This window comes from Ursus americanus, chromosome 4 (genome assembly GCF_024610735.1).
Source record: "Ursus americanus isolate L20-20 chromosome 4, mUrsAme1.1.p, whole genome shotgun sequence".
NCBI lineage: Eukaryota > Metazoa > Chordata > Mammalia > Carnivora > Ursidae > Ursus > Ursus americanus.
This window is the reverse complement of record NC_142130.1, coordinates 34,878,232-35,020,815: the sequence shown is the minus strand read 5'-3', so window position 1 is coordinate 35,020,815 and position 142,584 is coordinate 34,878,232. Positions and strand designations below refer to the sequence as shown.

At 48.2% G+C, this 142,584-nt stretch overlaps 1 protein-coding gene across 1 annotated transcript; it reads left to right on the top strand.

Moving 5' to 3' along the window:
* Positions 1-24,872: 24,872 nt before the first annotated feature.
* Positions 24,873-116,643, top strand: PDIA5 (protein disulfide isomerase family A member 5). Its single transcript, XM_045812514.2, has 17 exons — positions 24,873-25,036; positions 45,303-45,429; positions 48,380-48,467; positions 58,256-58,339; positions 58,599-58,644; positions 62,639-62,731; positions 66,936-66,996; positions 74,832-74,899; positions 82,681-82,772; positions 82,866-82,937; positions 88,830-88,966; positions 101,610-101,680; positions 102,204-102,364; positions 105,280-105,410; positions 109,506-109,576; positions 115,892-116,026; positions 116,412-116,643. The coding sequence occupies exons 1-17, from the start codon at positions 24,989-24,991 to the stop codon at positions 116,490-116,492; spliced, it is 1,566 nt and encodes a 521-aa protein (XP_045668470.2). The 5' UTR covers positions 24,873-24,988; the 3' UTR covers positions 116,493-116,643.
* The last annotated feature ends 25,941 nt before the right edge of the window (positions 116,644-142,584 follow it).

Here is a 142,584-nt window from a genome sequence, read left to right as displayed (position 1 = left end):
GATAACGTAGATAAACGTGTCCAGCATAGAGCCTGGGATACCACAGATAACTCAACATTGTTATTCCTTTGCTTTCTCTTGCCTAACTAGGATCACTGACTCAGAAGGGGGGAAACATCAAAGGCTTCACACAAAGAAACTGATTCAAAATGAAAGCAATTTGGAATCAGGAAAATTATGGTGCATCCACATATGACATAATGTAGGTGGTTCTACTCACTGAACCTTAAAAAGGCTACATGGATTTTATTTATTACAATTTTACTTTAGATGCTCATCTATTTCCGAAGAGGATTGAAGGCAAGTAAAAAAGTTGGAAAACAAACACGTATATAAAAAAGAAGGAAAAGAAGAATGAATATGTCAACCAGTGGGGTAGGGTTATGTGATAAAAGAATGGAGAGAGTGACACTGGGGACAGAATGACATATCCCACGTTCAGGGCCCTGTGGCTGGGGAGGGCAGAAACGGTTGTCAGTGGATGAACAGATCAGAGATGAATGTGTTTGGGGGCTGACACTATGGAGGTTGTATCTGTGGGAACTCCTGGGTGAGAGGAAAGTGCTCAGTGTTTCCTTGGGCACCTGGGTGACTCAGTCAGTTAAGCATCTACCTTTGGCTCAGGTCATGATCCCAGGGTCCTGGGATGGAGCCCCGCATTGGGCTCCCTGCTCCTCCCTCTGCCTGCCGCGCCCCCTGCTTGTGCTCTCTCTCTCTTTCAAATAAGTAAATTATATATATTTAAAAGTAAAAGGTAACAAAAAAGGTATGTTGTTCGATTTGAACTTGGAAATGAAAAATAGTACTGCTTGGAAGAACGCAGTTTGTGCAGATGCAACAGAATGATATTTGAGATGTTAACCCCCATATTCTTTTCTTCTCCTCTTTTTCCTCTTTTCCATCTCATTCTGGCCTCAAGGCAAGAGAAGAAAAAGCCCCCCGGATTTTCTAGACCTTGGGAGTGATGTGAGAGGGCGCGTCTAGCTCCTGTGAGTAGGGCAAGAGAGCTAATTGAGAGAATGCCAGAGAGCACTCCAGAAAAAGCTGGTACCCTGCCTGGGGAGGGGTGTCTTAGGAGGAAGAGACAGGCATCAGAGGGGTGTGATCTGGACAGTCCTCACAGCGAATCTGATGAGGACGTGACCACATTTCAGGGACCCCCAGCACCAGGACAGTGCAGTCTCCATTCAAAGGAGGACCAAACATTACTCCAGCCAAACCCAACTATAAGGGCCTTAGAAGCTGCAGAAGGATGCCACCATCCACCTCACAACCCCACTGAAGGGGGAGCATTTGCAGGATCCCATCTTCCTCCAGGAACTCAATACCATCCCCAAGGGGAAAGGGGAAATCATCTTAAATTGACTAAATGTTAAATAAAAAATGGCCTAGAAGTCTGAATTTTGTTGAGTTTATTTGAAAGTGACTAGAGTACATTTCTTGCATGAAGCAGAATGAGAGCAGAAATTAACCTGCGTTATAAGAAAATGAAGTTCCATGTTTGCACTGTGTGCGTGTGAAATTTGTACCTGCTATTTTGGTTTTTAGTGTTGCTGTTGCTATAGTAACACTTCAGTTAACCAGAGAGCAGCCTTCCAGGCTTTAAACTTCAGGCATAGCCCCAAAGTGGAGATTAAAGCTATTTCTAATGACAAATGTCCCTGACATGGATTGACAACGAAATGGTAGAAGTAGGCAAGGTCTGAAGAGCTCAAGCTGAGATGGTTGATTTGTATGCCAGAAGTCTTCACAGTCTCATCTCTCTTCCACCACATCTTAGTTGTGTGACCTTGGACAAGTCTTCTAACCTCTCGGAGATCAAGAACTGCAGTGGGGAGAAGTGTGAACCCACTTGGGAAACCGTGACGAGCTGTACCCGTGCAATGCGTACTTTCCCTATCAGATCGTGACTTCAGGTCACACTGGGCTGCATTTGCCCCTCTGCCAGCGACCCAGGCTCAGCAGGGCTAAATGCTCACTGTATGCGGCTTGAACTGAACTGAACAGGTTGACCACAGCGAGTAAGGTCAGAGTGCTCCTTGGGAAAATGAAGACTACAAGAAGGGGGATAAGGAGAGGAAGGAGAAGAAAAAGGGCAGGAAGCAGAGCAGAATAAACAGAGCAAGAAACTGGAAAAGTCAGGCAGGAGCACTCGGGAGCCAGACCCACTAGCTGTGTGACCTTGGCCATGTTAGCTATCATGCTGGACCTCATCTGCCGAATGGGAATAGTAATTGTACCCACTAAAATAAATAAAATAAAATCTTTCATAAGGGGGTGGCAGCACCTGGGTGGCTCAGTCGGTTAAGCGTGTGACTCTTGCTTTTGGCTCAGGTCATGATCTCAGGGTCATGAGATCAAGCCCTGGGTAAGGCTCCTTGATCAATGGGGACTCTTCATCCCCGCTCCGTCTCCCTCTGCCCCTTCCCCCTGATCACACACACACACACACACACACACACTCTCTCTCTCAAAAAAAAATCTAAAAAAAACAAAGCAAAACAGTACCTATTGCATCGAGTCCATGTGAGGATTACATGAGTTAGCAGAAGCAAAGTAGCTGGTGTATAGTAAGAGCTCTGTTAATTATTTTGATTATTAGACACATCCACAGGGCATATGAAAAATGGGTACTTATTAATAATAAAAGAAATGCAAATGAAAACAAAATACCATTATCACCTGTTGGCAAAGATTATTTTTAAAAAGCATAATTCTTGAACCCTTCACATTCTATGAAGATATAAATGAAGTATGGGGATGGCGATTGGGGGGAAAGAATCCTATTAAGAGGATTTCTTGGAGAATGTTGTGCTGAGAATCACACACACACACACCATCAAGGGTAGGATGCCAGTGCATACCCATCAAGCCTAGCGAAGGGCATTTCAACAGGACAGCTCAGAAAACTAGATATGTGACCCCTACAGTTGGAGGAGGGGAGTGCAGGAGGCTGGTATCTTCCTATGAGCCTAGAGGACAAGCGAGGTGGATGGACCTCCAGGGAGGCTGAGAGCAGGAGAGTCGCAGTCAAAGAGACACAGCAGGGAAGCCTCAAAAGATACATGAAAGTTCCCATAAGAGAGTCAGCTTTAAATATTTGCTGTGCTATGAGGAGCACAGGCCATTTCATGATAGTACCAGTTAAATAAAAACTTTCTTTTCCTCCTTCCCACTCCCTCTTCCCCTGCTGTGACCACGGAGGGATAAGAAACAGCAGGTAGTGAGGAGGAAAGAAAATAGGCTGACCACTCTCATTGCCAAAGGCAGACAGCTTGCCAGCAACTGATGCCAGTTGGGGAATGGAGGAGAAGTCCTATCTTTGAATGAAGATTAAAGGGCTAAAAGCATTAACATTCTATTACTGAATTTAAGACCATGTTTGCATCTTCGAGTGATCACAGCCTATTTCGCTCTTTAAAAATGAGTCAAGTTTATACATTCAGGAACAGAAAGTCGATTTCCTCCGCTAAGCAGGACTAAAGAGACATGGGAAGCAGGAGAACAAGTTGTTTTATTATCACATCCTAGGATTCCTTTTTACTGACTGTGTATTGTTTTCAGGCGGCGATTTGCCGTTGCTGTGGATGGCTGTGTTTGCCTGCCCAGCACCCACCTGCTCCGGGGGGCAGCTCCCTGTGGGGAATTTCCCTGTAGGGATCGCCTTCCTCCAGGTGGTAGTTTTGGTAGACATGTTCCTCACGGCGCCCCCTCGCTCTGGCTAAGAGAAGGGCACAGACCCAGGCTCAGTCTCAGTCTCTTGGACTTTGTTTCCAGAATCCTGGACCTTGAAGGCAGGACTGGCATGCTGGAGTTACTCCATCCCTGCTACTCGGATTGGATCCTCTACCCAGATCTCTGGAACTTTCCATCCCTTACTCTATGGGCCACCCCATGTCCTTCATATAAATTTCTTTTCCACATACATTCGTCATTGCAAGTTTCTACTGCTTGCAATGGAAAGATCCTGAGTCTTAAACCGGAGAGAAACGTATGTGCCAGAACAGCTGGTCAGATGTGACGAGTGTCCTCCTATGAGGGGGATTCCCAAGTTCCTCTAGTGAAAATGTCACAGAGTACATCTCAGCTTTTGTGGAATGTGGACAGTTATAAAAGGTGGCAGGTAGATAGGGAGGGAGGGAGCCAGACCTATATGTAGAGATGGAGAAATTTTTATTTCATATAGCATATAGCCATCTCTCTAGCCCAGTGCTAATGGAAATGACATATGGATGCGAACGAGCAAGTGTGGTCGATGGCGTCATGTATTTTCTGAAGAGCTGCTTCAGCACTTCAAAACGAGACACATAATTAGAAGGTTATACCAAGTTAGTGAAAAGTAATCACTTCGTCATGAAGCTATAGACCAATTCTGTGGCTTTTTCAAGAAACTGTTTTCTGAATACTGTCTCTCTTGAGCAGTTTTATAGTGTTTCTGAAACTGGTTTGTTATTATGTGAGGCTTAATGATCGCTATCCCAGTAGGTGTCAGTGAATCAAATGTCCTGAGGTTTAAGCAGAATAAAGTAGATTAAAATTAAGGAATGTGTTGAGCCCTGTAGCACACATTGTCAGTGCCCTGCTTAATAGCCATTCCCCTGCCATCACTTCTTTGCTAATAGAATGTGTGTGCTGTTCAGATGTCAGGAAGTCACGTATTTCAGGGATATGTTACCCCAGTCCCAGTCCAGCAGGTAATCTTAATCCTTCAAAATAAATCTATTTATTTTGCTAGTGATCAAATTTGAAAAGGACATGTGACTGAACTCTATCCAGTGGGATATTAGTATCTATTTGCTGGGTAGAACATTTCAAGAGAGATTGCTGAGTCTTCAACAAAAACACCAGAAAGAGATTGCCCCTCTTCTGCCTCTGGATAGTGGTGTGTGAGGATGTGATGTCCAGAGATAGTGCAGCTACCTTGTGCCTATGAGGAAAGCTAGCTAATGTATTTGGATAACAAGAAAGGTAGGCAGAACTTGGATCACCGATAATGTTAAGTCAATTAATTGACCGACTCTAAGACTATCTTACCTTTAGACTTCTGTGAATTAATAGTAAATCTTTTTATTTTTTCAGTCATTTGGAGTTGTTTTCTGTATTTGGAAGCCTTGTTCCTTGAGGATTTTATAATTTTTTAAAAAAATTTTTGCAGTTGCTGTCAGACAAAGATGTTTTTCCTAACTGGTACTAACATCCTTTGAACTTTATATCAAAGATTACTCAAGAACCACAGAATTCCCTAGGTAAGCAAAGCTATCCTATTACTAGGTAATTATAAAATGCTCCCTGAGGTTATGGTCTGATAATATTTTTACCGGCTTCCTGCCTTCCCCCGTCACCCTCCCCACTCCATGTTACTCTCCTGATCTGGCCCATGGACCAGAGGATATGCTGAATATGAAATATTATTACAAAACAAATGTCATGAGCAAGGGGCTTTATCATGTAGACACTATGGAGGATTTCTTCCGTCTTGTGACAATATTAAAGATATGGCTTTCATATTGCTTGTGCCTGAGAGTCTGTCAGAAGTCAAACATTAAAAAAGAACGTGAGGAAATCATGATCAGTGGCATATTTGGAGAAAAGTGTCACCTGATGAGAAAGAGGATGATAATATCAACGATATTTTGAATAAATTGGTGTCAAAACACTCTTGCACAACTTCTTGGCAATGACAAAATATAATCTTCTTTCACATCCCAACACAAACCTCCCCCACACGTGAAGGCAGAGTGGGTCGCCAGGATAGTTCACAAGGTAGAGATGTGGAAGGACTGATACGGTTTCCATGGCTGCCAGAAGGTTGAAAGACATGGATGGCCACGGTGAAGAGCAAAAAGCTATTCTGGAGGACCACGCAATCACTGGGGAGGAGGCAGTTCTGACCTCTGATTCGCTAAATAATTTTGCAGAGAGGCAACTAGCAGTACATTGCCCCCAAGAGCAGGCAGGATACAACCTCACCTAGCTTTGTGAGAGAGAAGCAAATGGCCAAAAAGCAAGCTGACTTCGGGGTTTTCCAGGAGAGCAATTTGCAGGGCTTCCTGGGGTCAGTGATAATTTAACCTTATGGCCATCCTGTCTGCCACAATTACCGTGGTGCAAAGTGATGGCCAGTGTTTGAGAGGCTGACGGGAGACTGCGTGGCATGTCGGGGGCGGGGGGGGGCGCACCCCAGGCTTTGATGCCATCTACCTCCTACCACTCCCGCCTCCAGTCTCCACCCATCCCTGCTGTGTGACCTTGGGCAAATTCTTGATCTTCTTTTAAACCTTATTTTTTCCTCTTATAAAGTACAGATAACAGGCTCACTTGCTTGAGAAGTTCATTATGAAGACTAAAGGAGATCACCTGAATGTGGCGGGTGCCTATTGTTTTGTGGCTCCATACCCCTTTGTCTTGAGACACTCCCCTCCACCTACAAGGTTTTCAGAGCATTCATCTTATGGTACCGGGACCCTTGCCCCATGACCACGGTTGACTGGCCCTAGACAAACATGAACCTAACTGAAGTTTAGGAACTGAAACAACCCGGAAAGAAAGGCTAGTCTCATTCTGAAACTGAGAACCAATAAACTGATAAGAAGGTAGCCCTGTTCTGTGGAGTAGAAAAACATGGTCAGCAACGAGAGAAAATAAGGAAGGAGAAGCCCAAAGATAAGTAAAGATGAGAAGAAGGAATTTCCCTTGCTCCCCCCGATCTTTCCCCACCCCAGCCCCAGGGCAGGGCTCCAGCCTGGTCCCAATCAATTCCTGGTACTCAGACTGCAATTAGAGACCCCAGAAATCGCTCTGATCATCTCCATTTTTGCCTAGCTTAGCAATAGTCATTTTCTGATAGTAGCAACGGAGTCCTTCATAATACAGCATATTATGCAATAGTGGGTTCTCACTCACTCAACAAATATGTCTCTGTGCCCACTCTGTTCCGGCTATGTCTTTAGGGATGGGAGAGACAGTCCCAAACTTCATGGAACTCCCAGTTCAGTGGGGAATACGGGCATTCACAGATAATCACCCAAATAGATAGAGGATATACTCTTGGTGCTTTTCTTTTGTGTTATGAGAAAAAGGCTAAATTATGCCCCATACAGACACTGATAAGATGGAGGAGCATCTTAACGGGGTTAGAGGTCAAGTCCTGGCACTTCAACAGTTAAACATCAGTCATGTGGAAAATATACTAATCCTAACAGCTTATCCCCTCCCGCCAGATGAGTGAGGCCTCCTGTTTCCCATCATCACCTTTATTGCTCTCTTTAAATCCTGGGGTTTCAATTTCCCTTCCCATCAGAATGGTTCTGCTTTTAACAGCCCCAGACCTTTCTCCCTGTTATTCTGTAGCCCCAGGCTGGCGCATCCACATCACATAAGAGCCACCTCTCCCAGCAGAGGGCTGCAAGGACCCCAAGGAGCTGGGTTGTCACTGATTTATGACTGCCTGTCCTCTGCCTGTTGAGGGAAATCACTTTATCAAGATGAAAAGCCAGGGGTGGGGGTGGAGCGCGGCTTCCTGTTTGGCTGCACGCACTCTCCTGCATATTCCAGAAGCACTTAAACTTACAAGTCATCAGGACTGCATGTGAGTGATGGGGAGAGAAATTGCCAAATATTGAACAGAGATGTGTGATTTGCCTCACATTTATTCAGTTATGCTTTTAAGGATTTCCACACAGGATGGGGAGGGAGAGCGATTCTGAATGTGGAAATAAGGAGCGAAGGCACCTGGTCTGCAGACATTTTAGGGGAGATGGTTTCTACCTGCTAAGTCTCCCGTTTAACGAATCCGAACGCACCCGTGACCCATTAGCATCAGCGGCTTTGTCACATTTCAGAACCGGACATTTCTTGTGCATCCTCCTCGTTAGACCCATTGTGTCACAGATGAGAACACTGAGGTTCAGAATGGAGGAACGATTTGCTCGTGGTCATCCTGTAAAATGCCGGCAGGGACGCAAAAGCAGATCCTTTGCCCCCTGACCCATTATTATCAGGACTTCCGTGCTGGGTGAAGCGCTGGGTGCTGTGCCGGGGCCTCGGCATGGTGTGTAGGGACTTCGTCATTAGGGTGTTCCCGGTGTCAGACAGACATGCGAAAATACACACAGGGCCAAGTTTGCTTACTATTTGTTTCCATCCAAGAAGTAATGCAATCACATTATAAGATCTTGGGGAGTTGGGAAGAGAAAAAACGGCCCTATCGTCATCATCATCACACAATGTATGTTAGCATTTTGTTCTTTTCCTTTCTAATTTTTTTCCTTTACACTTAGTTTTCCCTGCATGCAGTTGTGAACATCGTGTATCTGCACAATCTTGGATCCTGCGTTTTCATTTAACTTTATGGCACAAGCATTTTCCGTGTTATTGCTTTGTCTTCATAGCCATAATTTTAATGATTACCTAATATTTTACCAAATAGATGTGCCACAGTTTACTTGCCCATTCCTGTATCATTGGACATTCAGGTTTCTCCAGTTTTCCATTAGTATAAATAATGCTTCAATGAGTGTCTTACGCATAGAGCATTCCACAACCCCCCCCATTTATGTTATTTCTCTAGGATAGTTTCCAAAAGTGGAATAACGAGGCCAATGATTCTAAAGTTTTATGGCTCTTGATACATATCGTCAAATTGGCTTCTTATCGATTTACATGAACAATTTTGAAGAAGAGTCCAAAAGGTGACCAAATAAAAACTTAGCAAGGAATTAAATTAAGAACCACTTCATGTAGGCAGCAAGTACGCACGCTGGGTAAGTGCGTTCTGAGTCGTCAGCTGTGGGATAATCCTCTCTCTCATAGGGTTGAAAGAGAGGAAGAAAGTTAAGGCCCTCAGACTTGTCACGCCGTTATCCTCTCCAGGCTTCTGGGTTGTAGTTCTCGTGGCTGTACAACAGAATCACCTAAAATACTTTCCAAACTGCTAATGCCCTGGGCTGGTCCCCAGAGATTCTGGTTTAATTGGCCTGGGGTGTGGCGCAGCTCTGACATTGTAGAAGTTTCCCAGGTGATTATAACGGGCCAGCAAGCTCCCCTGCATGGACTCAGAGACAGGCAGGGAGGCAGAAGACGTCAACAGAAGTAAAGACCCTGGGTGATGTCCCCAGACCTACTTCCTTCTCTGCTTCCTGTGCTCCGGGGACGCCCCAGCCTGCGGGTGCCAAAAAGTCTCCTACTGCTCCTCCCATCCTGAGGCCGGATGTGTCTGCTGCATCCAGCTCTCACGCCCTGACTCTAGAGGCCCAGGGATTCCAGCGATTAAGAAATGCAGAAGAGCACAATGTCAGGGACACTTGGGGAGTCTCCGAACTGCCAGCCTTAGGGGACTTGGAAGGATGGGAATGTCCAACTTGGAGCAATTGGTGAACACGTCATAGCACATTCACATTGTCGAGTGTCATATAACCGTTACAGCATTTGTGCTAAAACGAAATGTTCTTCAAAATACTGAATGAAAAAAGCCAGGTTCGGAAGGGATGTACAGAATGTTCTGATTTGGAGATAAAAAGAACCTATTAAATGCAAATTCACTTGCCCATGCACAGCAGGTGTCTGAAGAGCTACATAAGAAATGAAGAGGAGCTGCGCCTGGGTGGCTCAGGGGTTTGGGCCTCCGACTCAGGTCATGATCCTGGGGTCGTGGGATCAAGCCCTGTGTCGGGCTCCACGTTGAACTCGAAGTCTGCTTGAAATTCTTCCTCTCCCTTTGCCCCTCCTCCTGCATTCTCACTCTCTCAAATAAATAAAATAAAATCTTAAAAAAAAGAAAAAGGAAATGAATAGGAATGGTGGCCCTGGCAAGGGGTAGAGGCATGGAATGAATGAAGGGGAGTTGAGCTATTCACGTCAGGCCCTTCTCTCCTGCTTATGTTGTGTCTCAAGCATCTGTTGCTTTTTTTTTTTTTAAGATTTTATTTATTTATTCGACAGAGATAGAGACAGCCAGCGAGAGAGGGAACACAAGCAGGGGGAGTGGGAAAGGAAGAAGCAGGCTCATAGCGGAGGAGCCTGATGTGGGGCTCGATCCCTTAACGCTGGGATCACGCCCTGAACCGAACGCAGACCCTTAACCGCTGTGCCGCCCAGGCGCCCCAGATGTGTTGCTTTTTTAAAAAAAATCATGTGTTACGTTTAATTGTAGGTTTAGGAAAATATTATAAGGTTTTCCAGTAACAAAGGGGCAGGAAAGAGAGATAACGATGGTAATAATAATCTTGAACATCCTTCATAGCAGAACATTAAAGTTCTACAAGCGCTACTACTATCTCTTTTGAGATGAGTTGGGTCAGTATTTTTCCTGTTTTAAAGACAAAGAAACAGAAGCTCAAAGAAGTAAAGAGCATTGGGGCCTCTAAGAAGTCGAGTTCAAGGCTCCGGACTTCCAGCTTCTGACCCCCGCATCCTTCTTACAATTCAGAAGTACATTCCAGAGGAGCGGGATTCCGAGGTCCCAGAACACAGTAATCTTCATTCGCCATAGCTTCTCCACGGTGGAGCCCCGGGTACCATCAGACGGTGCCAAGACCTGGCTCCCGGAGGAGATGGGAGGTGAGAAAGAGCTAGGTAGCTCACCTCCCTGGAGGCCAATGGCAGAGATGAGACCTACGAGGCAAGCGGGGTCCTCCCCTGGAGGGTCTACAGTGATAGCTTCTCTGCCTCCCAGCGTGAGGTTGAACTGAGGAGGGAGGCGGTCTGAGGGTGAGCTGGCTGCAAGGGGGTGCGGGGTGCGGGGAGAGGAGGAAAGGAGGAAATAAGATCATTGACAACTGAAAATGCAACACACACGGCAGGAAGCTTACCAGCAGCACGTCAGGCAGCCAAGACCTGGCTCCCAGCCCAGCCCTGCCAGACCTGGCCAGAAACGGTGAACCATCAAGCACCACCGAGGCTGGGCCAAAATTCCCTCAGGCCTGGGGCAGAACCCTCCAGAGCAGGAGAGAGAGACCGAGTGAGACAGAGAGAGAGAGACAGAGAGAGGTGAGAGGGGAAGAAGACGGAGACAAAGACAGAGAGAGACCCACAGAGACAGAGAGAGACACAGAGAGAGAGACAGAGGAGAGAGGGGGACAGAAAGTAGCCTCAACTCTGTCAGAGCCCCATAAAACACCACACCCGCAGAGAGTATCTTTTAAAGGGCATTTGTGTACCTGGCTTCCATGCTGTGCCCTTTCCAGTCGCCGCACTCCATCGGGAGTGCTGGGGGGGGGGATGCCCGAGGCCACCAGAGCCCTGAGGGAGGCCTGGACCCCATCGTCCTTCACAGCCCTCAGAAGGACCACCCTGCAGACACGTTCACTTCAGATTGCTGCGCTCCAGCACTGAGGCAGCGAGTTTCTGTTCAAGCCACCCAGTTTGTGGTACTTTGTCACAGCAGTCATAGAAAACTCATACACACTCCTTTCGGTGAAGGGCTCCTCCTCTCGCAAGCCTGTGGTTCGAGTAAAGTTTACTCTTCTCCTTTCCGCTCCCGCTCCCTCCTCGTGGCCGTCACTGTCATGACGACACTTACGGGGCGAGCTCTGTGTCCTTTGTGGTAGGCACTGTTCTAAGCTTACTCTAAATGCAATCTTAACACCACTCTGTGAGGTGGGTCCTGTTGTTATTTTACAGGGAACTGAGGCATAGGGACCGTAAGTGCCAAGTGTCACGTTGCTCATTGACAGCAGCCCCAGGATTTAAACGCAGGCCGTCTGACTCCAGCATCTGTGTTCGATCCTCTGCCCTGGTCTGGCCCCCCTCCCACCGGGCCCAGGGGTGACAAGACGTGCCCCAAACTGGATCAATCTGAGTACACTCTAAGGATTTTCTTAAATTGGATTTTGTGGAGAAGAGCCAACCGTCTCAGGAGCCAAGATTTATCGAGTGCCATTAGTGTCCTTTACCATGTGGAAGGAGCAGGCGTACATTAAGGAAAGGACACTCACAGGCAGAGATGAGAAGCGGAGATGAATGACATCCAGTCCCGTTACCCTCTGTCCAGGAGGCTTAGCCTCAGCCCTGCCCATCCTGAAGCTTGTTTATCAGAGCCGTAAATTATGCTTTTGTCCGAGCTAGTTATGTTGGGTGTCCATCATCTGCAAGCAGAAGATCCCTGACTAGCACACCTGCAGATTGGAACCCGGGACTGAGAGACCCCATTTCCACTGGGGAGTAGTCGCTTGAGGGATGGGAATAAAAATCAACGAGGTTGATTCCAACGAGGTTCCCTTGGTTCCAACGAGGCAGCAAGCTTGTGCAAGGGGCTGAGTACCAGAGAGAGCTCGGTCTGCGGGGCAGATGGAGAAGCAGAGGCTGAGAAAGGCAGAGAGGGGATGGAGAGAGAACCCTGTGGAGTCCTGAGAGTTTTCCAGTTGTGAGGCTTGACTGCATTCCTGCCCTTGGGTTCTGGGAGGTCTCCCCTTATCCGAGTAATCAACTCCTGCTCTCAGTTTAAGCTGTCATACGGCAGTTTCAATAGGCTGCATGCAAAGAATCATAAATAATACACACGCAGTGGGAACTTAGTACTTCGACTATAATTGAAGGTCTTTAAGGGAAGGAGTGAGTGGGATGGGGACTGTTCCTTAGGAATCTCACTCTGGAGCCTGTATGTGGGAGAGATTACTTGGGGGAGCAAGGATGGGAAGCGGGGGGAGCAGTGGAGAGGTGCCTGCAGAGGCCAGCGCGGGAGGGGTGCTGGGCCTGAGTGACCAGAGAGACATGGGGGATGCCAAGGGAAAGGACCTGAGATGTGAGGGTAAAGGACAAGGAATGTCAAAGAGGGCAGGGACTTGGAGCCTGGTTTCCAGGACGAAAGGTGGTGCCTTTAATAGAAAGAGGGAGGCAGGCCAGAAGATGAGCAGACTTTCACATGCTGACGAGCTGAGCTTCCAGGGACAGAGCTAACTGAGCCGTTGAGCAGAAAGAAGTGTGTCCTGGCATTTGGGAGAGGCGTTGGCAGTAAAAGTGGAGACCCGGGGTCACCCTCAGCTGAGAGCCAAAGCTGGTAGAGCGGCCAAGGCAACTTAAGGAGAACCTACAGAAGAAAAGACAGAGGCACCTTGCTCAGGAAGCCAGAGAATAAAAACCAAAGCAGCTGAGGGGCAGGGCAGGCCCATGGCACGTGCAATGTGGAAGAAATGGTGGAAGAGACAGTTTCTAGAAGCAGTTCTCAGGGGTCGGAGACCAAGCACTCTAACTCACCGGGGAGGAGAGCATGGGAACCCCCAGGGAGCACTGAGGCAATGGTGAGGGTGGAAGACATGGCAGGGCACTGGGGAGAGGTGGGCCATAAGTAATTTAATGCCTCAGCGGTCCGCAACGGCTTTTGCCTTCTCAGGGAGTGGGGGGATGATTTTACAACTGAGAAAATATCTGGACAGTGGACAGTCCGCTTGCGTGAGAAAGGTGAAGCCTTCAGGCCGTAACCTGGATTTGCCTGCGAGGTCCTGAGCAAACTGAGCCTGGACCACCCTGCCTGGGAAAGGGCGAGGCGTGAGAGCCTGGGGCTATAGACCGGGGCGGGCTGGGTGGGGGGGATGTGAAGAAGTGGTACCAGCCACAGTTCTTGGTTGCAAACAGCAGAAACGGACCGTAGCTAACTTACACTGGAAAGGAATTTGTCGGAAGGTTTTTGGTGGCTTACAGAATCCACAAGTGCGTTAGCTACTTATGCTGCATAACAAAATGATCTCAAAGTTAGAGGCTTAACAACGCGCATGTATTATCTCTCAGTTTCTGGAGTCGGGTGTTCAGGAGCAGCTTAGTTGGGTGGTTCAGCTTTGGGGTCTCTCAGTAGGTTGTAGTCAAGATGTTGGGGGCGGGGGCTTCAGTCATCTGAAGTTTGACTGGAGCTGGAGGAGCGGCTTCCAAGTTGGCTCACTCCCTTGAATGTTGGCAGGAAACCCCAGTACTTCATTGGCTTTTGGCAGGAGGCCCTTTTCCCTTGCATATGGGTCTCTCCATAAGGCTGCCTGAGTGTCCCTCTGACATGGTAGCTGGCCTCTTCCAGAGTGAGTGATCTAAGAGAGAGTGTAAGGAGGGAGCTGCCATGCCTTTTATGACCTAGTCTTGCAAGTCACACGTTGTCACCTCCACCATATTCTATTCATGAGAAGTGAGTCACAAAATCTAGCCCGCCCTCAATGGGAGGGGAAGGAAGCCCCAGCTCTTGAAGAGAGGAGTATCAAAGAATTTGTCGACATGTTTTTAAGTGAAAACTATTCCAGGAAAGTTGGAGAACTAGCCTTGAAAAACAGGCTGGAAGGGGTGCCGCAAATGAAGTCCTCAGATGACCCACACTTCTTCCTGGCTGACTATAAACTTGGGGGTTCCCACAATTCCTCTCAGGTTTGATAACTCACTAAAATGACACATAGAACACAGGAAAACACTTTATTTATGTTTACTGGCTTATTCTAAAGGCTATCAGTCAGAAACAGCCAAATGAGCAAGGTGTGTCAGGGGAGGGCACACAGAGCTGCCATGTCTTCTCCAGGGCCGCCACCTTCCCAGAACATCAGTGGGTTCACCAACCCAGAAGCCCTTCCACACATTACTATTCATTCGAGAGTATTTATTATATCTCAATCTCCAGCTTCCTATGCCACTCTGGAGGTTAGGGTGGTAGCTCTAAGTTCTCACCCTCTAATCGGGTGTTGGGTCTTTTTGGTGACAGGTCCCATCCAGAAGCTATCTAGGGGCCCCACCCTGAGTCACGACTCCTTAGCATAAACTCAGATATAGTCAAAAGAGGCTCTCTGTGAATAACAAAAGACACTCCTGTCACCCCTTGGGAAATCCCAAAGGTTTCAGAAGCTCTGTGCCAGGAACCAGGAACAGAGACCTAATATTATTATTATTATTACTATTATTATACTATTAGTATTAGTAGTAATATTTTTATTTTGGTGGGGCTTGAATCCAGACACTGAGATCAAGACCTGAGTTGAGATCAAGAGTCAGATGCTTAACCAACTGAACCACCCAGATGCCCCAGAATAGATTTTGATTAAACCATAGTTCCAGAGAGAGGGGATGCAGCAGCATGGTCATGGGGGGAGGAAGGGGGTCTGAGGAGAAACCCCAGTCCATGAGGAGTTCCTTGGGGCAGACGCTATAGGCTTTTACCATTTATTTTTTATTCAATTTAGGTCATTTGCCATTTGTGGTGTTGCCTGTTACTGGCATAATCCTCTCTCCTCCATAATCTCCTCCATAATCAGTGAAGCTTTCAATGAAACTGTGCTGTATCCTTGTGTTTATGCTTGCCTCCGAGAATGGGAGGAAAAGGGGCTGCATCGTGTTTCTGCTAGCACAGGGCAGAGAGAGACCAGAGTGCCAGGGAAATTCAAATGCTTCAGTGGAAACCAGATGTGAGTTCTCTTCCCTGAGACTTCTCAGAATCCCCATCCTTGATTGTCCCCGAAACCTCCAGAGGTACTTGGCGGGGGAGGGTCTTGGGTTTTCCACCATGTGTGGGATGAGGTTTTGAGTCATTGACATGTAACTATTAAGAACAGGGTGACCCCACAAAGTAGAAGATATGAGGACATTCTGGCTTTTCACACTGGGCTTTAAATGTAAACTTGAAGTCTTCAGTAATGTGAACACTGTTGTTAAGGAAGAAAATGGTATCATCTAAGGTCAATTCAGGATTTAGATTTAGCAAGCTGAAGACTTTTTTTTTTTTTAATGAGCTAGAGCCTGAGGCCCTGTAGGTGAAGTCAGCTAGAGAGCTAAGTTCTGAGAAGAAAGGAGAAAGTGAAAAACAGAGAGGTCAGGAACATAACTCTCTAGGACATCTTCTGACCAGGACAAAGGAGTCGGGGTGCACAATTTCGGGGTGCTATGGTCTCACCTCTAAAAAGGCCTAAAAGCTCAGGCCAGAGGACAGTCACATGGGAAGGATGACTGTCCCAGCCCAAGGTGGAGGGGTCAGCCTGAGGGGCCACGGGTTTAGGCAGCAGCCTGCTAGCCATAGTCAAGAGAGGCAGGTGGGAAGGAGGATGAGGCAGTCAGAAGAGAGGGATCAATCTCCGAGAGGACAAGCGGAAGAGTGCTCTCACTAACTTGAGAACTGGGCTTTTTAATGTGATGTTTTTTTAATGAAATGTCAGAGGGAAACTCTGCAAATGAGTCTATGATGAATGTTCAATCAATGTCCAATAACAAATTACTAATTATTATTCAATGAACAAGCACACTCCAGGCCTGCCATGGAAACGGAGGGAGGGCTTACAGAGACCCTGAAGCGGTCCCCTCTACACCCCTGTTTTTGGAAGGACATACTCTAACCCAGACCTGTGAGGATTCTTTTTTGGTCTTAAAGTTACTTGATCAGCCTGTTCTGCTGTTTGTCCAGATTAACGTTGAGAAGGTTTTCCTTTTCTGTGTTGTCAGACCCTTTTACTAAACTTCACTTCAAACATTTAATGAGCTCCTGCTATGTGGCAGGCACTGGCCTGACCCCTGGGGACAAAGGTAAACAAGGTAAACCAGATGTAATCTTTGTCCTCAAGAGTTCAAATCGAATGCGTACATGCGTGTTGGGGTGTAGGCGTTAGTGTGGTTGAGAAACCGGACACTATAGGAAATTATAATACATTGTAAAGAAAGCCATCAAATAAGAAAGAAATATTCATGCAGTAGAAATGCTAGCTAGATAGTTTGCATATATAATCTCACATACTCCTCGATATGGCCCTGTGAGGAAAATACTATTCCTATACCATTTTCCAGAATGGGGATCTGAAATCATGTGACATCTACATGGTCACGCCGCTAGTGAGTGGCAGAGACAGGACTCATTCTGATGCCCTCCTAAGGTCACAGTTCATTTTTTTTTTTAATTTGTGGTAAAGTAGACACAACATAGAATTTACCATTTTAACCACCTTTTACCAAAAAAACCCCCAAAACCTGGTGTCTTAGTCTTTTATTTGTTTTGAAATTTTAACATTTCATTTTTTTATACTTTAAATTTTTAAAAAATTGTGGTAAAATATAGATAACATAAAATTTGCCATCTTAACCATTTTCAAGTGTACATTCTGTAGTGTCAAGTACATTGACACTGTTGTGCAATCTATCTCCAGAACTCTCTTCACCTCACAGAACTAAAACTCTGTATCTATGAAACAACCACTGCCCATTTCCCCCTTCCCCCAACCCCCATCAGCCACCATTCTACTTTCTGTGCCTGTGAGTCTGACTCCTCCAGGGACCTCGTATAAATGGACTCACAATATTGGTCTATTTTGTGACTGATTTATTTCACTAAGTACGATGTCCTTAAGATTCATCCATGATTTCCTTCCTTTTTAAGGGGGGTCATACTCCATTCTATATACAATCGAGTCTTGAACAACACAGGAGTTCTTCTGCACAGTTGAAAATCCACATATGGGGGCGCCTGGGTGGCTCAGTCAAGTGTCTGCCTTTGGCTCAGGTCATGATCTCAGGTCATGATCAAGCGCCCCCCGTTAGAGTCCCTGCTCAGCAGGGAGTCTGCTTCTCCCTCTACCTTTGCTCCTCCCCATGGCTCGTGCTGTCTCTCAAATAAATAAATAAAATCCTAAAAAAAAAAAAAAAAGAAAATCATAGAGGAGAGAAAACACATTTATAGTACTGTCCTGTAAAAAATCCTCATGTGAGTGGAGCCTCACCCTTCAAACCCACGTTGTTCGAGGATAAACTGCGTATCCCACATTGTATTTATCCGTTCATCTATTGATGGATACTTGGGTTGCGTCCACCTTTTGGCTATTGTGCTGCTATGAACACCTATGTACAAACACCTCTGAGATCCTACTTTCAATTCTTTTGGGTGTATACCCAGAAGTGGAATTGCTGGATCACATGGCAATTCTATTTTTCATTTTTGAGGAATCACCTTACTCTTTTTATAGCTGCTGCAACGTTTTGCATTCCTACCAACTGTGTGTACGGATTCCAAATTCTCCACATCCTTGCCAACACCTGTTATTTTTTGTTGTTTTTTTAAAATAGTAGCATCCTAATGGGTGTGAGATAGCTCAGTGTAGTTTTTGTGTTTTTTTAAAGATTTTATTTATTTATCTATTTGACAGAGAGAGAGAGAGAGAGAGAGAGAGACAGCCAGCGAGAGAGGAAACACAGGCAGGGGGAGTGGGAGAGGAAGAAGCAGGCTCCCAGCGGAAGAGCCCAATGTGGGGCTAAATCCCAGGACGCTGGGATCACGCCCTGAGCCGAAGGCAGACACTTAACGACTCAACCACCCAGGCGCCCCAACTCACTGTAGTTTTGATTTGCATTTCCCTGATGATCAGTGATGTTGAGCATGTTTTCATGGGCTTGTTGGCCATTTGTATATCTTCTTTGGAGAAATGTCTATTCAAGGTCTTCGCTTATTTTTTAATTGTTTGTTGTTGTTGTTGAGTTGTATTGAGTTGTAGGAGTTCTTTATATATTCTGGATATTTACTCCTCTCAAAGGAAACATTCAGAAAGCTTTACTTGGTATGACTATTTTATGGAGCAAGGAACAAACTGTTGAAAAACAAGGGCTTCAAACCCAAAGTGGTTAGAAGCTTACTTTCAGCATTTACAGCTCAGTTTATAAAGCATGAGTGAGGGAGCACCTTCTCTTCTATTGTGATTGGTTACTAGGATCTTATATTCCTTCTCATGGCATAAGCTTGCTTATTTGTAGCTGATCGGCCAGGAAGCTAGAAGATCATACTGATCTGAGGAAAGCTTACGTTTTAAGGTCAGGGTCAGCATTTGGGGAAAATCAGGCCAGTTTTAAGCTGGTTATGTGACTATGAGTGAGGGTCTAGGGGTATACTCAAACTGTGGCCTCTGTTTTGGTTTTTCTTTATTGCCTTCTTGAATATATGATTTGCAAATATTTTCTTCCATTCTGCAGATGGCCTTTTCACTCGGTTAATGGTGTCCTTTGAAGCAAAATTAAAATTTTCAATTTTGATGTTGTCCAATTTATTTATTTTTACTTTTGTTGCTTGTGCTTTGGTTTCATATTTAAGAAATCATTGCCAAATCCAATGTCATGAAGCTTTCCCTATATGTTTTCTTCTAAGAGTTTTACGGTTTTAGTTCTTACGTTTTGATCTCTGAGCCATTTTGAGTTAATTTTTGTATATGGTGCAAGTAAGGCTCCAATGTCATACTTTTGTGTACAGATATCCAGTTTTCCCAATACCGTTTGTTGAAAAGACTATCCTCCATTTTTAACCATTTTTAAGTATACGGTTCAGCCGTAGTAAGCACATTCACATTGTAGGGCAAACATCATCACTATCCATCTCCAGAACTTTTTCATCATCCGACTGAAATTCTATACCCATTAAACAAAAACTCCTCTCCCCTCAGCCCCTGGAAATTACTGTTCTACTTTTTTTGTCTAGGAATTTGTCACAGTCCATGCTCTCAAAGACCACATTCCAACAGGATGGGATGAAGTGTTCTGTGCTCTGTGGGAGCACAGAGAAGCGACACTTAGGCCCAGACTGGTGGGGGTATTGGTGGGAGGCGGACGAGTGTCCCAAGAGGCGTTTGGAGGAGGGGGTGCCCGAGCTGGGTGGGTACCAGCCGAGCGGGGAAGCATAGGGGGAGCGGCACACCCGCGGACATGGTGAGCAAAGGCCAAGGCTGGTGAGCAGCACCAGGTGCTCTGGGCACAGGGAGGCGTCACGTTCAATCTCTCTTTGGTGGGACTAGCTGCTCACCCAGGTATAGGGATTACTGAATGATTTCCTATCTATCTCTTCCTTTGAAGTCCCCTTCCTTGCACCTTTCTTTTTCAAAGCTGGCTTTTCTTTCCCTCCATCTCTTTCCTCCTCCTTTTTGTTTTTAGCTGTAAACTTGATGGAATATAACATACGTTAGCATCATCCATGAATGCGTGTGATGACGTGTCACCAAGATAGCGTCCGCAGGTACTCCGCACTCAGAGTCGCAGAAGCCAGCACTCCGGGAGACCCCTTCCAGGCGTTCCCCACAGCCTTCCCTCAAAGGTAACCATGACCTTGACTTCTCATAAAACAGGTAACTTTTTGTACCTTATATACATGGCATCACATAGAATCGACTCTGTGTGTCCGGCTTTTTTGGCTCAACATTTCTCCTATTTTGTTCTGGCCAATTCTCATCTGTGCTTGAATGTCAGAAAAATGGTCATTGTGCTAGTCCTCATCCCGGCCGAGATGATGGAAAAGAACTGGCCACACAAATAGAAAGTGGCGACACAATTCACAACCAACCGTAGGACAAGAAGTCTCTCTGGCCTGGCCCCGCGGGGCTGCTGCTGGAAAATGGATGGCTCCCATCGAGGGCTGTAAGGGAGGAAGGACAGCACTTGTCCTGCGCTAGGCTCCTAATATTTCAAGGAGAGTGGAGCTTAGAATTGTTAAACATTCCCAGAAGGGCCATAAATCTCATTTTAGTTAGTTTCAATTGCAGAATGAAATGGCCTGTTTTCTTGGCAATTTTTATTTCCCCTCTCAGTCCCTTGCCCTCTGATTCTCTGGCTCACAGGCTCATGACTTCCTTCCTTCCTTCCTCTCCGGGACTCTTTCCCTTTTGACAGTTACATTGCTGCGGAGTTCAGCCCTCCTCCCAACCCGGGAGCTTCTAGACAGCCTGGACTCTGGAGATACAAGAGGCACAAGGCATAATGAAGATTAGCGGATTCACACTACCCTTCGTTTTTGTTTTGTTTTTTTTTTTACTTTTAAAAAATTGAGCATGATTTACATAAAGTGCACAAATCTCAGAATACAGCTCAAATAATTTGGCTCAGTTATGAGTTAATTTTGACATATGCAGGCTGTTATGTAACTATTATTCAATCAAAATACAGGACATTTCTAGCACCCAGATTGGCTCATTCTTTTTCCCAGTTGATCTCTCCTCCTCCCCCTCCCTCTCCACCCCACCCCGACATTGGTAACTCCCATTTCTCTTCTAACACCATACATCACGCTTGCCTGTTTTTGAACTTCTGATAAATGGAATCATACAGTATGTGCTTTTTGTCTGGTTACTTTCATCCAACATCATGGTTTTGAGATTCATCCATGCTGAACATCTGCAGGTTGTTCTCTTTGGTTGCAGAATATGCCATCATTTATTTATCTATTTTCCAAGGACGTTTGGACTGTTTCCAGTTCTGACCGCTCTACTAGTTTGCTAGTTGCCATAACAAAGCGCCACAGATACGGTGGCTGAAACAACAGACGTTGACTCTCACAGTTCTGGAGGCTGCACGTCCAAGATCAAGGTGTCAGCAGGGCTGACTTCTTTCTTCGAGTGGGAGAAGAACCTTTTTAAAAATTTTTAACTTATTTTACAGCTGAAGGTTTGTACCTCTTAATCCCCTTCACCTATTTCACCCCCCTTTCCTCTGGCGACCACTAGATTGTTCCTGTATTTACGTTTTCTGTATTTATGCTTTTGTTTGTTTGCTTGTTTTGTGTTTTAGGTTTCACATATAAGGGAAATCATATGGTATTTGTCTTTTTTTGTCTAGCTTATTTCACTTAGCAGGATACTCTCTAGGTCCATTCATGTTGTCACAAATGGCAAGTTCTCATTTTTCTTTAAAGATTTTATTTATATTATTTGAGAGAGAGAAAGCAAGAGAGTGAGTGAGAGAGAGTGCAAGTGAGGGTGGCGGAACAGCAGGCAGAGACAGAGGGAGAAACAGGCTCCCCGCTGAGCAGGGATCCCAATGCAGGGCCCGATCCCAGGACCCCGAGATCATGACCTGAGCCGAAGGAAGATGCTTAAACGACTGAGCCACCCAGGAGTCCCAAGATCTCATCCTTTTTAATGGCTGAGTAATATTGCATTGTATATTATATGTACATATATATGCCACATCTTTATCAATTCATCTATTGATGGGCATTTAGATAGCTTCCATACTTTGGGGCTATTGTAAATAATACTGCACTAAACAAAGGGGTACATATATCTTCTTGAATTAGTGTTTTCATTTTCTTTAGGTAAATACCCAGCAACAGAATTCCTGGGATTGTGTGGTAATTCCATTTTTAACTTTTTGAGGACGCTCCATACTGTTTTCCACAGTGGCTGCACCAGTTTACATTCCCATCAACAGCGCAAGAGGGTTCCCTCTCTTCCACAGGGTTGGTTTCTCCTCAGGACTTCTCTTCTTGGTTTGTAGATGGCTGTCTGTCTCTGTGTCTTCACATAGTTTTTCCTTCTGTGTGTATGTCCTACTGTCCCTTTTTTATAAGCACACCAGTCATACTGGATAAGGACCCACCCAATGAATCCATTTAACCTTAATTACCTCTTTAAAGGCCTTCTCTTCAAATAGTCACATTCCAAAGTACTGGGGGTTAAGATTTCAATATACGAACTTTGGGGGACACAGTTTAGCCCACAATAGCTACTGTGAATATAACTGCTATGAACATTTTGGTACATATTTTGTACTGTTGCCCAAAGTGGTTGAACCAGTTTTCACTGCCGTTAGCAATGTATGAGAGTACAGTTGTTCTAACACCCGCACCAGCCCCTTCATCGTATAGGTGAGAAAGAGAGACCCACAGAGCTGGAGGTTGCAGAGCATGCAGAGGAAGCCCTGTTCCCAACCTGCTTCAGGATTTCTTGAAAGTCCCCAACATATCACCTTATCTAATCATCCAGTCACTCATCAAGAACTCTGAGAAACACCAGAGGCTCAGGTCCTGTGCTAAGCTCTGAAGATAGGTGGCAAACAAGAGAGATGTGAAACTTACATTTCAGTTGTAGCAATAGACAATGCAACTAAGTAAGTACTTGCAGATTGTGGTAAGTGCTGGGCAAGAAATGAACAGAACCTGAGCTAGAAAATAAGGGGCTTGGAAGTGTAGAGGGTAAAATCTGCCAGAGATGGGTGGCTCCAAGGGCCTCTCTGAGGGGAGAGCCATGAAGGTTTGGAAGGAGCCAACTAGACCAAGGGCCAGGGAAAATGTCAAGGCAAGGGATATAGGAGGAGTATCGGCCTGGAAGCAGGAACAGCTCTCAGGGGTGGGAGATGGGCAAGAAAATGATGGTCTGTATAACTGGAGCCGAGTGCACAAGGGAAGGGGAGAGGCAGGGGATGAGGTCTAGAGGGCTGGGTCCAGACCATGCAGGGCTTACAGTTCATGAGGAGGAGTTCAAATTTCGTTCTAAGGGTACTGGGAAGCCACTGGAGGGTTTCAGGCAAGTGACAGGCAAGCTCCAACTGACATTAACAATTGCATTACAGGGGTACGAGGAGGAAGAAGCAGGAAATGCATCAGGAGATTTTACTCTTGCTTAGGTGAGACATGCCAGTGACTTAGACTCAGGAGGTGGCAGGAGAGATAGATTGTGGAGGCAGAAACGATGGGACATGGTGATGGGTTGGGTAGGCCAGTTGAGAAGTGACAGTGAGCCAAGGATGACTTCTAGGTTTTGAGCTTTGAACCTCTAGGCAGTGAGCAAAGACCTTTCACCTATAACCTACTAAGCCCAGTCTGTGCACTTCCTTGTCCATCCTACTACTGTGTATGTTGAGCCTCAGGATGTCCTAGGTGTTCAACAAATATTTTTTAATGAATAACTGCATGCAAGAATGTTTGAGCACGTGGAATGAGTTCAATAGAGTCTTTTTAAAAAAAGATTTTATTTATTCATTTGACACAGAGAGAGAGCACAAGCAGGGGGAGCAGCAGGCAGAGGGAGAAGCAGGTTCCCCGCTGAGCAGGGAGCCCAGTGAGGGACTGATCCCAGGACCCCGGGATCATGACCTGAGCCAAAGGCAGACGCTTAACCGACTGAGCCATCCAGGCATCCCAACAGAATTTTGTGGGGGTTTTTTGAATTTTTTATTGAGGTAAAATTTACAGAACATAAAAGTAACCATTTTAAAATGGACAATTTAGTGGCATTTAGTACATCCACAATTTTGTTCAACCATTACTTCTTCCCAAAATATTTTTATCACCCTCGAAGGAGATTCTGTACCCACTAAGCATTCATTCCACAAACCCTCCTCCCCACCAGCCCCAGGCAACCACTAACCTGCCTTCTGTCCCTATGGATTTGCCTATTTCTGGATATTTCATATGAATGCAATCATATAATATGCAATCTTTTGTGTCTGGCTTCTTTCTTAGCATAATATTTCAATCGATAATATTTTCTAGGTTCATCCACATTATAGCATGTATTAGTACTTCCTTTTTATGCCTGAATAATATACCACTATATGGATGTACCATATTTTGTTAACCATTAATCCCTCAGTGGACACTTGAGTTAGCAAACTCTTGGCTATTGTGAATAATGGTGCTAGGAACATTTGTGTACAAAACATTTGTTTTAATATGTATTTCCAATTCTTTTACATATATGCTTAGAAGTGGAATTTTTAGGTCATATGGTAATCTATATTTAACTTTTTGAGGAACTGCCAAACTTTTTTTGCAACAGCTCAATAAAGTTTTTCTGAATGAATAAAAGACAAGGTAGGCGTGAGCTTTTCCTACCCTCCACAAGCAGCACTGGACTCTGCCTTTTGCAAACTGTGGGATTTGGGTCAAATTACTTAAATTCTCTGGGCTGGCTCTTCATCCTCAAAGCGGGGAAAATAAAACTTACTTCTGTGAGTTGAATGAGGTCTTGTTTCTGAAACTTCAGGCACAGACTTAGCCCTGCAAATTAGTTGCCTTCCCTTCCTGGCTGACCTTGCCATTTCGCACTGCACTCCCGCGCCTCTGTGCCCAGAGGGCCAAGTCCACGCTAGAGGCCCCCAGCCCAGCCTTGCTGCAAACTACGACTCCCAGCAAGCACCTCTTCCCGGCCGCCTCTCTCAGCCTGGTGCGCATGCTTTGGCAGACGTGGCACCGGGACTCGGAGGCGGGGAGCGGCTGGGAAGTGGCCGTGGCTGTTGCACCCGAGGGAGCTGCGGGCGCGGGAGCCGGAGTGGAGAGCGGAGCCGGCCGTAGGCAGTGGCGGCAGGGATGGCGCGGGTCGGGCGGGCTTGGCTGCTGCTGCTGCTGGCGATTTCGGTGAGGCTGCGGAGCTGGGGTCCGGGCGGGGGCGGCACGTGCGCCCCGCGTTGAGGTCCGCGCTCCCTGCTCCCGGCCCTCGCGGGACGTGCGGGGAGAAGCCTCCAAGTCCCGGGGTTGGGGGCGTGCATGCCAGGCAGGCGGGGACCCGGTGGCCGTGGGGGAGGCTGCGGGGCGGCCCCTGTGCCCTGCTCGCGGAGCGCTCCAGGGCGCAAGGGTTGGAGGGAGCCGCGCTGGATGCTTGCTCCGCGGGCACAAGTTTGCGGGGGTGCAAGTCAGGGGGCAGCTGCCGGTGAGGGCGGGACACCGGCGGATTGGGGGGTGCGCCGCGCCCAGACTCTGGGCCCTGCACCTGTGTGAGTGCCGGGTGGCATGGGGGTGCTTTATACCTCCACTGCCGGAAACCTTGCTTAAGGGCCACCTTGTTCTTGGTTTCCACCCTGAGCAGCCGGGGTTTTCCACCCTGAGCAGCCGGGAAACTGCCGGTCACCGCCTGGGCCCCCGCCTATAGGCACGGGCTGGGTGGGGTCCGCGGAGGAGTTCTCCTACACCTAACTGCCACGGGCTCGAATCTCACCCACTTTCTAGCTTGTGACGCAGGGTATCATTTAATATATCTGACTTAGTCTCCTTGTCCGTGAAATGCGGACGGTAAAGGCACCCCCCTCACAAGGCCATCAGGGGGGTCGGATGGAGGAAGTACTGCGAATTGCAAAATCGGACAAGACTGAAAGAGGGGTGGGCCAGCGTCCTGGGAGTGGAGGACTCTCTGAGAGGAGTTTGCTACAGTTGGAAGGCGGGGCGGTTGAGGTGGTAGTGGCTCCAGGGCATCCCTAGAAGAGGCCAGAATGTGTGTGGCCACAGTGCCCTGGGCTCTCTGGGTTTGGCCTTGGTGTTACTGTGGGTGTGTGATGGGATAATGTGGCCTGTTCCCACATGTCTCCATAACTTCTGGTTTCCCTTGTTTTAGGACAATCTTAGTTCGTTTTTTTTTCTTTTTTCCCTGAAGTTCCAGGGAAAAACTTTCCGCTGCAAGCACCCTCTCCGGTCCATATTTTTCAGTTTTTTTTTTCTTTTGGGTGTGGCAAAGATGCTGGGCAACATGAGGAGAAAAACTGGAGTGTGGATTTAGCTACTTTAAACACTTAGATCTCCAGATACCCTGCGTTTTGGGGATCACCAGTGAGGAGTGGCCCTGTATTTTCCAGTTGTCTGGAAGTGGGTGGGAAAGGAAGCTCCCTGCCCCCTAGATCTGACCTTTCTCCCTCTGGGAGAGAGCTAGTCTGAAGTGGGACAGTGTCCCTTCACCTGTGTCTGTGTGTGGATGATCTGATTTGCATTCTGTTTTCCAGAGCCAGCTGGCCTGGGCTGGTCTCTAGGCCAGGCAGTACCGCAGGACTGTGCAGAGCGGGTCAGCTCCAGCCGGAGCCCCTAGCAGGTCTTTGCACTTGGTCTATTTTAGGGGGTCTTGCTTTCTTCTCTTCTTTTTTTCCCCACCTTTCTGTAAAAATAGAGGGCTTGGGAATCTGACTGGGAAGAAGTTTCATTCAGCAAACATTATTTATCAATCACATCGTTGGACCCTGGATTGGATTTTGGATGGAGAGCAAAGCACAGATTGTCCCTACCCTCCGGTGCTGCCCTGGTTTGGGCAGGGGAGTCAGTCCTGTGGGCGAATAAAGACAGGTCTACGAGCACTAATATCCAAAGGGCTGGGAGCCTCTGTTGAACTGGGGGCCATACATTAATTTAGCGGGAAGGTCAGTCCTGGCTTTCTTGAGGCAATGGGTTGTACAGTCTGGAAGGAGTGTGCGAGGGGGGGGGTCAGTAAGGCAGTTGAGGTCTGTTGGTGCCCTCCACCTGGGGGTACAGAAGGGTGTATAGGTTTGCCGAGAGCACTAGAACTGGGAGTCTGCATTGTGAAATTGACATCCCCTTTCCCCACGCCCTAGCTCCGCTCGGCAGGTGTCATCAGTGCAGTCTCAGTGCCGAGTGGCTGGTAGATACCAGGGTGGGCTTCTGTAAATTTAAACTCTATGTCCATCTGATAAGGGCTCCCCAGGTCCTGGGAGTGTATTGGGTTTCCTTGTTCACTCAGTATTTACTGAGAGCTGATATGTGCAGAGCACTAGGCTGTGACCCAGGGGACATAAAGCAGTGTAAAGGGGTCTACAGAGATTCATGGACAGTGATATGCACCTACCACATTTTTTACAGTAGCAAAAATTTGGAAATGGCTTAAATGTTCAACAATAACGTGCATGGTTTGAATGACTTTTGGTCCTGTCCATGCCATGGAAAGTAGATGTTTATAAAGAATGTTTATATTTACTAGAATGCTATGATTATCAAAATATTTTGTGGTGCTTATGAAGAATATCTAGGGACATGGAAAAGTGTGGGAGTGGGATAATTAGGGGAGAAGCAGGGTACAACATGAATCCCAGGGTGGCTGAAGATAGCTGTGTAAGTGGTTGAAGAATTAGCAGCGCATCAGAATGTCAGCAGCAATTGTTCTGGAAGGTACAGCTGTGGGTGATGTTTGTTTACTTCTTTGCTTGTGCTTTTTTTTCTGTTTCCCCAAGTTTTCTATGTGGATATGTATTCGTTTTTGATCAGAGAAGTTAATAAAAAAATGTTCCTCTGGGGCCGTCCTCTCAGCCTCCCACAAGAATATGGGGATGACAAGAGTCACCGTTAACACTTGGGACACGTTGGTGCCTGCCCCTCCCTGCTGGCTGGGTGTCACTGCCCTGGGCCTGGGGAGGTCGTGCTGTCCTGCCCGTGCCCCTGCAGCTGACTGCCCCTTCCTGCTGCCCAGCTCAGCTCCTCTCTGCGCCGCCCCTTCCCCAGACCATGCACGCGGACTGTGGTGCAGTCTGCCTCCAGCCCTCAGAATGGAGACTTGTCGGAGCTGGAGAGAACGCGCAGTCACCCAGCTCAGTGGGTTCCAGCGTCAGGCCAAGGGCTGAAGCTGGGCTCTGACAGGTTCCACAGGTCCATAGACACACTGGAAGAGTAATAACGGTGAATGGCTTTTCCATGATCCAGATATTTTCAGTTTGAAAAGTTGTCCATTTTTCTTGACGTGATGTCATGTGGGAGGGAGGGGGTGGCCTTCAGTGTCCTTTTGAAAAATTAAAGTAGTGATATTATATTGTGTTTTTTTTAGAAAGTATTAATAAAATTTCTTTTAAATACATAATATACATTGTATATTATGTTTAAAACAAATGTTATGTATTTTCAAACGTCTTTTAAAATATATGAAATATATTTTAAAAAATATAGCCTGCCAATCTCTGAGATTCAAAAGTCTGAGAAGTACTGATGTAACTCAGTTCTTTCATTTTAGAAAAGTGAAGCTTTGAGAGGGAAGGGTCTCGAGGCCACCGCATTTGTAAAGGCAGAGCTGGGATTGGTGCCAGGCTCCTGAATTATAAATCAGGTTTCTTCCTGCTCCCTCTCTGCCATCCCAGCCCCCCATCTTCCCCCTGCTTCCCTCCTCCCCAGTCACTGCTCTGGCCTCTGCCCTTGCGGGCGGCTTGTCGCTCAGCACCTGCTGGGGTGGTGGGCGGGGGTGCAGGAAGCGGAGAGGTTTGTCCCGGGGCTCTCCTGCAGAGCTGTTAATGTACCCGAGTTTGGGTTCTATACCATTATATATTTAATTGGCTTTTGTGGGCTGGCGGGGCACCTAACTGCCATTTATAATGCTGTTTGGAACCTGAAGTGCACTTTTCCCACAGAAATAAACACATTACAGAGGAAGTTTTAAAACAGAACTGGCCCATGAGTTGGAGGAATAGCTGAGTGCATATGGCAGACACTGAGCGCTGTGGATTTGGGCAGGGTCAGGCCAAGGGGCACCTAGTCCCAGAGAAGGGTCCTAGCTCATGCCTCACAACGAGGGCCGACGCTGAGCTCTGAGACGGTGGGGATCCTCCCTGTTCTGTCCATTGTGTCCCCAGCACCTAGCCTAGGACCTGGCATACAGCCGTCCCCAGTCCATGAACCAGTGTTGCTGGCAGAGAGAGGAAACTGTCTGAGGCAGAAATATGGGCAATGAGGAGTTATGGGCCAGGCTGGGTGGAAGGAAAGATTTGAGTCTGGGGAGGGGGAATAAGATTGGAAAAATGGATTGTAAAGAACCTTACATGACCGGCAAGGGGCTTTGGGGACTTGATTCTGTAGGTAATGGAGAGACATGATGAAAGCTGCCCTTTGACTAACAGGAGCAGTCAGTACACAGTGTAGGCTTGGCTTGGAGTGGAAGAGACTGAGTTCATTTTCCCAGAACAACACTTTCTTCTCTGTTATTTACAAGATAAAGTCAAGTGTGATGCAGCGGATAGAACATGGGTTTTTAGCCAGCCTGACACTCAGGAGCTGTGTGACCTTGGGCCCCACGTCAGTTTTCTTGCTTGTTAGTGGTGGTAAGGATATCCGTTTGCAGAATTAAAAGCATGAGAAATGATACAGGAAGCACCCAGCACAGGGCTGGCACATGGGAGGGCCCAATAAATGGGAGCCAAGGCAGTTATCTCAAGTTGGGAAAGAGAGGTGCTGGGGAAGCCAGTGAGGAGGCAGTGGTGGTGGAGGGCCAGAGGGGGTGTGAGCAGAGGCTTCAGACTGGGAGTTGGGGGGCTCTGCTGCTGGGATTCTCCCCATCACAGTTCCTCTGAGCTGGGCTCTTGACTCTCCTTGTCCCTCCCAGTCGGCCCCTGCAGAGCCTCTGGATGAGGGGGCGGGGGCTGCAGAGGTGCTAAAGATTTAGGTGCTCTGTGTTTCTCTCCCCTTTCTTCTGAAAGTGGATCCTCTCTTGAGAATGATGAGAGTAACCACACCGTCTCCCTGGAGGGTTTGCCCAGCTTTGTGGTTTCGTTCTGTGGAGCTCTTGTATCTCATTCGGTGCTGGTGGCAGGTTTTGGAGGCGAAGTGACAGTGGGTCAGAGAGTGATGCATGGGGTGTAAGGAGAATGAAGTTCTCTTATGTTACTAGGACTTCCATGGTTTCTTTGACTCCCACCCTCCCCACACCTAACATCTTAGATCCCAGTGGGAGAAGGGAGGAGTAGTGATGGCCCTGGGCTGCCTGGCGCATCCTGCAGCCCTGACTGGGGCCTCTGGGCACCCAGTTGATCTGTTGAAAATTATGCAACACTTGGCACATTTGTAGAGGGCTTTAGACTTGGCAAAGCATTTCCACGTATTTTACGTGTGTGAAACCGCTTCTAAATATTAGCTTTGCAATCATGTGGTGGGGGGTTAAATACACTCAGATGGACTGTAGGGTTCGAATAGCCTTTTGGTGTCTTTTTATTCTCCAGGGTCATCCTGAGCCCCCAGTTTGACATGCAGTCTGTTCACGATGGCCTGATGGCGAGCCTGTGCCTGACTTCATTGCAGCTGGCTGGGGTCGGGGTAGAGTATCCACCCCCTGCGCCCCGAGAATTGTACCATTCCCCCAACCTTTGGCATGAGCAGATGTCTTTAACTCATGACCAGATGCTTTAATCCTTGCTTTGGAAGGTATTAATGGAGATCTAGGTCGAGGGCCCTATGCTGGGGCTGAAACGTAGAGGTGATCTCGTATCTGAGCTGTGAAGTGGGGTTGGCTGGAAAATTCTGTTGTTGGGCCAAGTAGGGCAGGCTTGCGAAGAACAGGCGGGTTTGCTTTTGTCAAGGGGTCTGACTCTGCTAGGTCTTGGGCAGAGTATGGTACATGCTCTGTATCTCTAAGGAATGTGGACAAGCATCTGCATGCTATCCGTGTCACAGACGTTCGTTCATCCCACGGGTCTTTCTTTTTTCTTTTCTTCTCTTTTTTTTTTTTTTTAACAGATATTTCTTGACAGTCTTATGAATCAGATATACCATGCTGAGGCATTAGGGGCATAATGATAAATAAGGTGGACACCGTCCTTTCCTCCCATTGCCTAGTGGGAAAGCCCCTAATTTATTAATTCAGGTAGTAAAGTGCAAGAAAGAGGAAACATAGGTGGTAAGAGAATGTGTAACATAGGTCCCTAACCTAATGCAGGGAGTCAGGAAAGTCTTATCTGGGGCTTACGGACCCTTTCCTAGAATAATGTTTTTTGATGTATAAAACAATGCATAAGATTACAAAGCAAACCAATGATACTGAAATACAGTTATCAAAATATTATAACAAGTATGTGATGAAAATAATATTTATCTTCATAAATGCATCTTTTAAGAAGATCTAATGGCAGGTTTGGTATTTTCTGTAATACTTCGTGATGAACATAAACAGTATTTCAAGGTAGATGCACCTTTTGTTATGAGAAAAATGTGGTTTTGGGGGGATAAGGGCAAAAAAATACAAAGGGTTTCTGCTGGTGGCGGAAGTCACAGACACCTGCCGGTGCTTCTGTATTTTGTTACCTACATTTGTAATAAAGGTAAGGCTAAATTTCATCTGGAGGTTAGTGAAAATAAAGATAGAATTTTTCCTCACCCAAGTTTATAGACCTCAGTGTAAAGAAGAATTATCCCAAAACTTGGAAAGAAAAGCTGATTTAGTGTCTTTTTAATGTCGTATTAGAGCATTGTCTAAGAAGGCCACCTGAGGGCCACCTGGTGCTCTAGGGAATATAACTTCATTATTCTTTAGGACCCATACTCTACAGGTAGACACGATGCAAATGATTTCTCTTTGGTAGAGAAGAGAGACCCGGAGGTGATTGCCCTGCAGGATATTAACCAGTGTGATATCTAATTTAGCAGTCTTCTAACAGGATTCTTCCCCATCCCTCTCCATGAACTATATGCATATTAGTTTCTTGTAACTTCTTTTTTTGAAATATTTTTAAGTCTTTTTTCCCCTTATATCCTTTTTTGATGTAACTATTTTAGTGGGTCCCTTATTAAGAGCTCAATACACTTTGAAAGAGGCTCAATATCTATTTGTGTGAGATTTAGGAGTTTAACATTTGAGAAGTCTGTGTGACCCCAGTGTAAGAACCACCGAGTGAGTAGGATGTGAGGGTGTGGCGCCGAAGAGGGAGGTCTGGGCTGGACATGCTAATTTAGGGGTGCTGCTCCGGAGGTGGGTGAGACCCCCATGGAGGGTGTAGAGAAGAAAGAGAAGGTGGAGCAAGTGAGCCCCGAGGAGCTTCAACATTTAAAGGCTGGGGGGACAAGGGATTGCAAAGAAGATAGGAAGCGTGGCTGGAGAGGTAGAAGGGTGGCCAGGAGTGTCCTGCTGGGGTTCAGGAGGTCGGGGCAGAGGGGAACCGGACATGCCTGTAGCCTTATCCGTGTGGAAGTCATTGCGAGTCCTCACTCGGCGTCCTCTCAGTGGTGGTGGGAAGGGAAGATCTGAGCGGGCTGAGGAATGGATGGGGGTGAGCGGAGGTGGAAAATTCTGGCCGTGAAGGAGAGTGGAGTGACGTGGAGTCCAAAGCTGGGTGGGTGGCAGAGGTTTCCCAACCTGGCTGTGGATCCCAATGCCCTTAAAGGGGAAGAGTGTTGGATTCCCGGCCTCCCCGGTTCTGTGGGATGATGTTCTTCAAGGATAAGGCCCAGGGATCTATTTCTAAAAGCCTATACTTAGAGCTGTTGTGCCTGCAAGCCAGGCAGACGTACAAGTTCGTGTGCCTAGCGTTTTGTCAGCCGAGGCCGTTGCTCCGGGCTGAGCGGTGCGGCACACGCTCTCCAGTGTCACACGCTCTCCAGTGTCACGGTCCCTGGGAGGTGAGGTGGTGCTTGGCTCGAGCATGCGCCGCTTTGCTTTCCTCTGAAGGCGTGTGGGGGGCTGCAGGCACGCGGGTGCGGGGAAGGTGGGTCAGGGTGTCGCCGCAGCTCTTTTCCTTGGCCGCGCTTCAGGGGTGCACGGGGAGGGCAGGTGGACTTGCTGGCCGGGGTGGAGCTCCAGGGAGCCAGAGGGCTTGAGGGTCACCGGCGGGAAGTGTTCACGTTCACTGGAGGTGCTCAGAAGCCGAGCACGTCTTAGGCTTCACCTGAGGGCTGTCCCTTCGCTTCTGTGAGCCTCAGTTTTCACATCGCTCAAGTGGGGGTAGCATGACCTCCCACACAGATTGTTGATGACAGTTTTTCAAGTATTTTTACTGTGGCTGCTGCAAACACAACCGTACATTTTACGTTATACCCAAGTATGTATGTACATAAATACAACAGATATAGACGTTTTCCTGAACACTTAGTCTTGCTATTTGTGGTACAGACTGATGTTTTCTAGTTAATGTCATTTTAAAAATGCTGGTGGTAATCCACTGAATTGATTTTGTGACTCGGCTCGTGGGCTGAAGCCTGAAGCAGGGAAAACACTGGTTTAAACCCTCAACGTTGGAGGACTGAGAGAGGTAACGTGTGCAAAAGCATGGATGTACACCATGGGTTGCGAGCACCTGAATTGTTATTTTCTTATCAGTTAACTGGGCTTTGACGCAGAGTTGGATTTCCGGAGTGGGAATTCACCTGCTCCCCTCCCTCCCTGCTGCCCGGTTCACCGTTCGCTCTACCAGCTGTTCCTTGTTAGCAGGCCTGGCACACCAGGCTGGCAGCGGCCCAAAGCCCTCTTGGCGCTAGGAGAGGTTTTTCAGAACATTAAAAGCTTTAGGGACTTAAGTTCTGGTTAAATGCACTGCAGTTGCAATTTCAGGATAAGAAAACCTGTTTTTATAAGCTCTCGGATCAGTTGTCCTGCCCCTGAATTGTCCCTTGTTGACAGCCACATGCTGTGGGGAACGCGAGGGAGGAACCCTGTACTGCGTGGCCCACACGTAAGGTGTGGCTTTTAAAGGAAGCACCACAGAAGAAATGCACCCGGCTTTGTATTTAGAAGAGCAAGCAGTGGGATGTGTGTGGTCCAGGAGTCTGTGGTCTCTGTGCTCCAGCTGGGGCACCGAGCCTGCGAGACTGGGCTCTGCGTCATCGTGCTCCCACCTACTTGCCCTGAGATGTTCAGCAAGTTTCTTAGCCCCTCCTCATCTCAGTTTCCTTACCTGTAAAATAGACCTACTGAGTTCTCTTGCCAAGATAATTAAATTCGATAGGCATGTGGATTGCTGAGCTGCTCCTGGTCACACAGTAAGCACTCTGCACTTGGAGCTGTTGTCATGGTCATGGGCTCATCCCCGGGCCCTGGATTTGGGGACTGGAGAATTCGCTCTTGGGTTCTGTTCCTTACCAAGTGCTTTCCCATCTCTCTCTCTTTCTTAATAAGCACATTTAGCTTCTCAGCTGCATCTGGTCAGGGGTCCACAACTCAGGGCCAGGCCCTCTGTGTGTGTGTCACACACACACACACACACACACACACACACACACACACACACACATACCCAGTCAGGGACTCACGGTGCTTGTTTTTATTTCAAAGGCTGCTAGATAGACATTTGCACATTGGGAAGGGTCAGTGGTGAAATTCCCAAACTTGGTTTGTGGTGAGGCCTTCATTCCGGCAACGAGTGCCATTTAGCCATGGTGGTTGGTGACAGATGCGTAAAATTTGCCTTATTAAGAGGCATAAATTACCCATATTTAAAAGTGAATGTTCTTTTGTATTTCTCTTTCTCTCTCTCTCTCATCAAAGCCATTCTGGGTATGTGCTGCATGCAGAGTGCTTTGCAGATTTCATATAATAGACCCTATAAAAAACTACAGTGTCAGGTGAGCAGAGGAGCCAAGAGTTAGCTGGAAGGGAAGAAGGGAGATAAGCACTCTACTTACATGGGAAAGTACCACCAGCGTGCACTGGCTGGCCAGCTGAGGGTTTCAGGAAGAGCTGGGGACAGTATTTGGATGTGTTCTGGGTGTCTTTTTTTTTCTTCTGTCTTTTTTTAAGTAATTTTTTTTTTCTAACTAATTTCAGACCTACAGAGGAGTTGCAAGAAGAATACAAAGGATTCCCATCTGCTCTTTACCCAGATTCCATACATATTAACATTTTATCACATTTATCACATTCTTCTTCAACATTTATGAAGTTCGAGACATGATGCTCCTTTGCCCCCTAAATACTCAGTATTTCCTAAAAGGCAAGGATATTCTCTTGCATAACCACAGGACAATGATTACAATCAGGAATGTGGCATTTGGCTCAGAACCCAGTTCAGAATCACACGTTGAATTTAATTGTCATAGCTCTTTAGTTTCCTTTAATCTGGACCATTTTCTCCGTCTTTGTCTTTCGTGACCTTGATAATTTTTAAGAATGTCCTTCAACTGTTTTTTTTTTTCTTTTTAAAGATTTTATTTATTTATTTGACAGAGAGAGAGCACAAGTAGGCAGAGTGGTGGGCAGAGGGAGAGGAAGAAGCAGGCTCCCCGCTGAGCAGGGAGCCCCTCGATATGGGGCTCAATATGGGGCTTAATCCCAGGACCCTGAGATCATGACCTGAGCCAAAGGCAGATGCTTAACCGAGCCACCCAGGCGCCCCCAACTGGGTTTCGATGATGTTTGCATTCAGTGTGTTCTATCTGGAGACATATGATGTCAATTTTACCCATTACTGGTGTTTCTAGCATTGGTCCCTTAGTTAAGGAGGTTTCTGCCAGGCTTCCCCCCTCTGAAGTTATATTTGCTTGTGGGGTGATACTTTGAGATTGTTAATTAGTGATGTTCAAATTGTGATAATTTCTTTTTTCTTTAAAGATTTAAATTGGACATGCATATTATGGTGACAGAGAAAAATAGACAAAGGGGAAGAATAAAATCTATCCAAAGACGAAGTTTTACTTTGGTGCATTTTTCCTTCCATCTTTTTTTGAGTATAATTTTGTGTACAGTTGTAATCATACCATGTACATTCGAATTCTGTTTTTAATTTAATTTTTTTATTATTTTTATTTTTTTGAAGATTTTATTTATTTATTTGACAGAGAGAGAGAGAGCATAAGCAGGGGGAGTGGCAGGCAGAGGGAGAGGGAGAAGCAGGCTCCCCATTGCTCAGGGAGCCCAACGTGGGGCTTTATCCCAGGACCCTGGGATCATGACCTGAGCCGAAGGCAGATGCTTAGCCATCCTAGCCACCCAGGTGCCCCTAATTTAATTTTTATTTTTTAAAAAAATTTATTTCTGTATTTGAGAGAGAGAGCAAGCGCCCACACGTGAGTGGTGGGGAGGGGCAGAGGGAGGGAGAGAAGCAGACTCCTCACTGAGCAGGGAGCCTGACGTGGGGTCAATCCCAGGACGCTGGGATCATGACCTGAGCTGAAGGCAGACCCTTAATTGACTGAGCCACCCCGGCGCCTCCCTGAATTTTATGTTTTAAAACTTAATATTAAAACAAATATTTTTTCATTGCACAGTCTTTAAAAACATCATCTAAGTGGCTGTGTTATTCTGTTGAGTGGTTTCCTCTAAATAACCGTTCCCTGCTCTTGAATATTTAGGTTGTTTACGATTTTGACCCTTACGAGTAGGACCCTGTGAGTCATCTGTCAGAACCTCTGCTAATTTCCTCAGGACAGATTCCCAAAAGTGGAATTACCAAGTCAAGGAACATAAATACTTTTAAGATACTTGAGAAATTGTGCCAAATAGCTTTCCAAAAGAATTGTACTTTTGCCAGCACTCTTTGACATTTGGGCGCCATAACTTAAGAGATTCGTTAATGATGTGTCTCAACTTTTTTTCTTTTTAACTGTGACCCACTGGTCAAGATTTGTGTTGAGCTTAATTTCCTGTATTTTGAATTATGAAAACAGAGGTATTTATTTCCCCAAGTAAATTCTTGTAATATGGCGCATCATTCTTTCCAAGCTCTAAAACTCTGTTGCTGGCATGGGATAGCTCTGAGAGTCGTGAGCATAGCTGTGTCTAAGGTGGATCATTCGGAACAGTGAGGGACTTGGCACAGGTGAGGAACTAAGGTATTTCACCTATAGAATCCTAAGAAGGAGCGTGCTTACCGCTTTCAGAGGGCGATGGGCTGATAGAGTGGCATGGGAGAGGGGGGAGTTTGAGCTTTCTAATGACTGAAGCTATCCAGGGTGCGATGGTAGTGTGGAGGACACGGATGTGTAAATATTTCGTTCTCACAGCCTTGTAGGGCCCCCTCCTTGAACAACCTCCGGAGTTTTGAGTTCTTGGCTCTGGAGGGCTACCTGGAGGCTGCAGATGGCATGTGAGGAATGTGGAGAGGAATCCTGTATTGGGGAGACCAACCAGCCCAATTCAAGCCTGGGAACTGCAAGACCTTTTGGTCTCCTGGAACGGCCCCCCTTAGTAGTAAAGGGCTGAGGTTGCAGGGAAACTGGAGAGCTACCAACTAATTTTCCTTCCATGTGTGGGTAGTTGTCACCAAGTGACCAAGACACCTGATGAGAACAGGCACGGTGAAGTTTGGGTAATTGGGAAGAACACAGTAGATCAGGCCTTTGATAGTCCCTCCGTCTCCTTCCTTACCGCAATTTATCTGAAGTATAATACATGATTTAATGCCTTAGACACTTTGAAATATGCCAACTGGAGCAGGTGTTCATATTTCTTTCTAGTTTAAGCTTTTGTTCCAGTAAGTACTCAGGATCTATTTGTATATGTGCCAGAACACCCAGAATGATAGTACCTTACAAAGATCATATATTTCGCTCATGTTGAGGCCTAGAAAGCAGTGTTCTAGGGCCGGTATATACCCTTGTGGGTCAGGGACCCAGATACCTTCTGTCTTACTACTACACATCTTTAACAGGTTCATTCTCTTCATTGTCTCAAGGTGGCTGCTTGAGTTCCAGCCATCTTGTCCAGATTCCATCTGGTGGGGGGTGGAGGGGACTTAAGAAGACCCAGATGTCTTTTAGGAACAGTTCCTATAAGTTGCACATAACATTTCCGCTTATATTCCAGGGGCCGGAATTTACATAGCCACACTTGCTGCAAGGGAGACTGAGAGAAATGACTTTTAACGTGGGTGGCACATATTCAGAGAAATTCAGCAGTTTTTCCCACAAGGTGTAATTACTTTGTGGTACTTCTCTGGTACCATCCATGAGGATGGATTTACCAAAATGTCACAGTTGCAAAGCTCTTTGGAAACATCACTTTTGGCCCCTTCATTTTACAGAGAAGAGAGAGGACTTGTCCAAGGTCACACAACCAGTAAATAAAGCCAGTGCAAAACTTGGTTTTCTGGCTGTTTCCACCGAACCCCCAGCTCTAAATTCTCAGCCAGCTCGAGTTCTCTGACCTTGGGTTCAGGTCATCTGTTTTTAACATTTTTCCTGGATCCCTTTACCACCAGCTTCTTAAGAGTCTAGACTTTTAGATTCTGACATTTGAAAACTATTTTGAGCAAAATGTGGGTTACACTAAATTAAACCAGTTTCTTCACAGCTCCCAACATAAGAAGGGTATCTTTTTTCAGGTGACAGAGCAAAAAAGGTCAAGTCCCACCTCCACCCTTTTTCATAAATGCTAAACTGCTGTCTTCAAATCCTCCTCCTTCAGCGAGCTGCTTTTACATAATTGAATACCTCTGGCTTCATGGTCTGCATTGAACAGGGACTCCGTAACACCAGCCTCCCCAGCTACAAAGAACATGAGGGTGCTGGCGTGCACCCCAGAGATCTGGAGCTTTTTAAAGCTGAGGGTGTAATGTGGTAAGGAGTGTTCTCCCTATTATTTTCTAGAATTGTACCACTCTTTATCTCGTTAGTCTGGTGGGGATGGTGGGTGAGGTTAAGTGAAGAGAGATGAGCGGATGTGTGCCGTGTGTTAGGGAGACAGGGAGCTGGAAAGAGGCACAGACTCCAGTACACGACCTCTGATTAACAGCAAACACATCTGGGCCAATTGCCCCAGCATCCTGAGAACCAGGGCAGACAACAGGGCACGGTGGGCTTGCAGGAAGCAGAGGGTTATAAATCCCTTCTTACCATGGGATTCTGGAAGTTTGGGGCTTTTCCAGCCACTCTGAAGGGCCCTGCCTGAGAAAGAGGTACTCCTTTTCTGCGTGGGTCCAGGGAGCTTGTGGGATTAAGAGAAATAGACTGCCTCTGGCCAGGAGCTGGGAGACCCGAGGTCTAGTCCTAGCTCTGCCGCTTACCTACTGTGTGACCTTAGTAAGTGATGTAAGCTCTCTGAGCCTCAATTTCCTTTTCTGTGGGATGAGGCTAGTCTCCACTTGTTGGGTTTGGTGAGGGGCAAATGGGCACGAAATTTGGAAGGAGCATTGCACATGTGCTGTGTGGCCTCTTGGTCTGGGTTGCCGTGCGATGGGTGATTATTTCAGGTTTTGTATCCTGAATGTGTGTACGTGCACGCTCCTTCCTGCCTGGACGTGCTGTTTTGCCTGATTGCAGCCAGGGCCCTGGAGAGGAAGAGGTGGTGCCCGTTTCACTGTTGTTCTTGCTCTATCTGTGATTTGTCTCACTAATAGTACTAATAAAGATAATTATGATTATTACGTACTTCTGTATGCCAAGCATTATGTTAGGTTCTCTGTGTACTCTCTCCCCCTCATTTAATCCTCAGCCAGCCCCACAGGGGAGGCATCAGTACTATCCTCCCCACTTTATGGGTGGGGAGATGACACCCCGAGAGGGCTGCTAACATCGGAGGTCCTGTTGCTGTAAATGATGGCACCTGGGTTTGACCCCAGGTCTGTTTGGCTCCAGAAGCAGTGCTCTTTCCTTGCTGTCTGAGGGGTGGGAATCCCTCAAAGGGGGAAGATGAGGGTGGGCTTCCAAGCTGGCCGTGATATGGGCAGAAGAGCACTGGGGATGTCTGGAAGAGGAGAGGACCCCTTGCTTCCAGCTGTGGTAGAGGTGGGGCGAGGGCTCCTGCCCTCTGAGAGGGGATGGGCCGGAGGGTGGAGGGTGGAGGGTGGAGGCGGCTGCTACTCTGATCGAGGGGCCTGGTGTTCTGAGTGGGGATGCACTGTGACCAGGTTGAGGGTAGCGTTGGGGGCCTGGATTTCCTGGCAGCAGAAACAGGGGCAGCTGTCCCTCCTGGCAGTGGCCTGCCCTGCGTAGGGGGCGGGGGGTGTATGGGCCTCAGCCCAGCCCATGGGGGCAGCTCAGCTCTGATGTAAATACTGTTAAAGCCGAAGGTTGGTGAGCAGAAAGAAAGCAATCACTGGGAAAGGTCAGAAGGAGTTTGCATGGTGGATGATGGGGATTTTTTTTCTCTCCCTGACACCAAAGCTCTAGTGACTTAGAATGTAAAGAGCCTGCCATACCCAGGGACAGATCCATGGCTGGCTGGGAAGGTGGCTGGCTTCTGAAGCACTTTCTCAAATGCTGCCCTCTCCCCCCGAGGGCTTGACAAAGCAGAGGGTGCATCATTAACATTGTTATTATTGTTATCATCAGGGTTTGTGAGTTGTGACTTATGAAGTCTGCAGGAAGGTGCTTGGCAAGGCGATCCGAGGCTCACTGGAGCTGCATCTTAAGGGAAGGAAGGAGCATGCACACTGCAAAGGTTAAAACAGAGAAGTGGAGGAGAAGGGAGAATGTTAAGTGGCTGAAGGAGAGGCTTAGGGGAGGGAGAAAAGGGCCGTCCTCCTGGCTGCCCCGTGGTTGTGAGCTAAGGGGATGGTCCGTTGGAGGCCAGGCACCAGGGGCCTTTCATCCTTCCCTCTCTCAGTGGTGCTAAGCCTGCCATCTTAGCTCTTAGCACACCAGGCCTTCCGGTTCCCCTGGATCTGGCTATCCCGGCTGTTTTTTCTCTCTTGCTTCCAAGTCTCTTCATCCTGCCTCTCGAGGCCAGTCCTGCTCTCCTGTGCCCACATGCGTCCCTCTGCAGTGGAGACTGCCTGTCCTTGGCCTGACTGGCCGGGCCACCTGTGCTGCTTCCTGTTGTCACTCCGGCTGCCAGGCTGGGTGTGCTTTCTCTTCTGGGCACCCTGGCTTCCGGCCGTCCTCCCCCACACACTCAGGGTTCGCTCAGTATGTCCCTGGGGACTTTGCCATGGCCTTTGCCTGCAGATCCATCCCTCACTTTTCTGTGTGTCTCCTCCCTGGTCTGTGTTGATGCAGCACTTCTCACCTTCCCTTCCTGTCCTTCGTCCTGGTCCTTCTTCCTCCTTTCAGCTGAGGTGTTCCTTTGTCTTCTCCCTCTGAACGCTGACCCTGGAGTCTTCACTGGCCTCAAGGCTCACTCTCCAGCCTGGAGGATGCCTGCACTGTCCACGTGTCCACACCTGCGCGTATTATCTACCACCTTCCTTGACAAGACCAGAGCCTTTTCTGCCACTGCTGCTCAGTTCTTCCACACGCCTAGCCCAGAACCCTTGGAATCATTCTAGCCTCTTCTCTCTTCCTTCCTTGCTTACATAGGAATAATCACTGAGTTCTCTTGTTTGCCCCCAAGGCTCTTGGATAGACCCATTTCTTTCCCCTTGCACAGCCACCCAGCTGGTCCGTCCACCTCCAGCCCCCCTGGTGGCCGCCCAGTCTAAGGTCATGGCCAGATGAGGCTCTTGAGCCTGGCTTTCCAGACCCCCGGGTTGGCTTCACCCACGCTCTCCCACGACTCTCCAATCCAGATGGTCACTGAGCTGTGGTCTGTCTGCTTTTGGTGGTCCCTCCCGTGTCTCCCAAGAGCTGCTGCAGACTCACTTTGTAACATGCTCCTAGTGGGTGACCTCTGTGAAGGTCAGGAGTGTGGTAACCAGTGTGATTCGTCGTGTTTATGATGCTGAGCAGGTATTTCCTGGGGACTTTCAAGGAGCCAGGCACTTTGTTGAGCCCTGCCCTCCAGAGCTCTCAGTCTAGGGGTGGGATAGGGATGGGGGAGGGGAGAAAGGAGACACCTCCACAGGGAGTTTCAAACCAGGCTGGCCGCGGGAAGTGCCCAGTTTAAACCCTAGCATACTGGGTGATAGTGTCCAAGCAGCTTGCCCAGTGCGTTTCTTACTGTGAGCTTAAGATCTCTTCTGTGTGAGGGTGATCGTGGGGTCAGAGGCTTTGGTGGCTGGCTGGAAAGTGCTTGTTTACTGTGAGGGTGGCTGTTGGTTAGATGGTCTGAGGGATTTACTGGGTTTTACATAAAGGAAGCTGTGGGTTGCCATGACACTTGACTCTTGAGGTTTCTGCTGTAGACGTTGTGTTGTCACTGGCCCAACAGCATGCCACTCTGCTGCCCGGGCAGGTGGGCACTGGGTCTGTCCTCACTCCTTTCCTCTTTCCTTCTCCCCAGTTCCAGAAGTGAAGGTGCCTGCCAGTCTCAGGTGGCCTGGTCTACAGGCCAAAGTCCCGAGGCACTGGGCAAGGGCAGTTGTTTTTCCTGACTGACCGTATTATCTGAGGTTTAAAAACAGAGCAGCATCGGTGTGTTTTTTCCAACAGGTTCTTTTCTTTTTTTCCTTCAATCATGTGCATTGAGCTTTGGACTTTTTAGTCTGAAGTCCATTAGCTCCCTGAGAGCAGTAGAATAACAGGTAATACTATGATGGAATGAACTTTTTGGTGAGCTCTCAAGGTGGGTTACATAAGGGCAGTGGGTCCTCAAGTATTGTACCCAGTTCCGGCAGGGCAGACTAAGGGACACATATTTCCTCAACTCCTCCTCCTGGATAGTTTTACCCTAGGGAGAATGAACGTTTGAATTCTAATAGCAGATTATATTTAGAAACACTAGAATATGGCTACGTTTCTGTCTTCTACTCTGCGGAGATGGAACATTGTATTACATATTATGGTAACTGATACCGTTGGAGTGCTGTATGATTTATAAAGCATGTTCGATAAATTACCCCATTTCATCCTCCCAGCAGTCCCACTAGGGAAGTATCGTTATTTCCACGTCAGATGCAAGGCACTAAGCCACGGAAGGCTGAGTGACATTGGCTAGGCATCTTAGCTACTGAGTGGTAGAGCTCAGATGCAGCTCAAGACTTCTGCTGCAAAGACGCAACGGACTGAGAGGGCATCGGGTCAGGTAGAAAGACGAGGGTTCAGGTTCTGGCCCCGTTACTTATTAGCTATGTAACTTTGGTCAGATTATTTAACTGATCGATACAACCCAGCATATCAGATAATCTACGGTTGCCTCCTTTTATTGACCACATTCATCCATAACTCTTTGTCCTTGCTCATAACATTATGGGCTGGTTGCTCCGTGGACTACAGGATGTGTGTCCTGGACTCCTGTTCACCATCGGCATGCTAATCCTCCTTGTCTCTCTCTGTGGGATCCTTTGTTCCCTAGGTTCCATGTCTTTCTCATTTTTTACTCACTTGTTTTGGTAGAGCATGACTTCCAGTATTTTCCTGAGAAAGGGTGTATTGGTGGTAAGTTTTTCACATCTGTACTCACAATTGACAGACAGTTTGGCTGGCTATAGAATTCCAGCTGGAGATCACGTTGCATGAGAGTCGTGAAGGCAGTGCTTCATTGTCTTCTCGTGTGCTGACAAGCAGGCTTAGGCCAGTTTTGACTCCTGGTCTTTTTGTATGTGGTGGGTTTTTTTCTTTGAAACTTTCAGAATCTCCTCTTTGTCAGCAGTGTTCTGAAAGTTTTCAGCGATGTACTTTGGTGAGAGTCTTTTTTTATTCATTGTGTGGGACCTTCTCAACTGGAGACTTACATTCTTTAATTCTGGGGTATTTTCTTCGAGTTTTTTGTGTTTTGTTTTTTTGATAGTTTCTTTTACTCTGTTGACTTCTTTTTCTGGAGTTACTTTAATTTGGCTCTTGCACTTAATGGATCCATTTTCTTATTTTTCTTACCTTCTTCTTTTTTTTATTGCTTGATTTTATGTTTTATTTTCTAGGAGTTTTTTAAAATTTTACTTTCAACTCTATTGAAATTGTTTAGTTCTGTGAGAGTTTTACTTTCCAAGAGTTTTTCCTGATCCTCTTTGACTATTTCTTTCTCACAGCATTCCGTTCTTTTTTAAAAAAAATTTTTTTATTTGAGAGAGGGAGAGCACAGGCGAGAGCACAAGCAGGGGCAGCGGCAGAGGGAGAGGGAGAAGCAGGCTCCCCACTGAGCAGGGAGCCCGATGTGGGGCTCGATCCCAGGACCCTGAGATCATGACCTGAGCCGAAGGCAGACGCTTAACCGACTGAGCCACCCAGGTACCCCGCATTCTATTCTTTTATGAATGCCACATTTCATTTCTCTGAGAATAATAATCAAAGTTTTGCTGTTTTCTGATCTTTTTCTTTTCTGCCAAGTATCCTCTTCTTTTAGATTTGTTCTCATCCCTGTGTTTTGTATTTGGGCTTTCCTCAAATATCCGGGAACTCGGGTTATCTGTATTGCATCGCGGGGCACTGGCACATGCATTGGAGACTGTGAGTGTGAGGAAGAGGTGGGGGGCACTTGTTTACTGAGGGGGCCTCCCAGCGGGCATTTCAGTGGGAACTCAGTTGTCTCATTGGAGAATCTCCAAGTCACCATCTTCAGGCTGTTTTTCTTGTGCTTCTCAGTTTCCACAGAGAAAAATTCACCAATCTCCTGCTTGGGGGAGTAAGACTGGCAGCATTCTGGAAAAGGGAAGGGAGATGTTGGGGTGTGGGGGCAAAGGGGGATGGGTGATCTCAAGGTTCAGTTTGTAGACTTTCCCTTAATCCCCTTGTTTTCTCTCAGGGCCATACTTCTGTCTGCCTGGTGTCTCCCAGCAGAGCTTTTCTTATTCAGTCTCTCCATATAGTAGCCCCGTGTTTTCTGCCAGCTAGGCAAGGGGCTGCTGGCCAGCATGTGGGCTGGGTGAGGGGCTGTGCTGTGTGACTGTTCCTTATTCAGATTTTGAACACACCTCCTCCCCAACCTGCTTCCCGCCCACCCCTCCTCGTGCCTGCAGAGGTGCTTGGGGCCTCCAGTATCCGAGGTGGTTCTCAGGGTTCTCTGGGAAGAATCGCTCATTTCTTGTTGGCTGGTGTCCTGAGATCATTGGCTGATTGGGAAAAGCTGCAAACCTTCCCTTCCCATCCTAAATATGAGAAGTGATCTTACTTCTCTGAGGATTAGTGCTTCTAGGTGGGATGGCGTTTTCACGCTGCTCTGGTGTGTGGTTTCGGGGTGCAGTGTAGACACTGCCTTCCCAGAGAGGCCTGCTTGAGTAGTGTGTGGCTCGTACAGCATTATGAAAGTGCCGGAAGAGGAGTGGTGAGTTGGACACTGGGAATGGGCCGGGCAGTGTCCTGGGGGGGGGTTGTTAGTGATTTGGAGAGGGGGTAAGGTGGAAAGGTTGACACGCTGTCCCCAGAAGGGTTGGTGTGCCCTTATCCCTCTGAAGTAAAGTGTGTTTAGGCAGCGTGTCTGCAGGCTCCTATTCTTTCTGGGGCCTGGCAGGAAGCTGGGGCTCATGGTCCTTGGCTTCTTGATCCCCAGGTGGTCCTGCCGGTGCAGCTGTCCTCCACAAAGGTCTCCTCACTCATCGAGAAAATTTCTGACCCCAAGGACTTGAAAAAACTTCTCAGGACCCGGAATAATGTGCTGGTGCTGTACTCCAAATCTGGTGAGTGTGCAGCCTGGCCTTAGGGGTCACCCATCAGGGAGGGGATGGTTTGGGTTCGGTGGGCACAGGTGGGACGCAGAGACCTCAGGACCAGAACCACTCAGGGAGGGCCCGAGGGTCATCAGGCTTGTCAGCTTCCCCCAGAAAATGAGGCGGAGGCACAGGGGGTGTTCATTCTGTCTCTTTTGGGTCCCCGAGAGGCTGTTTTAGTTCCCTGTAATCCATCTTTCTTCGGAAGAGCCTCTGGAGCCCTCTCGACGTCAGGGGGAAGGGGTGTGTGTGAAGGGGGGTGGAGGATGGCGGTCACTGGGGATGGATGTCCTGGTGTCCTGGACAGGCACGGGCTGGCCACAACAGGGCACGCTTCGCCAGAGCTGTTGATGAACTGACTGGGCTGGCCTGTCGCCAGTTGAATCGGTCCCAGGCTTGGGAGCACGCACCCAGGCTGGCAGCCCCGGCCCTGCCTGGTCCCCATCTGTCCCACTGTGGGGTCAGCACACGGGACTGAGTTGGCAGTGGGCTCCAAGAGCAGGACAGAGCAGTTTCAGTGGGGGTAGGAGCCGTGGCTTGCCTCTTCTGACCTTGAGGCTGGCAAGGGCATAGTGGATGGAGAGAGGTTTGCTCAGCTCTTGGCTGTGACTTTGAACATCTGACTGTTGATGTCGTTCCAGCAGAGTTAAGTGTTTTCGCTGCTCCTAAGGATGCCAAGTTTTCTGTGCCCTGGAGGAGCAACAGCCAGTGGCGGGGCTGGTTCCGGGCACAGTTCTCCCTGGCAGCTCATCCTCAACGCTCATGGGCACGGGGGGATGGATGTTTTGGACGTGTGTCTCTCCAGAAGCCTGCCTCCTCTGAGCACCCTGGCATTTGCTACTTCTTGCCCTTTTGAGGGCTTGGCACACGCTTCCTAAGGTCGTGGTTGGGAGCCCGGCATGTGTCTCGCAGCTCTCTGTTGTCAGGAGTAGGGGGCAATTGAGGCAAGGGAGAAGCAGAGTTGCTCCTGAGGCCTGGGGCTCAGGGCCCTGAATAAGCATGGCTCACCCCCTTGGCTGCTCGTGGAGCCGGTGGTTGCCAGTGTGGAAACGCGCTCAATTCCTTCTCTGGGTCGGTGCTGTCACAGAAGCTCGTCATCCTACACAGTCTCTGCGGGGAACTCCTGGGACCCACTCCTGTTTGCTCCTTTGCTGTGAGGAAGGTAGTGCAGGTTGTCAGAGAGCGTCCAGTTTACCTCTGGGTAAACTGAGGCAGAGGGAGACTGGCTGACTCGTCTGAGGTCTACCAGCTGGTAGATGGTAGAGTTGGCCTTCTGTGCTGCCCCCACCTTGATTCCTCTGCTGGAGGGTAGGGAAAAATGTATGAATCCTGCAATGATGGAAGGCTCTGAGATCAGGAAATGATTATGGTAGTTGTGGGGCCGGACGCAGGGCCTGGACCACTCTTACTTTCTCATCTGCGCTCCCCCAGCCGCTGGCTGGCTCATCGGCAGTGGGGTTTCCAGTGCTTCCCGGGCTCCTCTCTGCCTTGGACTGTCAGGCAGCAGGACCGAGGTGATGATTTTACCTTCCTGCCCCCTTGCCCAGACCTGCTGCCAGACCTGTGACCCTCACTGGGCTTTTGGAGCAGAGAGGTAATTGGACTTTCTGCACTCCCATCCCCCCAAGCAGGGCCTCCCTTTCCCCTGCTGAAAGGCGGGGTTCAGAGTGGGATGCTTCATATAGCTCGACTTCAGCTTCTGCCCCCTGCCCCACCCTAGCGAGCCCCGTCTGAGCCCCGACTCGTGATGGAGCGATGGCTTTTCCCCCCTCTGCTGTGCCCCCTCCTCCAGTTGGGCTTGTGGGGGTTCCCAGGAGTGCCTCCTTCGGGTGGCTCCGTGCAGCTCTCTAGAAAGATGCTTTTTGTTCACTTCCATGAAAGGCTCAGCATGCTTTGTATTCACAAACAGCTACCATTATCCATGCTAGAAAAGGAGATCCGTGCGGGCAAATAATTCAGACATCATTTCTGCTCGGCTTTGGAATGTACCTTACGGTTTTTGGTGGGGGAGGCAGCAGACTTGCTCTCCCTCCCAGTGTCTGCATGCTGCGCCCTTCAAGGGAGCTCCCAGGTGTGACGGGGAACGGTGGCGCACCGGCCACAGCCCTTCTGCAGCGACCGTTGCAAACTGGCAGTGTTGGAACCCTGGCCGCGAGGCTCCGTCCCCAAGCACCTGCCCTTCCACGGTAGTTTCCGGCGCTTTGCCCAGACGCCTGGACCTTTGAAAAACTTCCTTTCTCATGCTCGCTCCACCCTCCCCCAAGGCATAATGCGCGTTTTTGCAGATGACCCTCCAGGTACTGCCAGGGCTGGCCCTTCTGTTGCTGCTGGGGAAATGCGCTGTGAAATGTGACCTGGGTCCACTTGGCATTGGTCCATCGGAGACTAGTGTCACATACAAACCTCATTTAAGCACCAGGTTGTACTGAGGCCCTGCTGAGATGAGGATGTGATACACAAGTAAAGGAAGGGTCTGGCCCCTGCTCTTGGCAGCTCCCAGCTTGGGCTCCAGGACAGGAGTGTGGAATTGGCAAACTTGTTCCCTACGTTAGTTATAGAATTGTAATCGTTTGGTTACAGGATTTTCACAGTTTGTCCCAGAAAAGTAATGAGTCAGAGATTCTACTGAGAGTTGAGCATCTGGCTTAGAGATTCTTGGAAGAGTGGGGCGTGAGGTGTGGCGTAAAGGAGGGGTGAGTTGGGGCTCTGTGTCTGTGAGGAGGGCTCCAGAGGCTGGCGGGAGCAGGGGTTTCTGAGAAGAATTCTCACCAAACTATTGATCCCCGGGTCAGTGTTGTAACTGGTGCCCTGGACTTCCCGTCTGGGACGGGTCTCCATCCTTCCTTGCCCCTGAGGGAAGATGGCAGGATTGGTCCTAGGGTGCTCAGGCACAGATGTTTAATTTTTTATTTTTTTACAGAGGCTGCAGCTGAAAGTCATGTCAAGTTATTATCCACTGTGGCCCAGGCCGTGAAAGGACAAGGCACCATCTGCTGGGTCGACTGTGGGTATGTCCTGGGGACATGGGGTGCGGGGGCTGGAGGGCAGGGCCTCCTTGGGGCATTCGGAGGGTGGGGTAGGGAATTGTCCCTGATGAACGCTCCGAGAGAGAGGACGTGATGGCGAGATTGCGGTAGGAAAGCCTCTCTCCCCTTACCGCAGGGTCACCCATGGACTAGAGAAGGGGCGGTTGTGGCTTCCCACCTGTTCTTTCCAGCCCCACCACTCTTCTCTTTTTCCATAGTGCTTTTCCTTTTTACTCTGTTGTCATGTGTCACATGATTTATTTCTTCCCAGTGGGTTGGAAAGGGGGCCTCGATGCCCCGAGAGGCAAGGTTATTTTCAGGGTCACCCGGTGGGCTTGCTTGGGGGAGGGGTCTGCAGCAAGAACCATGGGCTTTACCCCCAGCCCAGGTCATTAATAGCCCACAGCGCGAAAGTGGTGGAATCAGCTGGTCGAGGGACTGCTGCCTCGCCTTCTGAGGTGGCTCCATTAGCTCAGCCCTGGACAGGTGGCTTTGTCCTTCCAGCGCTCTCTTCTGACCTGTGTCTCCCTGCCCACCCCCACCTGTCCCAGTGCCAGCACTGCCTACCCCTCCTCCACCTCCTCCTCCTCCTTCCCGACCTCCCTCCACCCAGTGTTAAGGCGGCAGGATCAAACACCAGCCCCCAGGCAGGTGTCTGTAGGAAGGGGGGCTACTTCTTAGGGTGGGGAAGGGGTTTCTTGATGGAATTCCTCTGATTCTTCCGAGTGTGGGAGTTTGAGTCCCGGGTGTGCTCAGCTTGCCTTTCCTTCCAGTCATTAGGCATAATTTCCGCATCTCTCCGTACGGCGTGCGTGTGGGCACATACGCATACCCCCTCGTTATACAATCGGCTCCCACTTCGGTATACACTGGCCTAAGTACAGAAAAGGCACATAGAGAGTGAGTGAATGTAGGAAAAATGTAACTAAGAGCAGGTTCGTCCTTTGTATGTTTGAGCACCTACTGTATGCAAGGCCCTATGTTGTACTTGGCGGATACCAGCATTTACATCCGCTTCTGACCGAGGACAGGAAGTGCTTCCAGAGTCACTGTGTCTGGACTTGGACTTGGGGTCTGTCATGGGTATGGGCTTGGGATGAGGAGGGGAAAGGAGAATATTGCACTGTTGCTAGTACAGGGAAGAGGTGGGGCTGTGCTGGGAAAAGAGGCAGTTCTTTTCGTGGATGGCCTACAAAGGGCTTCCTAACCTTTCCTGTAGCTGCGCTTGCCCGAGCCGCAGCCCGGCTACTAGCCCGCGGGTTACCTGAGCTTCGCCGGCTCTGCTCCAGTGCAGGCTTCCCCTTCAGCCGGAGCTCTGAACGGCCGTTTTGTGGATGAACTTCTGGGACACCTGATTTATAAGTTGACGGCCTCGAGTTCGTCCTGCCCGTGATCGGAGAGAATTGAAGGGAGATGTATATTTTGACAAAGCGGTGCATGAGACCAGGAGAAGAAGTCTTAGCTGAGTGGTGTTTGCTGTAGGGGTGTGCGTGCGCGCTCCTGTCTCTGGCCTCACGCCTCCTGATTTACTCAAACACCAGTTTAATGGAGAAACTGCTCACCAGATAGTTGGTGAGATCTTGGCCATTGGTTACTTCTAGTTCATAGCTGATCTAAAAGTGTTCTTGTCTCCTAGGTATGTCTCAGTCTCCCACGTTTTCCCTGGAGTGCACTGTGTGACTGGCAAAGCCACAGAGCCTCTTCGAGGGGACAGGGCACTTTGGAATCTCCATATCTGGAGATGACACAGGTCCTGCCACGCTGGTAGAGCCTGTCTATCACAGTTCTTAGGGTTGCAGGCGGCAGAAATGCGAAGGAGAGCTTAGATGTAGTCGCTGCCTTCACCTGCACGTTCCTAAGCACTTACTGTATCCCTTGAGGTACACAGATGGATAATAGCGTCCTCAGGAGCTCAGCGTGCAAGGAGGAAGCAGACCCCGAACCCGGTGCTCACAATCATGTGAGAAATGCAGTCAGTGGAGGCCATGGGTGTGAGGGGTGTCCCTTTATTCTGCCTGGAAAGGTTGAGAAAAGCTGCACAGTGAAAGTAGAGTTACAGTTTGGGGCAAAGACCTTTGAGTACCAGGTCTTTAAAGTGCCCTGGCTTTCCCTGCAGGCACTTTCCTGCCTGTGGTGTGGGCCCCGAGCACTGCCTGGGGCCCTCTGCTGCTGGGCTTGGGGGCAGCAGTCCTGCTCTGCTCCCTGTAGGGGCAGGACTAGAGGGGGCCAGGGCTAGAACGTTAGAATCCAGGGCTTGTTTGGAGACATGATGTCTGGAGTCAATAAAAGTGCCAGTGGGAGAAATAATCCTGTGACTTTTGATGTGCTAAGATGAAAATCTAGGGGGGCACCTTAGAACTTAAAGAGGTAACCTTAGGACAAAAGGACAGACCATTCCATGTAGTTGCCACTCAGTTCATCCCTCTAAGAGGAAGTATAGACTGAAATGTTACATGGCTTTTAAAATACGGACTATGGAGCTGTAATGGGTTGTGTTGGAAGCAGGAGTATCTGGGTCCAAGTTTGAAGTCAGAGGCAGGGTGCAGTGAGATCTTCCCAGAGCAGCCCAAGGGACAGAACTTGGGGTTCTAGTCTATGCAGGCCACTGGGGATGGCAGTTCTCATGGACAGCCATTACACAGGGAGCTACAAGGGCGTGAGCTGGTTCTGCCCTCCTGCGTGGCCACTCCTGCCCTCGACTTCTGAACGTGCCCTGTAAACCATTAGGGGAACCCACCACGTTAACCCCAGGGCCTGGTGATGACAGCTCTCACTGTGTCCTAAATGTGTTCAGTCTGTGTTTATGAGTCTGAATGAGATGCTCTGGGGATGGGCAGAAGTGCTCTCGGGAACACTTTCTCTTGCTGTTTGCAGTGGAGTGAGCAGGTGGAACGGAGCCAGCATCTGCTCACTTTTTATCCTAGCAACTATTAAATAGCAGGTGGTCAGCCAGAGTGCACCTCCCCTCACACGGGCCCTCCTGAGGTTCCCCATCTCTCATCCTTTCCAGCTGTGCTTCCTGCCATGTCAGCAAAGGGTTGGAGGCTAGAATAAGCATGCCAGGGCTTGGGAAGGGGGTGACAGGAAGGTCTCGAGTGAAGAGCCCACTCTGCTTTTCTCCCTTAAAGGGCAGGTGGAGGGAACGGGGCATTCTAGGGCAAGAGAAGATGGTGCTGTGGCGTGAAGTGTCTTTGAAGGTGTGCGGAATAATGGCAGAGGCCTGGGTTGAAGGGCCAGGTCTGCTCCTAACGAGCCCTATGACCTTGGACAGATCGGTTTCCTCATCTGTAAATGGGACAATAGTACATATTCTGCTGCCTGTCCAGGTCCGTAGTGAGGAGCCAGTAAATGGCTTCTTTCTAGAATATAATTTAAATGTGAGATCCCATTTTTACTGTTACTTTTCACCTGGGCAGGATTGTTCAGGGCATTCCCAGAGAAGCCGAGGGGAAGAAATGGTGCATGCGTTCTTCAATGGCTCTTTCTTGGGGGAGGATCCCGTGGGTGTCGACAGGATGCCTCTGGAGACAGTTCTGAGCATGAGAGTCAGTGCCAGTGCACGGGCTGTTATGCTCTGACCCTTAAGTTTGCAGTGTAGTGGTACTTGTAGGACTGGAGGTCACGGGGCCAGGCTTTGAGTCCGACGGACAGCTGATAGCTGGTGGACCTTTGGCAAGTTGCTGCCCCTCTCTGGGCTTCAGCGTCAGCTTGTGGAGTTCAGTCTTCCAGTTGGCGCTCATCCCTGAAGAGCCTGGTTCAGAAAATCCTGGAAGCTGCGAGGTTTGGTGTGCAGTGTGGATGCATGTAAGTTTGTGGTAGTCTGTTTTGGGTGGGGTCTTTCTCTGTGTCTCCCTCCCATTCTGGGTGTCTGCTCTGTATGTCTCTCCTATCCTTCCCTCGGAGCTGCTGGCGTCTCCTGCTTTGTTCCCGCTTCCTTACTAGTTTGTCGCCTCTTCCCCATCCCTGGGTCCCTGCCTCCCCCGGTTTTTTTGGTCTTTGTCCTCTTCTCTATCTGGGTATTCCTTTTCCCCTTTTTCTTGATTTTCTGGCTTTTCCTTCCCTCCCTTCTCATGTGTGGCTGCAGGCACACGCACCGCTCTGTGTTGGTTTTCTCCCAGGTCCCAGGCCCTGTAGCTTGTTGCTGTGAGGTGTCTGTAGGGTGTCTGGCTTCTGTCCAGGGATTTGTCAGCGCTCCCTTCCCCTCACTCCACCTCCTGGCTCAGACCTCAGCAGCCACGCTCGGGTTGGCTGGTGGTGGTTGTCCGGCTGTTAAGTGGGTTGTGTGTGAGGGAGTTGGTATTCCCCTCGTGCCCTGCAGCCTGGCATCGGGCTCGGCCTTGGTGCGGAGTGCTGCTGTGGGGGCGGCTGAGTGGGAGCCAGCAGGCGGGAGCTGTGCCTGGTATGCTAATTCCCGGGGCCGATTCTCACTGGGCCGAGACTGCAGATCGGGAGCTCACTGCTTGCTTTTCCTGAGGGTTTGAGGTCATTAGCTAGCCACACTTTCCTTCTTCCCTGCTCTCTTTCTCCCATCTGCTTTGGTTCCCCCGGAGCAGTGCTGACTTCCCAGATCCAAGACGTGGGGCCTCCCAGGGCAGGCATCACGTATTTTGAAGTCTTATGTTTTCTTCTAAAAATTCTTTGAATTTAGCATTTGCTTCTTCATATGTCAGCATGTTTAACGTTATTTACCAGGGGATAAAGTGGACTCCCAGAAGAAGTGCCGTGTTTACGTTGTGGCTTCAGATGCCTCCCGGCACACTGCCCCGTGCTCGTGGGGGTGCCGTGCGCCTGCTGAGGAGCACGGCCTGGAATCCAGAGAGGCACGCCCCCCTCTCCTATTCCTGTCCCTTTCGTGAGCTGTGCTGCGTACGTCTTCCTTCATCCTGTGCCTTCTGGAGGCAGGTACCATACAGAACAGCCGAACTTGGGAGGATCCCTGTTGTCCCAAGTCCCTCATCAGAGGGTGCTGTGTGACCACCAAGGCTGGTCCAGGTTTAAGACCCAGCTGTTCCAGGCTGTTCTGTCTCCTGCCTCAGGCCCTCCAGCTGCATTCTTTCAGTTGTCCTGGGTATGTGACACCCAGCAGTCACTCTGACAGCACTTTCTTGCTCGCTTCTAGTCCTCTTCCATTTTCTTCATGTCTCAGGAGTGAGGCCTTTCCTCCATTTCCTGACCTGCCCGCCCTCAGGGGTCACAGGTCCGCCTGCTCAGAATCCCACTGTGTTAGGCCCGGCAGATGGGAGAAACAGATTTACTGCTGCTTTGATGCGGCAGCAGATCCTGGAAAGTCCGGGGTAGCCGGGGGCACACCGTGCCTGGGATGGTGTGCTCCGCGTCCTGCCCAGCTGCAGGAGGCTGCCCCCGGCTTGTGTGGTGCTCAGGGTGCCGACTCACTGAGTGAGGACCCAGTTGGGGGGCTGGAGGGAGATGCCTGAGTCCTAGTCTCCATCTTCTGTCCAGGGGCCTGGCTCCTGATTCCCATCAGGATATAGGCAGCCCGCTTTATGTTTTAGTGGAACTGGTCCCTCTAGAGGAATTGACAGCTCCATTCACCTCGTTTGGACAGCTCCTACATTTTGCAGCTCGGGAAACCATGGGCCCCACCAGCAGTCACAGGCTGGCTGATGGTAGAGCCAGCTCTAGAAGTCGTCAGTCCCTCCAGCTGGCAGCTGGGCTGTCCTCCAGGGAGGGTGTGGTTCCATAGGCTGTGATTTGGGAAAAGCACGGCTCCCCTCCCTGAGCCTCCAGCACCTTGTTTCTTCTTTTCCTTCCTGCTCTCACCCCCCACCTTTCATCCCTGGGTCTGATTCCCTGGAGCGGGAGTGGCCAGCCTCTTGGGCCCCGGTGACCGCACATGAAGATCCAGTAAACACAGCAGCACACGCCGCAGCGGCCACGCCGTGCTGCTAGCCGGCCAGCCTGTAACACCTACAAATGCACGTGTCTGTGTCTTTGTCCCTCTGGCCTGCGGGTGGGGAGGGAAGTGTGTACAGGTCTCTGGAATCTTTCCCCCACATTCTGCGTAGAGGAGGGCCAAGGGGGGTGGGGCGGGACAGGATGTAGCAGGTCTGGGTGAGTAAACAGCGGAGGGAGGCAGGGCTCCAGCCTCCCTAGCAGACGGTCCGGCTGCACAGTCTGTTCTTGCAGGACAGTTGGGAGTGGCAGGTGAGGGCCTTTACATGGCAGTCCACTCTCTGACCCGTGGTGGTTTTCTCCCTCCCTCTGCATCCCAGCAACGCCTCTCATTTCCCTGATTGCTGCCTTTGTCTCCCTGCCTTTTTCCCCCAGAGCCTCACTCACTGGCTGGGGAACGGAGGCAGAGAGGGAGGTAGCCAATAAATCAATTAATTGTGCTTAATCTATCAGCCCAGATCCTTTTAAGGTCCCGAGCTTGGGTAATCTCTCTTCCCTTCTTGAACTCTTTAAGACTTTTATTGTCTGTACTGAACGATTAGCACGTGCACGTGCGTGCACACACACACACACACGCGCGCGCACACACGTACTCTGAGAAACAGGAGGAAGGGGAGCCAGTCGGAGAAAGCACTATAAGGAATTGTCCTGGCAGGACTCCTGGAGCTCAGAAGACAGAGTCCAGAGAGCCAGAAGTGTAGAGCCTTACCCCAGGAGCAACAAGACACCGTCGTTCACTCCCTCAGTCACTCGGGCTGTGTGGAGTCCTGCTCTGTGCCAGCTACAGAATCAGCTGTGAGCCAAACAAAAGCCTCGCCTTCCCGGAGCAGACGTTTCCAATGGGAATGACAGTGGACACAGTCCAATGTGGAGCCGCACCACTTTGGACAGAAAGACCGCGGGGAAGGGCGTGTGGGACTGCAGAAGGTGCTCGGCCGAGGCCCTGGGGTCTGGGCCAGAGGCGCTCAGATAGGCCAGGAAGCCGCCTCCCCACAGACCCCTCTGAGCATATATGCATTCGCATTCATGTGCACGGGTGCGTGAGTGTAGGGAGCAGGGAGAGGAGGAAATCCTTGGAGAGTGTCATAACCCAAGGAGGGAAGCGGGTTGCACCGAGTCTGCAACAGGGAATCCTGTGGCAGAGACAGCTATGACAGCTATGACTCGCTTAACTGAAGTGGGGGCTGCAGGCTGAGCCAGACCGGCAGCTGGGGGGCCATGCTGAGGAATAGGCGGGGGAGCCTCTGTGCCCTCGCAGCTCTACTCAGCCCAGCTGGTCGCATTGGAGCGTTCGCCCCTATGCCTGTTCTGAGCTCACCCAGCACCCATGGCTGCAGCAGCGAGACTTTTCCTTGGAGCAGGTCCTGGCAGACCAAGGCAGGGATTGGGGTTGGAGTGATTCTGAGCCCTGTCCCTCCTCTCTCTGCTTTGTGAAAGTCACAGGAAGAGGCTGCCAGCCAGGCTTGCTGGAAGAGAGCCAGCATGGGGTGGTGGGTGTCCCCTGGTTGGCTGCCTTGTGAAGTCTGAGCGGCCCCCTCAGGTGGGGCTTTGTAAGCAGGCTAGTTGGGTGCCCCTGCTGGATGCCAGGATGGGGCTGAGGGAAGCCTGAGCTTCTGGAGATCGCTTCCTGCCCCAGCTGCTGTTCTTCCTGCAGTTGGGTGAATGGCAGGTGGGCACCCAGGAACAGTTGAGTGCCGTAGAACAAAGCTGGACAAGGCAAGTGCCAAGTGAACGGTTGTAAACACCCTGAGTGGGGAATGAGCTCAGGCAGGGAAAGGGCACCTTAGATGCAGTCGTTTGCAAACCTGTCAGCCAGGCTTCACCATGGAGCCCCTGTAGGCAGGGCAGGCCCAGGCTGTAATAGCTCTTGTCAGCGGAGGCGTGTATAGCATCCCCACAGGGCTTTAGGTGATGGTTTCCAGCACCCGGATTCCGTGGGCTGCCCTTCTCAGGGGCTTTTGCTGCATCCTCTTTTTTTTTTTTTTTTTTTTAAAGATTTTATTTATTCGACAGAGAGAGGGACAGCCAGCGAGAGAGGGAACACAAGCAGGGGGAGTGGGAGAGGAAGCAGCAGGCTCATAGCGGAGGAGCCTGATGTGGGGCTCGATCCCATAACGCCGGGATCACGCCCTGAGCCGAAGGCAGACGCTTAACCGCTGTGCCACCCAGGCGCCCCTTTGCTGCATCCTCTTATCTGGAGATGAAATGGCCCATCTGGGTTTCCTTCCTTCCCCTGCAGACCCTTTCTCTCCAAGTGCCCTTGCCTCCTTGGGGGGCAACCATTGCCATGTGCTTAGCCTTTCCTTTTGGAGTTCATCATGCATTGTATTTGGAGTCCCCGCCGTTCGCCAGGCGCGGGGCTGGAAGCTGTGGTGGCTGCCGTGATGGCTGCCCCGGGAGGACTAAATAGGGTGGGAGAAGCCTGGGCCTGGGTTGAGGTGGGGGCAGGAGGGTGGCCTCCTCTCTGATCCACACCCATCCCTCCAGTAACACAGGCTTCTTGAATTGCAAAGTGCTTATTTACACTTAAAATGAGGTGCCACAGTTTTGCTTGTCCATTCATGAGTGTTGCCTTTAGAATTGAGCTGAACGGTTTAATTTGTCTGTACTGGGGCTGGTGCACAGCTGTGTGGAGCCTGTGACTGTAGGAGGTGGTGAGGTATGTGAACGGGTGGGAGATGAAGGGACTTCCCTCAAGTGGCTGTCATTCCTGGCAGAACAAAGTTTCTCATGCGGTGTCATCAGAGGGGACCAGTGGGGACTGGTGGCTGAGATACCGTCACTGAGCCCATGCAGATCTGGGGCGACGGCCCTGTGAGCATGGGGTAGCTGGCTGCCTCTGGCTGGCCATTGGGCAGACTGGGCTGAGTGTGGTGAGGTTATGGGGAAAGCCGCGAGACAGGTGAGGTCGCTGAGCGGCTGGTGGAGGCTACAGGGGAAGCCAAACCTTGGAGAGGTTGGGGAGAGGAGGAAGAGCCCGAACAGGCCAGGGGCCTACTTCAGAGTCGCCTGGAAGGCTCCTTAAAACACAGTTGCTCAAGTCCCCACAGAGTTGCGATTCAGTAGGTTTGGGATGGGGCTGAGAATGTGTACTTCTAGCAGGTTCCTAGGTGGTGCTGATGCTGCTGGTCCAGGATCCATTGATCTAACAGGAAGGAAACCAAGTTAGATGAGATCAGACACAAGCACTTTGTGAGCCGTCAATGGCACTGGACTGACGCTTCTTATTGGGAGAATTGTAAGACTGTACATACTGTGGATGCCTTGCTTCACGGAAGCTCTCTCTTTTCTCCCTGTGGCTTCTGTCAATACCCGTTCTGATTTCATAATTCCGTCAGCATTGTAGAACGTCTTCCGCTTACCCTGGTCAGATGCTGTCTAGCAGGTGGCATATGGCCCACATTCAAGCTTTAAAACCAAAAACTGGCTTGGGCGTGAGGCAGAGAGTCTGAAGTAATGATCTGGGAAGGGCCGAGTGAATCCCCCCAGATGCTTCTGATGAGTAGTCAAGATGGGGAGCCATGGATCTATACTGCAGTTTGTTTTCCTTCTTAGAAGGGACTCTCCATCCACTGTGCTTCCGGACACTTGCTTGTCCAGAGCGGTCCGTGTTGCCCTCTGCGAGGAGTGATACGTCCTCCTTGTCTGCTTGTCTCTGTCTCTCTCGATCAGCCCATCTCCTGTTGGCTACCCTCCTTCCTCCGGTTCTCTGAATGCGTGTCTGCAGTCAGGCTCTTACCTGCTATGGAGAATTCCAAGGTACCCGGCTTTTCATAGGCCCCCAGCAGATTTCAGTCTGTCAACACCTTTGTGAGGACCTCCGGTAACAAATGGTTCCCGACATCTGTGTCTTTCAGTGATGCCGAGAGTAGAAAATTGTGCAAGAAGATGAAAGTTGACCTGAGCCCAAAGGACAAAAAGGTTGAATTATTCCATTACCAGTAAGTACATGTGGGCATTTCCAATTTCCAAGTAATGTGCTGAAAGCTTTCATTGGTATTCTCAGGGAATGGTGGTTTTTAGTTAGGTTAATTTTTATTTCAGAATGATCTTTTTTCCCTGTGTTTACAGTTCTTCTTCTTTTTTTTAATCTTGAACTGTGTTCAATAGCTGAATGTTATTAAGATGCCACAGGAAACCAAAGGTAGGTATCGTCACAACCATTCTTAAAGTTAACACCTTTTTCTCCTCATTTGACAGGGATGGTGCATTTCATACTGAATATAACCGAGCTGTGACATTTAAGGTAAATTTACCTCCCTCATTCTCAGCAGAGGTAGAGTCTGAACGGATGCCAAGAGCCTGGCAGGTTCTCTCTGAGAGAAGGAAGGGCAGATTGCACAGATAGCTCTTCCAAATGACCTGAGGGATTCTTATCTCTAGAGCACATGTCAGCAGAATATCTGGAGAAGTTTGTAACTGTTAACACAGTGGGGATGACTGGCCTCGTAGATAAGTGTGTGAATCTATCAGCAGTCATCCGGGGAGGCATGTGACTGCACGTGTCTCCCCTTCAGAGGCCTGGGTGTCCCTTTGCTGTGGCATGAAGCCCTCCCTCATGTCCGCGGTAGTGTCCATGCCGGCTCTCCAAAGCCTGGGGGGCTTGCTGTGCCCAGGCTGGCACGGGGGCGGGACACGGGCAGGTAGGCACCTGTCGGCAGATGCAGCTTTTTTCACATGACATGCTGGTGTCATGAGTTCTCCCTGCTACAGATCCAATTTAGAAGTACAGGGAGAGAAGCATCAATGAAAATAGGTGTGGAGGGCCTGGGGCCCGCAGGTGCCGTTCTCACACAGCAGCTGCCCCCGCCCCGAGTCCTGCCCTTGCCCTGGGATTCTCCTCCTCCAGCGTACCCGTTCTCTCGTCAAACCACTCTCCTCCTGTGGCTGGTCCAGGCAGCATCCCCTGCCCTAGCCAGGGCCATGTATTCCTCCTCTTCCCAGCGTAGGCAAAACTTAGTTTTTCCAACTCCCCTGCTTCGGTGACGGGCTTGGACCCCACGCTCCTCTCTCTGTCTCTCTCCGTGTCCTTCCAGTCTTTCCTATCTGTCCATCTGTCTGTGTGGCCGTAGGACCTCTCTCCTCTGCCGTTCTTCCTTAGCTCCGCGGTCATTTCCTATTTATCTACCGGCACTCGTTCTTTTTTAAGTCGCTACAGCTTTTACCTTATACAGACTCGGCCTGATTACTCATCTTAACACCCACTTAGACACTTAGAGAAGGTTCTACCAACTAGGGTTGCTTAAGCCTCTTATTGTGTATTAAGACGTCAGCTAAAGCCCTGGGAGAGAACATGTGCTCCCCAGGAACGAGGTGTAGCTGGGTGGGGGAGGGGGAGAGTGCTGTGCAGTGATGGAAGGGGGGGCTGGGGGCTTTTTGTTTTAGTTTTGGAGGCTTTGTCCAGTGTACATTTAGTGGCTCCCTCTGAGCCGGCTGTCCTGGGATCACAGAGCCAGAAAGAGCAGCTGCTCAGAACTGTAGTAGCTGGGAAGGAGCAAGGAGCCCGAGTAGTCCGAGCTGGCCTAGCTAGCGGAGGCTGAGTCCTGGCCTTTGTCCACCCCTTACCAAGACCAGGTGTGTGGCATCTGCTCATGTTTGTCCTTCCTGTGATTTCCAGCTGGAGACGAGAGCTAAGCGTTGGACAAGGTCAGAGTCTTTAGTGGAGAGAGAGCATTCTTAATGCCAGGGTCCCCAAAGCCCACAGGGCCAGCAGGGACTGGGGTAGAGTCCCTGGAATTCTCCAGAGCAAGAGGGAGTGGCAGAGTGTCTCCCATGACTGCCTGATAGCTTCTGCTCTTCATTCAGCAGGAGTGGCCAAGATCCCAGCCCTCCTTGGCCACAGGTTGCTTTCCTTTCAGGGATCCTCCCGGGCCTCGATCTCTGGAGAGACAGAGGGTCGCTGGCAGGGTTGGGTGCATGGTTGCAGGCTCGCGCTCTGCTGTTGTTGCTGTCCTGCTCGCTGGTTCGGCAGGGACCCGGTCACAGGCACTGCGCTGTGGCCCCAAAAGAAGCCAGAGGCCAGAGTGAGAGTAAAGAGAGGAATCTCCCGTGTAAGTGGCCTTTTGCTGGTCAGCAATCTGTCCGGCAAAATCCTTACTCTTTGTAAGTGGTGAGGACCAGAGGTGCCTGGAAGCCGAAACTCAGATGAGCCTCTGATGACCTTCTCCCAAGGCCGTGTAGCTGTGAGTGTGGTTTCCCAGCCACCAAGATGTCCTGAGAACCAAGGTGTGAGTGTGGGGCCATTTCCCCAGATTCAGAGCACCCAGAACAGGAGGGCTGAGGGCGTGAGGCATTCCAGGTACTGCTCCTTGCGGACTCTTTGCACCCAAGATCTTGTTGGGCAGACCGATTTGGAGAGAACCTATGGCTGGGATTATTCACCGTCAGTTAAACAGGAATAACCTCCCCCTGAAAAGCAAGTATGATGATTTCTGTTATTACATTAGCAGAGGGGACTCCTTTCCCTTTTGCATCCACATGTCTTTTCTCCCTGATGCTGAGGCGGGGCTGGCAGTGGGGGAATGGGAACCGGCACTCACCCTTTAACTCAGCTCATGCTGATGTGCGGACAGGAGCCCCCTGAGAGCAGTAGTTCCTAACCTATTTTGGGTTCCTAATCCCACTGAGAATCCACTGAAAGGCATTGATCTTCTCCCTAGAAACAGTATGTTTGCATAAAGTAAATGTAAAATGTGGTCATGTGACTAAATGTAAATGCAAGTAAAGTAACGTATTAAATAGTGCTTTCATGGGAGTCTGAGGTCTGGCAGACTCCTGAAGGCTGCCGCACACCCTGCATTGAGAACCGCTACCCCAGGTATTTCTGAAACAGGTGAGCACCTAGAAGCATCTTTCTCACATGGCCCAGGCGGACAGGTGCCTCTGCAGCTGTGGGTGAGCATGGGTTTCAGGAGGCCCTGTCACTTCCATTTCCACTTGTATTGTCACAGCGAAGCTTTGGCAAGGACAGAGAGGCAGATCTGCCTTTGCCGTGGTAGAAATGGCCCCTCTTCTTTTGCCAGGAGGTGTTTCACAGCTCCAATTGGACGACCAGGGAGCATTACCTGAATGAAATTCTACGAAATGTTAGCTGTCTCCCATTCTTCCATGGTGGCTCTTTCCAAACAGGGGTGTCCAGAACGGGTAGGCTCACTGACGTCCTGTGTGTGTGACCAGTGGATGGGCTGAACACAGAGCCTTGTTAAGAGGGTGTTTCCTTTTCTCACCTCAGCCCACCTCCCTCCCACCACACTTGTGGACACACCCAGCTTGTCCTCTGCTGGTTGGAACTTGATTGAAGTGAACAGAAGTCACCAAATCTTGCATCAGTTGGGGGACACTAAGGGCTCTGTGTTGACATGGAGGTTGGCTGGTTTCTGGTACTCATTACTGGCTCTCACAGATTTTGAGCCCATTTCCCAGAGTGACTGCCGGAGGGGAGGGAATGCCACTCCTGTCCCGGACCGGTGAAGTGTGGCAGGGGTGGAGGGCAGTGGAGGGACATGGCCCCTGTGTCCCACCCCACATGTGTCTTCCCCAGAGGGGGTGAGGTTTGAGGTAGTTGTCCACGTGACAAAGACTATTTAAGCCCTTTAACCTGAAGGTCTTTGTCAGATCTTCATCCTGAGTGTCTAGAAAGGGGTCTTGGGAGAGAAGTACAGCAACCAGGCAGCCACAGAGATGAGCATCCTGCTTGAGCCCCACACAGAGGATGCAGGATTTAACGTACTCCCAACCCGGTTTGGATCACACAGAACTGAGCAGGTGACAAGTAGGTGTGCTTACCTTCTTGTGGGATTGACAGTTTTGGTGCATGAATGTAGAGACCTTGGACAGGACTGGAGACCTTGATTCAAATTGATCAGAGAGCTTCCTGGAGGAGATGAGACCTAGCCGAAGCAGGAGTGTGTCTCTGGTTTGAATAAGCCAATGAATTGTCTCAGATCTCGTTTCTGTCCATGAAGAAGCACAGAGGTATGGATCAGCTGGCAAGAGTCCAGTGTCACGTGGCTGACGAGTTTTGGTGGAGGTGCTGAGGGTGCATTTTTAGGCCCCTCAGCAGTGATGTCAGTGGGCAGTGGAATTGTACCCCCCCCCATGCGGTTGGCCACATGCCACGTGCAGACTCTTTCCACAGGCATGTGGGTCTCTGGGCAGGGAGATGGGGCAGGTTCCTGATTTCCCCACCTCCCTCTTCGCCTGGCTAAAATGAGTTTTCCCTCCTCTGTTCCTTTCCTCAGTCCATAGTGGCCTTTCTGAAGGATCCAAAAGGGCCCCCACTGTGGGAAGAAGATCCTGGAGCCAAAGATGTTGTCCACATTGACAGTGAAAAGGTAATTTATTCCCCATCAATTCTGGTAGACACCGGAAGCCTCCCCCACCCAAGTGCTCCCTAGGAGAGATGCCCAAGGAAATGAGAAAGGGAAGTTTTCAGGGATGAGTTGTGCTTTCTCCAAGGGAGCTGGACTGCCAGGCCCCTAATATTTGTTCTCCTTCCCAGCTCCGCGATGGAACCCACAGGAGATCACAGGCTGGCTGCTTGAGAGCTTCTTCCCTTCTTCACTGCCTTATTTAATGTATTTTAATGGGTTTAGATTTTCCTCATAGGAATATCCATTTAAATGTCCTTTCCTTATTATGTAACTCAGTCGTCTCTGGGATTGGCTTTGTGTATGTGGGTGTTTAAAAGCAGGGTTTTTTTGTTTTTGTTTTTGTTTTCTTTAAGAATAATCTCAGAGGTTTCGGTTGGATTTCTGGAGACTTGGGTCAGGTCTCTACAATTCTAAGTCATGTAAATTGGAATGAATTATTTATCCTCTTAAGCTTTCATTTCTGGATTCGGCTAGGACGGGGGGTCGGGGTAGAACGAGGTTGATTTATAGTCTCCATACAAGCCTGAGCCTCCTTCTTTCTAAGCCTGCCCCACCTGACCTGAACGTGCATCTTTATCCTTGGGTACCTTACTTGCTTGGCTCTGCCTTTACATGGGATGGCGAGAACATCTTTGTTATATTCCCAGTAGTCTGTGAGGCAAGCAGTGCTGTATTGTAGATGGAAGGAGAATGTCCTTTTATATATATATATATGAAATACTGTTGATGTACAGTGGTGTATTAGTTTCAGATCTAGAGCAGTGATTTGACAGTTCTGTATATTACACAGTGCTCACCTCCGTAAGTGTGGTTGCCATCTGTCACGATACAAAGTTACTACAGTGTTATTGACTGTATTCCCTATGTTGTACTTTTCATTCCTGTGACTTATTTATTTTATAACTGGAAGTTTATACCTCTTAATCCCCTTCACCTAGTTCACCTATTGCCCAACCCCTTTCTCTCTGGCAACCACCAATTTGTTCTCTGAATTCAATCAGTCTGTTTCTGTTTGGTTGGTTGGTTTTGCTTGTTTGGTGTTTATTTATTTATTTATTTATTTATTTATTTATTTTTTAAAGATTTTATTTATTTATATGACAGACAGAGAGACAGCCAGCGAGAGAGGGAACACAAGCAGGGGGAGTGGGAGAGGAAGAAAAAGGTTTCCAGCGAGGAGCCTGATGCGGGCTCGATCCCAGAACGCCAGGATCACGCCCTGAGCCGAAGGCAGATGCTTAATGACTGAGCCACCCAGGCGCCCCTGTTTGTTTGTTTTTTAGATATATAAGTGAAAACATATGGTATTTGCCTTTCTCTGTCTGACTTATTTCACTTAGCATTATACCTTCTAGATCCATCCATGTTGCTGCAAATGGTTAAGATCTCGTTTCTATGGCTGAGTAATATTCCATAGTATATATATGTCACATCTTCTTTATCCATTCGTCTGTCGATGGACACTTGAGCTGCTTCCATAATTTGGCTATTGTAAACAATGCTGCAGTAAACACAGGGGTGCATAGATCTTTTCAAGTTAGTGTTTTCATATTCTTGGGGTAAATACCCAGTAGTGGAATTACTGGATCATATGAAATTTCTATCTCTAATTTTTGGATGAACTCCCTACTCTTTGCATCATGGCTGCATCCGCTTATATTCCCACCAGCCGTGTGCGAGGGTTCCTTTTCCTCTACATCCTTGCCAGTGCTTGTCATTTGTTTTTGTGATACGAGCTGGAGAATGTTTGTTCTTATCTTGATAATGTCAAATGTAGTTTTTATCTTCCTCTGCCTTTCTTCCCTTTTCATTTAAAATTATTGACCCTTATTGCTTGTTAGCCTAAAAGAAAAGGATGTCATTTATACTTTCTGGAGGACGGATCGTGTGTGATCATTGTGGGCTAACCCAGAAGGTCTGTGGCGATTTGAATTACGGGGCTGGACATCAACATTTCTCTGGGATAGAACGTGCCAGTATCGTCAGAAGATAAAAAACAGGGGCGCTTGGGTGGCTCAGTTGCTTAAGCGTCTGATTCTTGATCTTAGCTCAGGTCTTGATTTCAGGGTCGTAAGTTCAAGTCCCACAGTGGGCTTCGCGCTTTTTGTGTGTGTGTGTGTGTGTTTAAAGATGAAAAGCGCTTTGAGGGCAAGGGAAGAGGGGCAGATGTCAGGAGGTGGTGGCCTCTATGCTTGTAGTTACGAAAAACCAAGCAGCCTAAACTCACTGTTGCTCCTGGGCAGATTTTGTGATAATGCGCATTTCTAGTCTTTCAGGAAAGTGATTGCCTGTCACCTCCCTCCCCTAAGATGTTCATGTCCTGAAACGCCAAAGATCGTTCTTCTGTAACCAGAAATACTAAGCAGAAAAAATGTTTTCACACCTGCAGGCAGTACTCGTGTTACACTTTGTGCTGGTTTCTCTCCCATTGAAGTCTAAGGTGTCGCCGCCTTTCTGCTGATCAAATCCCCGCGTAAAATAACTAAAAGTTCTAAATTCAGGTTTGAATTGCTGATTCGTATTTGTGAGCTTAGAATTCCACACGTTGAAGGCAGTTAAGCATCTTTGAACGTAATGCAGTATTTGTTTCTACCCAGGTTATTGTCACATGCTCAGAAAACCCTTTTCGTCTCAGATCTTTACCAGGGTTTATCTCCAGGGATTTCAGAGGATCATTTTCAAAGCGTTTGCATTTTCTACCCATTGTCAGGGTCAAAGATCTTAGTAATTTTTCCTTACAATGAGTAGAATTACTTAATTCTAGTTACTTAAACAACAGTGAACATTTTCAGAATTTATTATAAAATGTTTTGAATTCCTAGAAAATATTTGTAATATTTTTTATCTAACTGAAAAATTGTAAATAATACATATGCATTGTTGAAAATTTGGAAAATACAGCTTAAGCATAAAAGAAAAAAAGTTACCCTGTCCCTTCCCATTGAAAGATACCCACTGCTGGTATTTTCTCTAGCCTTCCAGGCTTTCAACATAATGCATACATAAATATTTTTACTCACAAAAGTGTCGTTGCATTTTATATGCTGCTTTGTAACTTGCTTTTCCCCCCACTTAATGTAACATGCATATCTTATTGTGACGTTAAATATTCCTCTTCATCGTTTTTAATGATGCACTAGTATTCCATTGCGTGGAATGAACCCTCATCTATTTACCTAATGCCTTGTTGCTGCCAGAAAGCTGCATTTTGTAATCTCCTTTTATTTTCTTTATTATTCAAAAGAGAAAAACCTCTAATTTTCTTCTATGGAAACTGGTTAGAGAAGCGAATTATTTTAATCAGAACATGCTCTGTCATCGCGCTTCTCTGCAGTCCTTGATAGATTTGCTTTTTCCGGGACATCGTTGACTCTCGTTGGAAAAAAGGTCTCCAACCCTGCTTTACACTGAAGCCTCTCCAGTAGCGCTGCTGTGACCATTTGTCTTTTTACATTTATTGTATTTATTTAAGAAATAATTATGTATTGCCTAATAACGTGCCAGGTGCTATTCTAAGGGTTTTTACAAATACAAATGATTTGTTTAGCTTGTAACCCCCTGGGGCTTGGGGGCTCACCTCATCTGTATGCTCCTGTGCACACAGGGGACTCCTGGGCACATGGACGGTGGGGCAGGGCTGGGGAAGAGATTAGCAGGTGTGGGTTAACCCTGTGTTACCCTAACGAGCAGATAGATCCCCATCTGGCCGAGTCGGGCTATGAGAAAACAACCATCCCCACCAAACAAAAGCACTCCATAAATCACATGAAGGGGCAGCCTCGTTGAGCCGCATGGGACACGAATAGCTCCTTGCGGTCTCTGAATTATTCAGGCAGAGCTGAAAGTAAAGCTGGTAGGCTGGTGCTGACTACTTCATCACACTGAGTGGCCTTGGCAAAGCCATGGACCCCCTCGGGGCCTCAGTTTCCCCGTCTGTAATATGCGGGGATGGTATAGATTGTCTCGATCACCCAGCTCCTGACCGGCCGTGACTCTGACCGCACGCACCACACCTCAGGTCAGACCGCGGGACTTCTGCAGTGCTTGCCCACGACCCTCCAGCCACCTCCCCTGGCTGGCCAGGGCGGTGGGCCCCTGAGCCCACGTGGCCTCCCTGTCGTTTTCTTGTGTATGTGACCTGCCGTGTTCTCTGTTTGTGCCTCAGGACTTCAGACGGCTCCTGAAGAAGGAAGAGAAGCCACTCCTGATGATGTTTTATGCTCCCTGTGAGTGACCTTTCTCCTTTGGGCCAGAGTTAGTTGTTCAGACTCTTGGAGGGGCAGCTGAGGGGTGGGAGGCAGGGTACTGAGAACTAGCCCCAGCGCTCTGAAAATGCGAAGTGTGTCCGTCGCCCCACTCTCTGTCTCTGTGCCTCTTTGCCTTTCCATCCGGCTCCTCCCTTCCTGCTGTCCACATCAGTTTTTCTCTCATAGGATGAGCATCCTTCTGCCTTCTTCACCCTGAGCTCCACCCCGTGACAGCACAGGTCTCCTCTCCAGACACTCCCGCCGTCTCCTGTTCTGTGCCCCTCTGCCTCCTGGGGGCCTGAAGCCCTCTCCCCCAGCTGCGTGCCTGGTGGAGCCATGCCTCCGTCTCAGCGTCCTCTCTGAGGTGCTGCTGCTGCTGCTCGCTGTCCAAACGCTGGCTGGCCCCCAGGGCAGCTGACCGCCCAGCTCTGGCTCCTGCACAGCTCTGCTGGGGCCACCTGTTTGGTGGGGGGGGTCGGGACCAGGGACAAAAGGGCCCCGTATTTTGGTTCAGTCTCTTGATGAGGCAGGAGACCATAGCAACAGCAGAAAGACCATTGAGATGACAGCCAGAAGACCCAGGTTCTAATTCCCTTTGTGCCACCAGCGAGCTGGGTGACCTTGGTCAAATCCTTCACCTCTCTGCCCCTCAGTTTCTAGTTCTATAAGAGAAGGAGTTGGATCAGACCAGTGGCTTTCAGAGTTTTTTACTGTATTTCATAGTATTCATGTAAAAATATTTTTCATTGCAACCTAGCACTATAAGTATACACACTATAAGTATAAACAATATATATACACACACATATAGATACATAAATTATATATATATATATATACCTGAATTACGTAATTTATGTATACTTATAGTAAATAAGCTGAATAAGTAAGCTGAAACAATTTTTTTTTTAAAGATTTTATTTATTTATTTGACAGAGAGACAGCCAGCGAGAGAGGGAACACAAGCAGGGGGAGTGGGAGAGGAAGAAGCAGGCTCCCAGCGGAGGAGCCTGATGTGGGGCTCGATCCCAGGACTCTGGGATCACACCCTGAGCTGGAGGCAGACGCTTAACGACTGCGCCACCCAGGCGCCCCATAAGCTGAAACAATTTTACAAAACCATACTTACCCTTACTACTTGCTGTCCACTCTGCCAGATGCAGGACACACTATTTTCTTTTCCTATTTTGTTTTATTTAGAAGTTATTGGTTTTTCTTACTATTTCTTTCTTTTTTTTTTTTTTTTTAAAGATTTTATTTATTTATTCAACAGAGATAGAGACAGCCAGCGAGAGAGGGAGCACAAGCAGGGCGAGTGGGAGAGGAAGAAGCAGGCTCATAGCAGAAGAGCCTGATGTGGGGCTCGATCCCAGATCGCCGGGATCACGCCCTGAGCCGAAGGCAGACGCCCAACCGCTGTGCCACCCAGGCGCCCCTGTTTTTTTTCTTTCTCCTTTTGACTTATTTCACTTAGCATAATGTCCTCAAGGTCTATCCATGTTGTTGCAGGTGGCAAGAGTTCATTCTTCTTTATTGCTGAGTAGTATTCTGTTGTATATATATCCCACATTTCTTTATCCGTTCATTCATTGTTGGATATGTAGGTTGTTTCCCTATCTTGGCTATTGTATATAATGCTGCAATAAACATGGGGATGCATATATCTTTTCAAATTCATGTTCCTGTATTCTTCAGATAAATACCCAGTAGTGAACCAGCTGGATCATATTCGTAACTTTTTGAGGGATCTCTGTACTGTTTTTCATAGTGGCTGCACCAATTTACATTTCCACCAACAGTGTACAAGCCTTCCTTTTTCTCCACATCTTTGCCAACGCTTGTTATTTCTTATCTTTTTGATAAAAGCCATTCTGACAGGTGTGAAGTGATATATCATGATGGTTTTGATTTGCATTTCCCTGATGATGAGTGATGCTGGGCATCTTTTCTTAATGTCTGTTGGCCATCTGTATGTCTTCTTTCCAGAAATGTCTGTGCAGATCCTCTGCCCATTTTTTAATCGGATTGTTTAGTTTTTTTGTTGCTGAGTTGTATGAATTCTTTATATATTTTAGATATTAACCCCTTATCAGATAGATGATTTGCAAATATCTTCTTCCATTCAGTAGGTTGCCTTTTAATTTTGATGATGGTTTCCTTCAGTGTACTGAAGATTTTTAGTTTGAAGTAGTCCCATTTGTCTATTTTTGCTTTTGTTTTCCTTGCCTTTGGAGTCTGCACCACAAACACATAGCTAAGATTCATGTCAAGGAGCTTACTGCCTACATTTTCTTTTAAGAATTTTATGGTTTCAGGTCTTATATTCAAGTCTCTAACCCATTTTGAGTTAATTTTTGTGTATGGCGTAAGATAGTGGTCTAGTAGTTTCATTCTTTTGCATATGGCTGACCAGTTTTCTCTACACCATTTATGAAAGGGCTTGTTCTTTCTCTGTTGTATGTTCTTGGCTCCTTCATTACAAGTTAATTATCTATGTATGTGTGGGTTTATCTCTGAGCTCTCAATTCTTTTCCATTGATCTGTGAATCTGTTTTTATGGCAGTACCATATTGTTTTGATTATTATGGCTTTGTAGTATAGTTTGAAATCAGGGAGCATGATACCTCCAGCTTTGTTCTTCTTTCTTATGATTGTTTCGACTATTTGGGATCTTTCGCAGCTCATAAAAATTTGAGAATTATTTGTTCTAGTTCTGTGAAATATGCCATTGCAATTCTGATAGGGATTGCATTGAATCTATAGTTTGCTTTGGGTAGTATGGACATTTTAACAATATTAATTCTTCCAATCCATGAGTGTGGAATATCTTTTCATTTATTTGTGTCATCTTTAGTTTCTTTTATCAGTATCTTATAGTCTTCAGTATGAATACAGGTCTTTTACCTCCTTGGTTAAATTTATTCTTAGGTATGTTATTCTTTTTGATGCAATTTTAAATGTGATTGTTTTCTTTATTTCTCTTTCTGATAGTTTATTATTAGTGTATGGAAATGCCACAGATTTCTGTATATTGATTTTGTATCCTGTGACTTTACTGAATTTACTTATTCTAACAGTTTCTGGGTGGAGTTTTTAGGGTTTTCTATATATAGTATCATATCATCTGCAAATAGTGACAGTTTTACTTCTTCTTTTCTGATTTGGATGCCTTTCATTTCTTTTTCTTGCCTGATTGCTGTGGCTAGGACTTCCAATACTGTGTTGAATAAAGGTGGTAAGAGTGGACATACTTGTTTTGTTCTTGATCTTAGAGGAAAAGCTTTAAGCTTTTTCCTGTTGCATATGGTGTGAGCTGTGGTTTTGTCATATATGGCCTTTATTATGTTGAGGTATGTTATCTCTATACCCACTTTGTTGAGGATTTTTATCATAAATAGATGTTGAATTTTACTGAGTGCTTTTTCTGTATCTATTGAGATAATCTTATGATTTTTATCCTTCATTTTGTTGACATGGTGAATCATGGGGATTGGTTTGCAGATGTTGAACCATCCTTGCATCCCTTGAATAAATCTCACTTGATTGTGTTGTGTGATCTTTTTGATGTATGGTTGAATTTGGTTTGCTGATATTTTGTTGAGGACTTTTACATCTCTGTTCATCAAGGATATTGGGCTATAATTTTCTCTTTTTGTGGTGTCCTTCTGGTTTTGGTATCAGGGTAATTTTGGCCTATAAAAATGTGCTTGGAAATATTCCCCTTCTCTTCAATTTTTTGGAAGAGTTTGAGAAGGATAGGTATTAAATCTGGTCCTGGACTTTTGTTTGTTGGCAAGTTTTTAATTACTGATTCAAACTCCTTGCTAGTAATTAGTCTATTCAGGTTTTCTGTTTCTTACTGATTTAATCTTAGAAGATTGTATGTTTCTAGGAATTTACATATTTCTTCTAAATTGTCCAGTTTGTTGGTGACCCATCGTCCATACTAGTCTCTTATGATCCTTTGTATTTCTGTGATGTGAGTTGTAACTTCTCATTTCCGTTCTGTTTACTCTTAAAGGCCTGCCTTGAATCCCCCTTCTTGAGAAGTTCTTTGAGCAAAGACTCCTCCCATTTCCACCTGAGTGATCATGCCTCCCTGGATGGCTATCCTTCTGTGAGGTCCTGGTGGTTCTGCCTGACTTGGGCCTGTGGTTTATTCACCATGACAATAGCCTCTCCCCTTCCCCTGTTGATTGCTGGGTGTCCCTCTAACCCAGCTTCCTCTCAGACACCTGCTTGCATATAGAAAGGAGGCCCTGGTGTCCCACTTCTTGTTAGATCTGGCTCTGCTCAGAATGGTCTGCACTTTAACCCTGGGTCATTCTTTTCATTAATGTTCACTGGGTGGTTTCACCCCTTTTTGTTTCTTCTTGGAGGAATCTTATTAACTGCCCAGCTGTGAGTTGCTTCAGGAATTGTCCTGCCTACCCAACGCCTTGAGGACAGGGCTTCCTACAGTTTGTTTCAGAACCCTTCAGAACTCAATGCATTGGTTGAATGAAACTAAAACAGAGTATGTGTCAGTATATATACGTGTCGCAAGGCAGGATCATGGTGTAGCCACGTGGATTTCAGTGTAATGACACTAGTTGATCACTTACAAAGAGTGGTTCCCTAGCAGTTTGCGCTAGACTATGCGAGCCATCTCTCCCCAGCCCCTCCCCAGGCTGTCTGGCATTGTGCCCATCCTCCTCACCACAGCAGGCAGAGGGGCAAGCATAGTTATTGTCTTTATGTAATGGAAAGCTGGGGTAGGAGAGGTTAGACCCCTTGTTGGTGTCACAGAGCAATTAGTTGGGGAAGGGGGAGAAAACCCTGAGCTGTTAAGTTCAAATTTGTGGAAGGGTCAGACTGAAGGCCTCCTGGGTCCCAGCTAACCCCAGGACTCTTTTGTTGTTGTTTATATTGAAACAAACTTGTGCCTTTATTATACTAGTCCACTCAAGCCTTCATGGCTTCATAATTCAGCTTATTCCTGGAAACACCAATTCCCTAAGTGGGAAGTCTTTTAGGACTCTGATCCTTTGATCATGTTTGGGGTGAATGAACCCAAAGGCAGTGGGAGGCTTTACTTCTTCTTCTTCTTTTTTTTTAATTTTAAGTAGCTTTTTTTTTTTTTTTTTTTTTGCGATTTTATTTATTTAACAGAGAGAGACACAGCGAGAGAGGGAACACAGGCAGGGGGAGTGGGAGAGGGAGAAGCAGACTTCCCACTGAGCAGGGAGCCCGATGCGAGGCTCGATCCCAGGACCCTGGGATCATGACCTGAGCCGAAGGCAGATGCTTAATAACTGAGCCACCCAGGTGCCCCAGGAGGCTTTACTTCTGCCAAGGAATCCAGTCCTCAGGACCTACTGCTTATTCAGTAATTGTTTGTTGACTGAATTAGTGAGAAAGTGAAAGGGTGACTGCTCTAACTTTGGGGATTTGAGAGTGACAATAAGTCTTATTTCTTCCCCTGCGTCTCAGTTGAATCCGTTGAAAGATAAATTCAGATAGAGATCACAGTACCAGCTCTATTTTTGGTAAAGTTAAATTGGAAACTGGCTTGGCCCAGAGCTTCCTATTACTCTTCCCATCACCTCTTCATCTCACTAACTTCTTCTCCCCAAACTGCTGGGCTCTGTCCACGGGGAGTTTGGAGGACGCGGTGGGTAAGGTTGCTGCAGGCTGCAGACGGGTAGAGCTGGACTAGAGATGCCACCCCTGTGGGGACGGTTCATAAATTAAGCTCCTGACTGATGAATGTAGCCCAGCGGGTGTCAGACCTCCCACCACCTCATCAAGTCACCAAGTAAAGAGAGGGTGAAAGCAAGTACCCCCCACCCCCACTCATTTTCCCTCCCGAGAGTGACAGCTCTGTCCGCCGTGGAGGAGCTCCCCCACCGCCGCAGATCTCCCAGGGGCACACACTCGGGTCTTGTGCTCACGGTGCCTTCCCTGCCGAGTGTCAGGCGCGGTCCTTCAGCTGCAGGGCAGGTGCTGCCTCCACTCCACAGATGGCAAAGCTGAGGCTCAGACCGCGTACGCAGGCTTACACTGGCAGCAGATGGTCGAGGGGAGATGCAGACCTGGGTCTCCTTGGAGCCGAGCTGCTTCCTCTGCTGTGCGGCCTGTTGTCCCTACTGTGTGGCATCCAGCATGGGGCATGGGCACACGGCCGAGGTGGCCTGTTGTTCCTGTGTCCAGCCTCTCTGAATTCCCACAGTGGGAACAGTGTCCCCTGACAAATGTCATGTTCCTTTCTTCATGACACCTGTGGGGATGGTGCTGTGTGGGCTGCTGGAGAGAGGTACATCGTGTCTTCTGAGGGCAGGAGCTGTGGGCTTGTGCTGCGTGCTGACCTCGCAACAGCTCCCACTCTCCTGAGTCTCCCCAAGTCTGAGCCTGAACTAATGGCATGGGCCTGAGCCCACGCTTCCTGTGCCGGCGTGTGTCCAGTGTGTGTCCATCTGTCTGCAGGCAGGAGTGTCAGGGAGGGACCATGGGCACTTGGGGAGTTCCATGTCACAATGGCCTGCATCACATTTGGTTCAGTAGACGTGGTGCTGGGGAGGTTCCAGTGGTCCCAGGGTAGCTTGGACCCGCTCACAGTTCTCCAGAGTCTGTGTGTGACCCGGTGGGTAAGAGCACCTCTCTGATCTGTATTACTCTGCCCGCAGTCTGCCACGGCATTAGCTAACATGGATTAGAGCTTGTCAGCCTGCTGCTGCATGGCCCTGTCCCCACTGTGTCATGTTGAGATGAGATCCAGCCTGACACGGGGTTCTAAGCAGCTTTGGTGTCAGCGGCCTTCAGGTGCGTCTCAGAGCCTTTTTGCAGCAGGGTGGTTGTCAGAAAGAGTAACAGCCTGTCATGTCAGAATTCCTTATGTCTGAAGAAACCCGTGTGTGTGTCCTGTGGGATCAGTGCTGAAATGTGGCCTGCTCCGACTGATGCCAGGTGGGGCGTGCTTTTAAATCAAGGTCACTCTGAGTAGTAGTGGATCTTTGGAGCCTGGCTGTCTGGGCCCCATGTCCCCCAAAGCTTGGGGGCCTTCACCATCCCAGGAGAAGAATGAGACTGTGGTAGACCACAGAATCCCAGAGGGTTGAGCCACAGACATCATGGAATCCTCTGTCAGTGCTGGAGGGGCCCTGAGGTTGTCTGCTCCAACCCTCCTCATTTGCCAGAAGGAGCCGTCAGCCAGAGAGGAGAGGTGACCTGTCCAGGGCCATGCAGCGCATGATGGGAAGACAGGCAGTCAGGTGTGCCAATCCTGGCCTGGCACTCCTGCCACGAGGCCTGAGCCGGTGCTTTCGTACCCAGCCCATCTCTGCCCATTGCCTCATTATTCCTGTGGATGGAGGCAAAGTGGCATGGAAATCCCAAAGCTCATTGTATCTGTGGTTGTACAGTTTTCTTCCTAATGGCTTCTGGTTCATGTTCATTCGTAGCCCCTGACTGGGCAGTGAGGGGAGGCTTTGAGCTGTGCTTTCCTGTCGCTATTCTGGTTCTGGAATTCCCGGGGAACTCATCGTGACTAGCCCTAAATTATTCCCTGCTTTGCCCTTCTCCAACCATGTCGTGTTTGCTTAGTCAGTCCCACATTTATTGAGGGACTGCTGGGCTGTGTCCTGATTTCTGCCGTTGAGATTGTAAGCTCTTTGGAGGGCAGGGCCTCTGCCTCCTGTTCTTTCTGTGTCCCCAGGGCCTGGGGCAGTCCTGCCCTTCTGCAGGCTGGGTCAGTGTTTGCTGCCAGAGGTCAGCCTGAGGGGAGGGGCCTGGCACCCGGTGTAACTGCATCTACTTTCTCTCCTGCCTGTGATTAGGGTGCAGCATGTGCAAGAGGATAATGCCACATTTCCAGAAGGCTGCGACCCAGCTGCGAGGCCACTTCGTAAGTGAGGCCCATGGGCCTGGCAGGGCTGGCCGGCTCACCTGGAGAGGCGGTAGGAGGAGGGGCTCGGGTGGGTTTGAAAATTGTGAGGACTTCCCCTCCTGCTGCTCTCCCTGCTCCCTGTGCATGTGATCCAGACCTGTCCTCAGTGGACAGTGAGAACTCTGCAGGGTTGCTGGGACCTGGAGAATCTGGTACTTGTCTGACCAAGGCCAGTGATGCAATAGCCCCGAAACCAGAAAGAAGCACAGGTGGTATTGCTGGGTGACCAGGGGCCACCAGCAGACCATCAGGGCTCCAGGATGATTGGGGCTGGGGGCCAAAGTGGGCCGAGGCTTCTGGTGCTGGGTAGCCCAGTGGCAAAGGAAGGGGTGTGGTGACCAGTGGTGGGCCCAAAGCACAAGCGGGTTCAGGGAGCAGTTTCCTGCTGGGCTTGCCAAGGCTGTGGCTCCTGTGGGGTGGGACGACAATGTCCAGAGGTAGTCCAGGCAGGGAGCTGGAGACCTGAGCTTGCAGGCGCTCTCTGAAGGAGGGTGTGCAGAGCATGTGGGGATGGGAGGCAGACAGGAGCCAGGGTTGTCTCGGGGATGCTCCCCTTTCAGGGACAGGAGGGAGAAGAGGAGCCACTGAGGAAATGGGCCTCAGGAAGGAAGAGCAACCAGGATGGTGCAGGAAGGGCATGGGAGGCTGGGCATTCAGCCCTCACCAAGCTGAGGACCCCTCACGGATGGTCCTCATCATCTCTCTGCAGCCCGCACCCGCCAGCCTTGTCCCTTCTCCGCCGTGTCTATTCAGTTTTGCACTTACCCTGAGCCACAGAGATGTTGGGGCAGGGGGGCTGTTTTGTGTTTGTTTTCATTGGCGGCAACAGCAAATGAACTGCTGGCTCCTCTAGGGAGCATGGAAAAATCCAGGCACGTTTTATGAAAGGTTGTGGAGAGGAGAGCCATCACGGTGGGGCTGGCCAGAGTCCTATGAAGGGAGTTCTGAGGTCTTAAAACGGAATCGTGATATTTACAGATCAAATTAAGTTGGTTAGTTCAAAGTCAATTTAGAAAGTTGACATGGTAGCACCTGGGCATGGTGATAGCCCCGCCAGCAGAGCTGGCTGCAAGATTGGGTTGCAGAGAGCCAGTGCTTTCTCTTTTGACCTCATTCTGGGGCAACATCCAGGTCCTGCTTGTTTCTCACTAATGAATTTTTAGCAACCTGCCTAGAAATGTTTGGCCTTGGGGCACAGATACATCACTTGGGGGGAAGTTTCGCTTTGCATTTTGGGGCCTCAGTAGATAGCATATTTCACGATTATTTTGCCTGGAGAAAAGCCTTAATTGCCCAGTGTTCTCCCTACCCACACTTGCTTACCCTTCGAAAACTCCTCAGCTCGACTTCCTGGCTCAGCGGTGTGGCAGCAGTCAGACAGCTCCAGCCCCAGTCAGATCACAGATGCCCGGCCAGCTCCGCTAGGGCAGGCGAGGTCTTGGGGCCAGTCTTGTGCAGCATCCGGAAGATTCTCAGCCAACGGCGCATCTCCCTGCTGAGCTCAGTATTCTTCCCAGCCCCTCCTGTGCTCCCACAGAGCTTGTCCCCGCCATGCGTGGCCAGGTCTGCGCCTCTTTGCTTTTATTCCAGATCACGTTGTTCACCCATTGATACTAATTATAATATGATTTTCTCACTGTAGTGTGAGCTTCTTGAGCCCTGGGGCTCTGTTTGGTTCATGTCTGGTTCTTCAACACAAGCACAGGGCCAAGCTCATAGTGGTACCCCGTAGGTGCTGATGAATGAATGAATGAGTGTGTGGCTTATCGCTCCTGGGGACGTTTTATTTTAAGCTCTGCATTTACGTAAAAAATGATGTTCCTGGTTTTTGTTTTTTTTTTTTTTTTGAGATTTTATTTATTTATTTGAGAGAGAGTGCATGTGAGTCGGGGGAAGACATAGGGAGAGAGAATCTCAAGCAGACTCCATGCTTGGTTCGACAACCCTGAGATCATGACTTGATCCCAAACCAAAAGTCGGATGCTCAAGCGACTGAGCCACCCAAGTGTGCCTCCTTTTTAAAGGAATTCAGAGCATCAGTTATTAAGGACAGAGACAAAGTGGGATGGATGCTTGTGGGATGAGGGCTTTCCCCTCGGCCTTGGGCTCGTATAAGGCTCTTTGTCAAGATTAGCCCTGAAGATGACTTGTTTTAAGGGTACCTGCTTCCAAAAAAAGGAAAAAAAACAAAAAAACAGCAGTGCCTGCTTCCCCTGCCTGGGCCCACGTCAAGAAACATAAAAAGTGACCCTTCCAGTTCCCTAGACAACATTACAGAAAACTCAGTAGGGTCGTCTGGGTGCCTGGAGAGCCTGGCGGGTCAAGCCCAGCTTTGGCCAGGTGTTAGTTACCTTGGCCTAAGGCATCTGTGTTGTGTGAACTCAATTCATTTCCTTGCTTCTGTGTTTTCTTGTGTGGGGTAGGTTTTGTTCTGTTTCTTAGGAAAGCACCTTTGGAAAGTTCTCACCCTTTCCCAGCTCCATACATGGGGAACGGGGTGTGGCCACATGCACACGACCCGCTGCAGGAGGCCTCCAGAGGCCAGGGCTCATGGTATAGCCACGGCTCCCCCAGAAAGAGGGCGACCAGAAGCATGATTCCTTCTGTCCTCACCCACAGGGCAGAGATGGGCTGCTAGTCCCCAGAAATCAACCACTACCCCCTCACCACTGCTGAAACCCAGCTGGACGAGCATGTCCCATCTCTGCTTCGTCTTTGTCATCTTTTTTTTTTTTTTAAGATTTTATTTATTTATTTGACAGAGAGAAAGACAGCCAGCGAGAGAGGGAACACAAGCAGGGGGAGTGAGAGAGGAAGAAGCAGGCTCCCAGCAGAGGAGCCTGATGTGGGGCTCGATCCCATAACGCCGGGATCACGCCCTGAGCCGAAGGCAGACGCTTAACGACTGAGCCACCCAGGCGCCCCTTGTCTCTGTCATCTTGAGCCCTTTTCGGCTAGCCGTGTCTGTGGCAAGGGTCAAAAACCTTCCTCCTCTACCGATGTCTTGGGAGGTAGCCAACTTGATGATGTCTTTAAGATGGAAGCCAGGCCAGGTCAGGGATGCTCAGCCTTTGCCATTTTCCAAACTCAGATCTGCCTCTCTCTTGCTGTCATTAACGTCTGGTGACTCATCGGTGTCTGTCCCATGTACTGCTGCTAGTTGACATCCTCATCAGCAGCCATTGCTGCTCCCTGTCTCAGAGCAGCCTTTGGAACCTGTCCCGTCTGCCTCTGCTTCCCAGCTTTGCTAGGTACTGAGGTCCACTGAGTCTTTTGTTAACCTTGGCCATGATGGGCCATCTAGGTTGGCCCGACATGGGTCGGTCATGGTGACAGACTTGGGCAGATCAGACTCTGGTGCTGGCTCTTACTAACCAGCTAGGAGATCTCGGGCACGTAGGCTTGGAGTCTCTGTTTCCCTATCTGTAAAATGGGGGTGATGATGCAAACCCTGTCTACCTCACTAGGTTGTTGTGAAGAGCAAGTAGCTGGTGTGTGGAAATAGCCCTGTAACCTACAGACATTTTACAGACGCCCATGATTGACCCCTCCACTGCTCTGGGCTTACTCTTCCTCCCACTCACTACACGAGGGTGCTCCCAAGGTTCCTCTTTTCAGCCTCTTTTCCTATTAGGACAGTGGAGCAAGGGCTTGGCACTGTGCTTTCCTTATTGTGATGGTCCTTCCTTCAGTGATTTTCTCTACGTCCATAGTTTCAACAAAATATAACTCCATGGAGCTTGAGTCCCTAAGTTCCAGTACCGTGTATCAGACTGCATTTTTCTCCCTATGTCCCAAATGCAGGGTGTCTAAAATGAAACACGGTATCTTTCCACCCAGCAGACTGCCAGCTTGCTTTCATGGCTCTTCCCAAGTACCCCAGGCTCCTTTGCCAACATGCCTTTTTACCGGGGCCTCATCATGCATCTCTCTCCCTCACATCTTCCATCCTCTCTCTGCCCACCATCCTGGGTCAGGCCCTGGTTAGCCCACACAGGGTGATTGCTAGAGACTGCTGACTTCTCTCCCTGACCACCCATGACTTGCCCCTTACAGCCTGACCTGCTTATATTTTTAAAAAGGGGGGGGGAGGGGCTCCTGGGTGGCTCAGTTGGTTGAACGTCCAACTCTTGGTTTCAGCTCAGGTCATGATCCCAGGGTCCTGGGATTGAGCCCTGCTCAGCAGGGAGTCTGCTTGTCCCTCTCCTTCTGCCCCTTCCCCTGCTGGGCTCTCTCTCTCTCTCTCAAATAAAATAAATAAAATCTTAAAAAAAAGAAATGCAGCTGGAAAACCCTCCAGCACCCCCTGAATACAGTCCTGGTTTCTTAGACATCAAAGCCTTGTCCAGAGTGAGCTCCGTGAACCCGTCATCCTTCTCTTCCTGCCTCCTCCTGTGCCCTACAGTCCTGTTAAACCAGCATCTTCCCTGCTTCTTGGGCTGCATCTTGGTTTGTCTCACTTCTGTGCCTGTGGAAGCCTTCCCCTCCCTTGCGCACCAGCTCTGTGAAGCTCCCGTGCTTGTTCCCGTTGGACTGCGAGGCAGAGCGGGTCACGCCAACCGAACGGCACCAGCACATGTGGCTCCAGGTCAGGCCTTGTGGCCTTAACTTTTAGGCTGAGGCCAGTTTTGCATCATTTGGCTTTCCAGACTCAAAAAAGAGTTTGTACATAGTTGTTCAAGAAATATTTATCTTGGGGCACCACGTGGCTCAGTCGGTTGGGCATCTGCCTTCGGCTCAGATCATGATCCTGGGGTCCTGGGATTGAGTCCCACATCAAGCTCCCTTCTTGGCGGCGACTCTGCTTCTCCCTCTGCCTGCTGCTTCCCCTGCTTGTGCTCTCTTGCTCTCTCTCATAAATAAATAAAATCTTTAAAACAATATTTGTCTAGTTAATAAATGCCCCAAGAGGCACAAGAGTACCAAAAAACTCAAAGCATTATAAGTTCATCATAAGCAAGGGTGGTTTGGTTTGCCTTAAAGGATGACAAATCTTTGGTAGAAATTGAGAGATGGGGACAGTCCTAAGCAAAAGGACTAGAAGACATAAAGTAAGGGCCAGGGGGACACAGCACGTATTCTGGAAATTTGGGCAGAATTGCGGAGCTTCATAGGAGTATTAATGAAAACAGCTAACTTATTTTTTTTATTAATTTATTTTTTAAATTTTAAATTCAATTAATTAACATATACTGTATTATTAGTTTCAGGGTAGAGTTTAATGATTCATCAGTCTTGTGTAACACCCAGTGCTCATTACATCCCATGCCCTCCATAATGCCCATCACCCAGTTACCCCATCCCCCCACCTCCCTCCCTTCCAGCAACCCTCAGTCTGTTTCCTATGATTAAGAGTCTCTTATAGTTTGTCTCCCTTTCTGATTTTATTTTGTTTTATTTTTCCCTCCCTTCCCTTATGCTCCTGTTTTGTTTCTTAAATTCCACATATCAGGGAGATCATATGGTAATTGTCTTCCTCTGGTTGACATATTTCTCTTAGCATAATACTTTCTAGTCCCATCCGTGTTGTTGCAAATGGCAAGATTTCATTTTTTTTGATGGCTGAGTCATATTCCATTGTATCTGTACATACCACATCTTCTTTATCCATTCATCTGTCAGTGGACATCTGGGCTCTTTCCATAGTTTGGCTATTGTGGACATTGACAGCTAACATATTTTGAGAGTTGTAGATACTTTACTTTGAGTGTTCTAGATTCTTTACCTATACTCTATCACAGCAATGACAAGAGGTGGCTGCCGATGAGGAAACTGAGGCACACAGGCAACTGTTCAAGGAAATGCGTCTACTGAGTGGGGAGGTAGGACCCAAACCCAGCATCCTGACACCTGCGCCTGGGCTCCTCACCGCCGTGGTATATTGCCATCTGCAAGGTGCCTTAGACGGCAAGCAGCCCAACTTCCTCCCTGTGCAGTGGGTCTCAGACTGTCCCATTCCTGGGAGAATAAAATCTTAGGCCCTAGCAGGTACACAATTAAGGGTTTTATAAGAAAGAAGAATTCAAAAATGAGATAGGGACCGTATGGTCTTGGACTGTGGCGTTAGATGCTAGCCCATATTCTGTGGAATTGAAAGGTTTTGTGCAGGGAAGTGATGTAATGAAAGAGGAGGGTGAGGAAGAGGAATCTCATGGTGGATGTGCGCTGACACTAGGGAGATCAATTAGAATAAAAAAAGGACTTTAAAGTAGACAATTATTACTGGAACAGGCTGCTGAATCCATCTGGGGAAATGAGCAGAATGGCCTTTAGAGGGTCCCAGGGCTTCTAGTAATTCTATTTCAGGCTTATTCTCCCTGTGTTCGTTGCAACATCCCACAGATGAGCAGCTGGGGGGAAGTATCAGTGATTTAGTAAGCATTTATTATGTGCCTACTGAATGCCAGGCATTGTGCTAGATACCTAAAACAGTTGGAAAGACATGTTTAGATGCCTCTAGGGATGGCGCTGCCAGAGGCATGGGTGGCTCTCATCACCAGGAGGATTTGATAGGAAATCAAGAACTTGGTGATGGTTGAGCACCTAGTTTTGTGCTGAGTCTTCTGATGTGGGTCATCTTATTCAGTTCTCTAGAGAGCCCTGTGACTACTTTCATCACCCATGTCTCCCACACAAGGAGCCTCAGTGAGGGTGAGTGACTTGCCCAAGGCCACATGATTCCTTAGTGGACGCAGTCTTCTGAACCAAGTTCATTGTCCACTGAAACTACTGTTTTCCTTTTTCTCTTCCTATGTTTCCTTCTATGTTGTTCAGCAAAATCAGCTTCCTGGGTTTCTTCTCTCTGCTTCTGTGACTGTTCCTGGCTTTTTGAACTTCCTTTCCCCTCCCCTCCATGCTGCCCTGCTTCATGGAACAGTTCTCCTGTGTCTGGCCACTCTGTCTTCATTCTCTCGTAAGAACAGATTCAAGGTCCTCTCTCCGGACACCTGATATTGCTCTAGAAAACAAGATTCCTGCTTCAGGGAAGGAGTGTTAGGGGACTCTGGGTTGCTCTAAGTATTTAGTAACACGGCTACTAAAATTCTCCTTTCCCACTTAGGGGTGTTGGATATGGGGTCCCCTACAACCAGGACAAGTGCAGACTTCGGAGATGGTCCAGTCGGGCTATAGGTGATGGTTGTAAACAGGAGGTGAGAGGCAGGGGATCTAGCAGTCTGGAGGGAGGAGAGTCAGGCCGGTGGGTTGTCATGAGAGCACACTCTCTCCTTGGCCACATAGGAGCTCTGAGGTCTGAGAACATTGCACACAAAGCCGAGGTGGACAGACGGACATTGCGGAGGGGCCGAGTGGTGACTCAGTAACTTAGGGAGGAGTTCAACTGTAGTTGACATGGGCAGGGAGAAGGCATAATGCATACTTGGGTGGCAGTAGCCCCACTCTAGGACCTGTTTAAACTTGGTAGCAAGGACGGGTGTCTTCCTCAGCCCTCAGAACTTTGTTTCTGCTCTGGGATGGCTCCCCCTGCAGGGCAAGTGAAAGGAGCACCTCTGCAGAGGGCGGCACCTGGCCCAGACCCTGCATCTCCCAGAGCTCTGGGCCATCATTCCCAGTTGGGTTAGCTTGCCTTGCTCCCCTGCTGCCCGAGGCTGCACGTCAGGCTGTGAGGCTTTGTCCCCTTCATCTGTTTCTGGTGGGACAGATGGATGGGCCGTGTATGGACAAGGTGGGGGTGTCTGCGGGGCCAAGTGTGGATAGGCCTGTTCTCTCTTTGCTCCTAGGTGCTGGCTGGGATGAACGTCTACCCCTCAGAATTTGAGAACATCAAGGAGGAGTATAATGTGCGAGGCTACCCCACCATCTGCTATTTCGAGTAAGTCCCCTGCTTCCCTTCCGATGCTCACTCCTCTCTGTGATGGTGTTTGCATCCCTGGCTGAGCCCAAGTTGTCTGTCTACATTTCATAGGAAAGGACGGTTTCTGTTCCAGTATGACAACTATGGGTCCACAGCTGAGGACATTGTGGAATGGCTGAAGAAGTAAGTGGGACGGTTGCCTTGGGGGGGTGTGCCTAGAGGGAGGGACTCGGCTAGACCCCTGGTCTCAGGGCTGTGGCTGGGGTTGGGGAAGAGAACCCGGAAGGGAAAGGCCCCACTGTGCTGCCCAAACGGTGATTTCTGGGTTGCTTCTAGGTGAGGATGGGGTCTTTGTGGGTTTAGGATATGGGAATCGGGAGGATTTGATGTGACGCTGGCCATGGTGACTGCATTTCAAATAGTTCTTTTCCCCTTCCTATGTCTCTGATGGATAGGGGTATTTCTCATCTAGGATGTCAGTTTTGAGAGAGACTCCCCTGCGGTCTTTCTGAAAATTGGATTGTCAGTTGAACACTTATTTCAAATACAGCAGTGTATTAGGTGCTGTGAAGTTCCTAAGAAATAGTCTGGTACCTTCCATTTGTAGAGTGCTTTGCCATTCAGTGCACTCCCCACAGACTCTGCTTCACGGCAGCCTCGTGACCCCTGTTTGTAATGTGATTAGATCCTCGTAATTCAGACTACCCCTTACCTGGATCCCCACCATGCTAGGCATGGGACTGGCATGACCTTGACTGGTGTGTTCGATGGGGAGTCTGTCTCCCCCTCCAGGGGAGCTGGGGACGGGCCGCCTCTCCCGGCAGCCTCCTCGGGCCATCCCAGCCGAGCACTTACCCTGCTTGCTTAGAGCTCTGCCTGTCAGCAGTCTGGCACTTCGCAGTCACTGCCAGTGTATAGCTATTTGTGCATAATTCTTGGAATACTACCTGCTAACACTTTTTGGGCTCTACTTTGTGGCTGACCCTGTTCTAAAGACTTTATATGGATTCTCATGTAATCCTCAGAACAGCCCGGTAAGGAAGACGTTCTTCTCGGCCTTAATGAATAAGGAGCTTGTCCCGGCTCCTGCGGTTGATAGGTAGCAGGGCCAGGCTTGCGCTGGGCAGCAGCTCCCTGGGGTGCTGGTCGGAGCCTCCTTCCCCTTCCCCAGGTGCCAGCACGGTGGATATTCATTGACACCGTTACCTGCAGGGCACAAGGTTAAAGAATGAGTTCTCCAAAGATACAGAGATTGAAAATATGTGTCTTCAGAATGGGAAGGAGGATGAATATTTTGTTTCTCGGAAACATGTTCATATCTCTGTCCCCATCAGGGACGGTGGCTCCCCCATTCTCATGTATTCATTGTTTTAACCTGGGCCTTCACTCCCCTGTTTTCCTTTTTCATTTGATAATAAGCATGTCTTCTCCTCCAGCCAGACACATCTTACTCTGCTTCGGGAGAAGGTTTCAGCAAATAGCAATCTCATTTGTCACCAGAGCATAAAATCTGTCTGCCTCCCTCCCCCTTCTCTAACCTTTTCTGGTTTCAAAATACACTCATATCCCTTTGGAAGGATAAGGTTTAGTTTTTTTGTGTGTTTTTTTTTTTTAAGTGTCGAGAGTTGCTTGCTAATCCTACACAAGCATGTCAGTGGGGTTTCTGAGACAAGTGGTTGTCTCCTCAGTGGAGCCTGGCACTCTGTCCCCCACCCTCTCCTCTCTGCCCACCGCCACCCAGCTCCTTCACCAGACTCTGCTCTGGACGGAGACCTGGAAGCAGACCCAGGCTGGCGCCCCCCCCCCCCACCGTTCCTACCTCTTCTTTTCTCCCTCTCTTCACCCCACATGGGGAGGAACCCTTGTTAGCAATTCTTGGTTCAGTCCTGGTCTCCAGGCTGAGAAGGTTGGTGGGGTGACTCCAGGGAAGGGGGCATAGCATCTGGGACTCCCTGGGCAGCCCTGTCCAGCTGTCTGACCTCCGGTGATCACTGTGTCAGGGGCACTCGTGGGGGCAGCTCCTCTGAAGGCATAACTGTAGCCCAGCTCCCTAGCACAGCAAGGGTAGTGAGACCACCTCCTGAAAGACCCCCCAGTGAACCCTCTCATCTCACACCCCAGCAAGAGCTGGTGATGTCGCTGTGCTGCCAGCTGGCTTAATTTTTAAAGAAATATTTTTTTATTTCAAGACTCTCAAGTGAGATATGTTATTATAGAAAAACTTAAAAATATATTTAAACAAAAGGAAAACCCTTCTCTCTTCCCCACCCAAAGATAATGTGTTGTGATATTTTGGTAAATTTCCTTCCAGTTCCTCGCCCCCTCCTCCCCCCATGTACCCAGCTCCGAGTTTGGTTTTCCCTGTGACAGGTGTTTTAAGTCTTTACCAGTTTTGTCCCATATCCTGGTGGCTGGCAGTGTTCCCACCTTTCCTGCTTCCTGGCACCCACCTCTTCCTGGGCCTTCCTGTTGGCTGCTCAGGGCTTGTGTGTGGCTAAGTGTAGAAGAATGAGCTTGGAGCCGGCCTTGCTAACCCTCTGGATGACTTTCTGAAGCCCAGGAGAGAGGAGCCCAGATCCTCCCCCCCCCGCCCCCCGCCAAGAGTGGCTGGCCACCGGCCACTGGGTGAGTCCAGGTGGAGACTTCGGGGTCTGAGTGTGCAAGGACTCGGGGGTAGGTGCGTTGATTGCATCAGGTGTGCCCCCTTGTGCTCCCACTGGCTACGTTTCTCACTCTTCTCTCTGTAGGTTTCGTGCTCCTGCGTTGGGCTTGGTAGTCTCTTTTGACTGAGCCACTTGTTTCTGCCTGTGTATTTTTATTTCAACCAGAAGTGAACTGAGCGCAATCACAAAGTTTTCTTGACTTGTAATGCTTATTGCATCTTCTTATCTACGCACGGGCACCTACCTCAGATAAGGGTCTGGTTTGTGTGAACTTCCCAGTCTGGAGAGTTCAGGAAATCAGAGTCGCAGGATTGGAAGGGAATAGAAACCTCGGTGAATCTGTCCCTGGCAGTTTGCCTTGTGATGTTTGCATTACCTCCAGATGTAGTTACCTCAGTCTAACTGAAACACCTCGGAGAACAAGGCCCTGACTCATGTCGGGGTCACCTCCTCCTGCTTGAACGATTTCTGGATTTCAGTCCTACATGATATCTAGGAACATTCCGGTAGTAAAGTATCTTACCCTGGAGCATTATCTGTCTAGATGTACCTGAGAGATAAAGCAAGGCCTCCATGTACACTGTCTTGTGGATGTTTGAGGTCAAGTTGGCTGCTTAAGCTCTAGAGCGGGTAAGTGGAGGATATGGGGCTCAAACCCAGCTCTCTGACTGCCAGCGTGGCTCTCTCCCTCTCATCTGTTGTGGATAGAAGGTTCTTACGTCCAGGGGCTGAAGCTTCCTTCTCTGGAGCGCCTGCTTGTTGGCACTGCTTCTCTTCTTCAGAGCCGCAGAAAATAAACGCTCGTTTCTCTTCCCGACGCAGTCTGAAGTACTCGAAGATAGCTGTTGCGTTGCCCACGTCTCCTCTTCTCCAGGTTAAACACCTCCAGGCCCCTCAACCGTTCTTCTCTCATTTCATCATTTATTCAAAAAGCGTTTACTGGGTGTGCTGCGGGTTAGGTGCGGGAGGGGTCAGAGGGCTCCCTGGCCTTTAAGGAGACAGATGGTAAAAGGCATTAGTCGGGAATAGTGTTTGGCCACAGACTTCTACTCAGTCCTTCTCTTTGCAGTGAGCCCTCTTACCACGATGCCCAGCTTTGCAGCCCTCTCCAGAAAGTAAGCGGTTGTCTGCTGTGTGGGACAGGGGTGTTCACCTGGCTGGTAGCCTGAGGGCCAGGATCTGAGGGCCGAGCTGCTCAGGCCTTTGGTATATGCCCTTGTTTCCAGCCTCTGCCCCGGCCCTGCTTCCAGGTGTGGTGCCTTGGGGTCCTTCAGAGCCTTCGCCTTTGCTTTTGGTGTGGTTGTTGGGCCCCTGGCCCCTGTCCGCAACCCACACTTCAGGTCTCTGCCCTCTGTTTTGCTAGGTTGCCTTCCTAGCTTCTAAAATTGCACTGACCTCTTTTCCTCTCTTCACCATTGTCTTCTTCCCTGTTCTTTTTGCTCCTGTGGGTTCTTAGGTTTTTTAAGTCTTGTTCTGTTATTTTAGTGGTTTTAGAGTATGTTCTCTATGTTTAACTAGAAGTTTCTCAGGCGCTTTCATATGCTTGTACTGCAACTAAGCCGTGGCTTCTCTATTCTGTGCTCTCGTAGGATGTTTAAAAGTTATTTTAATTTCTGAATAGATTCCATTCACTTAATTAAAATAATTCCTTAAAAGTTACTTGAAAATTATACATTGGAAAGGCTCGCTTCCACCGGTTTCCTTCATCCTGTTTTACCTCCTACCCCCTCGAGGCAACAACTTTGATTAGTTCCTTTATGCAGATGCAAGCAAATGTGGATTACTATTTTTTATCTCTCCCTCCTTTATGCAGAACTTAGTACACTGTGGCCTGTTCTGTGTGTCCCAGTGGTCTGTCCACGTCAGTGCATCCAGAGCTTTTTTTGTTCTTCTCTATCGTGCTCAGCCCCCGTTGTGTGGATGGACTGCAGTTTATGTAACCATTTCCTACCAATCCGGCATGGCGGATCATCTGCAATGAACGCTTCGAACACACATAGTTCCGCACGTGTGCATTTGTACTGGAAAGATAAATCCCCTGAAGTGGAATCGGTGGTGTTTGGAGCCCAAGCATGGGAGCCTAGGTCTCCAGGTGTTGCTCTGGGACCATTGTCTGGCTAGTGACTCATCCCAAAGCATGATTTTGCTACCCGTGCCGTCTGACATTGGATGTACACGGGCTGGAAATGGCTTGCCTGCTTCCTGCTGCTTCCCTCTGCTTGGGCCCAGGGGGCCCTGCTGAGGCCACCAGCAGGGAGGGATTCTGAAGGTGACATTGAACCCGGGCTCTCCATGGGGTAGGGGTGGCCCCGCAGTGGGGGCGGCAGGTCCCATTGTGTCGGCCGTGTTCTCGCTCATGATTTCTAGCCCTGGCTGCCGGCCCTGTGCGGTGTTTTCTACTGTAGGCTCTCAAAGGCAGGAAACAATGGTTGTCCTTTCACATTTGTCATCCTAAAGGGTGTTTTCAGAGAGGCAATTAAGGGGCTCTGGCAAAGGTGCTTGTGGCAGCAAGCAGCTGGAGCTCGTGTCACGGGCAGCCTCGTCCTCCACTCTGGAGCGATAGAGGGCTCCTGCGGGCCTCTCCCGGAGCAGCTGGGGCCGCACGTAGCAGCCTGCCCTAGTCCCAGGGGGAAGCAGCCTCCCCGGAGCTTAGGTTTTCAGCCAGCAGGTGGGGAGTCGACATCTGGACTGACCTCCATGCCAGGCTCCCCCCCACTCTCTGCCTCTGGGAGAACTGGAGAACTTTGCTCCCGGTCTCTAGAAAGGATCAGTGACATCGTGTAGATGCTGTCAGGGTTAGGGTGCCCCCGACCTGGTTCCCTTTGGCCCCACTCTTCCTGCTTATGACCCTCCTCCCAGGCTGGTCAGTGAACGCGTTGCTCCACCCGTGTGGCAGCCCCCCTTCCCAGCCCCGGCCCCTTCCCCCACCCAGATTTGGTCTTTCTCAGACACTCGGCCTCTCTTTCCTCCTTACCACTGTGCATTCCCCTGCCTCCCCCCCACCCGGTCTTTCCTCTCCCCACTCTCTGCCCTTGCCTGTGGGGAGCTACTAAACACAACAGTGAGCTTTGCCAAAGGTCACTCTTTGTGGTTGCTATTTATTCTTGCTGGTTTGCTGAAAGTTTGAAAGCGCTTGAGATGCTCTCAAACCCCCAGATTCCTGGGAGGAAGGGGGATTTCTTGAGCTGCCTAGGGAGCTCTAGCTAAAAGCCACTGTTTGTGAGGAGACATTTGGCCGAGCACGTCTGGGGCTCTGCGGGACAGCGAGGTGGGCAGGGCCAGACCGCTGGCCCCCTGCTCCTCCCCTGCGCGGTTTCTGTGACCGTGGGGGCTATGGCCAGGGGGCTGGATTTCGGAAGGGCTGCCCAGGCCCCGGGCTTGCTCTGAGCTCTGCCTGTTTTTGGTCTTCCAGTCCACAGCCGCCACAGCCCCAGGCCCCCGAGACTCCCTGGGCAGATGAGGGCGGCTCCGTTTATCACCTGACCGACGAAGACTTTGACCAGTTTGTGAAGGAACACTCCTCTGTCCTCGTCATGTTCCACGCCCCATGTGAGTGGAACCTTGCTCCTCCTGCCACATCCTTTCCTCCCTGAGCGTAGGACGGGCACGGCTCTGGGACGCGAGTCCAGTGAGCACTTGCCCGGTGAATGCCTCCCCTGTGCCAGGATGCCCTGGTGCCAGGCGAGGTCCCCGCCCTCCCAGCGCACATAGTCCACCTGGCGTCACCATCAGAGAAGCACTGACGTTCTGATCAGGTCACAGGGTTCCTCAGTCCAACCACCTGCTGGGCCCGAGCGGCTTCCCCTAAGTCAGCACGAATCGGGAGACGCAAACGAATTTCCCAGGATTGGAGGAATGGGGACTGGAAGGGCCCTGAGATACCACCTAGAACAGTAGTCGCCCCTAATGTAGGTGGGGAAACTGAGGCCCCCAACAGGGCCTGTATCTTGCCCTGCAGCTGAGAGGGCACGGTGAGGCCAGGGCCAGAGCCTCAGATCCCCCAGCGCCTAGAATGCCTTCCTTCTGCTTCACCTGAAAGTTTCATCGCCTGAAGCAGCCACAGTGGGTCAAGGAAGGGAAGTGTGTGAATGTTGTAAAAGGCTTTTGCGGTAATGGCTGGAAGGCTGTGGCTCAGGATGTTTCTAGGCCAGTGTCCTCCCCATTCCCATGGACAATGGAAAATTGATTATAATTTGTTTCCAAGAGGGAGAAGGTTGCTCCCAGGGAGGTGAGCAAGGGGATGACAGCCTGGGGACGCAGAGTTCCTGGGAAAGGCGGGCCCACCCCCAGGGGTGAACAAGGTGGATCCTCAGGACCCTGGGACAGGGGTGTGTGTGTGGGGGGGTGCTGTCCTCTCAGAGCTTCTTGCCAGCTCTTTAGCCCGCTGATGGTAGGGAAGAGATCGTGAAGGAGAAAAACAAGCAAGAAGTAACTGCTTTGTAGATGAGTGCTGTAAACATCCAGTCCACGGAGGCACACTCAGCGAGGAGAATGGAGTATTCATCATTCCTGGCGTAGAGATCTTGATGCTAACAGTTGTGTATCACCCTGTGGTGGTAAAGTGGCTCCCCGTAGGGTCACCTCCTTTCATCTTACCCACAGTGCTGAAAGGCAAGGATGATGAGCCCCATTTTACAGATAAGGAGACTGTCGCACAGAAATGGCCCAAATTGTTCACTGCTCCGTGAGTGCAGTACTGCTGACCTCTGGTCTGCCCCCCCCCCCACCCTGCAGTATCGCACGGGTGTGGTTAGTCGGGAGCCACTCGTAAGCGGATCAGTCACTGCTAGCGAGTTCCCCAGCTCCTTTGTGAGAAGCGCCAAATTCTTGAGAGAATCCAAAGGAAGAGTCTTCCTGTGACCCTTCTTTTGAATTTTTAGAAAACTGACAAAACACCCAAAAAACGAAGTTTCAAGGAGTCTCCTGATTAAGGGCAACGATGGGGCCTTAGGAGCGCTTCACCCCCAGCCCTGCCCAGGCCTTAACGAGCACATCCCTGTGAGTGCGGGACCTGAAAAACTGCCCGCCGGCGAGCTCCACAGTGTCCACCTGGCTGATGTGTACTCTCCCCGCCCGTCTCAGGGCTGCTGGCAGAAGCCAGGCCAGCAGGAAGTTACGTTGCCTGTAGAGTTGGGATCAGTCCACCAGCATCCCTGTCCCAGCAGCGCGGGCAGATAGCGGCTGGCTGTCTTCGCTTCCTCCCTGGGAACTTGGCCCCTTGCAGCCTGACACAGTACAGAGCGGTTTGAGCAGTGGTTTGTGGTTTATGCATCTCACCGTGAAGCGTGTGTATCCCCTTTGGTGAATCCTGTATGTTGTCCAGAACAATATCTACCAGGTAGATGGGAGTTTCTTTGTCTGTGTTCTGCCTTGTAGTCTTAGGTGTGAGCAGCCCATTGTAGGAGCTGATGCTTGCAGGGTCTGGGGCCTGGGGCTCATCTGTAGTATCCCTCCTTTTCGCTTCCCCTCATAACTCACGCTCTTCCCTTCCTGAACCAGAAGGATCTCGTTCATCACTTCCTCCCTCCCCCACCCAAGGTCATCTGTGGGCACAGAGTAAGGGCTTAATGGATGAGAAACAAACCAATGAAGTTGTTCAGAGCTGCATTAGAGAAAGAGAACTAGGAACCAGATGGCAGCTTTTGTTTTCCACATCAGTCATTGTTACTAAGAAATATTTTGAAAGCCACCCCGCTCCATGTAGAGCCCTGTTGAGGGGGTTCTGATTTCAAACTTAGCAAATGGAGACATCTGAGGCTTCCGTTGGTGGGTGTCTGCCTGTGAGGAACCCTGTGTTCTCTGATGAGGTGCCTGCCAGCCCCCTGGCTGTGCGTGTGTGCACGCACATGTGTGGGTTTATTTCCGCTGGACTGACAGTGACAGGGATCGGGGTAAAAGCATGAGGTGAAGCTTCCTGTTAAAGCTCCCATTGAGGAACCTCTACACAGTCTCTCCGTATCCAGGAGCATGGTCTGTCACCTGGGAAGGGATGGAATGTGTGTGGCTTTTGAGAGAATTCGGAACCCAGGAGGGGACAGCTGGGAGCAGAGAGCTCTTGGCCGCCTACCTGTGCAACTCATGCTAGAGCCCTCCAGAGAACCCACGGTGGCTGTGAAACCACTTTTGTGGTGTTTGAGTGACCGGGAGAAAAGGACAAACGTCAGGGGGCCAGAGACTGGCAGTGCTGTCCTAGGTTTCCCAAGTGCATGAAAGGTGAATTCTGGAAATCACAGCAGTATGACAGTTTTCCGTCCCAGACCAAACAGGGAGTGGTTTAGAAACAGACCATATTGGAGACTTAGAAAAACAGGTTGGGATCTATCAACAGAGAGGAGCATAGTTCCTGCATGATTTCTGGACGTTGGTTTGTTTCTTGTGGCAGGATTACTGTACTGGGTTGATAAATTAGCATGTCTTTGTTTTATCAAAAGCGAGTCTCTGTTTTCCTGACTGTGGTGGGAGAAAGGGGTGGGGTGGGGCCAGCCTGACAGGAGCACCTTCTTGGTGCTGAATGACTATGAGTCGGGCTTGGTTCTGTCTGGAGGATGGTACTTGTGTTTTATTCAGTTTTGTTAAAACTATAAAAAACAAAGGCATGCTTCTAAATCTGCAAAGGTTAGAGCTGGAAGAAGGATAGCTAGCTAAAATATCGAACAATTGCATTTAAGATTTTTAAAGATGCCAACAGACTGAAATAGTAGGGCTCAAACCGAAAAGCTGAATTTATTTTTATGACTCTCTGGTAATTAAAGACGAATGCATGTACATTTTATAAAGGGATAATATGGGAAAATATAGAGAAGAAAATTCGCATTCGTGATACTGCCTGCCAGAGAGAGCCACAGTCCCTCTTTCCACTGTTATTTCTATGCACAGAGTATATGCTCCATGTCTGTTTCTTCCCGGGTTCTGCTCTGAAAGGCCAAGAAGAGAAAGGGTCTTCAGCTTTCCACCTGGCAGGTGCCTGCCCCTGGTGGGTGCTCCCTGGCACGTGTAGGTTCGAGGCAAAGTACTTGGTTCTGTGCCTAGAACTTCCGTGGGGTGCCTCTGGAGCTACACCCCTGGGTTCTTGGCAGGAAAGGCACACGGGCCCCTCGTTGTTGCATATCATCAACTGTCCGGTGGTCTGCTTCTTTACCGTCTTTTCCAGCTTTCCTGCCACCTACTTCCCACCTCAGCCTCTTCTCTCCCTTGCTCTTCGCTTCTAGCTGGAGCAGGTTAGAAACCTCACGTAGACCTTTCTGCATCCTCTACATCTGATGCCCGAGTCGTCACTGAGCAAAGAAGCACAGGCCCAGCACGGGGTGGCGGGGGGGGGGGGGGGGCTCCACGTACATGAGCCCCAATCCTGGCCCAGGTCACACCGAGGGAGCGATGGGAGCTGAGATTTACAGGCGGGTTTCCCCATGGACCTTGCCTTCCAGAATCAGGCTGAGCCTCCTGGGGAGGACAGTCTGGGGGTGAGCAGTGGTCTCTGAGAGGAGTGTGCGCACTGCACAGGGCAAGGTCAGAGCCTGGGCCTCACGTGGAGCCCTGGGGGCAGCCCTCCGTCGCTCAGCACTCCCCACTTTGTCATCCAGGGGGGCCTGGCATGGATGTGGGGGGCTGCAGCACCAGGCCCAGCCTGTGATGCCCCAGAGGACAAACACAGTGTCCACAGAGGGTGTGGCTCGGGACACGGACTAGTGCCACTGCGTGGGGCCTTTTGTTTCTTTCTGCAGCGTCCTGAGGGAGAAAAGTCGACTACACATTGTCACTCATCTTCTTGTCACTGTGTGTTTTGCTGCAGTAACGTCCTCCGGCTCCTCCTGCTCCATGTGCCTCCAGCCCTGGTTGGCCAGAGGAGGACACAGTGCTGTAATGATAATGCCTGAGTCCGCATCCCTCAGTGGGGCCGGCAGAAGGAACATGGGGGCTCCCATGGGAGCCCCCTGTCCCCCCATGTGCCCCTTCCCCATCCACCCCCTTTCCTTGGCAACAGGCCCAGGTGTTTTCTTTCATTCTTTATTTTATTTATTTTTTTTTTTGAGATTTTATTTATTTGAAAGAGCATGAGAGAGAGCATGAGCAGGGGAGGAGCAGAGGGAGAGGGAGAAGCAGGCTCCCCGCTGAGCAGGGAGCCCAGTGCAGGGCTCCATCCCAGGACCCCAAGATCATGACCCGAGCTGAAGGCAGATGCTCAGCCAACTGGGCCACCCAGGCGCCCCCAGATGTTTTCTGAGAAGTGTGTGCTGGAGGCTGCTGGGCCTGGCCTGCCTTCTTGGTGCTGGGCTGTCTCTTCAGATTCGGTGGCAGATCCCTTTCAGGCTCCAGATTTTCTGCTTCTTTATTTCTGTCTTATTCTCAAGTAATATGACCTTTGTAGAAAATCTAGAAAGTACAGAGAAGTATAAACGACAAGAGCTATAATCCTATTATCCAGAAGCAACCATTTTTCACTTGGTTTCTAGTTTCTTTTCTTTCCCCTTGTTTTTAATTTTTTTAAATTAACATATAGGTAATTGACTTATTTTTCTGACGTGTAGATTTGTGTAACCATCAGGCCATAAAACTCCTTCATGCTATCACTTTTATTTTTTAACTGCACGAATAATGTGAGGATAGTATTAACGGCGTCTTTGTTACTGGCAGTGCAAGTTTCAAGGGAGACGCAAGACTGTAGGGCAAATTGTGAAAGCCCCACTGCCCACCCTGTCCCCTGACCAGAGTTGAGCATTGCTTCCAGTCAGTATGTCTGTCCTTCTCCTTCTGTGCTTCTACCTAAATAAGTGTTTTCGTTTTGTTTTTTATGTAAATAGGATCATTTCCTGTCTTTTTTTCTGTGGCTTGCTTCTTTTCCCTGACCCGTGGGTCTTGAAGATGTTTCTGTGTACATGCAGGTGTTGGTGTGTAAAAATCTACCTTGATCTTTCTAACCATCGAATAGTATTTAATAATTGAGGTAGAGATTTAAATCGTTCCCCACTGATAGACATTTGCCGCCAGCCTTTGATTATTCAAACAATGCAACGAACATTTGTAAACATAGGTATTTGAGAACATGTCTAAATATTTATGACTAACTCCTGAAACTGCAGTTCTGGGCCACAGGATAAATGTGCTTGAGCTCCCTTAGGTACTGCCAGCTTCTCTCCGGAAAGCTTCCACCACCCCCTGCCGAGTGTGACAGAGCCTGTGCCCCAGCCATGTGTGACCCCGGCCGTGTGTAACAGAGCCTGTGCCCCGGCCGAGTGTGACAGAGCCTGTGCCCCGGCCGAGTGTGACAGAGCCTGTGTCCTGGCTGAGTGTGACAGAGCCTGCATCCCAGCCGAGTGTGACAGAGCCTGCGCCCTGGCTGTGTGTGACAGAGCCTGCACCCCAGCCAAGTGTGACAGAGCCTGCGTCCCGGCCGAGTGTGACAGAGCCTGTGCCCCTGCCGAGTGTGACCCTGGCCGTGTGTAACAGAGCCTGTGCCCCGGCCGGGTGTGACAGAGCCTGCGCCCCGGCCGAGTGTGACCCTGGCCGTGTGTGACAGAGCCTGCGCCCTGGCCGAGTGTGACAGAGCCTGCGCCCTGGCTGTGTGTGACCCCAGCTGTGTGTGACAGAGCCTGTGCCCTGGCTGTGTGTGACCCCAGCTGAGTGTGACAGAGCCTGCTCCCCGGCCATGTGTGGCAGAGCCTGCATCCCAGCCGAGTGTGACAGAGCCTGCACCCCGGCCGAGTGTGACAGAGCCTGCGCCCTGATGGTGCAGTGTCCTTTCATGTGCTAGTTAGTCTTCTGTGTGTCTTCTGCAAACCACCTATTCGTATCCTTTGTCCATTTTTCTACTGGGTTGTCTTTTTCTCTTTGAGCTGGAACTCTATACCAATGGATAGTCATCTTTATCTGTTTCCTGTGTTCCAGATGTTATCTTTGTAGTCTGTGGCCAACTTTAACTTTCTTTACGGTGCCTTTCATTGCACAAAAGCTTTACATTTTGTGTGGTCAAATAGTAAATAGAATATTTATGGGGCACTTGCTATGGATCAGGCATTTCTTCTAAGCACTTTCCATATACTAACTCATTTAATATTCACAACAAATCTTATGAGGTAGATATCATGATTATCCCCAGTTTACAGGTTAGGAAAGAAAGGCACCTAAAGGTCAAGAAACTGGCCAAAGGTCACTTAGCCAAAAAGGTAGAGCCAGGATTAAAACCTGCACCCCTGAGCCTTCTGCAAGCCTGCCTTTCCCCACCCTGACCTCTGGGATTCATGGCTTACTTGGGAAATCCACCCCTCAGATGTAAAACTAGTGCCCTCTATCTTGTTATAATATTTGTGTTTTTTTCATCTTGTTCTTTAATTCATCTGGATTCTTCATTCTGTTGTGCCAGATGGGAGGAAAGAATTTAATTTTATTTCTTTAAGTCCTTTTTTTCCATGCATGTTTTTCCTTTACATTTTTCTTAAGATTATCTTGTATTTTCTTAGGTTATTAAAAATGCTTTTCTATACATGCTTTTTGTGGTCACATAATATTCCATTGTATAATGGCACCATAAATTACTTAACCAGCACCATAATGTTGAAGGTTCAAGTTGTTTACCGTATTTCTGCATTATAAATCATACTGCAGAGAACGGTTTCATGCATAAATATTTGTCCACATGTCAGATTATTTCCTTAGGATAGAAGGCTGGAAGAAAAAATCTAAAAGCTTGTTATCTACATTTTCCACTAATATAAAGGAAGAAAAAAAAACACCCACTCTCTTTTTGCACAAGAAGAGGGCCGTGTGATGGATGGAGGCGTCTATCAGTGTGTGTCTGTCCCAGAGTATCTGTTGAGTGTCTAGGAGTCAGCTTTGTTGTGTAGACAGCTGGAAGCCTCGAAAGAGCCCTGAGGTCTCTGGGGGGCTCTTCCCAGTGTTAAAACATGAGTGTTCCTGCCAGCATCTGTAGGAGCCCCACTTCCCTGACATGCCCTCAGCCAGGTTCCAGGCAAGGCAGCAGAAATGTGGTTAGGAAAATCCAGGCTCCTATAGAGCCTCAGTAACGTAGGAGCTTTCCGGATTAATCTGGTCCCCTGGAAAATTCTGGTTCCAGGATCCAGGAAAGTCTCCGTAGCTGGTCTGCAATAAAATCATAGGTGTAATTAAAGTTAATGTAATCCAGAGGAATTGCAAAGCCTGGGGTTGACAGGAGGCTAACATTCCCCATAGCCGGGAAAGAGTGTGCTCGAGGAGTTGACATGCAGTCTCTATGCCAGGTCATGAAAATCGGCGTACGCGCACTTACACAGATGATAAAAACCCAACAAGGAAGTTTGGCAATAAAACTTAATGGCCTATCAAATCACAATCAGGACACTAAAACACAGTGGGCTGGAGTCCTGCTTCTGCTTTATAACCTCCTCGTCTGGCTGTCCTGCAGCCCACACCGCCAGGACATCCTGAAGGCCAGGCCCAGGATTCTGGGGCTGGGGTCAAGGCAGGCACACCCCCTGATCCACGGGTCTCCAGAATAGGTGGGTGCCACCAAGAGAGATGTTTGCTTGGCCACGTCTTTCTCCTCTTTGAGGCCTGGCCAGTCTCCTTGTCATAAACTCTCTTTACAAAAATTTATTGCTTAGCCTTCATATCTTGTGCAGGGAGCAGAGGGAATTGATGCTAGAAGCAAAAGCCAAGACTACTCTAGGGTATGAATGAGAAGCTATAGAACAGCATCAGTAGATGTTGGGGATTTCCAGAGATGTTTTCCAGACCTTGTAAAGAGCAGGAGAAGTGTATAAATGGTAGTGGGGAAGGGAGGGCACGTGCACAGTAACTGGCTTGGTTGCCAGTGATACTAAATAGAGGTGTTTAATCAAACCAGCAACTGTTCAGGTACAAGCATGACTCTTGCTCCAAGAGGGTTTAGTCCAGTTAAACCTTGTGTGCACAGGTATAAACCTGAACAAGAAAGCCATGAGGTTAATTCATCCAAAAAGCGTGTGGACTCTCATCCTCAGTACCAGGGATGTGACGGTGAGCTCGACAGACGGCGAGCCTGTAAGGAGCTTACATTCCATGTGGGTGGGCAGGCTCAAATAAGCAGATTACTCCCACGGTTTTGAGTACAGTTGAGAAAATAAACAGGATATTGGAAGAGAGCGTGTTGTGTGACGCTCCTCTGGGTTAGATGGTCAGAGGATTTCTCTGTGGAAATGAAATTTGAGCTAAAGCCTGAATGATATGAAGTGGTCAGCCATGCACAGACCTGGGGAAAGATCGTGTTCTGGGTAACCGTACGTGGAGATCCCTGAGGTAGAAATGAGCTTGGTCTGATAGAATGGAAAGAAGGCCACGGGCTGCAGAGCGGAGGACGGGTACGAGAGTCAGATGGTGTGCGGCTTGTGGCCATGGTGGAGTTTGGATTTTGCTCTACCTGTGATGGGAAGCCATTGCCAAGTTTTAACCTAGGGAGTTTGGTCTGATTGATGTCTTGAAAAGATGTCCTGGCTGCTTCTAATGATCAGAAGACAGCAATAGGACAGTCACAAGGCAGTCCAAAATCAAATGCCATGGAAATGTATGAATACGAAGTACTTTGTGAGTAGAAGAGGAGCGGGTGGTCTGGTGGGGTGGAATGAACTGAAGACTCAAAGCAGGGCCCAGAGCTTGGTGGGCACTGGGTGGAGAGGCTGGTCCAGCGGGGCAGCGGCTGTGGTGGTGAGGAGCGGGTGCTGGTGGACAGGAGAACTTTGCAGGAAAGGTGGGCTCATGTGGACACAGTGATGGGAACTCCAGCCAGAAATCCCACCTTAATCCCATTTTGGGGCCCAGGTTCATCACTTCATCTCCCAGAGCCGCCATTTCTGGCTCTAACGAGCTTTGTCTTGTCTGCCTCATTGGGGTGCCGAAGAAGGTGTGTGGGAGCCCAGTACCGAGGGCAAGTACTATTTATTATTTTACGGAGAGTCCTGGGAGACAGGGCTGGAAGTTCAGGAGAGAGGCATGAGTGCAAGCTCAGGAGTCTGGATGTTTCCTGGTGTATCTTCTCCCTCTCCCTCCTGTGTCCATGACCGACCCTTCCTCCCAGCAAGCCAGTTCTCATGCTCAGCGTCCGTCTCTGGCCACCACTGAGAGAAGCTGGCCAGTGATGTGGAGTCTATCTGCCACCTCAGCAGGGCAATGGCATCAAAGGGCCAGAACCTCATAAGGTTTGAAGGTGAATTTTCTCATCTTCAGGGGGCCTGCCATATTGACTGGGATATTTTGGAAAGACATCATGGTTTTCTGTCAGTGGCAATGGCTGGCTTTTCTTTGTCCTCCTTCCCCCACCGCCACTCCATCCCCCTGTCCACCTTGACTGTGGGCCCCTGCTGACACTGGCCTGACTGCAACATTCCTATCTTGTTTAGGGGAGAGGGAGGTCAGGGGTGCATCTCCCTGCCTTCCTGCCAGTTGGAGCCTTGAGCCCAGGTCCTTTTAGGCCTGCCCTGGCGTGCTCCCTTGTGTCTCCGGGGCTGAGTGGGTCTGACTCAGGCCACTCACTTCCTCCTCTCCAGGGCAGAATTCTTGGGTGACAGATAGCATCAGGGGCGCCTCTGAGCTTCCTTTTCTTGACTTGTCTACATGTGAGGCGAGCCTCCACCGCCCCAGTCAGGGAAGGCCAGCCTAGCAGCAGGAGAATGGGGCGGTTGGTACCTTGGGGCAGGTTACAGGGAGCTGTCAGCCTGGAGGTAGGCCTTGGGGGTAGGGGGATCCCTTTTTAAGAGTTCTGGAACCCCTTCGTTCCAACTGTAAGCTCCCAAAGAATGACTTATTCCTTTTATTTTAGTGAGAAGCCCCCCCAAAAGTTCATTTTAATATATTCCATGTTATGTTAGTAGAATCTTCCTGAGAATATCTCATTACGTGCATCAGTGTGAAAGGGTACCCGAGCCTGGACACCCATGGGGACAACTCTGTGCTCTTCTGCTCCACTCCCACGGAAAAGTGTATTTCTCGGAGTCAGGCCTCATCTGCCTTGGCTTTTAACCTGGGGTCTGTGAGCCAGTCAGGGGATTGGATCCCTATGAAGTGATACATAAATTTGGACTATATATGCATCAGCGTGGGAGAAGGGAAGAAGAAGCTTTATTAAATTCTCAAGACTGTCAGTGGCCCAGGAAGGCCCAGAACCCCAACCTGAGCCAAGGAAGACATTCTCCCTTTTGCTGTGGTGGGTAGCTGCGGTGTGCAGGGAATGTGGGGCAAGGCCGGACTGCGGGCTGCGTGTTTTCCGTCTGGGGGATGGTTCCGTGAAGTAGAAATAGCACTGTGTGCTCTGTATGCTTCATTCTGGCAGAAGGGTTTTTGTGGCTGTTGCTGAGAATCTGCAAGGAATCTGTGTATGAAATTGCTTCTTTGGGGAAAACACATTTTCAGTTCCAAGCAGCCAACTTATCAAAACAAAATAAAAAACCTTTGTAACCTGATGGCTTAGAAAGTAACAAATGGGTTATGATAGCCCTAAATGTTTCTATCTGCAAAATGACATTCTTAATGTTTCCATTTCATGACAACCTTGACACCCCTATGGTTCATGGGGTCCCGAGCGGGCTGTAGTCAGACCATGAGCCCATAGGTGTCCCTCGCGCTGGGGCCCGTTTGAGAAGGATCAGCATGCTGGTACAGCTGAGAATCGCAGCTGCTCCCTGCGCTGGATGCCATCAAGGACGTTCCATCCACTGATCATCTCATGGCTCCCGAGTGCTCTGTCCAGAGGAGGGGCTGGACAGCTCTCCGGCCTGGGAGCTAGATGGTCACTTACAGTTTCTGCTATCAGAGTGCATGGGGGGGGGGAATGCAGCATAGCCATGTGGAGCCCCTTGTCCCTAGAAGGGATGGGTGAGCAGGGACTGAGGAAGCTGGGGATGGGCAGGAGCGGAAGGGACATGTTTGTGTCCCGGTGCCACCCTGTGGATGAACTCTGCGGGAATGATCTGGAGGAGACAGGAACTTTTGCTCCAACCACATGCTCTGAAGGAAGCAGGAAAGCCCTTTGCATGGCTCAGTGGCTTCTAGAAGCTGTCGGAGGTCTCCTCTGCTAATACTGGAGTGTCTGCCTGCCTCCCTTTTTCCCAAGTCAGTTATGAGGATCGCGGTGCTGTCGGCTGCCACACAGCAGCACCCGCCACGAGAAGGCCGAGGTTTGCCCCTGCCTGCTGCTTAGCCTGCTTCCTGCCTGGAAAGGTGAACCTTGCTCTATGGGGCCTGAGCCAGTCTGGACCTCCTCGCTTCACAGCCCCTGCAGCATTAGAAGCCAGGAAGTACTCACTGCGAAAACGAAATCCACGTGCAAATGTCCTGACATCACCCATCAAAGTGCTCGTTTGCTTTTTAATGTGTCACATTTTATTATTTGTGACATTAGAGCATTTGTGTGGTGGTAAGGAGAGGGCAGAGCAGTCTTTATACCAAGAAAAAGGCATTTGGAAATGGCAAGCCAGATCCCTGTGCCTGTCATATCATACGTCCTCCCCTATGGGGACAACTGGAATGTATTCTTGCTTCCATGAATGCTCATTCCCAGCTCAAGGCGCAGACCCCCTTCTGCCCTGGACTGGGGGATGACGGGTAGTGGCCTGGTGCCTTAGTTTTCTCATCTATAAGATGGAGATAATATCAGCTTATACCTTGTAAGGCTGTCGTGAGGCTATAAAGCGCTTAGAGCAGTGCCTGGCACACAGGACGTGTGTGTGTGTGTGTGTGTGTGTGTGTGTGTGTGTGTGTGTGTGTGTGTGTATGTATACACACACATGTTTTTTATGTAGTTCGTTTTTTGTTTTTTTTTGTTTTTGTTTTTGTTTTTTTTTAAGATTTTATTTATTTATTCGACAGAGATAGAGACAGCCAGCGAGAGAGGGAACACAAGCAGGGGGAGTGGGAGAGGAAGAAGCAGGCTCATAGCAGAAGAGCCTGATGTGGGGCTCGATCCCAGATCGCCGGGATCACGCCCTGAGCCGAAGGCAGACGCTTAACCGCTGTGCCACCCAGGCGCCCCATTTCGTTTTTGCCTCTTACACTCCCTCCCCCTCCCCCACTGAGTGGACTAAGGAAAAGATTTCTTTCCTCTGCACTGGCGCTTCTTTTCTCCCAGGTACCCCCGGTGTCTGGGACTAGGCTGCAGCTGTCTTACAGAAGCAGGGGACATCACTGGAGCCTCCATGCCATGGGAGTGATTTCTCTTGATTTCCTCCCCCAGGGTGTGGACACTGTAAGAAAATGAAGCCAGAGTTTGAGAACGCAGCGGAAGTCCTCCACGGAGAAGCAGACGTAAGCTTCCTTTCCTTAGCCTCCCCCTACCATTTTCCTCGAAAGACTCAATGACATGGATCATCACAGTTGACTTTCCCCTGCAAGCTCCCGGAGGTCTGCAGTACTTCCTTGTCCCCAAGTACACGTGTCTTAGATCAGTGGGGACCCTACCAGGGATGGAGATGTGCAGAGAGACTCTAGGGTCATGTTCCCACACTGTCCATGTAGCCTCTGCCAGGTCATGGCTCTGGAGTGAAGCCCCAAATTCACCCTCTTTTCTCTGGGACCATGGCTATTGGGAACAGCCATAGTCTACACAGACTGATTGGTGGGGCAGATTTAAAAGTCTCATTTCAGCCCACAAATGAGAAATCACGAACATTCCAGTGGACATATCCTGGGGTTCTACGAGCCCAGGGAGCCAGCCAACCCCGTGAAATGCTGGCAGGTCCTGGGTGGGTTGGGGGCTGGCGTTGGGCTCCTCTTCTGCCAGCACTGCGTCTGAGGCTGTCATGCATGGTTGGCCTCTCCCCCATCCCAGAGCTCTGGTGTCCTTGCAGCTGTCGATGCCACTGTCAACAAGGCCCTGGCCGAGAGGTTCCACATCTCCGAGTTTCCTACACTGAAGTATTTTAAGAACGGAGAGAAATACGCAGTGCCTGCGCTCAGAACAAAGAAGAACTTTATTGAGTGGATGCGAAAGTAAGTGTGGCGGGCTCAGCACATCCTGACTCTGGCCGCCGGCCACTGGGGCTAGCCTCGAGGACGCAGAGTAACCCTTAGGGGCTGCTGACCTTGGCCCAGGGCCACGGGAGCCAAGGTGGACTTGACTTCCCCAGTTCTAGAGCCACCTCTGGTGTGCTGGCCACATGTCCTCATCCAGCACGTCAGTGGTAGCCTTCCCGGATGCAGTTTCGCTGGCACCAGGGGCAGCGCGTGGTGTGTTCCTCTTGTCGGAGGACCCCTTTCCCTGTGTCCCAGCCCCGGGCTTCGTCATGCCGTTTTACTCCATCTGCTTTGAATGGCTGAAGGACACACACAGCTCTTGACATTCAGAGCTGGACTCATTCAGGCCTCAGTCTGTGTAATAGTTTGCTGACTTACCACAACAGGAAACACAGACTTAGGGGCTTAACAGCACAAGTTTATTTTCTCACAGTTCCACAGACCAGAAGTCCAAGATGAGACGTCAGCAGAGTTGGTTTCTTCTGAGGCCTCTCTCCTTAGCTGTCTTCTTCCTCTCCGCGCCTTCACACGGTCTTCCCTCTGCGTCTGTGTTCTAATCTCCTCTTCTTGAAGGACACCAGTAAGATTAGGGTAGGGCCCACCCCTGTGGCCTCATTTTAACTTAATTATCTAAAGACCCCATCTCCAAATATAGTCACATTCCAAGGTGCTTGGGGGCTGGGACTTCAACATGGGCATGGGGCAGGGGGAGCCCACAACTCGGCTCATAACAGCCTGCAAGTCCAGAGAACCTGAGTAGCCTCGTGATTACTAGCAGGACGTCCTACTCACCCAAGGTCTCTGGAACCTGCAGTTCTTAGCATCTCCCTCTCCTGTGAGGGAGAGGAGCCATCACACAGGTGCCCTGGGAAGTGGAGGAAGCCCCGGGCCTTGCTTAAGAGGCAGAAATTGTTAAGATGTAACAGAGGAGACTTTCTCCTGTCTATGCCCTTCCCCTGAGAAACACACACACGCGCACGCACACACACACACACTCACTCACTCAATATAGCTTGAATATTTGAGAATATTTTCTCATTTCAGCACAGGGTGGGGGAAGATAAAGTAAAAAAAAAAAAAGACATATTCCAACCTTTGCCTGTGTCCCTGGTGCCTGGCATAATGATGCCCTTGTGATAACCAAGACTTCAGAGTCACAATGTGACATGAGAACCATGCAAAATAGCAGCATCTAGATTGAGTTCCTTTATTAGGACGTTTGTGCTCAGACCCGGATGTATGTTTGCATCCCTGATATGTTTCAAGTGCAGGTTCTGGGGCTACTGTCCCTGAGGCTTTGATTCAGGAGGTGGGAATGGAACCCGCAGCCATAGTGTTTTGAGAAATACCTGCTTATAAATGGGAACAACAAGTTACCAGTAGGTTCAGGAGAGACTCCTGGGAAGAGATGAAGGCACTGGCAAGTCCTGGTCTCAGCTCCCCCACATTGTCCTGCTCGTCCCTGGGAGCAGCTCAGTGGTTCACTTCCAGGCGAGACAAGGTACTCACCCTTTTGGGCCTCTTGGTGTCAGAAGCAGGGCTATTCACACCTGGCCCTCTAGCCTCCCTCTGGTGCCAGGGCTGGTCCACTGGGAGGAGTGGCCAGGTGGGGGTTCAGGCAAGTCCTTGGTGGTTGCACTTGTGGTTAGAGAGCCCAGGGAATCAGGAGTGGCCTGGAAGCAGGTCGTGAGCACCGAGGATCTGTGTCCCTCCCATGCGTCGTCCCTGCTGCTGACTGCCTGAAAAGCACTTAGGGTAAAAGCATGGGGTTTGGAGTCTGAGAGCCCTGCACTCAGATGGTGACCCCGGGCCATTTACTTGACCCCACTATGCCCCAGTTTCCCATCTGGAAAATCGAGGCAACACGTTCCCAAAGACTTGTGTAGAGAATTAAATTAAACTCCTGTGCTTAGCACGGTGTGTGGTGTGGTAATACTCAGAGAGGAAGCTGTTTCTATTACTGATACAGCTGTTTTGTGGAGTTGTAACTGACAGGAGCGCCACATAAGTGGCAATACCTTCCCAGGCTTTGCCACTTGCTTTTATAGCTGCTGCCCGTTTCATGCTCAGATCCTATGAGGCCAGAGTTTTTTGTTTTTGTTTTTTTAAGATTTATCTATTTATTTGAGAGAGAGAGTGCAAGTGCACACATGTGCGTGAGTGGGGGGAGGGGCAGAGGGGGAGAATCTCAAGCAGACTTCCTGCTGGGCGCAGAGCCCAACGTGATGTGGGGCTCGATCGCACGAGACAGCATGGCCTGAGCTGAAACCAAGAGTCAGAAGCTCAACCGACTGAGCCACTCAGGGCCCCCCGAGGTCAGAGTTTTTATTCCTATTTCCTTGACGAAGGAAATGAAGTTCAGAGAGGTGAGGGGCCTTGCCTAGACACAAATGCCGTTCCTCTGGGAGCTTGGAAAGAATCCTCAGGCAGAGTGTGCACGGCAGATGGCTCTGAGATGGAGGACCGAGTCTGGTCACCCAGGTGCAGGGCGAGCAGTGCTGGGTGAGGCCGTGGCGTTTGCAGGCTTGTGCACAAGCGGCGTGCTGTGGGTGATGGAGACATGCTCGCCAGCAGGCTGGTCTGGGGAGGCAGGAGCCCAGGCAAAGGAGCTTCTGTCCCTGTGGCAGGAAGACAGCTGACACCTGGAGAGGCTGTCCTGCCCTAAAAGGGGCTCAGGTCTTCCACACCTTCACAAGATGGTTTCCCGATAGGCTCCTCAGACGGAATCAGAATATCTTCGCGGATGGTACAGATTTGTTCATCTTTAAACTCCGCTTTTAAATTATGTTGTTGAAAAAGGATGCAAAGTGATTTCTTCTTGAGTGCTCCTCTGGGTGGGGATGGAAGTGCTTGCCCCTTATGCAAGCCTCTCCTTATGACTCTTCCTGCAGCCCTGAGGCCCCTCCACCCCCAGAGCCCACCTGGGAAGAGCAGCAGACCAGCGTGTTGCACCTGGCGGGGGACAACTTCCGGGAGACCCTGAAGAAGAAGAAGCACACCTTGGTCATGTTCTATGCCCCTTGTAAGTAGCTGGGGGTGCTCACCGTGGGGTGAGGCAGAGGAGCGGGCCAAGAAGATCCTCCCCAGGGACCAGGGCAGCCACAGGTAGACTCTGGGCTCTTCTCTACTGTGAATAAGGCTCTTCCGGTCTCATTCCAGGCTGAGGTCCTTCAAAATCCAGGGCCTCCTTTGTCAGCTCTGCCAGGGTCTCTCCCTCTTTCTGGGGAGCCTTTCTCACATCTGTCCTAAAGCCCTCTGCTTCTGTTTGTGGCAGGAACGTGCCATAAAATTATTCAGTCTCCTCCTGTCCCTGGAATATTCTAGGCTGCCTGCTTCCCACCTGCTGCTTCCTTCCACTCCTTGGCTCCCTCCATCCCACTGGGCACTGACTTCACCTTCAAACCTTGGAATTTAGGTGACCCATTTGGCCTCTGCTTTCCTTGTCTTCCTAAGCATCCCCAGCCCAGCACCCTCCCAGACCTCCCTGACTGCCCCCCACCACATGGCTTTGACACCGTTGGGTTTGAGGCTGTGGGAAAAGCACACCACGTTCTTCTGAGCTAGCTTCCCCCTCCATCCCCGTTTTTATCAGAGTTTGAGGAAGTGACAAATGTATCTGTGACCTTTAGATTTTGTGCGTTCCATTTTGAAGTTAATTGATACTTGAACGGGAAGGCTCTTGAATTTCCCACTCTTCTGTTGCCCTTGTCTCTCTCCCCCAGGTTACAGCTCAACTTAATGGAGTGGGGATAATAAAGCTTCCCACTCGGAGAAGCCAGGCAACTCAATCTAGTCGTAAACCTGCTTGCTTGTAGCCAGCCCTCCTGTTGGCTCCCCTCCTGCCCCACTTTTCAAGTGTTAATAATCTGTAGTGTCTCTCCTCCCTCTCATTTTCTGGGTTGCCTCCTGCCTCCCTTTCCCAGCCTCAGAGCTCTGCCCTCAGGCAGCCAACATGTCCCTCTGTTTTTGCCTTTTCTTCTCCAAGTGGGAGTGGGACTTAGGCTCTTTCTTGCTGAGCTTCTCGCTGTCCTCATCTGTCCCGAGGACATGCTAGAAAGCTGAGTGGGTTTTAAGAAGTGGTCTTCCATCTGGGCAGAATGGGGCGTGCAGGACTGAGAGCAGGGGGTGTATGACCTACCCGAGGCCTTAGAGCAGTGTATGACAGAGCCCTCCCCCGCGGCCTGGGCTGGTGCTCTTTCTGTCACAGAGGTCATCCAGACAGGAGGAGCTTTCTCAGCAGCTGTGAAAGCCTGGCCGCAGAAGTCGAGGTCCTTGACCAGCTATGGGGCGGACTTCAGTACATCCAGACTAAATACTTGCCCTCAGGCACGCTCCCTCCTTTCCCCTTACCCCTTGGGCTGCTAATGATCCCCCTCACAGAGCCGCTGTGTGCTGGGTGGTATCTGGGGCCCAGGATACAAGGGAAGGAGGCATGGTCGCTGCTTGGCCTCAAGGGCCTCAGAATCTACTCTGGCAAGGAGCAACTCGAAACAGCCCATTCAGGGCCGCTCCACTGAGCGACTCAGCTTCTGTCAAAGGGCCTAACACCTAGAGTTTCCCTTTTCCTCTACTGCGTGCTCCTGTCCCTGAACTCTGCTCCAGATTCCTAAGACATGCTCAACAGGGAGGAGGATCTATTCAAAGACAAGTCTTTTAAAATTTTTCAATTGTAAAAATAATACATATTTATTTATAATATATATAGTATATAATATACTTTTATGCTTATTTATATATAAAGAACCTAATACTACAGGAAAGTCACACCCCTGATAAAAGTAGGTATGAAGTAAAAGCAAAAGCCAACCCCACAGCCTTCCCCAATCTCTCCTCCCTCCCGCCTCTTCCGTCCCTGCCCCACTTCCCACCTCCCTACCATGTCCCTTACTTCCCAGCTCCCCCGTGTCCCCCACCTCCGCCTTCCCCAGTTTCTACACAGATCTTCCTCCAGCTGTTTCATTGTTCTCTCCTGTTCCAAGCCCCCACTTTGCTCTCAGTGGTCTGGTCCTGGTGACTCCCCTTCTTAGGCTGGCTTGCTGAGTCTCTAGCATTGGCATTTTCTGTCCTGTCCTCGGTCTTTGTCTCTGTCTCCCCACTCTGGGAAGCTTCTCTAGTTTCCTGCTACACAAAGGTGGTGCCTTTTTAAAGAGTCCAAATTTAAAAGTCATACCTCTTCTGGCCCACCTGACACCTCTTGGAAACATCTTCATGCCCTTTCTAAAACAACCTCCCCTCCAGTTATTCATCTGCCTTGCCCTTTCTTTTGGGTAATGATAAAATTAGATGCACCAGAAGGTGATTAATCTGAGACCTAGATACTTTAAATTGATGGTAATAGGAATTTGCACTAGGCTGACAGTTGCCTTTATACTTTCAGTAAGCAAAGAGCTTAAAAGGAAAAATTAATAGTGATACCGGATTTGGGGGGAGGGGATAGCTTATTTCCAGCCAGCCTGACGCTATTAGGGGGCATCCATGTGCCACTCACGAGGGACCTCTAGGTGCCACGGGGATGGTGCTCTGACAAGCCTTGTCAGCCAGCACATTGTGCCCTCTGAATGTTTTGGAATGTATAAACCATCATTCCTTTATAATGTACAATTTTCATGAATTTGAGCTATTCTTCCTCTGCTCGGTCAAATTAGAAAAGTGTTCTTATAACTGCCGTTGAGGCAGTTAAAAAATCGTCTGTTAGTATCAGCCACAGGTGAGGCTGTGCTAGGCACTCGGTCGCATTCGGCTCTGCTAGAACCCCTGAGCAGCCCAGCTCTCTTCTCTATGTCTGCGGTGGATGCGGGGACAATCCCTTGACTGCCCCTCCCCATCACTGTCCACACTGTTCCAGGGCCAGCTGGCTGCTCCATCAGCCAGGCCATGTGGGTGGTCCCGCCCATCTCAGGAACTGGCTCAAGCACTACATTCATATTAAAGTTGTAGCCTGGCCTTAATTTGGTTTCACAAAACTCTTTGAAATTCCAGTCATTATTATCTTATTTTAAAAAGAGAGAAAGCAGATGAGCAAAGCCATTTCTGGTCCCCGCCTTGGCTGGCCCGACTGTTTGCCAGCCCTCCCCATGGGGCATTCAGCCTCTCCCACCTGTGTTTTGATCAAAATTAATTACCAGTGTCAGGGGAATCCTCCCTCAGAGCAGTTCTGTCTCCTGGCAGTTGTGTTCAGTGTCTGGGGAATGGTTGGAAGAAGGGGGCTTAGGTTTGGATCAGCTAATGCTGAGGGGGGGCCAAGAAAGGGGGTCTGTCGTGTCAGGTGACAGTAGCAGCACAGTCACACCCAGGGCCTCTGGAGTTACGGTCCTCGTCCACTGTGATAAGCCTCTTCCCTCAGTCAGGAACCCGGGCCCTGAGGAGCTTCGGGGACTCGCTGTAGCTTATCGTCCTCTCAGCCTGACCTTAGCTCTCCCGTCCCTGAATCCAAGGTTCAGGTTGATGGTAGAGGCGAGGGTAGAAGGATAGCATGAGGACCAGGGGCTTGGTTTGGCCACTTGGTCCAGGGTGGGGATTTGCTGGGAATGGAGAAGTTAGCAGCGGGACACGAGCGGTGGGGGCTCGGGTGGAGTGGTTACTCCTCCCTCCACCTTTCCCAGTCCCGTTTTCTCAGTCATGACATGGACAGATGTACTGCTGTCCCTAGGGAAGGAGAAGGGGACTTTGTAACAGGCTCAGAGAATCCTGAGCATACATCCTCCTTTTCCAAGCCCCAAGCTCCCCTCTCTCCCCTAGCTCCGAGGGCAGCGCTCTGTGGAAGGAGCTTGTGGAGCAAGACCACAGTAACCCTCTCCTCCACCCCCAGCCTCCTCGGGTGTATGATGGGAGGATGTGGGGTGGGAGGTCCCGGGGCAAGAGCAGACCCCATGTGTGCACAGGAACCTCCACAAAGCCCTTGTGCTGACAGCAGACGCACAGGGCAGTGTTTGAGTGGCAGGGTTGACACGTGGACCCTGACAGTCTGGTGTGCAAGGGGTGGGAGTCACATGAACCCCCACAGTTTGTTGGGTGGAGGGAAGCTCCTGGAAAGGCTTCTCGGTCGGTGCCAGGAGGGGCCCCCAGCTCTGCAGCCTCCCGTGCATGAGCGACAGTCGATCCTTCCCCTCTCCCACAGGGTGCCCGCACTGTAAGAAGGTCATCCCACACTTTACCGCCACCGCCGACGTCTTCAAAGATGACCGAAAGGTAAGGTACCCTTCATCTCTTGTCCTGACTCTGACTTTGCTCTGCCCTGAGTTCCTCTACCTCCCTCCCTTCCATTCAGGTCCCTTTCCTGAACAGACTCTGCTGAGATCAGGGAATTCCTGGGAACCAGGACATTATTTTCATAAGGCAGGATAGGGCAGCTTGAATTTCTGCTGTAAAATCAGCTAAAAGGGATACACTGAACTGTTGCAGTCCTTCCCAGGAAGAGGGTTGGTAAAGGGGTCATCTATTTATTTTTAGCGTTTGAATCTTTTTACAGTAGGATTTGTAGTCATGCATTACTTATATAATTGAAAATACCAATAAAAAATATCCAACAAAAGTCAACTGGAGGTGGCCAAGGTGGGGAGGAGAGCAAGACCGTCTGCAGAGCCTCGTCCCACCGAAGTAAAAGGCTCCCGTGGCTGCCGACTGATGAAGCATAAAATTAACAAGCTAGAACTGCAGATTGGATTAAAGTGTGGGGAGAGGGCACCCCCAGGCAGCTCCCCAGGCAGCTCCAGCAGCCAGGGCAGCGTGGACTGCTACCAGGTGAGGGCAGTGTGTGACTCCAGGGCCCAGCAGTGGTGTGGCCCGGGAAGACCCTGGAGCTCCAGCTCGGTGCAGCTTGGCTGCTGCTGAACTGTGTGGCTTGGAGAAGTCCTATTGACTCTCCCGGCCTTGAGTTCTCTTCTCTCCAAGGTTGGGGTTCTGTTCTAGATGGTCATGAAGACTCTTCCCAGCCTGGGACTCTGTTGTAGGAAGCTGTCCCCCAACAGGCCTCAGAAGCGTGCTCATACACACCCAGACCTGAAGGTGCACACATGTGCACTGGGTGAGATCCTTAGGTGCAGCCAGGGCAGGCTGGACACGCACGCCAGGAGGCACTGGAGTTAGCCCTCGGGGGATGGCAGTGATGGCATGTGAATGCTGTACGGGGACAGCAGGTCAGAGGGAGCCAGGCTGGGGCACAGGCACATGTGTGGGGAGGGGGACAAGTTCGGGACTCAGACCCCAGGACCCTTTCCTGGACTCAGGATGTCCTGTCGTCACCCACAAAGTCTGGCTCTGCCCTTGAGGCTTCCTTCACCCCACCAGGAGGGAACATAAGGACCAGAAACCTTTTCTCCTTTGCCTGCCCCTTAGCCTGTATCAAGAGGGGCATGGCAAGAAGGGGCTTCCTGTCTTCCTCCTCCCTCCCCACCCACCCTCCTCTGCCACCCGGGGCCAGTGCATACGCAGGAGCTCCGGGGAGGTCCAGCACAGCCCGGGTGGCCAGTCCCAGCAGGACTCCCTCACAGTCTGGGTGTTGGTTGGTGTGGGGAAGCCTTTGCTCCCTGCAGCCAGCATGGGACTGGCAGTCATTGCACACTGACTCCCATCACCCCTCACCTGGAAAACTCTGGACAGACAGGAGAGTGGCTGAGGTGTGGGGTCTCCCTGTCCCCTGGCTGCTCAGGTCTCCATGGCTACAGGATCTGTGAAGGGATCACCTCAGTCCAAGCAGGTCCAGGCTGGCTGTGCCCATAGTGAGCAGCCAAGGGCCAGTCCTCCTCTTCCTCTCTCCCATCAGCTGATGCACAGGAACTCCATTTCCACGGGGCCCCTCCTTCTCCGAGACGCCAATATGCCTTCCCTTAATTATCTCAACTTGGGCCAGTAATGTTGCTGGCCTTTTCCTGAGGTCATTCCCTCTGTCTATTATTTCCTCTCTTCTCTCCTTCCAGCTCCCTTTATTCCAAGCCAGAGATCACCCTCACTCATTTCCAGGAACACATTTAATCTCTCTGTCCTTCTCTGCCAGGCAGTTGGCAGACCTGGGGTTCCTGGACATGGCTCTCAGTAACACCAGGGAAGCATTCGCTCTCGGCCTGGGGGACTAAAGTTACTGGTGTCACAATTGCTGGATGCCATCCTAGAACGGTCACATTAGAAGTCTAGGGATGGTTCCAGGAATTTGTAATTTTTTTTTCTTTTTCCTTTTTTTTAGAGAGAGAGCAAGCAGGGGAGGGGCAGAAGGACAGAGAGAATCCTAAGCAGGCTCCTCACACAGTGCAGAACCTGACATGGGGCTCGATCCCACAACCCTGAGATCATGACCTGAGCCAAAACCAAGAGTCGGATGCTTAACCGGCTGAGCCACCCAGGCGCCCCAGGAATTTGTAATTTTTAAGAGCTTCCTCTCGTACTGGCCACTGGCTGGTGTTTGGGGACTGGTGGCCCACCCAGCCCTCTCCTACTCATGAGGGATCCAGGCCCAGAGAGGAGCTGTGTCCCTTGCCCAGGGACACCCAGCCGTGGGTCACTGACAGCCAGAACAGAGTCTCTTGACTCCCAGTTCTCCCGGACACCCTGTGCTGCCACCTCTTAGCTAGAATTGTATTTTTCCCCCAGAAGCCAGTCTCTGTTCCTTCCCCAATCAATATGCAGTTTGGTTGTTCACTTCCATTTTCATAGCCAAAGTCAATACTAGCGCCTGCAGAGATTTATTTTACTGAATCAATAAAGCTGCATGAGGCAGCTCATATTTCCGCCGGGGAGCCTCCACCCCTCCCAGGAGCTTACTGGGGAGCTTGAGCAGTGGACACACTGGCTGGAGAGAGGGCTGCAGGCTGCTCGTGTGGGAACCGATGGCGGCAGGGAAGGGGCCACAGAGGACATGGGCCTGAGGTGGAAGGCTGGTGGGTAGAGGCAGGGGTCAGGGTACCACTGGGCCGGCAAGGTGGGGCTCATCTCCCACTGCACATCCAGGTGTCCCCAGCCTGGGGCTCGGGCTGGCCAGCAAGGTGTGAAGGTCATCCCGGGACAGGCGCCCCGAGGAGAGGGAGCTGCTGTAACTTTGGCCACGGTGTGTGTGTGCTCTTGCGTTGACAAGGCTGTCTGGCCGTCAGAAAGGAAAACTCCCTGAGGGTAGGCACCTTATTTGTCCTTGAGTTCCCTCCAGTCTTGACGCCTGAAGCCTCTATAAATGTTGACTAAATGAAGGAACAGTAGTATTTGATATTTTCTGAAAACTCCTCTTCCACCGATGCTTGAGAGCATTACGTCATGTTGTCCTCTTAGTAGCGTAACCAAGTAGGTATTCTCCCATTTTACAGAGGAAGAGATTGAATCTTCGAGAGGTTAGAAGTTTCTCCCAAAGTCGTCCAGCTGGGAAGGGGCAGCTTAGAACCAGATAAACTGGCATTGTCACAGGTCTCCCAGAAGCAAACTCAGGTTCTGGGACTCGTGCGTAGGGGGTTTATTTGGGAAACGGTCTCGGGTTACAGCCTCAGGGACGGTGGAAGGGGGAGCGGTCAGGAAAGGAGCCCGTTAATGAGCAGATCAGTGCATGTGTAATTAGGTTCAGTCCCTGGAGACCTCACCAGGGACGGAATCGTCTCACCCAAAGGTCAAGGAAGCCAGGGGACATGTCCTCAAGCCCCATCCATCACTGACCTTACTTGGGTCTCCCTGCAGCCGAGAATTCTGGGTGCCAGTGGCAAGTGTTTGGCCAGGGGGTCCTGGCAGGATACCAACGACCATGGAGCAAATCTAGAAGTGAGAGTGCACTTCCGGTGCGGTAGTTCAGTCAGTGTAAATCTGGAGTGGGTGTGAGGGGGCAGGCATTTAGGAGAAATTGGGATAGGTGAGAAAAGGTTTATTTGCTGTCTTCTTTACAGAGTCTAAGCCGCTTCTTTTAGAAAGAGCCGCACTCGACTCCTCTCCTGCCATAGAAATGGAGTGTGGAGGAGCCTTTGCAGCCAGAAGTAGCACTCTGTGTATGTGGCTGGCAGCTGGTTTAGGGGATTCTAGTTTAGGGGATTCAAATAAATACATGTTTTTAATTAAGTCGATTTATAAAACTATACACTATATTTCCCACGGCTCCGGGGCATGTATACAAATTAAATTCGTAATTTAAAGCAGATGCAGGGAGAGCAGCAGCCCGGAGCAACCCTCATCAAGCACTTTCTCAGCCCAGCCGAGGAGCCTTGGCCCCTCACCGGGGGCCAGACGCAGACGGCTGCGTGGTGTGCGCCTTCTCCCCTGGGCTGGGCCCCAAGAAACGGAATGCTGAGGACAGCCAGAGGAGCGTCTGCCTCGTGTTTCTAAATAATTCAGAAAGCCTTTTAGAGGGTGAGCGGGGCTTCTCAGAAGCCCGCAGGGGCCGCCTGCCAGCCCAGCGAATCGGGCTCCGTGCGGACGCCAGCAAACGGTTTGTTGAACCCGCCCGAAGGAGACAGCTGGCCCTCCGCTCCAGCCACATGTTGCCTGTGGGAATGCAGGGCAAATGCCATCAAATCTGGCTTTTAAACAGAAGCTGGAGAGCCAAACTTTTATATAAAATCTTCTGGCTCTTTTTCTAGGTTGGCAGCTAATTCAGGTTTATTTTTTTTTTAAATTCTATGTGGGCCAAATAGAACAGGACTGAGAGCCAGATATGGATTGTGTGCAGTGAGTTTGCAAACTCAGCTCTAAGAAGTCTTAGCGTACAGACGTTATGTAGCTGAAGTGGGAGGGAAGCGCGAGGGCGGGGGAGGGGCAGGCGTGGCCCGCTGGGGACCAGAGGACAGGCTGCACCTCGCTCTTCACTCCGTCCGTCCTGAGCAGTGGTCCCACTCCCCTGGGCCCAAGGTCAGTGACCAGCAAACGTGACTGCTGGTGGCCTGCAGGATTCTTCTACTTGGAAAGGGGGCCTCCATCCCCATGTGAATAACCCGTAGCCATAGAACCATGTGGCTACTTAATAATTTGTGGCTATTTAATAATTTGAAATTTCAGGCATGGTGATAGTTCAGTCAGAATGCCTTAATGGGCCCTGGTTCTCAGAGGCCACGTGCTCATTACCCTCTCTGGTCCTGGTGTGGGCTGGTCCTCCCAGGCCGGTGCTCCCTGCTCGGGCCTTCATGCACCTGCTGCCTCCTCCTGACTCAGGTTGTAGATCAAATACTGTCTCCTCGGAAAGGCCTTCTTGGCCATAAAGCAGCCCCTCTGGCTATTGTCTTCTTGAATCACCCTCTTTTAATTTCTTCAGAGCATTCACTGGGCTCTAAAATGATCTCACTTGTTATGTGTCTATTAACTGCCTTCCTGCAGTAAGAATGGCAGTCATTTAATGGCTGGACTTTTTCAAGGTCACCGCTGTACCCTTAGCACATAGCAGCGCTTGGGTAAATGCTGCCTGTCATCGGGGTCTGCGCTCCCCTCTTCTGTAATGCTCGTGTATGGTGTATTGCCATTAAGCAACCCTCTCCCCTCCTTCCCTGCTTTGTGACCCTCAACAGAAAGAAGGTTCCCCAGGTCTGCTTTATACCCTCTTCTTTTGAAAGAACAATAAATAATAAGGGAAAAATACCAGCTTATGGAATTTGTTAAACGGGCGGGAAGAGGCCAGTGGCCAATTTGGGAACCTCCTTCTGACTGAAAACTGTTTGCTTTCGTCATGCTGAACTCTTCAGTTTCCTGGAATGTGCTCCCCTGGCTGGAACTTCTTTCTCCTCCTCCTTCAGGCCACTGCTCAGATGGCAAACCGTGCAGAGCACCTTTGTGCCCCTCCCCTTGGCACCTCTCCATCACTTCACACCTCCTGTTGTGCCTTGAAATTGTCTCTGTCTGACCCCTTTGATCAGACGCTGAGTCCCTACAGAGCTCGTGTCTGGGGCCATAGGAGTGATTATGATAGCAGTGAACATTTACTGACTACTAACCACGTGTCAGGTCCTGTGCCGAGTCACCTCCCTTGGATTCTCTTGCTCAGCCTTCATAATATCCTGATCACCTAGGTATTGTGATTACTCCCATTTTACAGATGAGGAAACTGAGGCACCAAGAGGCTAGGTCATTTTCCGTAAGTCTTACTATGCTGCCAAGCCAAGATTTGCGCTTGGGAAACTTGACTTCAAAGCTCTTGTTCTTAACCTTGGTACCCTACTGCCTCCCCAAACAGATGTTCAGGAAGTGTTAGTTGATAAATGAATGAGTCCCACCATGCCTCACAGAAGGCATCACAAAACCTGCGGTGTTTACGAATGCTCTCAGGTCATCATTTCCTTTATGGCCATTATACTCTTGATTTTAAAGGGTGATCTGAGGGCCCTGCAAGCTGAGTCCCCTAACCTTCCCCATCTGCCTCGAGAATTGGAAACAAGCAGTGGCAGTCTCAGTGGAGCTCTGAGCTGGGGAGGCTTTGGTTCAGCTCATCCTTGCTGTTGAGAAAAATCAGACAAAGGACACGGCATGGGCCTGAGGTGTGGTCTATATGCGGAGGGTCCAGGCCTCAGGTCTCAGATGGGAGGCCCCCTGTGCTGACCCAGCCTTTCCTCGGGCCCACAGATTGCCTGTGCTGCTGTGGACTGCATCAAAGAGAAGAACCAGGACCTGTGTCAGCAGGAGGCCGTCAAGGCTTACCCCACGTTCCACTACTACCACTATGGGAAGTTTGCAGAGAAGTATGACAGTGATCGGACGGTAAGCTGGGGAGAGGCATCTCTCCTGAGCTCGCTCTGTTGGGCAGGGAGACAGCCACTGAGAAGGGCAGCAAAGGGAGGCTTCCCAGACACCGCCGAAGTCAGCCACGTGCACGCCGCTGGGAAGGCAAGGGCTACGGGCCTGACTGGAAGAGTGCCCCCAGAGGTTGTCCCGGAGTCCAGTTCCTGGAGCCTGGGTGTATTCTGGGGGGTCAGCAAGGGCTCCTCTGTAGCCAAGCAGACTCTCCCCCTGTGGCCAGCCACCTCCACTGGCCACCTCTCTGCGTCCAGAGGAGTGAGCACATGAAGAGTCAGGAAAGGGGGAGAGGGTGCACGTCTGCATCATGGGTTAAAGGTTTTTTTCTCTTTCTCTTCCCCTTCCCCAGGAATTGGGGTTTACCAATTTTATTCGAACGCTCCGGGAAGGAGACCATGAGAGACTAGGGAAGAAGAAGGAAGAGTTGTAATTTCTGCCTCAGAGAAAGTTTTTCCATTACACTGTGAATGATACCTGTTTTGTTGTTCTTTCTGAATTTCCACGTGTCCTGAAGACAAAATTTTTTATAGCCGCTTATGGCCATTTTGTACAATTTTGGAAATAAAATCAAACCAATTGTTTGGTGGTGTGGGTTGTTTCCATAGAGCCTGTACTCACAGAGTTGGAGGGATGGGTACTTGTGTTGTCCCTCATGCCACGTCCTCTCCTGGGAGGTGAAGAGCCACACGCCGGTGTCCCTTCTGCCCGGGAGACGTGTGAGGGCGGGGAGTAGGCACGAGGAGGGTGGCGTGGGACCCTGCCTCTCGCAGCCATTGGAGAGCAGAACGGGGAGATCAGACCACAGCATATCCTGTTGGAAATGCCTGGTTTGGGGAGGAAATATGTTAAGATAATCAGGGAAAATGGGATGCTGAAGCTGACGGTCACCAAGTACTAGCTTTTTCTGGATCATTTCAGCTTCAGTTTGGGCGTGTTTTCCTGGAACTCAATTACATGTTTCTCTTTCTTCAACTATTTCTGTCGTCTCTTTTCCTCTCTCCAGTCCATCCCTGCTCTCCCTTCATAGAAAAGCTGAGTCTCCAGGTCAGGGTTGAGTGCAGTGCTCATGCCCAGGCTCAAAGGGGCATCTAGAATGGAGAAGGGAAGCGGCCTCTGTGCTGTTGCTTGCTCTGCACGCTATCTGGAAGGGCAGACGTGGGGGGCATATTCTCCGGAGGCATGCAGATGCTGGGTCAGCCCCCCTCCCCGCCAGTCAGTAACCTCCCAACGTTACCACCATGTTCTCCATGGGTGGGCAAGACCCAGCCTCCTGGTCTACCCTGATGTCTCATTCTGCCTCCTTCCTCCATTCCGTCTCTCCTGACCGGCTTTCGCACCAGTCGTGCTTTCTGATCTCTGGGTGACTTAACACCAGCCCTGTGCCCAGTGGTGCTGCCGGAGCCAGAGAACCCTGTGATGTGTCTTGTCCGCCCACAGGGGGTAGAACAGCCCCCACTCCCTCTGCCTTGACTTGACTTAGAAGCCGCCATCCTAGCCTTGGATTTGGGCAGTTCAGAAGCTGCAGTGCTTAGCTGCTCACTTGGGTGGGTTTTTTTGGCAACTTGGCCTTTAGGAACAGCCCTGTTTCCTAGCCTGGCCCCCTCCCAGGGGCTCCAGCCTTCCTGCTGATGGGCTGATGGGGCCACTGAGAGGAGGACCAACAGCAGAGCTGCAGAGCTCCTCATGGCTGTGCTGACAGGTGCCACTGCTTCGTTAGGTGAAGTTGGAGGTTCCCAGCTCCCCAGTCCACCCCCTGCCTCTTCAGCCTTGCTTTTTTTCTCCTAAGCACACACTTTCTCAGCAGTGGCCCTGGTCTTGCCCCAGGTGAACGAGCACGAAAGAAAGAAGCATGCATTTAAACACATGTCCTGAGCTCCTGCTGGGTACTGTACTCAGTCATACAAGGAGCCACATGATCCTGACGCTGTGTAGCGCACCCGTTCCTACGAGGGGCTCCCAAGAGCATGTGTGTGCACAGACATGCTTTTCCCTAATGGTGATCTGGAGGCTTTGCAGGTGGAACGTATTTGCTTGTGTCTTTAAAAAAAAAAAAATGTATTTTAATTGCATCTTTAGAACAATACCTGCCAAAAACCACTTCCTGACTGAAGGTGCCCATCTTGTGCAGCGCCTTCTTTTTGTCTGTTCCATAGGCTCAGGGTCAGATTTGCCTGGCCTGGCTTCTTGGTGAGGGCTCGAAAGCACCAGGAAATAAATGACATCCTCTTCACTTCTCTGTTTGCAGGATTTGGTAATTGTAAGGCTTTGTCAGAATGTCTAGTGTTTGCCATAACTTTGGGCATGACCTGAGCAAGTTCACCCCCGCTCTGGACAGTGGCCTCTATGGACAGAACTCCCCACCTCCACTCCCCACCCCCAGCCTTGTCTATGCACTCCCTCTCACTCTTCACCCTTATTCCCCCATTCTGGAGCTCTGTGCAGATGGAGCCAGTACCATGGCATCTAGTTAGTTCCATTCCTCATGCCCACACTTGTTTCATTTGGAGTTCATTGATCTTCAGTGCAGATCCCCTCTCTAGCCCTCGAGGACCTGCTGTCATTTCACCCCTCTGTTCCCGTGGATCCTGCATTTGCAGGCAGATTTCTCTGCAGGAAGTGTCTGTGAGTTAGGGGAGAACTGATTCCCAATCTTCTTTCTGGGCTTTGGCATAACCTTCACCTCAATTTCTGTCCTTTGGGTTACTGCTTCTGTTTCCCCTCCCCCACTGGTTTGCCTTAGCTTCCTGCCTTACTCTGCATCCCCCATGCCTCTCACCCACCAGTGTTTCCCCATCGCTGCCTAACTGGGGCATTCAGAGCTGGCCCCCCCCAACCCTTCTCATCTTCCCCATGCAACTGCCTCCCTTTCTAGAGGTGCTTGGCTTCCAGAAACTTCTGTGCCAGGCACAGGGAGGTGATGCTCTGGTTTTAAGAAGTGATGTGTGTGTGTGTGTGTGTGTGTGTGTGTGTGTGTGTGTGTGTGTGATCTCATTGTGGTTTTGATTTGCATTTCCTTAATGAATAGTGCTGTTGAGCATCTTTTCAGTGCTTTTTGGCCATTTGTACATCTTCTTTGGAAAAATGTCTTTTGCCTGTTTGCCAAATGTGTTGTTTTTTTGTCATCGCTGTATTACAGGAGTTCTGTATGTTTTCTAGATATGAATTCCTTATCTGATCTGTGATATGCAAATATTTTCTGCCATTCCGTGGGTTATCTTTTCATTTTCTTAATAATGCCCTTTGATGCACACAAGTTTTTAATTTTGATAAAGTTCAGTTTATCTATTTTTTCTTTTGTTGCCTGTGCTTTTGGTGTGGTATCCAAGAAATCATTACCAAATCCAATGTGCAAAGCTTTTCTCTTACGTTTCCCTCTAAGAGTTTTATAGTTTTAGGTCTTATGTTTAGGACTTTGATCTGTTTTGAGTTAATGTATAGTAAGGGTCCAGCTTCATTGTTTTACATACGGCTATCCAGTTTCCCCAGCACCATTTGTAGAAAAGACCATCCTTTCCTTATTGAGTTATGGCACCCTCGTCAAAAATCATTTGACCATATATGTAAGGGTTTACTTCTGGGCTTTCTGTTCTATTGCATTGGTCTATATGTCTGTCTTCATGCCAGTACCACAGTTTGGATTACTGTAGATTTGTAGTAAGTTTTGAAATTAGGAACGGAGATTCCTTCAACTCGGTTCTTCTTTTTCAAGATGATTTTATAGCTGTTCAGGGTCCCTTGAAATTCCACATGTGTATGCCATTAATCATGTGTGTAATTTGCAAAACCAACACTGCAATCAAAGTGCAAAACTATCCCACCACTACAGAGATTTCTGCTGTGTTCCTTTATATTTACTTCTGTTCTCCCCTCCTCCTCACAAACATTGGCAACCACTAACTTGTTTTCCATCTGTATACTTTGCTGATTTGGGGAATGTTATATAAATGGAATCCTACAATAAGTAATCTGTTAAGATGGACTTTTCTCACTCTGCATCATGTCCTTGAGACCCACCCAAATTTTATGTATCAGTATCTTGTTTCTTTTTATTGCTGAGTAGTATTCCATGGTATGGATGGATGCAACCCAGTTTAACTATTTACCTGTTAGGGAACATTTTGGTTGTTTCCAGTTTGGAACCATTACAAATAAAGCTGCCTTTTGTCTAGATGAACATTTTTATTTTTCTGGGGTAGATACCCAGGAATACGATTGCTGGGTCATATGTTAAGGGTATGTTTAGCTTTTAAGGAAATTGCCAAACTTTTCCAGAGTGGCTGTACCATTTACTTTCTTACCAAAAATGTATGACCGATCCAGTTTCCCCATATCGTGCTCAACATTTGGGAATGTCATTGGTTTTTTTTTTTTTTTTTTTTAATTTGAGCTGTTCTAATTAGGTATGTAGTAATATATCATCATGGTCTTACTGTACATTTCCCTGATGATTAGCAAAGTTGAATATTTTTTCATGTGCTTATTTGCCATCTGTATATCCTCTTCAGTGAGATGCCTGTTCAAGTCTTTTGCCCATTTTCTAATTGGATTATTATTTTTTTTCTGTTGAGTTTTGAAAGTTCTTTATATATTCTAGATACTAATCCTTTGCCAGATATGTGGCTTATAAATATTTTCTCTTATCTGTAGTGTGTTTTTTTAATCTTAAGAGAGTCTTTCAGAGAACAAAAGTTTTTAATTTGGACAAAATTAATTTGATTTCTTTCGTGGATCATGCTTTTGGTGTCATATTTAAGACCTCATCATCAAGCCCCAGGTCCTAAAGTTTTCCTTCTATGTTTTTTCCTAGTTTTGCATTTAAATACATGATCCATTTTGAGTTTATTTCTGTACAAGGTGTGAGTCTTAGATTAGGCCTGTGGTGTCCATTTGTTCCAGCACCATTTGTTGTAGACTATTCTCTACTGCGTTGCTTTTGCACCTTTGTCAAAAAGCCATTGGCTGTACTTCCAGAGGTCTATTCTGGATTCTCTGTTCTGTTGATTATATATATATGATATGATACATCATATATATCAGTATATAAGATTATGCTTATATAATGTACTTGTTATATAAGTCTTGAAGTCAAGTAGACTGATTTTTCCCACTACCTTTTTTTAAATTGTTTTAGCTGTTGCAGTTCCTTTTCCATATAAATTTTACTTATTTTTTAAGATTTATGTATGTGTTTTAGGGAGAGTGAGGGTGCATGGGGGGAGGGGCAGAGGGAGCGGATCTTCAAGCAGACCCCCTACTGAGCGTTGAGCCCGAGGTGGGGCTTCATCCTACAACCCATGAGATCACGACCTAAGCCAAATCCTAGTCAGATGCCTAACCGACTGATCCACCCAGGTTCCCCTTCCATATAAATTTTAGAATAATCTTGTCTATATCATAACTTTTTCTGGGATTTTATCCTTTCAGGTGATTCAAGAAAAAAATATATTTGTATACATATATGTGTGTATATATACAGAAATACACACACACACACACACACACAGAGAAAGATAAAGCCAAAGACACAAAATATAAATTACTGGTGCCTCTTAGGCAAAGGGTGTATGTGACGTTTTATAAGTTTGAAATTACATCAAAAAGTGCTTCTCTTATCCCCCCTCCCCCCCACACACACAAATTACACATGGGGAAAGAAAGCCTGCCCTCAATATATAAACTCAGCGACCCAGTTTAGCAGGGAGGGCCTGATTGTAACTGTCTCTAGGCAACTGCGCTTCCTGTGCGGCCAGGACCCAGAGTTCCCCTGTGCCCCTACAGAAGGCTGCAGAAGTTGGCTGAATCTGAGTTTGCTAGAGGGTGTCACTTCAGTGAGATCACAGGCCAGTCTCGGGGCCACAGCACCAGCAGGAATGAGGTGGTGCCCAGCCAGGAGTAGAGAAGGAAGGAGGGTGCATGCACCCCAGGTTTCAACAGCAGACAGCCACAGAATACCCCAGAGTAGACCCTCAGCCGCCACCACTCCGGGTGCAGTGTTGGCCAGCAGAGGGTGCAAAGATCTGCAGGACCCAGTGTGGGTCCAGGTCCGTCCTTGGTTGTCTGGAGGGCAAAATGAAAGTTTGTCCACACCTTGTAGAGGAAGGGGGCTCTGAAAGACTGGACATTTACCTACGGAGTCATCCTATAGTTACCTAAAGAGAATTTTCAGTTCATTGGATCGGACTGAGATCATGACTTCTACTAAGTCAATTAACAGGAAAACACACCCACATCCATTTTTCTCTGCATAAATAGGCACTGTGTAAATACACAACTCCTACATTTCTGATAAAATGTAGTGCCCAGTAGTGAACACAAGAGTCCAGCTGACTGGCCAGCACAGGGGGAAAGGACCATGAATCCCTCATTCCAGATCTTGTAAGATATATCCTGGCTAATCTCGTCCAAGATCACAGGCTCACTATCAACAAAAGCCATCAAAACTTTTTCATACTATTTACAGAAAGACCAACCCTTGATAGTTTATTTTCACTGAATTCTTTTCTTCACTGATCTTCAAGGTAATACATGTGTTGTAAGAAGCTTTGAAGAATGCAGGAAAGCATGCAGAAGAGAATTTAAATCACTCACAGCCTTGCTACTCATCTGTTATTCAATATGTTGGTGTACTGTCCTCCAATTTTTTAAAAGATTTTATTTATTTATTTATTTTAGAGATAGAGCATGCAGGGGTGGGGGGAGAAGCAAAGGGAGAGGGACAAGCAGACTCCACCTTGATTGCAGAGCCCCACACGGGGCTTGATCCCACAACCCCAAGATCACAACCTAAGCCAAAATCAAGAGTAGGACACTCAACTGACCGAGCCATTCAGGCACCCCTGTCTTCTAATTTTTTTTTATCACACACAATGGAAGCTCTTAGTATTTTATAACTTTAAAAAAATTTTACAAAGTGTTTACAAATTTTTTTGTATCCTGTATTCTTCCTCAACATAATTTTTAAAGACTATATAGTAGAGTTTCTCAGCATTATTTCTTGGCACTATTGACATTTTGGGACATAATTCTTTGCTGTGGGGAGCTTTCCTGTGCATTGGAGAATTTTTAGCAGTATCTCTGGCCCCTTTCCCCTAAATGCCAGTAGCACTCTCCTTCCCAACAGGTCCTGACAACCAAAAGACTCCAGACTTTGCCAGAATCCCCTGGGGGGCAAGATCACCCCTCCAGTTGAGAACTGCTGCTCTCCAGCACTTCATCCTATGTCAATACCGTCCTTTACTTACAAACCTGTGTCATTAGATGGAGATGTTATTTATATTAGTCTCCGTCATAAATAATGCTGGGATGGACATCTCTAGTTTTGTTATTTTTTTTTAAAGATTTTTATTTATTTGTCAGAGATACCGAGAGAGTGAGCACAAGCAGGGGGAGTGGCAGGCAGAGAAGGCAGAGGGAGAAGTAGGCTCCGTGCTGAGCAAGGAGCCTGATGCGGGGCTCGATCCCAGGACCCTGGGATCATGACCTAAGCCAAAGGCAGATGCTTAACGACTGAGCCACCCAGGTGTCCCCTCTGGTTTTGTTATTTTATACATTTTTGGAAGTGACTTTCTGGGTCAAAGAATATACTTATTTTTAAGACCTGAGATATATACTGTCAGTTTTCCTTCCATGGTGGGTCTATTTATACTCTTTCCAAGAGTATATGAAATTACCTGTTTTGTTTTGTTTTGTTTTAATTCTGGCTAGCTCTGGGAATTATAATTTTGAAAGATCTTTGCAAATTGTATTTTTGATATAAGACAAAATTATTCTAGTTACATTTATCTCGAAAATCCATCTTTGTTTTATCCTGCGAGGATGTTTTAGATTCTGTTTTTGTCTCTGACAAGTTTTCTATCTTTAACTTCCTGTCACTTGCAAATTTGATAAGAATTAAAATGTGAAAGAGTATAGCCTGGAACGTTGTAACAGGCCAATAGAAATTTCCTGTCAATCTATTAGTTCAGCATCCGTAGGCAGTCATTCAGCAGGTTCCTAACCCACTCAGTTGTCCCAGCCTCCAACTCCTATCTTCCAGCCTTTCCTGAAAAATACAATGAAAGACGTCATCAAATGTTTTGTTGAGGAATGTGTCTATCACATTCCTCTGCTTAATCAGTCTAACAACCTTGTGAAAGAATAATAAGCCTTCACCTGTGCACAGCCCCTTCGTTTGGAAGGCTCTTTAGCTGCCCCATTTCATCCAGTACTCACACCCCTCCATGGTGTTGTAATGAAGAGGCTGAGGCTCTAGGAGGCCAGATGAGGTTAGGCAATTTTTTTTTTTTAAAGATTTTATTTATTTATTTGACAGAGATAGAGACAGCCAGCGAGAGAGGGAACACAAGCAGGGGGAGTGGGAGAGGAAGAAGCAGGCTTATAGCAGAGAAGCCTGATGTGGGGCTCGATCCCAGAAGGCTGGATCACACCCTGGGCCGAAGGCAGACGCTTAACGACTGCGCTACTCAGGTGCCCCAAGAGGTTAGGCAATTTATCCAAGTTCACAGAGCTGCCGAGTAGCTGAGCTCAGATGCAATGCAGGAGCCCTCTCTCTCCCCCATAACCAACAGAACTTTCAGTTGGTGATGCTTCTTTCTAGTGGTTATTGCCTCCTTTCCAACACCCACTAGTCCTTACTGAACTAACCAGCATAATGCTGCTCAGTACGACTTCCCTTTCCTGGACCATGACGTCAGCACGTCTCACAGTCTTTCAGGACCCTATGGGGAGATTTGTCTGGGTCAAAAATTTGAAATTATAATTAGAGCAAGCAAATGCTTTTCTTCAAACTCTCAACCAAGGTTGATCTTTTACAAGTTTGTCTTTATTTTATATATCTTCTCTGCAAAACTAAATCAACTAATGCCTAATATTTAAATATGTATTAAATATATATTATATATTTCTATTATACACAAAATATGTAGTTATTAACTCAGTGTGCATATATTTTATATATGTATGTATACACATATATGTATATTTATATATAGAAGTATGTATATTTTTATATATGCACACTGAGTTAATAACCAAATTATATATATACACATATATACGTAATTGTATATATAGAGAGAGAGATTGAGAGAGGGAGAGAGAAACTGTCTTTATTGTCCTCCAGTTTCATGCCCCAGAAATAATTACTGCCAAGTTCGATGTGTATCCTGCCAAGAATTTGTTTTGTTTTCTTTTTTGGGCTCATAAACATATAGTATGCTTTTCATGTGAATGTACGTACGTATGTGTACATGTATATGTGTGTATATGTGTATGTGTATGTCGATACACAGATTCAGAAAATTCATTCTCACCAAGATCACATACAGTTGACCCTTGAACAACGTGGGGATTAGGGGCACCAAACTCCCCATGCAATCAAAACTCTGCATCTAACTTTTTAAAAATATATTTTATTTATTTGACACAGAACAAGAGAGAGAGAGAGCGCAAGCACAAGCAGGGGGAGTGGCAGGTAGGGGAGAAGCAGGCTCCCTGCTGAGCAAGGACTCCCCGCCCCCCGCCCCGAAGTGGGGCTCCATCCCAGGACCCTAGGATCGTGACCTGAGCCAAAGGCAGCCGCTTAACCGACGGAGCCACCCAGGCGCCCCTGCATATAACTTTTGACTCCCCCCAAAACTTAACTGCTAGTAGCCTACTGTTGACCAGAAGCCTAAATGAAATCATATAAAGCCAATTAACAAATACTTGGTGTGTTATATACATTATATACTGTAAAGCTAGAGAAAAAATGTCATTTAAAAATAAGAGAAAACACGTTTACAGTACTGTATTTATCAAAAAAGTCCATATTTAAGTAGATTTGCACAGTTCACTCCCGTGTTGTTCAGGAGTCAACTGTATAAATTCACTTGTGTTTTTCCTGGTATTTTAAAGTACACCTCAAGTTTATTTTGAAATCAAAATCAAAATAAAAAAAATTAAAGAATCAAAGTCCAGCTTTTTTTTTCCAAAATGGCTAGCCACTTGCCCCAACACCATTTTGAATAATTTGTCTTTTCCCCACTAAAATGCCACTTTACCACATAGTAAATTTCAAAATCTATTTGTGTGCCAAACATCTTGCCCTGTTCCACTACTTTGTCCATTTTCATTTCATTTTATTTTTAAAAATCCCATTCAAATTACTTTTTCATTTTTAGAATTTTCCTCACTGTTTTTGCGTATTTTTTTTCAGTTAAACTTCTGTCTTGGATCTCAGTTCCTTACCATCCGGGATCATCCCATCCTTTTCAGTACAGTGATGGTTCTCTTGGATGGAGTAAGCAGAGATAACCGTTGCGGCGTTTCCCTTTTTTCCCTCATCCATCAACATGAGGCAGTTGGCTGCAAGCAGTGAGCCCAGGTCTCCTTCCTCGAACCTCTCACTCTTGACTTCATTACAGCAGCCCCTTTGTCGTGTCCGTAGCTCTTTGCTGCAAGCCTCAGTCGGCTGGGCTTCCCAGGAACCCCCTCCAGATCTCTATATGCCCTTCTTGTTCCCTGTTGCTTTCTGGTTTGAGCCAGCCTCCCAGCGCAACCCCCACTGGAGTCTTCCCTGTGTGTCCTCCTTTTCTTTTCACTGAGATCACTTCCAATTGTCAAGTCAGAAAACACATTTTCAGGAATGTCTTCATCCTCTCCAACCACATCTCCTCCTCCAGCTATTTCAGCTTAGAGGAAAGGCATTCTTTCTATGACAGCACCCCCACAGCCTGAGCTGAGGATTAAGCTCCATGGACCCCACATGCTTTCCTCTCTCAAGCTCCACGGCCCTCACAATGCAGACAAGGAAGGAAGAGACGCCGCCAGCATTTTATTGGAAATCTGTAACCCGAGGGTGAGTTCCCTGTGGCCCACAGAACTGTCTGCTTCACTCCTTGGGAAAAGGAGACTTTGACGTTCTTGCCCGTTTTTTCCCAGGTACAATGGTTCTCAATCCTGGCTTCATGATTAACCACCTGGGGACCCTGAGGACACCTGGGTGGCTCAGCTCAGTTGGTTAAGCGTCTGCCTTCGGCTTGGGTCATGATCCCAGGGTTCCTTGCTCCTTGCTCAGTGGGGAGCCTGCTTCTCCCTCTCCTCTGCCTGCAGCAGCCCCTGCTTCTGCGCATGCTCTCTCTCTGTCATATAAATAAATAAAATCCTTAAAAACAAAACAAAACAAAAAAACCAGCTGGGGACCTTGAAAAACTATCAGGGCCAGGGTCCTACCCCAAAACCGCTGAATCGGAATCCCTGGGAATGGGTCCCTGGCATAGATATGTGTTAAAATACTGTTGTTCTAATGTGCAGCTGAAGTTCCGAACTGGTGGGTTGAGTCCTGTGGGCTTCACCGGTGTGTACCTCTGAGCTTACTTACACATACGGAAGCAAGGCTGGGGAATTTGGAAAAATCAAGGAAAGATGTTTTTCCAACATTATTCTCCAAAGTTTGAAATTTTTCATTATGACTAAGTAATTAAGTTGCTTGTGATCTATTGTTACCTTGAAGTCTCCTGGAAGTTGTTTCTAAAAAACATTCAGTAGGAAGCTATGTATGTAAATCTGTCCACATTATCGATGCAATGCAGGCTCCATGCAGCTAAAATATCTTGGCTCCAGGGCTCAGAGGCAGCCAGGTAAGTGATGGTAACAACACCACTCTATTTGTGCAGACCATTGAGTGAGCGGGACATGCAGAACATGACATTTCAAATGCTGCCGCATCACGGGGTGATCAGCCTGGCAACTAGGCTGGGAGTCTGCCAAGCAAATGTCTCCTCTAACAGGATGTTCAAGCCTCAGCAGACTAGACTTTAATTCCTGTCATCATCTGACTGCTTTCAAACCTTCCACTTTCTGCAGCATTTAAAGAAATTGGTCTGGGTTTCAAAATTCTTCTATCAAGAAATAAACTAACATGTGAAAGCATAGAGGGGCTTATCTGAATGCAAGCAGACACGGGGTTTCAGAAGTCTTTGACATGTTGGGAAATAAAAGAGGTGTCTGAAGAAGGTAAATTGCTGATAGCAATAACTGCGAGAACGGATTGGAGTAAGCCAAGCTCCACCAGCCAGGGTGGGGAGGGAGGCTGTTCAGCCCCAGGAGGTAGCTGTGGGATCTGCGAGTACACCCCTTGCTCTGTGTGTGTTCCACCTGTCCTCTTGTTTCCAGCCTCACTTTTGGGTGTACTGAGGGCGCCCGAATCCTCATCCTGCCCAGGGATCTGTAATGTGAATCTGCTTCTGGGCTTTTCCCCCTGCCGGGCCGGGCTGCTGATCTACTTGAGACAGTGACCATGCACCACTGACAGAGATGAAGGATCGATGCCCGAAACCATTGTTAAGAGGGACATCTCCCAGCCTCCCTTACAGAGTGCTGCCAGCCCTGGATCCGCCATGTGTGAGGGCTGAAGCTTATGCAATTTAGGGGCCCTCTTTAAGAAAAAGAATACAAAATTAGGGGAAAGGCAAATATTTATTAGGATGAAAAGGAGAAATCACAAGTGAAACACTTGAAAAGCTGAAATATACCAGAAATAACACCAAATCCAGAAAAATAATACTGCTTTATTTATTTATTTACTTACTTATTTATTTTTTAAATTATTTTATTTATTTTAGGGATCTGCTCAAATATCATCTCCTCAGGGAGCCCTCCTCTCTCAGCTCCCCATGCAAAGAAGCCAGCTCCCTTCCCCTTAGTCTCCATCCCTCACCTTGCTTTCTTTTATTCCACAGCGCATGTCTCTTGGGATGTCAGGTCTGTAATTATTTGTTTGCTTATTGTCTTTCTTCCTCACTAGAATGTAAGGTCTGGGAAGGCAAAGACATTTTCTGTCTACTTCTCCATATTGCCCCAACACTCAGAATGTGGTAAGTGCTCGATGAATGTTTGTTGAGTATTTTGGAAATTTTCACACAGAATTCAGTATTTTACAAACTACATGTAGAGTATGATCCAGTTTTTATAATAGTATGCATAGGAATACGCATGGAAAAGAAGACCACAAATAAATAGGCCAAAATATTAAAAGGTATTATCTCTGGATGATGAAGTTATGGGTGATTTTCATTTCCTTTATCCTGCTTTCCTAGGTATTCTGATTTCTTTTCAATGAGGTATTACAAATTTTAGATAAATTAGAGGTAAGGTGCTCATTATGAAATGTATCTAATAAAGGGACACTTGGGTGGCTCAGTCGATTAAGCGTCTGCCTTCACCTCAGGTCACCATCTCAGGGTCCTGTGATTGAGTCCTGTTCGTTGGGCCCCCCGCTCAGTTGGAAGCCTCCTTCTCTCTCTCCCTCTGCCTCTTGCCCCTGCTCAACGTGTGCTTGCATAATCTCTCTCTGTCTCTCTCTCCCTCTCTCTCATATAAATTTAAAAAATCTTCAAAAAACGTATCTAATAAGATCCTGATCCTGATTTGTTCAGCTTTTTTTTTTTTTTAAAGGACTTGGAAGAAATACAGCGATAAATTAATAGTGGTTACCTTTGGAAGTTGGAATAACAGGAAGTTTTCGTTTCTTACTTTTTTGTGTTTTTGCAGTTTTTGTAATGGACATGAATTACTTTGATAACCTATGAAAATTAAGACAAATATTAAGAAAAGGTCTTAAGAAATATTAAGAAAAATCCCCAGAAATTATTTAAAAATGAGGTCCCCTTAACTAACGATGCAGCGAGGTATTTGGTGGTGTTCAAAGATAGGGCAGGAGAGGACAAAAGGAAGGGGACCCAGGGGGAGGGACTAATGTGGGAATGGGGACCTCGATGACATTAAAATAAAATAGTAATAAGGAAAGAAAGACGAAACCAGCTACAGGGAGGGACAAATATAACAATGGAGAAGGAAAAATGGAACAAAGGCCTTCGGATCAAGTAAGCCCGACTTTCCTTCATGTGATTCAAATAAATGCCCGTCCTCAGAGCTTCCTAAATTTTGGGAAAATCCAAAGTTAAGTGGTAAGTAAATGGATATTATTTTGTAAACTTCTGGTGGACTCTTTTTTTTTTTTTTTAAGATTTTATTTATTTATTCGACAGAGATAGAGACAGCCAGCGAGAGAGGGAACACAAGCAGGGGGAGTGGGAGAGGAAGAAGCAGGCTCATAGCGGAGGAGCCTGATGTGGGGCTTGATCCCATAACGCTGGAATCATGCCCTGAGCCGAAGGCAGACGCTCAACCGCTGTGCCACCCAGGCACCCCTCTGGTGGACTCTTTTAAAAAGCAGTGAAGAAAAAAAATACATTTTGAAATTGCCCCCAAAGCCTCAATTCCAGTTTTTCAAAAGAGGCATCTGAGTCAGGATATTCATGACTCGACCTAATTGTGCATTGATTCCAATGGTGATGATTGACCATAACTGCAAATAACAGGACACATTCCTGTGGTCTCCTAGGACTAGCTGGGTGATGGAATAATAACGATAATTAGGACATGGTGAATCCACCTTCTCCCTGTGAACTAAAATCCCAAGTAGAAGTAGTTAGTATTCATTGAAAGCAGCATGTGAATAATCAGATAAAAGAAAAGTACTTAGTGAAGGCACAAAAACACTTAGTGAAAAGTCCTTTACATTATTTTTGTAGCACAATAAAAGAAAAATGTGGGTTAGTTCTAAAATTCATAGCTTATCTAAAGGAACTCCCTGGGACTTACTGCCTACATATAAAATTACTTTAAAGAGAGAAATAGGGGATTATATGTATTATAAAATGGAAAGGATTCAGAGTTCCTTTTCACTAGAATACACATTGATATGTTGAAAGTGCTTTTAATTAGAGATAATTAAAATAATAGGCTATATTTAAAATAATTACATACTAAAAGATGTCTATCAAATGATGGGAACTTGGCTATAAAATTTTAACGTGAGCAATATCAAGTCATAATAATACCTTATCTAAATGAATATGTTTTTTTATTAATCTATCTGTTCACCTCACTTGCCCTTTGGCCTGGGGAAAAAAAACCCAAAACCTCACTTATGGACAGACCCTGGTTCAGCAAGTACAGAAGAAATTTACTGGAGTTGTATCTCTATGACAAAGTTATAAACATACATTTACTGTTGAAATAAAATTTGAAAGTAATCCCCTGAACTATGTATTCAAATTCATATATCTACAGCTATAGACAGCTACATATTTAATATATGACAGATCTGACCATGACCGTAATATTCACAATAATAATTAAAGGAAATAAAACCAGAATTGTCACACCTACAAAGGATGTTGACTTTAAGTCCTAGTAAAATGAAATGCAAATTAAAACAAGGAGGGCTTTTTTTCCCACTTAAAATAATGAAGTGTTTTTTTAAATGATGGTACCCAAAACATCCTCATCAGTCCCCACCAATAGCATTTTGAAGTGAATCAAACCTTTTGGAAAGTCATCTGGCAGTGTATATTGAGAGACCCAAAAAATTACAACTTTCAACTTAGCAATTCTCGTTCCAGGAATGTACCCCAAGGAAATAATCCCAAGCATGGAGACAGCCGTAAGGAAAGAAAATAGTCATCTATGCATTACTCATAACAGGAAGAAACAAAAAAACAAAAAGAGGGAGATTTTCCTGGAAAGATGCCAAATATTTAATAAAAGAATAGTTATGTAAACGATAGTGCATCATTTGGTATATTCTGCAGCTGGTAAAAATGCTAGTTATGAAAACTAGGGAGAAACATGGAAAGACTCGTATGGCAGGCTAAATTTAACAGCAGAACACGAATTTATATATACTGTATAAAGGCAATTCTTCAAAGAAATGCTAAAAAAAAGTAGCAGAAGTAGGTACATGAAGATGCTATTGACGGGGCTATAGGGTGATTAGAGTGCGGGCACTTATTCCTTTATTTCAACATTTTTGTGATGTGATCATATTATTTAAAAAATGAATGTGTTACTAAATTTTTGGACTAAGGGTTTGCTAGTGTGGGTTTTTTGTTTTTTGGGTTTTTTTTTGCAATGTTTTACCAGCATCTTCTCCAATTCCACTATTTCTCTGAAGGCTTGACGGTATAACTGTAAAGTAAAATTTTGGCAGAAAATTTTAGGTAAATTACAGGTGAAAGGCTCATGTTGAAATATATGAAAAAATGTATGGAGAAAAAAATGTTTTATCTAATATGATTCCTATTTTTAAAAAATATTTTTATTAAAAATAAGCATTGGCCAAGGCACCTGGGTGGCTCAGTCGATTGAGCGTCAGGCTCTTGGTTTTGGCTCAGGTTTGATCTCGGGGTCCTGGGATCAAGCCCTGAGTGGGGCTCCATGCTTGGCTTGGAATCTGCTTGGGATTCTCTCTCTCCCTCCCCCTCTGCCCCCACTCTCTTTCTCTCTCTCTCTCTAGAATAAATAAATAAATCTTAAAAAGCCTTGACCTTCCTATATAAGACATGAAAATCACAAGCAACAAAGGAAAAATAAATTGGATTTCATCAAAATTAAAAACTTGTTCTTCAAAGGACATTATTGAGAAAGTGAAAAGATGGGGAGTCTGGGTGGCTCAGTCTGTTGAGTGACAGACTCTTGGTTTCGGCTCAGATCATGATCTCGGGGTCATGAGATTTGCCCTACATCAGGCCCTGCGTTAAACTCCATGTCCGCTTGTCCTTCTCCCTCTGTTCCTTCCCCTGCTTGTGCTTGCTCTCTTTCACTCTCATAAACACATTATTAAATCTTAAAAAAAAAAGAAGAAAGTGAAAAGACAACCTACAGAGTGGGAGAAAATATTTGCAAATCAGATATCTTGTAAGGGATTTGTAATCAAAATATGCAAAGAATTCATAACTCAACAATGAAAAGACAAGTAAGCCGATTTTTCAAATAGACAAAAGATTTAAATAGACATGTCTCCAAAGATATACAAATGGCCAAGAAGCACAGGAAAAATGCTCACCATTACTAGTCATCAGGGAGCTGCAAATGGAAAGCACAGTGAGATACAACTTCACACCCACTAGGATGGCTATTATCAAAGGACAAACAGCTAGCGCTGGCGAGGACGTGGAGCATGGGAAACTCTCGTTCACTGTGGTGGGGACAGGACATGGTGCACCTGCTTCGGAGAACAGTTTGAAGTTCCTCAAAAAATTAAACATAGGGTCATCATGTGAACCAATAATTCCACTCCTAGCAGAAATGAAAATGTATGTCCACACAGAAACTTATACGTGAATCTTTAAAACAGCTATATATAATAGCTAAAAAGTGCAAAGAGCCCAAGTGTCCATCAACAGATGAATCGATAAAGAAAATGTGATATATACATATGGAATAGTATTCAATGGAATGAAGTTCTGGTAAGTGCTACAACATGGATTGACTCTGAAAGCTTCATGCTAGGGGATAGAAGCCAGTCATCACAAAAGACCACATATTGTATGATTCTATTTATATGAAGTATCCCGAGGAGGCAAATCTATAGGGACAGGGGGCGCCTGGGTGGCGCAGTCGTTAAGCGTCTGGGCGTGATCCCGGCGATCTGGGATCGAGCCCCACATCAGGCTCCTCCGCTGGGAGCCTGCTTCTTCCTCTCCCACTCCCCCTGCTTGTGTTCCCTCTCTCGCTGGCTGTCTCTCTGTCAAATAAATACATAAAATCTTTAAAAAAAAAAATCTATAGGGACAGAAAGTACATTGTGGTTGCCCGGAGCTGGGAGGTAAGAGTGTAGGGGAGTGGCTATGGAGCTTCTTTTTGGAGTGATGAAAATAATCTAAAATTAGATGGTAGTGATGGTGGCACACCTCTTTGGAGGAGCTAAGAATTGAAGTGAATCCATATACTTTAAATGAGCCACTTACATGGTATGTGAATTATATCTCAACAAGGCAGTTAAAAATATATGTCACCTCTATTTTGACCCAAAGGTGTAAAAAAAAAAAAGGTTAAAGGAAAGACAGCAATAAATCAATAATGGTTACCTTTTGATGTAACCTATAGAGTGACAGGTGATTTTCATTTTTTCCCCATGTTTGGTCTTAACCAGTATTCATCTCAATAATTACTGTCCTGTATTATCAGAGGGCTGGTGAGGCAAAGCTGCTAAATACTTCAGCTAGGGCCTGGGTCACAGTCCTTGCTCAAGGCTGCTATTATCATTGTGCGACGTTGGACGAGTCACCCGACCTCTCTGTACCTTAGTTTCTTCTTCTGCACAGAAGACATCATGATTAGTTCTCCCTACTGGTTGTTTTAAGCAATAACATAGAAAGTTTTTGTGTTAGCACAGAGCACAGTGCATGGCCTATGGCAGACTCAGTAAGGGCGGGTTCGTGACAGAAGTCACAGTAGGACAACAGAGGTGGTCGTAATGCGAATGGTGTAGTGTGAGAGACCCACACTGCCAAAACACAGGGAAGAACAGCCACTCAGTTGCAAGACCCTCTCCCTGCAGGTCGGTCAGCTGTGAGTGAGGAGCGCAAGGAGCCTACCTCCCCAGCAACCGGGGCTTTTGCAGAAAATGGTGAGAACAGCCTTCTTTGGTTTTCTGGGCATTTTGAAATCCTAATACTGGATATTTTTTCTTTCTCTTTTTTTTTTCTCTGAGCTTTGTGGAGCCCAGAAGCAAGCCAGGCAGAGGCAGATTTCTTTTTTTTAGTTTTGCTGTTTTGCACAATTAATTTGTTCCCTTTCTTTCTTCTTTTTGAAACTCACATCCAAATAAATGGTTGAATTTGAGTTTCTTTGTCAACCAAATGAATTTACCTTGGGTTCAAACACAATACTTTGAGAGATTCAAAGTAATAGACCTTAACGGGGTGGAAGATTTACTTATCACTATCAGATCTGTCTTGTCAGCGTAAATTCTGCAATTTTACTGAGCTTTTGCAGAACTCGGGAGAAATAGGGCTGGACTTTTGCTCTTTTTTTACTTAGATTTGCTGTTGAGATCAGTGTGAAAAGTCAGGATTAGTTGTTTCTGTAAAGTAAGTGGCCACATACTGTCTATTGTCACGTGTGCATCAAAGTTAGTGGTTTTTTATTTCGTCAGTGATTTTCTGGTAGAGGCAGCACAATGCACTCCTCATCCTGTTTGCTCTTCGTGGGCCTTTGGGATGCCTGCGTTTCCAGCCTCCCTTGCAGGTATGGGTGTCCGTGGCTGTTATCCGTGAAACGCAGGGGAGTGAAGTAAGCGGCCTTCAGTTTGGCTCTTAAAGCACCATGTGTGATCCTCAGGCTCTCTCTTCCTGACTTGTCATGTGTTCGAGATGAAGGAACGAGGATTCCTGAGTCCCTCTTTGGAGAGGAGCTGCCAAGGGAGCAGCCTGACGCCAGACTGTGACATGAGTGAAAAATAAAAACCTTTACTATTTTAAGCCTATCCTTTCTTGCTGAAAACAAACCGCATTTTAACACGGAACGCCCCAAATTTCCCCGTCACAGGGCTGGTGTCACATCATATTAACTGGGAGTCACTTTGGTATATATTTGGTTCTGCTTTTAGGAGCGTAAGTAAGATCAGATGTTCATGAAGCCTGTCTCTTTCCAGGTTACACGTGGCACCACTTGGATGTTTGCCTTTACTTTTTTTTCCCCTCGCACATGAAAGAGGGCTTGTGGTTACCCATGCCGGGGACGCGCCATCCTTCACCAGAGCTCTCTTTTCCCTCTATGGGCTTCTCTCTGCAACCTGCACTCGTCGGTCCTTCGCTTGGAGCCAAGTGCAACAATTCAGAAGAGTTGAGTGCATGAAAAAGGGCGTACTCTGAAATGGCTTCTTCTGAGCGCGGAATGATAGGCTTTTGCCCCTTTTGGGAAAAAAAAGGTTGGTAACCAAATTACCAATTCATTAAGGAGATTATCATACTATCTCTCTTGCTAAGAATCCAGAAGTTCTTAGCATTTTATAAGCCATCACATTTATTTTTTTTTTAAGATTTTATTTATTTATTTGACACAGAGAGAGACAGCCAGCGAGAGAGGGAACACAAGCAGGGGGAGTGGGAGAGGAAGAAGCAGGCTCCCAGGCAGACGCTTAACGACTGAGCCACCCAGGCGCCCCGAGCCATCACATTTATTTTACAATTTTTCCCCTCTAATTCATAAGCACCTTAAGGTCAAGGGACCAGGTTGGTTTTTTTGTTTGTTTGTTCGGTTTGGTTTTGTGTTTCTAATCTTACCTGTTGAGACGGTATCTTACCGTATTCTTTGATTCATAGCAAATTGTCATTATCAGTCCATATAAGGCCCCTTTCTAGTTTTATATGATTTTATTTTATTTTTACCCTTTCACCCTGATAGCCATCCTCCAATGTATCTGATATATGTTGTTAAATATGTATGTATCCTTACAAAATATGGGTTGGTGTGTATGTGTGTAAAATCTTTGTTTCTTCTCCATGGATACTAAGTGACATTGTTAGAAAGTCTGGTGTAAAAGTCTGGGCTGGTTTCTAGAATAAAAGTAAGTAAGTAAGTAGGCCACATCCTCCACACACTTTCAGGTAACAAGCTGATGACTAGACTGTGCAACTTTATTACATGTATATGGTTTTCAATGCCCTTTGAAATGTGATTAGTTCTTTTAAGGATCATGGACCCTTATGACACTTAGCTTATTAATAATTAAATCCTATTAATATTCCAGACTGAACCAAACCTAATGTATTTCAAGTTCTGGGTCTCAGTAGAGGAGGCCGTGGCTCACTACTTTCAAAATAGTATCACTATCTCATCCCATCTTCCCCTCAACTCATTTGAGTGGTAAAATACAGGTGACAGAAGAGGGGGGGTTGTACATAGAGTATTATGAAAATGTGATATTTTATTAATTTGGAAAAAAACCTTTCACATTGCAGAAAAGTAGAGAGAATAATACACCATATGCTTCTGAATTTCTTCTTTAAAAAATAATTTTTTTCAGATACATAAAAAGGCACTCCAAGAATATAAAGAAAATCATTGTGTCCATTCCTCAGCTTTAGATCTTACAAATACAGTTGAAGGCAACTTCCTGATCCAATTCCCATCTATCCTTCCACCCCTAAAATCACCGTTATCTCGAATTTTGTTTGTCATTCCCGTATAAGTCTTTATGCTTCTACTCATCCTATATGCATCCAAAACAGTAATATTATTTTGCAGATTTGAAACTTTTTATAAATGATACCATACTCTTAGTAGCCTTTTGTAACTTACTTTTTTATTTCACTTTTTTGGGAGTTTTTTTCTTGTTAATATGCATGGTTCTAATTCATGTAAATTCCATCACCACCTGTTCTATTGCGTGGCTAACGTTTATTTTTGCTCTGACAAGCAATGCCGACGAGAACATTCTTGGCCATGTCCTCTTCTGTACCCAAGCGAGTTTCTCCGAGTGGATGCTCGGAGGTAAGGAGGTTCTGGCTTCCGGCGCTGCTCCCCTGGCACGCCTGCCCGGCCCTCCTTGCTCATGCTGCTTCTGCTGCAGTTCTCTCCTCTGGGTCCGGCAGCCACCTGGGCAAATTTTCTGAAGAGGGCAGCCATGAGTCAGTGGCTGAATGTGTGGTGCTCCCTCTGGTCTTCCTCGGCTTCCACAGTTGCTGTGACTGTCCCCTCTCTGATTCGGGCACCCAGGCTCTCACTATACCCCCGGGAGAGCAGTTAGCAGCCTTCTGCGGGAAACCCTCCAAACGCTGGTCTGTCATCAGCTTTGGACAAGGCGCCCATCTCTATTTCCTCTACCTCAAAGTCCTCCTTGCCACTGGGCTCATTTCATTTTTCACTTTTCCTTTTTTTCACCCCTGTCCCCAGCTTTCTCATCTTGGCCACCAGGATCCTCTCTCCTGCCGGACCCACCTCCCACCAGCGTTCTCCTCCCTGTCACCAGTGCCCCTTTTGCCGCCAGCCCCAATCACCCCACCCTCTTTCTTTTTGTTCACCCTCACCACTGGGCACCTCTCTACCACCAAATCACTTAATTCCATTAAGCCACATACTTTTTTAAATTAAAGTATAGTTGACACGCAATGTTCCATTCGTTCCAGGTGTACGACGTAGTGATTGGACAACACTGCTCACTGCAGTGTACTATCTTCTGTCACCATATGATGCTGTTACAATACCACTGACTCTATTCCTTAGGCTGTGCTTTTTAATCCTGTGACTTGTTCCTTCCAGGACTGGAAGCCTGTATCTCCCCCTGCCCTGCACCCATTTTACCCAAGCCCCCTCTGGCAACCATCATTCGTTCTCTGTATTTATGGGTCTGTTTCTGCTTTTTGTTTATTTGGTCACTTGTTTTGTTTTTTATTTTTTTATTTTTATTTTTTTTTAAAGATTTTATTTATTTATGTGACAGAGAGACAGCCAGCGAGAGAGGGAACACAGCAGGGGGAGTGGGGGAGGAAGAAGCAGGCTCCCAGCAGAGGAGCCCGATGTGGGACTCGATCCCGGAACGCCGGGATCACGCCCTGAGCCAAAGGCAGACGCTTAACGACTGCGCTACCCAGGCGCCCCTGTTTTGTTTTTTAGATTCTGGACATAAGTGAAGCGATGTAGTATTTGTCTTTTTCTGTCTGACTTATTTCCCTTAGCATACTACCCTCCAGCTCCATCCATGTTGTCTCGGTTGGCAAAATCTCATTCTTTTCTATAGCTGAGTAATATTCCAGTGTGTGTGTCTGTGTGTGTGCGTGTCTGTGTGTGTGTATCACATCTTTATCCATTCATCTATCGATGGATGCTTGGGTTGCTTCCATGTCTTGGCTATTATAAATAATGCTGCAGTAAACATAGGAGCGCGTATATCTTTTCAAACTGATGTTTTCATTTTCTTCGGGAAAACACTCAGTAGTCGAATTCCTGGATCATATGGATCATATTTTTAATTTTTTGAGGAAACTTTGTACTGTTTTCCACAGTGACTATTCCAATTTACATTCCCACCAACAGCGCACGAGGGCTCCTCTTCGTCCACACCCTTGCCAACGCTTGTTATTTCTTGTCATTTTGATACTAGCCATCCTGACAGGTGTGAGGGGACATCTCATTGTGGTTTTGATTCGCATTCCCCTGATAGTTAGTGGAGTTGAGCATCTTCTCATGTGTCTGCTGTCTGTCTGGATGTCTTTTTTGGAAAAATGTTCAGTTTCTCTACCCAGTTTTTAATTGGATTATTTGTGTTTTGGGTGTTGAGTTGTAGAACTTCTTTAAGTATTTTGGATACTAACCCCTTATTGGATATATCATTTATGAATATCTTCTCCCATTCAGTAGGTTGCCTTTTTATTTTGTTGATGGTTTCCTTCACTGTGCAAGGGCTTTTTATTCTGGTGTAGTCTCGATAGTTTATTTTTGCTTTTGTTTTCCTTGCCTGAGGAGACATACATTGGACTCAACACCTCTAACAGACGGTCTTTCCACTGACAGTTACCATTTCTTCTCTCCGCCTAGACCACACTCGGATCTGAAAACTTCACTCACTAGACCTCACCTTCTGTCACTGGCCCTCCCCTGTCGTCTGATCCCCAATATACATCACTGTAATCCAGTCCCATGGAATATTGTCCACAGAGCTCATCTCCGCGGAATCCCTGTTAGTTGGCCTCTTCTGTCCCAGCAATCTCAGGCCTTGATCCCTCGAGCCTGCATAAGAAGGTGGGCCGCTCCTCTACACTGATTTCCACATTAGGAAAGTGATGTGGGAGATTGATTAAGGAATTCCTTTGAGGGTCAGAGAATCCCCAGAAATAATCAAGGCTGAGATCCTCAGCTGCAATCAAGAAATGCCCTTAGATACAGTGACCTGGGAAACTCCCTGGAGTAAAATGGGTGTCTATGCAGTCTCAGGGTTCCAGTGACCCAGAAATGCCCTCCACCATAAGGAATGTTGGTTACCATGTCTTACAGAGTAGCTTGCTGATGATTTGAAGCTCAAATTTGAAATGAAGCCACAGAACCAGTCCCAGGTCTGCCCTTTTTGGTGAGGCACTTTGGCTTCTCAGGTCTCACTGGCCAAAGTGTCTCCTGGTGGGGACATGGCAGTTTCCCAGGGGCTGGGTGTCCTTACGGAGGCCAGATGGAGCTTCCTGGGACAGTGAGAATGCTGGTCTCTGAGCTGTTGCCCCCAGTAAAGAGCCAGGGTAAGTATTTTTCCCCAGTGGAAGAGAGAGGCCTCTAAGAGATCTAATAGCAGAGGGCCAGGAGGAGAACAGGCAGAATTAGGGACTGCCCGAGCCAGAGGGGAGGGCCAAGCTGCCTGGGTCGGAAGAGAGACTCTTGTAAGCAGGACCCCCAGCTGTTGGCACAGAACGAGCAGGCCACTGCCGAAAGAAAATTGGGAAAAAAGATAAGGCACTTTTTACAGTGGCTTTTCCAGGAAAAAAAAAAAAAAAGACCAGGGGCAAGAAGACGCCTTTTAAAAACCCAACTCAGTGTCAGCTTCTGCACAGAGTCAGGCCCAGTAGAAACTGGAGCTGTCTTTAAGGGGAGTAGGGGTACTCAAGAGTTCAGGAGAAGAAACTGGGGCTTAGGCATGCACTTCACACGTGGAAGGAAGCTTAGGTCAAGAAGGAAGTGTGGCCCTGGCAGAACCTGGAGATGGCCATGCTTGCAACCACAAGGTTCTCTTTTTCCCAGAGCAAAGGAAAGTGACAAGCACCACATCCCGTAGCAACCAAGCAGGCGTTAAGGGCCAGAGCTGTCCCAGCAGCAGTAAGTAATAAGTCACCAATAATAAGACGTGTCACTATCACGTGCCCCTCAGTGTGATGGTACACGGAGAGAGATACAACCTCACTTCTGGGATATTCTTGCCAAAAGTGCCTAAGCTCGATCTAATCAAGAAAACACCAGTCAAACCCAAACTGAGAAACATTTTATAAAATAAGTGACCAGTACTTTTCAAAAGTATCAAGTTCATGAAAAGCAAGAAAAGACCAAGGAAATGTCACAAATTGGAGGAGAATAAGGAATTATGATACCCAAATGCATTGGGGAAGGGAGAGTTCTGGACTGAACCGCAGAGACATTTGCGGGAGAACTAGTAAAATTCTGCAAGTCTGTAGTTATTAGTTATAACACCAGTGTTAATTTCTGGGTTTTGATTATTGTACTGTAATGATGTGAATTGCTAACAGTAGGGGAATCATACAGGAACTCTGCACTATTTTTGCAATTGTTCTGTAAATCTAACATTATTTCAAACTAAAAAGATTAAAAAACAAAACAAAACCTGGGCTTGGTACGTTTTGGCAGGGGCCATTTTTGATCATTGAGTCAATTTCTTCATTAGCAATTGGTCCATCTAGGTTTTCTCTTCCTTCTCTAGACAACTTTGTTAATTTTTCTCAAAAGCTTTCCGTTTCAACTATGGTTTCAGAGTCATTGGCATGATATTCATTCATATTATTCTCCAATATGTTTTGAAATCGTTGTTAGGTTTATAGCTATGGCCCCTTTTCCATTAATGCTATTATTTACTTGGGCATTCTCTTGCTGTTTCCCCTTTGATTGGGTCTGCAAGGGGCTTGTCGTATTAGCCTTTCAAAGAATCTGTTTTGGTTTTGTTAGTCATTCTTTGTTTTCTATTTTCAGTAATTTCTGGTTTAACTTCACATTGTCTTCCTTCTTTTTTTGTGTGTTTGTTCTGTGACTCTTTTTCTAGCTTCTTGAACACCTTGCTCATGAATTTCCCACCTTTCTTGTTTATAATGTAAGCAGTCATTAGGGCATAGTTATTGCTTCTAGTTCTATTTTTATCCTTTATGTTGTCATATATAGTGTTTTCACTGTTGTACAATTTTAACGGTCATAATTTCTGTTATAATTTTTCCTTTAATCCATGGGTTATTTATAAGTATGCCTTTTATTTCAAAACATATGGGAATATATTTTTATATAATTTTAAAACATGATTCATATTTTTAACTGTATAGTTTAACAGGATTTGTATAACTTTTAACTATAACTTTTTATTATGATGAATTTTATTTTATTAAAACATGAACATTCTTTTGGTCTAAATAATATCGTTGCCATTTGGCACAAGGTTCATAATACAATTTTAATAAATACTGTCCATCTGCTCTTCACTCTTCCCACCAAAACAGTTCTCGGTTGCCTGAAATGAGGAAAGTGCTTCCAAATAGAACATGTGTCATTGACTGAATGATCTAAGGTTTCAGCTGTGACTCATCGTCCCTGTACCTTTCCAATAATTTTGTATACTGATGGAGAGTATTGCAGCACGGCTTGAGCTTGATTTGTGATTCAGTTCACCATCTTCAGACAAATTACAGCCAATAAAAGTCTTCACATGAACATCTCTCCGGCACTTGCAGGTATCAATGACATTTGTGTATGGTTAGAGGTTACGGAGATTTGTGATTGCACCGAAGAATATAGGTACTTATTGTGCCGGAATCAGTACTTATTATTGCTAGTGTGAAAGTATGACAAGTAATATCCTGGGGAATTTATATAGTCCCACTATTTGAAACACTGACCTAAGGTGGAATCTGAAGACAAGGTCAGGAAAGCCACTCTCTAAAATGGAATCTAATGGGATTTAATATACAAGGGAGGGGAGTCTATATACCATATTCTGTTTT

Excerpts from the sequence above, each read along its gene's own strand:
- PDIA5 (XM_045812514.2), top strand. The coding sequence starts at position 24,989 with ATGGCGCGGGTCGGGCGGGCTTGGCTGCTGCTGCTGCTGGCGATTTCG. Across the intron at positions 48,468-58,255 it reads ATCTGCTGGGTCGACTGTGG|TGATGCCGAGAGTAGAAAAT; the intron begins GTATGTCCTGGG and ends TGTGTCTTTCAG. Across the intron at positions 58,340-58,598 it reads GTTGAATTATTCCATTACCA|GGATGGTGCATTTCATACTG; the intron begins GTAAGTACATGT and ends CTCATTTGACAG.